Source organism: Elephas maximus, chromosome 18 (genome assembly GCF_024166365.1).
Source record: "Elephas maximus indicus isolate mEleMax1 chromosome 18, mEleMax1 primary haplotype, whole genome shotgun sequence".
In the NCBI taxonomy this organism is placed as follows: domain Eukaryota; kingdom Metazoa; phylum Chordata; class Mammalia; order Proboscidea; family Elephantidae; genus Elephas; species Elephas maximus.
The window spans coordinates 36,315,310-36,459,488 of NC_064836.1; the positions used below are offsets into that span (position 1 = coordinate 36,315,310).

The window sequence follows — 144,179 nt, forward strand, 5'->3', positions numbered from 1 at the left end:
CAGGTGGTGGATATGATTTCTAGGTGGGGTTAAATGGGGACAGTCTCTAAAATGCTGATGAAACAAAGAGCTTCTCAGGGAATCATGCATGCAAAATTAAATAGGAACCAAAACACACGCACACACGTGTACATACATACAGTTTGTGGTCTCAATTAGGATCTTACACGAAAGTGGTCAGGTAAAATGTAAGCTCAGCCACTTCCTTACATGTCTCGTTTTAAAGGTGAACACACTTAATCCTACCCTGCGGGGTTGTCATGAAGGTAAAACCTAGACCCAGGAGACAGTAATCAAGAGCGGTGTGGTGTCTTGTCATAGAATTGTTTTTAGCTGTTATTTCCACGTAGTGTGTTCCCATTGCGAGTCAAAGAGCAGAGGGGTAAAAGGCCGAGGGCCGCATTTGTCAACGTACACTCATTAAGTAAAGCCGCAGGGTTAAAACAGCTAAATAACTATAGTAACAAAATTCCATACTTTACCTATGAAACAGGAGCTTTGGTGGCGCAGTGGTTAAAGCGCTTGGCTGTGAATAGAGAGGTCTGTGGTTCGAACCCACCAGGCGCTCCACGGAAGAAAGATGCGTGTGCTTCCGTAGAGATGACAGCCTTAGAAACTCTATGGGGCAGTTCTACGCTGTCCCAGAGGGTCGCTGTGAGACCGAGTCCTCTCCATGGCAACGGTTTTTTTTTTTTTTTTTAACCTATGAAATGCTTATTTCAAATAGCAATAATGTCTTGGTACAAATGAATTAGACACTGTGTTGAAGTTTTTCGTAAGCCCGTTCATTCACTGAACAAGTATCTATTCAGTGCCTACTATGTGCCAGGCAGTGCTCTAGGCTCTTGGAAGATATCGGTGAACAAGAGCCAAAAATTCTGCCCTGGGATGCCTTTTTATTATGCTCTGCATGTATACATATGCTAGATATTTTGTAAAGAGCCCTATTATAGCGTTCCCCCCAAGGTTAACACGTCGAGTTTCGAGGTCCACTTTAATATGGCTAATTACATGGAAAATCGGGTGCAGAGCTTCTCCAGCCGACCTAAGAAGCCACCCCTGCACGCTGAGAGTTAATGAAGCCAGGAGCCAGCGCCTGCGCTGGGACACTAGACCTTGCCCGCTAATCCCCATGGCAGCGCCAACGCGCCCCCTGGTGGCAGCTCGCAGCCGGAGCACCGGGCCCGGAACAGAGCTGTCCCACGGAACCCGAGGAGCGCGCTCAGGGTTCCGGGGAAGAGCACGGCAAGGACGCGGGCGCGGCAGTGCCACCGCTGCGATGGAGGCAATGACCTTAGGGGTCCGGGGGCTGCGGCTGTGGCGGGTCGCCCGCGGCGGCGGGGCCGGCCGGAGTGAGTTTCAGCGGCCGTGGGGACGGGGAGCGAGGCCTCGAGGGTGCTGTCGGCCCCGGTTGGGCAGGAGGCGGGTCCTGGGCGCCGCGGGGCCCCGCGGGGCAGAGGCGCAGGGTCTGCAGGGCCGGGTCGGGGGCGCAGGGCTCGGGCGGGGCCGCGGGAGGAGCTTGGGGGGCCTGTGCGGGGAGCCCGGTCCCCAGGGAGCCCTAGTGTGTCCTGTTCCCGTAGGACCGCGCTGATTCCTCGTCAGGTCCCCTGAGCGGGGCTTTGGACAGCAAGCTCGGCGTTTGTCGCCCTAGATGTTGGCGTTCCGCTGTGGGAGCGCCAGGCTGCGGGAGCTTCCTTGTCTTCCTCAGGGCTCTTCCAGAGCGACAGCTTTGCTCACCTGCCCGGTGATCCTGGAAACCCCGGCGGCGCAGTGGTTAAGGTCTCGGCTGCTAACCTGAAGGTCGGCAGTTCGAATCCACCAGGCACTCCTTGGAAACCCTAGCGGCAGTTCTCCTCTGTCCTACAGGGTCATTAGGAGTCGGAATCGACTCCACGGCGAGGGGTTTGGTTTTTAATGGGTTTCCTAATGATTCTGGCCTAGTTTGGACTCTACTTCCTGGTGACTTTTTGCCCCTTATTATAAAGCGCAGGAAACCCTGGTGGAGGAGTGGTTAAGACTATGGCTGCTAACCAAGAAGGTTGGCAGTTCGAATCCACTAGGCGCTCCTTGGAAACTCTATGGGGCAGTTCTACTCTGTCTTATAGAGTCTCTATGAGTCGGAATTGACTCGGCGGCGGTGGTTTTTTTAATTGTAAAGCACAGATTATAAACCACAGAATTATAATTTTTTAATTATAAACCACAGAAGCAACGGGTAGGAGTAGAGATCCGAGGGTGAAGCGGGAAAGTTGAAGTAAAGGCATAGATCTGGGCCAACTGCTGTTTTCTTCTGTTGGCGTTTTGTCTCATTATTGTTAGAAAACGATTTAAGTTTACCTCAGAGCAGCTTTTTGGCAAACTCTTTTTAGAGTTCTCTGGCTTCTTATTCTTTCCTTTTTATATCCAGTAAGCAGTTGCTCTAACACATGGTGACCCCATGTGTGTTGGAATAGAACTGTGCTCTGTAGGGTTTTGCATGGCTGATTTTTTGCAAGTAGTTTGCCAGGCCTTTCTTCTGAGGTATCTGTGGGGTGGACTTGAACCTCCAACTTGTCTGTTAGCAGCCTAGCAGGTTAACTGTACCACCCAGGGATTCAGGAGTAGGGTGGAGTGGAAGTATCAACAGTGTATCATTCATTTTTTTTTTTTTCCAGTTTTCACATTCATTGTAATTTTTCCACAGAATTTATAGCAACATCGCCAGCATCTCAGCTGTCACCGACGGAATTGACAGAAATGAAGAATGAGCTCTTTAATAAAGAGAAAAGCAGGCAGTTATCATTAACACCTAGAACCGAGAAGATTGAAGTTAAGCATGTTGGGAAAACTGACCCTGGCACTGTCTTTGTGATGAATAAAAATGTTTCGACTCCTTACAGTTGTGCCATGCGTAAGTAATGGAATCAAGATAACCAATTTTGACCACTTTACATGATCAGTGCCCAAGCACTGGTACAGAGAGGACATGCTGTAATTGCTGCTTGAACTTCTCAGAAGTTCTCCTTTATTTGGCATCTTTGTTCATTGTCTCTTTAGCTCTTGGGGATGCTGTGGTCTTGCAAAGTTGGGACTCTTGGGCAGAGGTTGTCTCAAGACTTGCTTGAGTCTGGCTAGGTTAGGGAGTCATAATTTTTCTGACAGAAGGATGGCCGTAAATGCATTGTTACTGCTTTGCTTGCTCTTTCTCATGTCCTGGGAGCAGTTACCCTGCTGGTCTCTCATTAAGGGATTTTGGATAAAGAGACTCTGCCCTGGCGTCATAGCTTTTTTGTTGTTGTTGTTGTAGTGTTCCTCTCTAGCTCTTTATAGCCTACTTTGTATTTATTCTTTGCTTGCCACCTGCCTCTTTGTTTGTTGTAACATTTGTTGAAGTTCATCTCTGCATGTGGTGGGTATGTGAGGGGAAACGTGCACAGGGTGGTTGTGATTGGGGTGAGAATATTTGTTTCTGTTGATAGCTTAGGAGAAGTCACTACCCTGTGTGTAATTTAGTATGGGGATGAAGGAAGCAGGCCTGCTATAGATTACCTTTTAAAAAATACTGTACTGTGTTTTAGGTGAAAGTTTACATAGCAAATTAGGTTCCCATTTAACAACTTTTATACACATTGTTCCGTGACACTGGTTACAATTTTCCCAAAATGTCAGCGTTCTCATTATTTCCATTTTACTTGTTCTGTTTCCATTTATCTAGCTTCCCTGCTCCTCCTTGCCTTTACATCTTTGCTTTTGGGTAAATGGTGATCGTTTGATTTAGTATAGTAGATTGTTTAAGGGAGCACATTCCTCACAGGTGATATTACTTATTTTATAAGCCAACTTGTTATTTGGCTGAAAGGTGACCTCCGGCAGTGACTTCAGTTCCAAGTTTAAAAGGTATCGTGGGGCAGTAGTCTTGGGGGTTCCTCTAGCCTCTGTCAGTCCAGTAAGTCCAGTCTTTTTTTAGAAATTTGAGTTTTGTTTACATTTTTCCACCTTTCTATCAGGGACTTTCTATTATGTCCTCGGTCAGAATGGCTGGTAGTGGTAGCCGGGCACCATCTAGTTCTTACTGGTCTCAGGCTAGAAGTGGACTAGTTTCGTCTTTGAGTCTTTGGTTTCCTTTAGTCTCTTTTGTTTCAGATGAGTAGGGACCAATAGTTGTATCTCAGATCACCGCTCACAAGCTTTTAAGACACCAGACGCTACTTACCAAAGTAGGATGTAGAACATTATTTTTATGACGTGTTATGCCAGTTGACTGAGTTGTTCCACAAGACTGTGGTCCTAAGCCTTTTAACCCTGTAAACCAATCCCACAAGATGTTTGGATATATCTAGGAAGTCTCTGTAACTGTGCCCCCATGTGCTTTATTGTATATGTGAATATATGCAGTGCAGTCAAACATGCTTATACACATGTATATAGATACACCTATACATGCACACACATGTACTCACATGTGCCTTCCTATACACATACATGCATACATAAATACCTGTGTAACCCAGCTCATATTTTTTGGTTATTTTACTGTTGTTGCAAAAGTGCACCTATTATAGTATTTACCAAAGTTGTCCCTTATTTTTGCATATTTCTTAGTGTCATTTGTCTTGGTCAAGTTGTGCAGACTTCACCCGTATTGGTATTGCCTTTCCCATCACCAGAAACAATAAGTGTCTACTATCTAGAAAGTGATTCTCCCTCCCACCTGTGGTAACCAAAGAACGTTGCTTTCTGTGTTATACCTATTCTTGACTTTTTATAAAAGCGAGACCATGCAATATTTGTCCTTTTGTGATTGACTTACTTCACTCAGCAGATAGTCCTCTAGATTTATCCATGTTATGATATGTTTCACAGACTCATTCTTTATAAAGTTGTATAATATTTCATTGTATGTATGGTATATATTGCTTTTAAGCAGAATGTTTGTATAAGTAATTTTAACAGAACTGGTAACATTTAAATTTGGAAAGCCCCCAAAATAAAGCATGGCATAGATACACAAACACACAAACACAACTAGCTGCATTGTTCTAACTGGAAAACTCAGCAGTGTTTCCATTGAAGTCATTAACAGCTTCAGTTACAAGCTTAAGCTGGTCTACAGAGAGTACACTCAGCCTTCTTTTACTCCAGCACTTGAATTAGTACTCTGGTGATTGTTCCTTCGTGTGTTTTGTGAGCGTTTGTTGAACCTGTGCTGTGTGAGAGGCATTGGTGTTACAGAGGAGACTGACCCAAAGCCCAGGCCCTTATGGAGATTTGTCCACGTGACATGTAGAGATGAAGCGTCTGAGACTCGTCATTCACACCTTCAGTCATGCAGTAACCTTTTCTCCAGTGCCTACTATGTTCCAGGCCCAGTGCTAGGCTCTGGATATCCTGATAAGTGAACAAAAACAAACATGACTCCTGCTTTTATGGAAATTATATAGTGGCCGATAATTTAGACCCTGTAGTTTGACCACTTTTGTGACTAGCTGCATCCTCAAGAATGTCTGATTGGGATTTCATTCTTGGTCCCTAGAGCAGACCACAGCTGATTGGCTTACATGTGAATTCATATTAATAATTAAAAACTGGTAACTACAGTATTTAACTTGAAGTAAGAGATGGTTTGGGAGCAAAGCCTAAAACCCATGTAGAACAGATTTATTGTGGGTGCGTATTAATACATTTTCACTTCTAAATTGTATGCATGTATATCCAAATATATCTATGATGCTGCTCTCTGAGTATGTGTATTTATCTCTTAGAAAATCATTTTATTAAACATTGACAAATTCATGTACAACTCGGTTCAATGATTTTTATAAAGGGTTTGCGTAGTTTTGTTAATAATCAAGAATATCTTGGGTGTGTTGGATATTATTTTTTATTGGTTACTGATGTAACTCATAATGCATTTTTTGCCAGAAAGACAACTTGAAAAATCTTGCCTTTCCATTGTTTTAAATATTAACGTGTTACTTAAATGTGTAACATTTCACTGTGGGTTTTGTTACATTTGAATTATTAATCCATTGTAAACTTGTAGATCTAAGTGACTGGTACTGCAAGAAGTCCATCTTGGCTCTCGTGGACGGACAGCCTTGGGACATGTACAAGCCTTTGACCAAGTCCTGTGAAATTAAATTTCTTACTTTCAAAGATCGGGACCCAAGAGAAGTGAATAAGGTATTTCTGTCTCTCCATTCCCCCGCCCCAGCTTTATTATTCTCCATTTTTTTTTTAAAAGCTCTTTTTCTGTGGCATATGAAATGTTAAAATACGGCCACAGGTCCAATGTTGTGCCGTACTAGATAGTTAGGGTTTTGCTTATTACATCAGGCATTTCCCTAGTTCCCAGATACCTGTGTCATCCAGTTCTCTGTATTTTGGTGTGAGAAAGCTCTATGACATGGCTTTCCTATTCATGTCTTTGTTCACTCTACATTGATTGATCACCCTTTATGTTGTGGGTGGTTCCATTCCCATTGCTACTGCTTGCATTCAGCCTTTGACCATCTTCTCTGAATTATTTCAATAACTTTTTACCTTTCTCTGCCCCCCCGCCCCCCAATACTTAAAGCCTTTCTTCATAGTCCCATGTGATTTTTATTAAGCGACATGTTTGGATCATGCCACTTCTCCCTGAAGACCTTGCTGCCTTTAATGTTCATGTAACCTTCAGCCCTGTTTAACACAGCCCCAGTCTGCTCTTTCAGCTTTGCCCCCTACTGTATTTTTCCATTTTTTCTTCCTTCTGGATGCACTAGAGTACTGTGTCACTCAGGGTTTATGTAACTGCCTGACTTTTGTCGAAGTTATTCCCTTAATGCTGAGCGTTTTCTTTCCTCTGCAATTAAAACCCTGTTCATCTTTTACAGTTCAGTTAAAATGCCATCAGCTCTATGGAACTTTCTGTTTCTTCTTATCAGAATGAATCCTTCTTTAGAGTCTCACAACGCTTTGCTCGTGCCTCTGGGTATAATATTTGATTTTGCCTGTAACAAACTGTTGAATGCATTAGATTCTTGGCTCTGGGAAGAGAGGGACCCTGTCCCTTATTACACCTCATCCTTGATTTGCACATAAATCCAAAAACCAAACCCGTTGCCGTCAAGTTGATTCCAACTCGTAGTGACCTTATAGGACACGGTAGAACTGCCCCATAGGGTTTCCAAGGAGCGGCTGGTGGATTTGAACTGCCAACCTTTTGGTTAGCAGCTGAGCTCTTAACCACTGCACCACCAGGGTTGAGCATGTGTTGTGTATCAGGCATTGTTCTCGGTGATTTACAGGTAGTAACTCATTTAATCTCATAAAAACTCTACAAAGTAGGTGCTCTTATCTCCATTGTCTAAATAAGAAACTGAGACAAGGAAAGATTAAGCAGCTTGACCAGAGTTACCAGTTTAATAAGTGGTAGAGTCCCGATTTAAACCTAGCCTTTTTACTCTAGAGTTCAATGCCAAGGGCATTTAAAAACGTTCAAGTAGGATTGATGAAGAAGTACATTTTGCAATTTGCCTTCAAGCCTGAGTTTGTACCTATTTTTGGCACGTGTAATATGGTCCCATAGAATACATTCGGTAGCAGGGCTTGCCACACACAACCAAGTGACCTCCCTTTAGTAGAAAGTGCCTAGTTACAGTATTGCCACTAAAGAGAATCAGATGGGCAGGTATGATGCAGGTATCCTGTTTTTTGGCTGAGGTGTTTGCATGGATACCCATACCAGGCATGTGCTGTTAAAATGAAAGCCCACATGGGTTGCTTTGATATAAATATGAGTAACTTGAGTGCTGTCTCATGGATGTGATGTATAAGGAGTCATAAATTTTGAAAAGGTATTTTTTTGCTTCCTGTATATGATATAAATAGTTATACATTAGTGTATTTATATTGTTTTAGCATAAGCTTATTAACAAATTAACTATCATGGGTTTAAAAGAAAGTTACTAATGGATAGTAAAATTTTCTGTTGGTTGCTAACCATTATAGCGTCTGAGGCCTTGTAAGAAATGTGGCAGCAGCGTGAACTGGTACTTCATTTTTCTGTGGATTTTGCTTTGATGAATAAAAGTTGAGGTCATGTCACGGCGTGATGGTCACTATCAGTGCAGGCTGAGAATGGGCAGATATTGAGAAATATTTCCCGAGTCAAAGTTTATCTAAATTTTAATTATTGTGGAAACTTCAGCGAATGCTTAGTACGCATTATGTCTGTATGTTTTATTTTTCCCCTAGGCATATTGGCGTTCCTGTGCCATGCTGATGGGCTGTGTGGTAGAGCGCGCATTCAAAGATGAGTACGCGGTCAGTCTTGTCAGTGCTCCAGAAGTTCCTGGTAATGTACATAAATATATGTGTATATATGTGCCCTTCCTAATCCTTGAATATTTTGGTGCCTATTTCTGATGATGTATAGAGTTCATTTATGATTTTATCTAATATAAATTACTGTCACAAATAAAAAAAAAGTCACAAATACATTCCATTTATTATGGGTAACAAAATCCATCCCATTGTGAAGTAATGTGAAATAATAATTAACCCATTGCCATGAAGTCGATTCGGACTCATAGCAACCATATAAAAAAAACATATAGGACAGAGTAAAACTGCCCCGTAGCATTTCCAAGGAGCAGCTGGTGGATTCCAACTGCCGACCTTTTGGTTAGTAGCTGGACTGTTAACCACTGTGCCACAAGGACAATAACTGGTGAAGAGTGCTTCTCCTGAACATGAATTTAGTGGATTACCCTCCACAGTGTCTGTTTCTTACCACTTTAAGTGCTTGTTCCCAAACTGAGTATGTGAATGAGGAGGACCTGGGAGTACAAGGAGGCTTCTGGAAAGAGCTGGGCTTAGTTGGAGCCATTTTACCAGAAAGAGCTGTGGCTCTGGAAGGGGCACGTCTGGAATCAGGGAGGTGGAAGGGTACAGACTCTTCCATGTTCTGGTTGATAGTTCATATTGACATTGTTTGGCTAATGCAGATGCTGGCATTTTTGCTAAAGAAAATTTTTTTGTGTACGATATGCACTCAAGATGAACGACTTGATAGAAAACAAGCAATGGGCATGAATGGGCAAGTTCCAAATTGGAAATACTCAATTTCACTTGAATGACATTTTGAAACAGTAATAGGTTACCTTTGTTAGACTGAAAAAGAAAGTGTGATGATAGCCGTTATTGGCAAGTATGTGATGAAGAGTACTACTGTACATTATTGGGGGATGTTTGAAAATGGTGTAATTCTTTTTGGGTTACACTTTGTTCATATCCACCAACGTTTTAATGTGTGCATTCTCTTACACCTGAAGAATTTATTCTGTAGTTACACAAGAAGCTAAAGGTGTGTGAGCATGAATGTCCTTTGCAACATTGTAATAGCAAATACCTGGAAACTATATAAATGTGTATACGTAGGGTTTGAATAGATAAAATGTGAGATAGGTCATTTTCAGTGGACTGTTATTTGACTATTAAAAGAATGAAATACAGCCACTGATATGGTAGTTACTGTGTGCTGTTGAGTCAATTCTGACTCCTAGTGACCCTGTGTGTTTAAAATAATTTTAAGTAAAAACAGGATTTCACAGCAATATGTATAGTAGGATCGTATACATATATATATATATTTTTTTTTTTTTTTAAGAGGGTAGGAGTACATATACCAGAAATATTTGAAAGAAACTCAAGAAATGATTCATAGTGTTGATTTTCTGGGAGGGGGAATTTTTCAGGTACACTGTCTCTACTACGTGAGTCTTTTAGTATGAACATGTACACATTTTTATAAAAAGAACAAAACAAAGATGAGGTTATTTAGGAGGTATTAAATAAGAAATGCATCCAATGTTTTGTGAACATTGAGTCATTCATCATCTTATTAAATATTTTGTTCTTTTGGAATTGTTGTATCTAGTAACTATTTGAAATGTGTATTATGATGCTAGAGCCCCATTGGCGCAGTGGTTAAGTGATAGGGCTGCTAACCAAAAGGTCAGCTGTTTGAATCCACCAGCCGCTCCTTGGAAACCCTATGGGGCAGTTCTGTTCTTTCCTCTAGAGTTGCTATGGTTTGGAATGGACTCGACAACAACAGGTTTTTTGGTTTTTGTAGTGATGCTGTTCTTGGAGAAAACTGGAGTGTTTTACAAAATACCAGTGATTTGTGGTTAACAAAAAAAAATGGGGTAGAAAAAAGTGACGGAGGTTGGGCAAGCAGCTGGATAATGGAAGCAGTTTTATAACTGGTAGAGTAGGAAGAGATTGCTGAACCTTTCTGTTGTGTTTACAGTGATTGCCGGAGCCTTCTGTTATGATGTGGTTTTGGATAAAAGACTTGACGAGTGGAAGCCAACAAAAGTAAGCCCTTTAATTCTTTGGAGTATTAAATTAGAGTCTGTGCCTTTCCCTGGTTGATGTGGTGGGCCTGCAGCTGTACCTGCTTAGGTCCTCTGGGCACAGTTTGGATACCACTGCCTAAACCGTTTTAGCCTGTTGAGTACCGCATATTCTCCTTTTACCTGAGGGTTACATGTGGAGAACTGGGGGGGAGTTAAAGAATCAGACTATTGATAAAGCTGCCCCCTCAAATAGCAACAAATAGCAAGAGTTTTCTTTGTGAGTGTCCTGCCTTTGTAATAAAGGGTGGTCCTGTTGTTTCAGGACTTGGGGAGCAATACCAGTTACCACTTGCTGTCCCACTGATTCTGACTCATGGTGACCATATATGTGTCAGGATTGAGCTGTGCTCCATAGGGTTTTGAATGGCTGGTACTTTTGGAAGTAGATCAGCAGGCGTTTCCTCTTGTGGACTCAGACTTCTGGCCTTTCGGTTAGCAGCCCAGCATGTTACCCATAGGGTCTTGCTAACAAGCATGACTCGTGCCAGAATTTAGTAGATAGGAGTACTGATGGCTGCCAGAAGGCAACCGTAGATACTTAGTTATGATTGGGGGTACTGTCACTTGCCTCGTAGTTAAGCAGAAGTGTATGCCCTAAGGGTAGGAAATCTGGCCATCAGAAGAGAGGAGGCAGTATAGTCGTTCCATTTTATCAATCCCATGGTGCACATTTCCCCCCACATTTCAGTTATCTCTGAGAACAGTATATCTTACAGTAAACGGCGTCTTAAACAGAATCGGTAGTGTTTGTTTCTTAGTCGTAAATTTTATATTCAGTGAAAGAACTGTAGTTCTTAAAAAAATCAAAGGCTTTGGAATTAGGAGAAATCCAGGGTTAGATTCTTGCTTTGGAAGTTATTATTTGTGTAACTGAGAGAGAGAGAGAGGAAGGAAAAAGGAAGGAAGAGAGAAAGGGAGGGGCAAGAGAGAGGCCGGGAAAAGATTGGTTCTCTTTCTTCGTGATCTCTGGGTTCTTGTCAGATTCCGTTTCTTCCTTTTCAGGTGTGTCCCCAAATTTAAGAATAAGTTCTCACTTTATTGGGAGAATTAAATAAAGACTGGTTAACCAAGATTCAGCTCTTATTATCCATGACATTTACTGCCTCTTTTTTCTTTTTATTTTTTTAAGTTTTTTCTAAGAAATGTCCTAGCTAACTGCAGACTCCATGGGGTGGGTAGATGGCTTAGAGAAAGTAGGAGAGAGTTACATTGAAGTAGCAGATACACTAAACCATGAATGTGGATTTGGTATATGATAAAACACACCTTTAAAGAATAGAAAAGAATTATTTCATTCAAAAAATTCTAATAGGAAATTCATGGAAATGATTTTATTATAAAAATTTTTGTATAGAAATTATTTGCGTAATAGTGGTTGATCTTTGTGAAGATTTATAGTACAAAGCCTCAAATTTTTCAATTTTGGTAAAAATATAGACAATAAAACATACATCCATACAAGAGTTTTTGCTTGTATAGCTCAGTGACAATGGTTACATACTTCACGTTGCGTCACCATTCTCATTGTCTCTCCCCATGTTGTTTCACCACCATTAACTCAGACTCTCTGTCCCTTGAAGCTCTCACCTGTGCTTTAGAGTTACTTTTGGCAATTTGAAGGAGCCCTGGTAGCACAATGGTTAAGGACTCAGCTGCTAACTGAAACGTCAGTGGTTCAAAACGACCAATCATTCCAGGGGAGGAAGAGGTGGCAGTCTGCTTCCCTAAAGATTTATAGCCTCGGAAACCCTGTTAGGCAGTTCTACTGTGTACTGTAGGGTGGCTGTGAGTTTGAATTTGACTCGACGGCAATGAGTTTGGTTTTTGGCTTGGTTTGTTGATTTGATTTTAACAAAGACATTTCTTTAAAAGAGCACAATGTCGAAGGGAGACATTATTAATTGAGCTAAACCATTGTTTAGCTCAAAGGTGACTTCATGGGATAGTTCAAGGTTTAAAAACTGTTTCCAGGCAATACATTCGGGGGTTCTTCCAGTTTCAATATGTCTAGTAAGTCTGGATTTCATAAGAATTTGAAGTTCTGTTACTTATTTTTCCTCGTTTTGATCAAGACCCATCTATTGGGTCCTTGATTAAAATGTTCAGCAGTTATAGCTGGGGCACCATCTAGTTCTTCTGGACTCACGGCAGAGGAAGTAGTAGTTCATGGAAGCAGTTAGACCTGCAGTCCATTTCCTTCTCTGATTCTCAGGTCTCCTTCTTCCTCTGTTACTCCAGGCTTCATCATTTTTTTTTATTAAAAATCTCATAAACATTATTAGTGTGTAATATTAAATCATTTTAAATGTGTAAAATTAATATTTTCATTAAACAGAAATATAGAGAGGTGAATGTATGGTATTTTTTGAATAGGGCCGATGGTGACATTTTCATATTCTAGTAAGAACTTTCTGAATCATGTAAACGATAATTTTTTTCCCACTTATTTTAAAAACTTATTTTTACTCATAGTATAAACAATTTTTTTGTGTGTCTTGCTTATTAACATTTCTTCTTGTTGCACCACAGTTTTAATAAATATAATACTGTATAGTTTGGATAAAATGCTTATGAAAAATTCTTATAGGATTATTTTGGGGGATGATTATTAGGGGAGGCTGATAGCATAATTACAAGTTTTATAATTTGTAGAATCAGGAGATATTGCTAACCCTGTATTTTATGGCCCAGATATTCAGTTGTTGCAAATTGATAACTTTTTCCCCTAACAGATTTTAGTTTTTTTTTTATCTTGTCTAATTTATGGAGAAATACTTTTAAGTAATGTGTTATTCCGGCTAATGCTTTCATTTTTAAGGAGAACCTGCATTCCTTCACAAAAGATGCACATACTTTAGTTTATAAAGATCTTCTATTTGAAACTTTGGAAGTCGAAGCAAAAGTGGCATTAGAAATATTTCAGCATAACAAGTAAGTGTTCGTTTCCTTAGAAGCAATATTAAGCCTCCCCAAATTATAGATAATAAAAGAAATTTAGCTCTTAACAGTCTTATATTCAATGAACATATGACACCTTTTTATTTTCAGATCCAGGATCTCCTTTCCTCCTCCAGCCTGTTGAGTTTTGTCCATCTCATTTTGCTTATTTCACTGAGGAAACACTGACATTAGATAATTTTCTCACTTTGTTTTACTTCTCTGTTTGTTGGGCCAAATATATCCACAAAGCAGCATCATCCCCCTATTCTTCCCTTTGTGAAGTGATAACATAAGTTAAGAACCTTACTCTGTGTGCTTTGCAGCCTTTCCCCCCATCCTTCCACTCTTCGAATGAAAAGGGTAAGACTGAAAACACAAGCAGTTTGGAAGTTGATGTTGTATGTTCACACGGCGAGGTCTTAAGTCTTCTGCATGTAAATTACCCATTTGATGGATTACCTTTGTCAGCATTTTAAATCCTGCTTAGCTTCCCAATTCTCTTTGCCACTCAGGAAGCTTCATCTTCTACTAGTCCTGTGCTCTAGGAAATTTTAATTATTAATCTAACTGAAAATTAGAGCTGATTAGAAAGGGAAACATGTGCTTCGAAAACAGAACTTTTGCCAACTATGCACTCAAAAGTTGTGGAAGGTTATGGATTAGGGTTTCTCTGGGTACTTAAAAGTTGAATCCACATTCTCATATGGGTAGTTTATTATACATATATTCTCAGGTTAGTCCACAAAGACCCCTTGATACTTACTCTATCTTGTCATTTCTCAAACTGATATCTCTCAGAATACTCTTCCATAAGACAGTATTTGATATGCTGCCAAAGGTGTACTATGTTCAACTAAGTCTGGAGAAAACTGGCATAAACGAATTTAATCAGTTTTTAATGTACTCATATCACTGTAAAGTCTCCCAAAGTGGACATTAAAAAAAAAAAAAAAAACCAAACCAAACCCATTGCCATCAAGCCGATTCCAACTCAGAGCATCCCTATAGGGCAGAGTAGAACTGCCCCATAGGGTTCCAAGGAGTGGCTGGTGGATTGGAACTGCCAGCCTTTTGGTTAGCAGCTGAGTTCTTAACCATTGCTTCACCAGGGCTCCAAAGGGGATATAGAAAGTAGTGTTTTCCAATTGCATGTGTCTGTGGAACCCTGTTTCTTGAGTAATGAAAAAACATTTTCTTTATATTGATCACATGTTGAAATGATAACGTTTAGGATATGCTATGAAGGGCCATGGAAACCCTGGTAGCGTAGTGGTTAAGTGCTACAGCTGCTAACCCAAGGGTCGGCAGTTCAAATCCACCAGGCGCTCCTTGGAAACTCTATGGGGGCAGTTCTACTCTGTCCTATAGGGTCACTATGAGTCAGAATCGACTCGACGGCACTGGGTTTGGTTTGGTTTTTTTGTTATGAAGGGCCATAAGGTTTTCACTGGCTAATGTTTTTTTAATGCTTTGCAGAAGTAGACTGCTGGGTCCTTCTTAATTGTGCTCATGAGGAACCTTTACGTAGATCAAGAGGCAGTTGTTCAGACAGAATAAGGGGATACTGATCTGTTTAAAGTCAGGAAAGATGTATGTCAGGGTTGTATTCTTTCACCATACCTATTCAGTCTGTATGCTGAGCAAATAATACAAGAAGCTGGACTATATGAAGAGGAATGGGGCATCAGGATTGGAGGAAGACTCATTAACAACCTGCGTTATGCAGATGACACAGCCTTGCTTGCTGGAGGTGAAGAGGACTTGAAGCACTTACTAATGAAGATCAAAGACCACAGCCTTCAGTATGGATTGCACCTCAAAATAAAGAAAACAAAAATCCTCACTATTGGACCAATGAGCAGCATCATGATAAACAGAGAAAAGATTGAAGTTGTCAAGGATTTCATTTAACTTGGATCCACAATAACAGCCACAATCAAAAGACACATTGCATTGGGTAAGTCTGCTGCAAAAGACCTCCTTAAAGTGTTGAAGAACAAAGATGTCACCTTGAAGACTAAGGTGCGCCTGACCCAAGCCATGGTATTTCCAGTCGCATCATACGCACATGAAAGCTGGACAATGAATAAGGAAGACAGAAGAAGAATTGACACCTTTGAATTGTGGCGTTGGTGAAGAATATTGAATATACTATGGACTGCCAAAAGAGTGAACAAATATGTTTTAGAAGAAGTACAACCAGAATGCTCCTTAGAAGCAAGGATGGCGAGACTGCGTCATACGTACTTTGGACATGTTGTCAGGAGGAATCAGTCCCTGGAGAAGGACATCATGCTTGGTAAAGTACAGGGTCGGCAGAAAAGAGGAAGAGCCTCAACGAGGTGGATTGACACAGTGGCTGCAACAGTGAACCCAAGCATAACAACGATTGTAAGGATGGCTCAGGACCAGGCAGTGTTTCATTCTGTTGTGCATAGGGTCGCTATGAGTCAGAACCGACTCGATGGCACCTAACAGCAACAACAGCATAAGGGCCATACTCTGCATGAACTCAATTTGGGAATTTGAGGATTTAGGTACCTATGGAACATCTTAGTGATTAGAAGGATCTTGGTTACACAGTTTGGGGCTCAGAAGGCATGTGGATTAGAGGCGGGGATGTGGGGGATATAGATGCTTAAGTGGTAACTAAAGTGCAAATCAAGTTGCTAGCCTCTGGAGAATGCTAAAGTGAAAGGAGGACCTAGAACAGCTCCCTCAGAGACACCACATTTAAGGAAGGAGGAGACAGAAGATTGGCAGAGAGGAAGATACATAGGAGACAGCATAATGGAAGCCTCTGAAAAAGGGCACTTTGAGAAATGGTGGTAAGCAGTGATAAGGAAATGAAGGACCAAAGATATCCATCAGGTTGGCTCCAAGGAGGCACCTGTGGCTTTGGTGAGAAGTGGGTGGAGTCTTGGGGCTGTGGCCAGATCGAAGGGAGGTGAGAAGTGGATAGGGAGCTGGCTCCAAGTAGACACCACTCTTTCAAGAGGTACAGCTGAACAGGAAGAGAAAGAAGGTACCTTTAAACAGCTTTTGTATATTTAGAGTTTTTTTTTTTTCTTTGCTGCTTCTCAGGTACAAAATAGATTTCATAGAAGAGAAGGCATCTCAGAACCCCGAGAGAGTAGTCACTCTACACAGGTAAGCAAGAACTTAAAAACCAGCCTCTATTCTAATTCGTAGTGAGGCTTAGCTCCGTTGTTACCTAAGTGAAGGGTACAACTGAAATAGATGAATTTGTACCTTATTTGGTTACTCTTAATACTTTACTTTATATCCCTCTGTTCATTGTTTTAATACTGAGGGAACTCGAGGCTTTAAATTATCTTCAGGAAGAGTTGTGGTTTCTGTTCCTCATTGTTATTTTTATTTCTGCATTTCAAGAGTTGAAAAGCTTCTGTATAAAAATTATAATTTGAGGGTTATTTTAATTTTGAAATTGCACAAAGCATTTATGGTCATGCATTAGACATGATAGTTCATTGCGTACAGACGTAAGGACACTGACTAATCAGTTATGACTTAGGTTAGATGCGTAGGTTAAACCTAACGTGCTCTCTGAGGCGGGGTAAGAGGTCCCTGCTCATGTTGACATTCTTCCTTGGAGCACAGGTCCCACGACAATGCGTTATGCAAAGTTGACTTCCTGGCCTGTATCTGTTTCCTCAATATCACGCCTTACTGATTTGGACTGAGGTTTTTCCCTCTAGAAAGTTGCTTTTGGTGTCTGGACACTGTCCTACATAGTGTATTTAAACTCTGTTGCAATGAGTTGTGGTGAAGCTGAAGAATACCAGTTTTCGATATTGGGTCCACTCGGCAGCACCATGTGTTCAGTGACTTCAAAACCTTTAAAGTTATAATGATGCTAATGAAGCAGAAGGTTCACTTGACTTTAATTTTCAAGGTTTTGGCGGCTTCACTTGAGCTTGTTATGTAAGCGGTTGTTGGAGACTAAATTGAGCCACACAGAATGATCTTAATTAGGGACCTAGCTGCAAAGAGAATAGTTTTTTTTTGAACTGACTATTATAAAAGATTTGATTTCAAGGTTTGTTTATTTTTTAAATCAAATCAGATTTGGTGACTTCATAGATGTGACCGAGGGCCCTCTTATTCCAAGAACAAGTATTTGCTCCCAGTATGAGGTGTCAGCGGTTCACAACCTTCAAGCCACGCAGTCAAGCCTCGTCCGAAGATTCCAGGGTCTCTCTTTGCCTACTCACTTAAGAGTAAGTAAATCTTCAAGTTCTGGTTCTTTCAGTTTGGTGTGGGTGTATTTCTAGACTTGATTTTATACCAATTTGAATGATATAAAATATAATTTTCACTGTTGTATGACACTATATGTTATAAACTCGGGCTTATGATTAAAAACAATTTTACCCAGGATATAAGCAGATAATTTACAAAAGAAACAGTTGAAAATATTACATCGAATTGAGATAGTATTTTTACTTTTTCAAATTAGCACAGAGAAGAGAGTATTGAGGGGGCATTGGGGCGCATATTGGTCAGACCCTTCTGGAATGCCATTTGGTCTTATATTTGGCATGTTCTTCCTGCCATTTATTTTGTGTGTGTGTGCTTTAGGTGAAAGTTTACGGCTCAAGTTAATTTCTCATACACAAATTTATACACACATTGTTTCCCCACAATGCGACAGCACACTCCACTTTCCACCCCAGGTTCCTTGCGTCCATTTATCCAGTTCCTGCCCCTTCCTGCCTTCTCATTCTGCTTTTGGACAGGAGCCGCCCATTTGGTCTCATGTATCTGATTGAACTAAGAAGCACACTTCTCACGTGTATTATTTTTTTATAGTCCTGCCTAGTCTTTGTCTGAAGAGTGGGCTTTGGGAATGGTTTCAGTTCTGGGTTAACAGTGAACTGGGGGCCATAGTTTTGGGGATTCCTCCAGTCTCTGTCAGACCATTAAGTCTGGTCTTTTTACGTGAACTTGAATTCTGTTCTACATTTTTCTCCTGCTCTGTCCAGGACTATCTGTTGTGGTCCCTGTCAGGGTGGTCATTGGTGGGAGCTAGGCACCATCCAGTTCTTCTGGTCTCAGGCTGGTGGAGTCTCTGGTTCATGTGGTCCTAATTTAGTCCTTTGGGCTAATATTTTCCTTGTGTCTTTGGTTTTCTTCATTTTCCTTTGCTCCAAGTGGGATGGGACCAATGAATGTATCTTAGATGGCCACTCACAAGCTTTTAAGACCCCAGACACCACTCTTGCCATTTTTAATGATCTATTCATGACCCAGAGTCTGTCAGGTTCCACTTTTCTCTCACCTCTTGCTAATGCTTATTTTTTAAAAAATTTTAGATAATTATGGGTTCACACGCAGTTATAAGAACTAACACAGAGAGACCCTATGTACCTTTTCCAACTTTCCCTAATGGTAACATCTTTCAAAACTTTTGTATACCAGGGTATGGGCAATAATGCAGTGAAGATACAGAGCAATTCCATCACCACAGGATCCTTCATGTTCCCCGTTTGTAGCCACACCTAATACTTTTGCCTTCCGCCAGCCTTCCTCTTTACCCCTGGCAACCACTAATCTGTTTTTCATTTCTGTAATTTTGTTATTTCAAGAATGTTACATGAATGGAGTCATACAGTATGTAATATTTTGGGATAGAATTTTTTTTTCTCCCCACTCAGGATAATTCTCTGGACAATCAGCCAAGTTGTTGCAGGTACCAGTAGTTTGTTCCTTTTTATTGTTGAGTAGTATTCTTTGGTGTGGTGGTACCACAGTTTCTTTAACCATTCTCACATTGAAGGACATCTGGGTTATTTTCCAGTTTTTGGCTTTTATGAATAAAGCTGCTATGAACATTTTTGTACAGGTTTTTGTGAATTTCAGTTTTCATTTCTTTCGGTTAAATACTGAATTACAATTGCTGGGTTTATGGTAAGTGCACGTCTAGTTATTTAAGAAACTACCAATCTGTTGTCTAGAGTGGCTGTACTGTTTTAAATTCCCACCCTTGCTGCTTTTGGTATTATCACTATTTTTTATTTTAGCTATTCTGATTGATGCATAGTGATTTCTTATTGTAGTTTTAATTTGTGTTTCCTTGTATTGGGTAATGATGTTGAACATCTTTTCATGTGCTTATTTGGCATCTATATATCTTCTTTAAGGAGCCCTGGTCGTGCAGTAGTCAAGCGCTTGGCTGCTAACTGAAAGGTCATCATCAGTTCGAGCCCACCAGTGGTTCCTTGGGAGAAAAGACTTGGTGATCTGCTCCCATAAAGATCACAACCTAGGAAAACCTGTGGGGACAGTTCTACTCTGTCCCGTAGGGTTGCTGTGAGTTGGCGTTTTGACTCATTGTACATAGTAACAACATATCTTTGGTTAAATGTCTGCTCATGTCTTTTGCCCATGTTCTACTTGAATTGCTTGCTTTTTCAGCATTGAGTTTTCTTTTTTTAAATAATTTTTATTGTGCTTTAAGTGAAAGGTTACAAATCAAGTCAGTCTCTCACACAAAAACCCATATACAACTTGCTACACACTCCCAATTACTCTCACCCTAATGAGACAGTCTGCTTTCTCCCTCCACTCTCTCTTTTCGTGTCCTTTTCGCCAGCTTCTAACCCCCTCCACCCTCTCATCTCCCCTCCAGGCAGGAGATGCCAGCATAGTTTTAAGTGTCCACCTGATCCAAGAAGCTCACTCCTCACCAGCATCTCTCTCCAACCCATTGTCCAGTCCAATCCATGTCTGAAGAGTTGGCTTCAGGAATGGTTCCAGTCCTGGGGCAACAGAAGGTCTGGGGGCCATGACCACTGGGGTCCTTCCAGTCTCAGTTAGACCATTAAGTCTGGTCTTATGAGAATTTGGGGTCTGTATCCCACTGCTCTCCTGCTTCCTCAGGGGTTCTCTGTTGTGTTCTCTGTCAGGGCAGTCATCAGTTGTAGCTGGGCACCATCTCGTTCTTCTGGTCTCAGGATGATGTAGTCGCTGGTTCATGTGGCCCTTTCTTTCTCTTGGGCTTGTAATCACCTTGTGTCCTTGGTGTTCTTCATTCTCCTTTGATCCAGGTGGGTTGAGATCAATTGATGCATCTTAGATGGCAGCTTGCTAGCGTTTAAGACCCCAGACGCCACTCTTCAAAGTGGGATGCAGAATGTTTTGTTAATAGATTTTATTATGCCAATTGACTTAGATGTCCCCTGAAACCATGGTCCCCGGACCTCTGCCCCTGCTACGTTGGCCTTCGAAGCATTCAGTTTATTCAGGAAACTTCTTTGCTCTTGGTTTAGTCCAATTGTGCTGACCTCCCCTGTATTGTGTGCTGTCTTTCCCTTCACCTAAAGTAGTTCTTATCTACTATGTAATTAGTGAGTACCCCTCTCCCACCCTCCCTCCCTCCCCCCTATCGTAACCACAAAAGAATGTTTTCTTCTCAGTTTAAACTATTTCTCAAGTTCGTGTAATAGCGGTCTTATACAATATTTGTCCTTTTGCAACTGAGTAATTTCACTCAGCATAATGCCATCCAGGTTTCCCCATGTTATGAAATGTTTCACAGATTCCTCACTGTTCTTTACTGATGCGTAGTATTCCATTGTGTGAATATACCATAATTTATTTACCCATTCATCTGTTGATGGGCACCTTGGTTGCTTCCATGTTTTTGCTATTGTAAACAGTGCTGCAGTAAACATGGATGTGCATATATCTGTTCGTGTACAGGCTCTTATTTCTCTAGGATATATTCCAAGGAGTGGGATTGCTGGATCATATGGTAGCTCTATTTCTAGCTTTTTAAGGAAGCGCCAAATCAATTTCCAAAGTGGTTGTACCATTTGACATTCCCACCAGCACTGCAGAAGTGTTCCAGTCTCTCCACATCCTCTCCAACATTTATTATTTTGTGTTTTTTGGAATAATGCCAGCCTTGTTGGAGTGAGATGAAACCTCATTGTAGTTTTGATGTGCATTTCTGTAATGGCTAATGATCGTGAACATGTCCTCATCTATCTGTTAGCTACCTGAATGTCTTCTTTAGTGAAGTGTCTATTCATATCTTTTGCCCATTTTTTAATTGGGTTGTCTTTTTGCAGTTGAATTTTTGTAGTATCATAGATTTTAGAGATCATCACCATTGAGTTTTGAGAGTCATTTATATGGTCCAGCTAATAATTCTTTGTGAGATGAGTGGTTTGCAAAAATTTTATCCTAGTCTGTAGCTTGTCTTTTCATCTTCTTAACAGAGTCTTCTTTAGAGCAGAAGTTTTAATTTTGATGAAATCCAGGTTATATTTATGGATCCAGTTTATATTTCCTTTTATGGATCCTGTTTTTGGTGTCAAATCTAAGAATTCTTTGTCCCTAGATCCCAAAGATTTTTCTCTTTTTTTTTCTAAAAGTTTTACATTTTACATTTAAGTCTGTGATCCACTTTGAGTCAATTTTTTTTGTAAGGTACGAGGTTATGGTCTTTTCTGTTTTTTTTTTTCAGTCTTGCCTAGAGGTTTGTCAATTTTATTAATACTTTCAAAGAACCAGCTTTTGGCTTTATTGATTCTCTCCCTTTTTTTTTTGTTTCAGTTTTATTGGTTTTATCATCATTATTTCCCTCCTTCTGCTCGCTGTAGGTTTAGTTTGCTCTTTTTTAGGTCCCTGAGTTGGGAGCTTATTGATTTGAGACTTCCCTTATTTCTGATTTAGTGTTGTAAATCTCCCTTTCGATGCTGCTTTAGCTGTTCCACAAATTTCGATGTCACGTTTTCATTTTTGTTCAATTTGATCTATTTTTTTCTTTTGAGACTGCCTTTGCTCCATAGATTATTAAGAAGTGTGTTATTTACTTTCCAAATGTTTGAAGATTTTCCTTTTCTCTTTCTGTTATTCTAGTTTGATTCTTTTGTGGTCAGAGATATTTAAAAAAAACAAAACAAAACAACCAAAACCACTGCCATTGAGTCGATTCTGACACATAGTGACCCTGTAGGACAGAGTATAACTGCCCCATGGTGTTTCCAAGGCTATAAATCTTAACAGAAGCAGACTGCCACATCTTTCTCCTGCAGAGCAGCTGGTTGGTTCGAACTAACTACCTTTTGGTTAACAGCCTAGCACCAGTGTACCAACAGGGCTCACATTGTATGAATTCAGTTCTTTTAAATTTGTTAAGGTTTATTTTATGATTTGGAATATGATCTATCTTGTTTATATTCTCTGGGTGCTTGAAAAGAGTGTGTATTCTTCTGTTCTTGGGTCGAATATTCTACTAATGTCAATTTCATTATGTTGGTTGGTGGTGCTGTTGAGTTCTGTGCCCTTTCTAGGCTTTCTAATTGTTTCACCAGTTATTGAGAGAGGATGTGAAGTCTCCAAGTACAAGTGTGGATTTATCTATTTCTCTTCTTAGTTTTTGCTTTACAAATTTTATAACTCTGTTGCTTGTTGCATATACATTTAGGATTGCTATGTTTTCTTGGTGGATTGACCCTTTTGTCATTATGACACTGTTCCTAGTGATTTTCGTTGCTTTGAAGTATACTTTATCTGATAAAAAAACTGCCATTTTCTTTTGGTTAATATTTGCTTGATTTATCTTTTTCCATCGTTTTATTTTCAACCTACCTATATCATATTTGAAGTGAATGTCTTTTAAACGTCATGTAATTGTGTCATGCTTTTTAACTGACTTTGCCAATCTCTTTTAATTGATGTACTTAGACCATTTACATTTAATGTAATTGTTGATGTTAGAATTTAAGACTGCCATTTTATTTTTTTGCTTTCTGTTTGTTTTCTCTTTTTGTTTGTTTTCTTTTTCCTGCCTTCCTGTAGGTTACTTGAACATTTTTTAGAATTCCATTTTGATTTATTTATAGTGTTTTTGGGTGTATCTCTTTGTATTCATTTTTTTTGTGTGTGTGATTGCTCCAGGTATATACACATAACTTATCACAGTCTACTGATGTCAACGCTTTACCAGTTTAAATGAAGTGTAGAAACCTTGTGTCACTTTATGTCCCTGTACACTCTCTTGTTTTTAATAAAATTGTCTTAAATATTTCCTCTCCATACATTTAGAACTACATTAGACAGTGTTATAATCTTTACTTCAGCTGTCAAACATAATTTCTAAAACTCAAGATGAGAAGGAAATGATTTATCCCTATTTTTACAGTTTTTGTTCCTTTTTTTTTTTAATTGTGGTAAATGTGTAGGTAACAAAACATTTTGTTTTTCCTTTTTGACGTTCTAAGAGTCCTTCTTGTTTCATTTCTTTTCTGTTTAGGGAACGTTAGCAGTTCTTCTGTGGTAGGTCTGCTGGGGTCATATTCTCTTAGTTTTTCTTCATCTGAGAATGTCTTGATTTCCTCTTTGTTCCTGAGGGATATTTTTGCTATTTGGATATTTTCTGGTTGGACAGTTCATTCATCGCTTGAAGAATGTGCTACTTCCCTCTGCCTGTCAGTTGTCATTTGAATTGTTTTTCTTTTGTAGGTAAGGTGTCATTTCTTTCTTGCTGCTTTCAAGATTTTTTCTTTTGTCTTTGGTTTTCGGAATTTTGACTTTAATTTTGAGTGTTTTTGGTGTGGATTTCTTTAAATTTATCCTGTTTGGGGGTCACCTCTTGGCTTTGTAGGTTTTTGTCTTTGGTCAGCTTCAGAAGTTTTCTGTTATTATTTCTTTGAGTAGTTTTTCAGCCCTGCTCTCTTTGCCTCTTTTTCTAGGCTCTGATGATTTTTTTGTTTTACTCTCATAGGTTTCTGAGGCCCTGTTCATTTATTTTTCAGTCTGTTTTCTCTCTGTTGTTCAGATTGTGTAATTTCTATTGTTCTGTCTTCAAGTTTACTAATTCTTTCCTCTTTCCCCCCTATTCTGATGTTGAGACTACCCATTGAGTTATAAATTTTGGTTACTGTGTTTTTCAATCCCAGAATTTCCATTTGCTGCTTCTTTTTATCAGCTATTTCTTTGTGGAGTCTTACATTTCTTTGCTGAAGCTTTCTAGTTTTTCATTATGTAAAGCATGTTCACAGCTACTCACTGAAGGATTTTTATAATGGCTGCTTTAAAATCTGACAGATAATTTTAACATCTCTGTAATCTCTGTGTTGGCATCTACTGATTGTCTTTTTTCATTCCAAGTTGAGATTTTCCTGATTCTTTTTACATTAAGTAATTTTTTATTGTTCTTTAGATATTTTGTGTATTATAAGACTCTGAATCTTCTTTAAACCTTCTATTTCAGCTGACTTCCTATTCCAGCAGGAGCAGTTGGTGGTAGGGGCACCTCATTACTGTCAGATGTGGGTAGGAGTCTAGGCTCCCCACTTGGCCCTTGTTGACACCCGAAAGAGGGAGGGTGGTTAGTAGGAGTTCTGGCTCCCCACCAGGCCTCCACTGACACCATGAGGGAGGGGATGACCTAGTTTTGTTGGGTGGGAGTGGAAGTCCTTACTCTTCACAAGGTCTCCGCTGACACCAACACAGCAGCGCTTTTCTTCTAGGTGGAGGAGGAGGAGTCTAGTGCAGTCACCCCACGTGATCTTTACTCACACTGTGGGGATTGGTGGGAAGGACAGACTTGTTACCATTTGGCAGGGATGAATGTCCTGTCTCCCTTCTTGGCCTTCTCTGACATTACCCCAGCAGGAGGAACAGGGTGCCCTGTTCCAGCCTGGTGAGGGTTGAAATCCTCCTATGCTTTACAAGTGTGTTTGCTTTTCCACCCTCAAAAAGACTGTGTCATATCTTCTCCTTTCTTCCTTTTGTTGTCGTTGTATGTCCTTGTGACGATTCTTACTCATAGTAACCCTATAAGACAGAGCTGAACTTCCCCATAGGGTTTCCTAGGCTGTCATCTTTATGGGAGCAGATTGCCAGGTCTTTTCTCTCACAGAGTGGCTGGTGGATTTAAACTGCTGACCTTTCAATTTGCAGCTGAGTGCTTAACCCTTGGGTCACTAGGGCTCCCTCCTCTCTCCCATCAGAATGGCTGAGCAGTCTAAGGTGCTGCATTCAGGTCACTGTCTCCCCTGGAGTCATTGGTTCGATTTCCACTCCTGACATAGCAACCTCTTTTCCGGTGACTCCTCTAAACCTTGTTCCCCGCTTCACTCTCAGTTGATAATCTTGTCTTAGACTTCATTGGAAAAATAGAAGTCATTAAACAGGAATTCCATCTTCCCACCACCAGGTGTTCCCCACCTGCCTGCATATGCATCTATGCTCTCTACCTTCTTTTGTAGGATAGTTGATGACCTGTCTCTGCCTTTATAAAAGTCCAACCCTTATACTGGTATCAGTGTCCCAGATTTCATGCCCTCTTACCTTCTCTGGGACGCCACTTCTATAGTTACGCTCCCTTTAATTTTTTTCTGTACTGTTTTCCTCTTTGAAATTATTCCATTAGCATTTTAAATATCTCATCTAAAAAACCTTGTCCTTGACCTTATATCTCCTTTGTAGGGCCTGCCCCATTTTCCTGCTTTCTACCTGTAGGTATCTGTATCTGTAGTTGTTATCTCTACTTCACTTTTCATTCTGTCTTCGATCCACTCCAGTCAGTCTTCTACTCATGCCATTGCTCTGGAACTATCTTGTCAAGGTCTCCAGTGACCTCTGTATTATCAAATGCAACAGCCACTTTCTCTGCTTTTCTTTGACTTCCTAGTACTAATTAGCCATTCCTTCGTCCTTGAAACACATTCTTTTAGATGCTTCCATGACACCTTTGTCCCTAGATTTCCTTCAACCTAAGTGGCAGGGCACTCCTCAGTCTCTTGGCTGGCTCTTTCTCCTCTATTCAGTGTCAAAGGGTTGACATATCACAAAGATTCCGTAAATATTCTTATGTCATTTCATATCACCATGGTTCCACCGATCATCTATACTCTAAACTTCTCTTGGGAACTTGTAGACTCCTTTATCCTACTGTCTGCTTGACAGCTCCATTTGTTTGGCTTATAGTTATCTCCTACTTAACGTGGCCAATGCAGAATTCTTGCTTTTTCTCCACGTATTCACGTCCTTTCCTAGCCTTCTCTGTTTCAGTAGATGGCACCATCACCTGTCTAGCTGTTTGAGGGAATCCTTGATTCTCTCTTCCCCTCATGGCCATACCCTCATCCCACCCATCAGCCAGTCCTTTCAGCTCTTAACCCTAAAACATAGTCTGAATCCATCCACTGCCTACTGTCTGAACTATTACTACTTCTCCTATCCAAGTCCCCCTTTCTCTTCCCTCCCTCTCCTTATTTCATTCTTGCTCTCCACAGCGCATTCTCTACTTAGTAGCCAGAATGACCTTATTAATACACAAATCGAATCACATAATTCCCCTGCTCCAAACTTCGTAACAGCATCCCATGTATAAAATCCTAAGCCTTTACCCTATCCTGCAAAGCCATACTTATCTGTCCCTGCCTACTTTTCTGACTTCACCTCATACCTCTCTCTTCTTCACCCACTGTGGTCTGGCCACACTTTTTCTTCCTTGAACGTGGCAAACTGATTCCCACCTCAGAGTTTCTGTAGCATCTGTTTATTGTGCCTAAGTCAAGGATGATTTTCCCTTTAAACATACCATACTGCTCCTTCTCTGGAGGGTTTGTGTATAGATACTTAGACATCTTACCATTTATTATAGATATTACCAGCTCATTTGGTGTCGAAATAGTCACTGGCCCACCCATATGCCTCGCTGTCACCTTCAGCTGGCATAAACAGAATCGCTGTGGTCATTATGCTCTTTGCAGAGCTGTCATTAATGGATTCCGATAATCCTCTGCTCCATAAGATTAAGGATTAATAAAATTGGTTCTGTGGCTTTACTACTGTCTTCGCTAGGCTTTACTTTTTCTGTAGTGTAATTTGCAAGATCTTCTGGGTCTGCCATGTCAGTGGGGAGATGTCACAGTTGTTAATGACTTTCTCCTTGTGATTGCTCATAATTTGAAGAATGACCTCTAGCATTTTGAAATTGGCTGTTCAAGGAAAGACCTACAGTCAGTGGGAAAGTGGGGCAGGTTTCTTTTTGCTTCCCGTTAGATGGAATGCTTTCTATGACGGAAATGATTAAAAGGAACAAAAGAGGAAGAATGGCATATTCAGTTCTTAAGTCAAACAAAGCAGCTATTTTATATAGTGCCTTTTTCTTAAGATGGAAACAACCTAGATGCCCGTCAACAGATGAATGGATAAACAAACTGTGTATGTATAGTGTGCCTTTTTTCTTACTCGGATCCACTTTTGTAACCACTTAGCCATGTAAGTACTGCCTAGCTCTTTATTTACTAGTTTTGTTTAAATGCTATGTGAAGACTCAGTCCTTTTTATTTTAACTCTATTGCTTTGTTTAATTCATAGTAAATCTGTTCTTTTTAAGGCACATTTTACAATATGGAATAAGCTATTGGAAAGATCTCGGAAATTGGTAAGTGTTTTTGACAACTAATGAGTAATCTTCTATGAAGACATTTTCATTGAAGTCAAGCAACAACAACCAAAAAAAAAAAAAAAGAGAGAGAAAGAAAGAAATTGTCTCAGTAGCCAAATCAATGCTGTGATTGTTTACCCTAGTAGTATTTTGGTAGAAGGAAAATTTGTAGTTTGGAAATTCTTTTTTGATTTTATTTGTTAATGCCATGGAAATGATAAACTGTAGAACTTCAAGGGAAGGAAGATATTTCCATATAGTAGTTAAAGTTCTTAATGGTTGTCATGGTGTTAATGAGGACTTAGGATTTTTTTAAATAATTTTTTTTATTAATCTAATGAACTCTTAAAGGATTAAGATTTGTCCAGTATACTTTACAGCTGACTTGACTGTTGACAAGTTAAATATACAAATACCTAAAAAAGATTTTCGAATGCTTATGTTTCTATATTTATGTTGTGTCATTAGTATTTAGATTCTCATAAGAAGGAGGGATTATATTCATGAACCACAACTATCCCTATTCACCGTTTCACGTGCTGACTGTTTGTGTTTTAGGTACGTTACCTGATAGCTATACAGTGCAATCTGACCTCATGAGCCCTTCATAGTTACCCTAATTTCCCAGTACTCTGCAGACGTTCTAGTCTAGTTTCAAAGTACACTAATCAGCACACATCAGAATGATTTTCAGGTTAGCCTACTTCTTCCTGATGGCTGTTCTGCCTGGACTCCCCTTCCCATGCTCCTTCATTATGTCTGTGGATCTACATCCTACTCATTCTGCAATACCTTGTCCCAGTTCCATCTTCTCCAGGAATCATTCTCAGAGTAATCTCTTAACAAATACTATCCATTTATACAATTTATTGCTTGATTGTATACCTTCTCATATTGCTTTCTTTGCTGGTACATTTATGTTCAGTCTGCTGATTTATTCAGGGTTTGTTATATTTGTTTGACCCCAGATTTTGAACACAACATTTGGCATGTGATGGTGGTTACCCAGTAAATAGTTATTATCTTCCTAATGATATCGTTATAAAACTGGGCTTTATTAGGGAACTCACAGAGAGAAGTTATTGATTAAGCACAGCCTGATGCCCCTGTGTGAAGGTTATGTAATCTCTCTTATGAGAAGAGGGCATATTGAAAAGGATGGAATAACTTTGTCTCTTTGGTTGGTCACAATGATCATTTATTTATAATATTGTGTTTTAGGTGAAAGCTTACAGAGCATATTAGTTTCCCATTTAACAATTTTTATACAGATTGTTCTGTGACATTGGTTACAATTTTCACAACCTGTCAACATTCTCATCATTCCCATTCTGTTTCTATTGATCAAGCTCCCCTGCCCTTCCTTGCCACCTCATCTTTGTTTCTGGGTAAATGTTGACCATTTGGTCTTATGTAGTTGATTGTTTCAGGGAGCACATTACTCAAAGGTGATACTGTTTATTTTATAAGTTAATGTATTATTTGGCTGACAGGTGATCTCCAGGAGTGGCTTCAATTCCAATTTCAAAGGGTATTTTAGGGCAGTAGTTTTGGGGCTTCCTTTAGTCTCTGTCAATCCAGTAATTCTGGCATTTCTTAGGAATTTGAATTTCATTCTACATTTTTCTCTTATTCTATCTGGGACCTTCTATTGTGTCCCTAGTCAGAACAGGTGGTAGTGGTAGCCGAGTACCATCTAGTTTTTCTGGTCTCAGGCTAGAAGAGGTTGTGGTTCGTGTGGGCTGTTTGTCCTGTGGGCTAATTTCTTCTTTGAGTCTTTGTTTCCTTCATTGTCATTTGTTCCAGTCAGGTAGAGACCGATAATTGTATCTTAGATGGTCACTGACAAGCTTTTAAGATACCAGACTCCACTCTTCACCAAACTAGGATGTGAACATTATCCTTATGAGCTGCATTATTGCCAGTTGACTGAGTTGTCCCACGAGACTATGGTCCTAAGGCTTTTAACCTAGTAAACCTACCTGCGAGGTGTTTGGTTATGTCCTGGAGGTTTCGTAACTGTGCCCCCTATGTGCTTTATTATATATATGAATATATATGTGGCACACTCAGACATATATATACATATGCCTACAGATACACATATACATGCACACACGTGTACTCACATTTGTCTTCCTATACACATATATGCATACATATATATCTGTATGGAAACCCTGGTGGCGTAGTGGTTAAGTGCTATGGCTGCTAACCAAAGGGTCGGCAGTTCAAATCTGCCCGGTGGTCCTTGGAAACTCTATAGGGCCGTTCTACTCTATCCTGTAGGGTCGCTATGAGTCGGAATCGACTTGACAGCACTGGGTTTACATATCTGTATAACCCCACTCATATTTTCTGGTTATTTTTATTGTTGTTGCAAAATTTTATATGTTATAGCATTCACCAAAATTGTCCCTTATTCTTACGTATTTCTTAGGGTCTTCATTTGCCTTTGTCTGGGCCATATTGGGTACTGCCTTTCCCATCACCAAAAATAACAAGTGTCTAGAAGGTAGTATCTAGATAGTATCTAGAAAGCGATTCCCCTTCCCGCTCCCTCTCCCTCTCATCCCTGCTAACCATCAAAGAACAGTTGCCTTCTGTGTGTACACCTATTCTTGGCTTTTTATAAAAGTGAGATCACACAATATTTGTCCTTTTGTGATTTCACAATGATCATTTCAGATTAAGAAACAAGGGAAAAATATGAACACCTAAGAAGTGGTTGGGAAACACGAGAAGCAATCAATAATTGAATACTTTAAGGAAAAAGAGTGGAGACAGTAAACAGCCATTTTTTTAACATTTATCCTGGTTGAGTTGTCTTCTTCCACTGTCCATTTCACTTATCCAAAGGGAGTGGGCTAAATGCATGGTCCATTGATTCAGTTAACACAGGGTTATTGAGTGTTTATTATGTGTCAGGTACTGTTGTGTTCTGAGGGTACAGAAATGAACAAAATGCACTTGCTGCCCTGAAGGAAGTTACTTTGATGAGATCACTAGCCTTACAAGCAGGCGGTTCAGATGTACATGTGAGGTTCTGGAATAACAAGAGAAGACCTAAAACCTAAACCAAGCTGGAGGTTAGGTTAAGGAAGCCTGCAGGTGTTGGTGTCTTTTAAGTTGGTTTTAAAGGATGAATAAAAATAGGCCAGGCAGATAACTTGCTGGGGGTTATTACATCAGAGGAAGCTATTGGATGAGGTGTGTGGAGGAATGGAGAAGATGGGGAATGTATGGAGAATGTGAATGCACCGGTCACATGGAGGGTGGCAGGGAGTCCAGAGACGTGAGTTGGAGATAGAATATGAAGAGCTTATCTTCTATGCTGTGGAATTTGCATTTTTCCTCCCCTAAAGACAGGAGGTAACAGAAGAAATTTGAACAGGAAAGTGACACGATCAGCTATTTCTGTTCAGAAGTTCATTCTGGTGTGTGAAAGAGAGCTGTAAATTAAGCCAGGATTACTTTCAGGGCGTAGAAAATAATAAGGTCCTAAAGTTCAGCCATGGCAGTGAGGATGGCTGAGAGTTTCTTAGGTAGAATTAACTGTTGATCTTATGCAGGTGAAAGGAGATGGATTCTCGAATGCCAGGCTAGGGGCTGGGAGAGCCCTTCTCTGAGAGAATGCAGGGGTGGGGCAGGTTTTGGGGCAGTGAGAAATTCAGTTTTAGCACCGTTTGTTTGAAGCATCTGAGTGACATACAGTAGAAATACAGACATGTGGTATTTGGACTAAGCCTGTAATACGCTATACTCAAAATAGAATTATACCCCCCAGCGAAACAGGTCGATTTAAAATAGCTTGTTGCAGCACTTCTGGGTTTTTTTTTTTTTTTTCTTTTTAAACTAATGATTTTGTTTTATAGGTGAAATATGAAATGACCCACTTGAGAAGACTAGATATAATATGCCTCAGATTATATTTTGGAAGGAATCATTGTGTTTATAATTTATATTGGTAATGTGGCCCTGTAAGCTTTCTTTCCTATGTAACTTTCTGTAGTAGTTACTATTGAAGGAGAGAGACAAGAACTGTGGAATGTTTAAAATGGTGGATGAGGGTGAAACTGAAAGTGTTTATTCTAAAGTAAAGCTGTTACGTTTTTACAGGTAACTGAAGATCAAACCAAACCCACAGAGGAAAGTGCAGCCACCTAGAAACCTCCTAAGATTTAAATATGTATAATCAGTTAAAATAAAAGTTTTTTTTTTTTTAAATGTAATGTTTGGGTGTGCTTATCAAGATCTCTAATGCTCTTTACTTTTTCGCTTTCTCTAAAGGATAAAACAACTTCCATTGCTTATAATAAAAATTTCACACAAAAACAAACCCCTCTTCTCCCGCTATCCAAATACTTTTTTTTTTCAGTCCTTCTTTTCTACACGTATAAACATATATGTACATATGCAAATATAGTCTTCCAAAAGCCTGAGTATTCTATACTGGGCATTGTGCTAATCCCTCCGCAACCCAAAAAACCAAGCCCCCTGCCATCGAGTGAATTCCGGCCCATAGTGACCCTGTAGGACAGAGTAGAACTGCCCCATAAGGTTTCTGAGGCTGTAAATCTTTACAGAAGCAGACTGCCACATCTTTCTCCCACAGTGGCTGGTGGGTTTGAACTGCCAACCTTTTGGCTAGCAGCTGGACACTTAACCACTGCACCAAGTTTCCTGAGCCTTCCATAGGGAAACCTCTCATTAAATCTTTACAACAACCTTTTGCAAATGAGGAACAGAGATCATAGAGCTCACAAATAGCAAAACTGGAGTTTGAACCCAGGCATTCTCACTCTGGAGTTCCTGCTCTTCTGTATGCTGCCTCAGATATAAGGAATTTTGTAGGAAGAGGTTTCTGCTAGTGGAATTACTGACAGATGCTATCAGCCTGGCCTCCCACAGGCTTTGCCAAATGACATTCCCAGCAACAGTGTCTGTGAATGCCCATTTCTCCACACCTGGGCAAGCCTTCATCATCTGGTGTTTTTTTTTTCTTTTTTCTCTAATCTTTTGCCAAAAATCTTCTTCCCATTCCAATCTGAGCATTTTATGTTCTGGGCCTGCTGCACAAGTTTCATTTGAAGACTTTGTTTCCTGGGTTGGATCTACTTTTTCCTAGAGTCCATAACTTCCTGTTTCTTAATTAACTTTCTCATTTTATTAGAGTCTGTCTTCACGTTCCTCCTAAGAGTTCAAGAGGTGAGCTCTGTTTTGCACTTATTTTTGGCTGATTGTTTTTTTAGATACAGAATACTAGATTAGAAAACAGTTTTCTTCAGAGACCTAAATATAAACCTGAAAACGGTAAAGATCATGGAAGAAAAAATAGGGACAATGTTAGGGGCCCTTATACATGGCATGAATAGAACATAAACCATAACTAACAGTGTACAAACATCAGAAGGTAAACTAGAAAACTGGGAGCTCCTAAAAATTTGACACTTAGGCTTGTCAAAAGGCTTCACCAAAAGAATAAAAAGAACCAAATTTTTGGCTACGACATCTGACATGAGTCTAATCTCTAAAATCTATAGAATACTTCAATACCTCAATAACAAAAAATAATCCAATTGAAAAATGGGCAAAGGATATGGACACTTCACCAAAGAAGACATTGAGGCAGCTAAAAGACACATGGGGAAATGCTCACACAATCATTAGCCATTAAAGAAATGCAAATCAAAGCTATGAGATACCATATCACCCTGACATTACTGGCACAAATAAAAAAAAAAAAATAACATGTTGGAGAGGTTTTGAGGAGATTGGAACGCTTGTGCACTGCTAGTGTGAATGTAAAATGGTACAGCCAATATGGAAAATGATATGGTGCCTCCTTAAAAAGCTAGAAATAGAAATACCATGTGACCCAGTAATCCCACTCCTAGGAATATATCCTAGCAAGAAATAAAAGCCATCCCATGAGTAGATATATGCGCTCCCATATTTACTACAGCATTATTCAGAATAGCAAAAAAATGAAAGCCTATGTGCCCATCAACAGATGAATGGATAACAAATTATGGTACATACACACAATGGAACACTATGCAACGATAAAGAACAATGAAGAATCCATGACACATTTCACAACGTGGATAAATCTGGAGGGCAGTATGCTGAAATAAGTTAAATCACAAAAGAACAAATACTGTATGAGACCACCGTTAAAAAAACCCAAGAAAAGATTGATGCACAGAAAAAAAAATCTTTAATGGTTAAGAGGGTGGGGAGGAGTGGAGAGGGGAAATCACTAACTAGATAATAGACAAGTGGTAACTTTGCTGAAGGGAAAGACAACACACAATATAGGGGAAGGCAGCACATCTTGACCAAGGCAAAGCCATAAAAGCTTTCTAGACACATCCAAACACCTTGAGGGACCGAGTTACTGGGGCCGAGGGCTGGGACCATGGTCTTAGGGGACATCTAGGTCAGTTGGCATAACAGTTGGTGAGTAGCGTCTGGAGTTTTAAAAGCTTGTGAGCAGCCATCTAAGATACGTCTATTGGTCCTATCACGTTTGGAGTAAAGGAGAATGAAGAAAACCAAAGACATGAGGAAAATATTAGCCCAAAGGACCAATGGGCCACATCAACCACAGCCTCCACCAGGCTGAGCCCAGAACTAGATGGTGCCCAGCTACCATCACTGACCACTCTGACAGGGATCACAATAGAGGGTCTTGTGTGGAGCAGAAGAAAAACGTAGAAAATTTAAATTCACAAAAAGACTAGACTTACCGGCCTGAAAGAGACTGGGGGAACCCCCAATACTGTGGCCCCCCCCCCAGTAGTTAAAGAGCTCGGCTGCTAACTCAGAACTGAAGCCACTCCTGAAGTTGACCTTTCAGCCAAAGATTAGATGGTCTATAAAACAGTAACACACATGAGGAGTGTGCTTCTTAGATCAATCAAGTATATGAGACCAAATGGGCAACACCTGTCTGAAAGCAAAGACGAGAAGGCAGGAAGGGACAGGAAAACTGGATGAATGGACATGGGGAACCCAGAATGGAAAAGGAAAGGGGGAGAGTGCTGACACATTTAGGTGATTGCAACTAATGTCACAAAACAATTTGTGTATAAATTTTTGAATGAAGATGTGCTGTAAATTTTTACCTTTTACAATTAAAAAATCTACAGTTTAACAAGATCATCAGGTGATTCCTATATGTAGATTTTGATCCTATATCTGGGGGGAGCCCTGGTGGCATAGTAGTTAAGAGCTCGGCTGCTTAACCAAAACGTTGGCAGTTCGAATCCACCAGCTACTCCTTGAAAGCTCTATGGGGCAGTTCTACTCTGTCCTATAGGGTTGCTATGAGTCAGAATCCACGTGAAGGCATTTTTTTTTTAAGATATCTAGGGTTTTTTTTAGGGTAGAATCATTAGCATCCCCTGGGAACTTGTTAGAAATGCAAATTGCTCAGCAGAAGGTTTAAGTGGAACGAACCAGATGAACGGATAAATTATGGTACATACACGCAATGGTAAATCACAATGGTGAATCTGAGAAACATCTACAACATGGATGACATCTGCAGGGCATTATGCTGAGTGAAATAAGTCAGTGGCAAAGGGACGAACATTGTTTGAGACCATCATTATAAAAACCGAAGAACGGGTTTACACACAGAAAAAAACAATCTTTGAGTGTTACAAAGGAGGGGAGGGGTGGGGAGCATAAATCACTAGATAGAATAGTGAACTAGATAGAAGCCCTGCTTTAAATGCCTGGGTCTGCTTCATTGGTCCATTTGTCTCCCCCTACATCACCACTTTAAAAAAAAATTTTTTTTTTTTTTTTAACACCACTTACCTGGGCTTTAATTCTGACAGCTTTATAATACATTTTGATTTCTGGTATGATATGAGTCCTTCCTTAACTCAAAATCGTCATGGTTATTGCAGGCTCAGCTTCTCAACTTCCAAGCAAGTATCTTAAAATCTGTTTTGTCTGGTGCTGTTATTTCTACATCATTTCTTTAGGTTAGAGGTAAATAAATATTTTTCCATTCCTTGTAAACATCATTATGTCTTTATGTTTTCTCTTAAAAGGGACAATAAAGAAAGCTTTTTCTTAAACTCATTCTTCTACAATGATTCTGGATTTGACATTCCTCCAGATAATTAAATCAATGTTTAATTATTATATTTTGAGGCTCTTTTGCTAGCACTGTACAGTTTTAGATTTTCTTTTATAACTTACTGGTAAATTGTTTCTTTTTATCATTAAGTGATAACCCTTTCTATTCTTAATAATGTTATACCCTCCTCAATCTGGTTTCCATAATCAGTTTTTTCTTTAGTTATATTAATACTGTTACACTAGATTTTTGTTAGTATTTGCCTAGTATGTTTTTCTATCCCCTTTCAACCCCTTAATGTCATTACGTTTTGTCTTTTGAAAAGAGTATAAAGCTAGCTCTTTTTTTTTTAATCCAGTTGTGGAATCACTATCTTTTAATTAAGAGATACATTTTAATTCATTTATATTTTACTGTGATTACTGATGTACTTTTACCATCTTACTTGGTTTTTCTCCTTCCATTTTTTTTCCTTTCCTGCCATATATTGGATTGATCCAATTTTTTCGCCCTTCCTTCCCACTTTGTTTTAGAAGTTACACATTGTTTCTATTTTTTCAGTACATAGTATTCCATTTATGTGTGTGCCATAATGTAGTGCATCAGTCCCCTATTGATGGTTAATTTCTAATTTTTGCTATTATAAATAACACTTCAATGAATGACCTTGTACATACATGAGTCCACACATGTACAAGGAGATCCATAATATAAATTCTTAGAGGTGGTCCTATAGATCAGAAGAATGTATCTTTTAAGTTTTGTTAAATAAAGGTAACATAAGTGTTAAGATAAGTTTATATATTAAGCAGATTTTAGATTTCATACATGGTTAAATATATTGAAGGAAAAAAAAAGACACGAAAAACAAACCCATTGCCATGGAGTCAATTCCAACTTATAGCAACCCTACAGGGCAGAGTAGAACTGCCCCATAGGGTTTCCAAGGAGTGGCTGGTGGATTCGAACTGCTGGCCTTTTGGTTAGCAGCTGTAGCTTGCCGTAGTGCTTAACCATTGTACCACCAGGGCTATTGAAGGAAAGGGAAAATATTTAGTTTCGGGGAGGCTGCTACTGTGATGTTATTTCTAAGAGTTCTTGAAGTTGGATATTCTTGATCCTTGAGCTGAGTAATGAATCCATTCAAGTCGACCTGAAATTGGGACACACATATGCCAAGTACAGGCAGTCAGCAACTTCAGAACAAGTTGTGCTTCCAAAGGCAGTGGAGAATTGGATATATTTTCCCATTCAGTTTAAGCAACTCTGACAAAGGCCCTAAGCTGGGTAGAATACAGAAAAGCTTAAAATAATATTCCTTTCCTACAGGAGCTGCTACTCTAGAAGAGGATGATGTGTACACAAATCACAAAGGTGGGGGAATAGAGTGAAGCACTTTACTTATTAAACTGTACTTTGGGAAGACAGAGGAGAGTGATCACTTTCGGGTACACCCCTTTTTGAAGGTGTTGTACTATGTGTTAGGCAGGGACTAAGGGTCTGCTGCTGAGCTGCCGGCATCTGGGAAAGGGTAGTTTTGGGATGATGGTCTGCCTGTGGTCTTGCCATTGTCATCTGGGCTGCCAAATTAGAAGCCTTGAGCCTGGAACATTCCCTGATAACAGAGGCTGGGAACTGAGCCTCCTTCAGTCCTGGTTTCTTCTTATCAGGGAGACTCCTTCTCTGTTTTTGAGCTTAATGAATAGCTCTTTGTTCTGCTTATGTGTGCGGTGTCATAAGGCACCTGGCCAACCTCATTACTGTATCTATTCCCAGTGGGGAGGGAACAGTGTTTCCCAAATGCAACATGAAGGGTGTGTGCAGACCACCAGCCCTGCATCGGCTGCGGAGAGTGACCTGCTGGCCCACTATTAAAGCTAACCTTGCTCTTCTGTATATAAGATTGTTCCATCCGATGCCCATGTGTAACTTGTGTCTTTTTTGGCGACTCTGGACCTTAGCTCAGCAGGTAGGATTCTCATAAGTGTAAATTGGCTCTAATGACTTTTGAAGCCCCAGCAGCACGAGGGTGGGAGGCTGTGATAGGATGGCACCACACTTTTCGATGGTTCCATTAATCAACTGATTTACAAGGCAGGACCCTGCCCCCACTCCCTTCTCACTGACTTTCCCTTACTGCTGCTCTAAGCAGCAGCTGATGGCGTGGGGCTAGATCATACAAGGTCATCAGCTGGTTGCAGCTGGTGGTAGAACACAGGGCAGCTGGTTTCAGTGGGGTATTATTGAGAAGGTTAGGGTGTTTTTGGCAGGGAAAGATGATGAGACTTGAAATACAATTGCTTCTTATCCCCACAGAGGTCAAGAATAGCATAGGGCATTTATCAGCCCACGTTGCAGAGTCGTTACATACAATGGAGCATGTAAACAGACATGAGATTTGTATGTTGCAGAATTTCTGCTGAGCGCCATTCCTAGTTACCACATAGACAGTAACCTGTGTATAAACCACTGTTTCTGAGAGTTGGTTTATGAACCACCTGCACCACCTGGTTAGCTTGTAAAAATGTAGATTCCTCAGCTCCATGACAGAATCATTTCTTGGGATGCAGCCTGGGAACCTGCACCTTGACAAGCTTTCTAGGTGGGAATCACTTCCTGTCTTATCAGTTATATGTAGAACTTCTCAGTCACTTGTTTGCTAGAATCCATAAAAAACAAACCTGTTGCCATCGAGTCAATGACAACTCATAGCGACCCTACAGAACAGAGCAGAACTGCCCCAAACAGTTTCCAAGGAGTGGCTGGTGGATTCGAATTGCTGTCCTTTTGGTTAGCAGCTGTAGCTCTTAACCATTGAACTTTTATTTACCAAAAATCACCCTTTTGAGCCAATGTGTATAGTAGAGTGAAATACCCACTGTATATTAAGCTCATTTCTGTTTTTAGAATTGGACTTGGAATAATGATGATGTGATCAAGTCAGTATATACTGAAGTGGGCTATGACCAGGAGAGACGGTGGTTCAGCCCTCAAGGGCATCACTGCCTCTAAAGCGGTCGTTCACATGCCAACACAAATACTTATGATAGAGTGACTTAAGGGCTAGTGAACTGGGAAATCCCTGAGCATTGCAGAGAAGGATGGAAGAATGACTGAAGATAGAAAAGATACCACTGAAATGACACTTCAGGAATCTACCTAGAAAAAATCCAGTTAGATGTATACTTAGCCAGGTGAGTACTAATTCTGGAACACCTTGATTTGTTCAAACACTACAGTAACAGGAAAAATAACAATAAAAAACCCTTTATAAGAACAATTATTTCCTTATCCTTAAACTACTACAGGAGAATTTGGAAGCCAAAGCAGAGAGTTGAACTCTTATGTACCAGTGTTAGCTCTTGGTTCCACTGTTGCCCAGTCCTTCTTAATGGGGGCCCCCACACTAGTTATTTTCAAATGTTTCCCATTTATGGACTCTGTTATTTTTCTTCAAGCTCCTTTTCTCTGTTCAAGTTCCCCCACTTTCTTTGAGGTACTGGGTGTCTTCTATATTCAGAAAATTTCTAATATTCTGTTTTCTGCAATCCCCTGACTTCACTTTTTTCCCTCTTATTCTTTCTTCTAGTCTCTTTTTCCTCTATTTTTTTAGTTACTGGATTCATCTAACTGCTGACAGTGAATAGACGAGGTCTGGGCTCTAATTCAGCCAATTTCTGGGGAAGTGGGTCAGATGCTAGACAACCCTCTTGCCATTCTCCTCCTGTTTAAAGCAACCTTGCCCTGTATAATTTAGTATTTGATTTAATTCAGTAAGCTAGGTCCAAAACTGGATTCCTGTTACCTTCTCCGCCCCCCACAGAGCCCACAGTCAGTTCTACCACCCCTAGCTATTTATTTAAAACAAAATCACACCCATTTCCTTGATACTTAAACATTTCCCCTACCCAAGCACACGCATCTAGTCTCACTCATACTTTGTGAAATTTTGGAATGACTGGGTATGTTAGTCAGAAGGAATCCATCTAATACCAGGAGATCAGGAACTAGAAGCTTCAGAATGTCGGGCAGCAGAAAAAACCCCAGCAACCCTAGAGGTATCTAGGTTCTCTAGATTGTCTTCATGGAGTTGTGGCTTGATCGGAGCTAAAGCATGCTTGGAGAGACCTACTGGGGTAGATCATTTGATTTAGATGACTTGAGATTTAAAAATTTTTTGTTTTTTAAATTTCATCTGTTTACGTTTTTAACTGTGGCTAGTAGAAAAATTTTATTTTTAGTGAAAAAATACACAACAGAACATACACGCATTCCACAAATTGTACAGTTCAATGATATAGGTTACATTCTTTGTACTGTCACCATTCTCACCGTCTGTACCCATATTGTTTCACCACCATTAACTTAGACTTACTGCCCCTAAACTTCTCATCTATGCTTGAGAGTTACTCTTGTCAATTTGGCAAGATTTCAAAGTTTTAAAGCTGGTGTTTATTTAACATAATGCTTAACAGACATTGTGCTAATGCTTAACACGCATTAACTCATTTAAGCTTTACTTTAAATTTACTACTATTACCATTTCACTGAAAAGGAAACTGAGGTTTAAAGAGAGGTAATTTGCCTAAGGTCATATAAAAACAAACCAGCAAAAAAACACCAACTGACTGCTGTGGAGTCAACTCTGATTCATGGCAACCCCATGTGTGTCAGATAGAACTGTGCTCCATAGGGTTTTTAATGGCTGATCTTTCAGAAGCAGACTGCCAGGTCTTTCTTCCGAGGTGCTTCTGGCTGGACTCAAACTTCCAACCAACCGGTTAGCAGCTGAGCATGTTAGCCATTTGCGCCACCCAGGGACCCCTAAGACCATGTAGTGCTCTACAAATCAGGCATTTCAGAGCACAGCTTTCTTAAAGTACCATTTTGATGCCCACAGCTGTTCATTTGAAGAGCAGGAAGGGAACGCTAGATTAGTCTTTTCCACAATCCTAATGTTCTATGACTTGGTAGCTCTAAGCAGCAAACGGGGTTTTGAAGAATTGGGACTCAAAACATGGATTCCTCTTGTAAATTCTCCCTGTAGTCCCAAAGAACACTCTTGAGGGTGACACTAGCTACATGGGGGCTCCATGGAGCCACACATTCATCTCAAGGGTAAGAGGAGAAATTTATCTTGGCAGCACAGACAACTTGAACAGAAAGGGGAGCAAGGCCCAGGGGGTGCCCTTAGCTGAGAACACTCTGTCCTAGAAGTCAGAAATATTCCCTTTAATGTCCTAATAATTTTTTCCCATTGTCCTTTTCTGTGGCAATATCTTCTGAAATTACAATTTGTACTTTGCAAAAGAAAAAAGGCCAAAACAAAAAAAGAAGTTATTTCAAGTCAACTAAAAGCAACTCCAGAGATGTATCTGGTTACGGTGAATAACTGTTCGGCAAAATAACTGCTAAGAGGAACTGCTACTACAAATATATATTACATTTTTTGGGGGGTTCTGCTAACTTAATTACAATTGGCTGGATATTTGTAAGTGATATAGTTATGGAGAAAGCTTGTACAAAAATCCAAATATTAAAATTTTTAATTAAATTGAATCACTAGTTTTTTTTCTAACAAACCGTGGGGACTAGTTCTCAGATTAATTTTACTACATCTTTTGTAGCATTTTGTATTTTACAAAGTAATTACCCATCTCATGTAAGCCTTACACTAACCCTGTAAGGGATCCCCATTCTATGGACTAAGAAACAGGCTAGAGAGGAAAAGTGAATTCTTTTACCCCATGCCATTGTTAAGTGGCTGAGCTATTGAACTTGAACCTAGATTTGGAACGTATTTTCAAATATGCTCCTTTTATTAAATCTTTGTATCTTATGGGGAAAGACAGGCAGCTGTTTTAGACATCATTTACCATGTTTATTGTTAATAATCTTTTTTTTAAAAACAAATTCAGTGCCATAGCCTTTTAATTCCTCTTTAAGATTGAAATAAAAATATTACTTTTTAAACTGAAAATCTCCAAATAGAAAATTGTTACACAGAGGAAAATACCAATTTCTAAGTCTGTTTTAAAATGTTGCCAGACAATCCACGATCTATAACTGGAGAATGGTAAAACCTGTTTCTGTTGAGTCGATTCTGACCCACAGAGACCCTACAGGACACAGTAGAACTGCCCCATAGGGTTTCCAAGGAGCGGATGGTGGATTCAAACTGCCGACCTTTTGGTTAGCAGCCAAGTTCTTAACCATGCACCACCAGGGCTCCAAAAAACCCACTGCCATCAAGTCAATTCCGACTCACAGCGACCCTATAAGGGTAGAATAGAACTGCCTCATAGGGTTTCCAAGGAGCGGCTGGCAGATTTGAACTGCCCATCTTCTGGTTAGTTGCCGAGCGATTAACCACTGCACACCAGGGCTCCTGGGAAAGGGTGGTCTTTCTAAATTTTTAGCTACAATGATATGGTATACATTTGCTTTAGAATGTGTTCATTTAGCCTATGTTTCTCCCAGTTGAGCCATTAAGAGTGTGCATGAACAAACCTTAACTTTGAACTAAAAATGACACAAATACATTTTCTAGTAAAGATAAAAACAAACATGTGGGCTTGAAGATTAAAGTAAATACAGACTACTGCAGACAGATCTTTTAAATGACGTTAACCTTAAAACTGAATTTAAAGTGGTACATCCCAGTGACCAGATTATGATTAACAGATTACAAAGAAGTAATAGAGCCGAAGTCTAAGTTTACCCAGCAGAGTGACTCATGCTTCTTGGTCTTCCTCCCACGCAGCCATTTGTTCCATGTGAGCGCTAGTAACAGGCATCATACGCTGTTAATGCTAACATGTAGGAGTTGCTTGAGGTAAAAACCCCTATCACGATTAGCATTAACAGCCTACAGCCTACAGGCAGCCTCCAGCATTCAGGGGATGAGGCATAAAGAATTTAAACCACGGATTTCCCCTTCCTGGTTCGCATCACCTGCAAAAGAGAGAGAGAGGTGGTTGTGTACTTCCATGCAGTTATAAAGTGGGTGTGATAGGATATAAATCTGAAAGCAAAAATAGACTTTATTTTCTTTTTAAAGAAATACCATCGCTGCTTGCTGTCGAGTCCCTTCCAACTCACTGTGACCCCATGTGCGTCAGAGTAGAACTGTGCTCTGTAGGGTTTGCAATGGCTGGTTTTTCGGAAGTAGATCACCGGTCTTTTCTTCCGAGGTGCCCCTAGGTGATCTTGAACTTCCAACCTTTTGGTTAGTAGCCGAATGTTTTAACCATTTGCACAACTCAGGGACTTCTTTAAAAAAAAAAAACCCAAGCCAAACCAAATCCTTGTCATCAAGTCAATTCTGACTCATGGCGACACCATGCATTACAGAGTAGAACTACCCCACAGGGCTTTCTTGGCTGTAATCTTATGGAGCACTCGTGGAGCAGGGGTTAAGAGCTACGGTGAGCTTTGGCTGGCAGTTCAAATCCACCAGCTGCTCCTTGGAAACCCTATAGGGCAGTTCTACTCTGTCCTATGGGGTCACTAAGAGTCAGAATCAACACAACTGCAACGGGTTTGGGTTTTTCTTTTTTAAATCTTAAGAGAAACAGGTTGTCAGGCCAGTAAACCCTGGGAAGAAATTCATTGAAAGAAAAGAATAGAGAAATTAGCAATGAAAAGATATTTTTATTTTTAAGTGTATTTTAAGACTATTTTTTAAAATTGTTTTAAATTCTATCATATAGTTGTGAATATCATCTTTTAAACAAAATAAAACAAACAGAACCTCCCCCCCCCCACTCTTCAAAGTTCCCAAACGCTAAAATCAAATGGGGGAGCTTGTCTTCTGACCCAGTATTATCTTTTTTTGATTTACATTTCACTTGAGAGCTGGACAATTTAAGTGAAAAGCCAAAATAGCAAAAATAGTGCTGTATGATTCATGGAAATTAAAACTGAATTAGCTCACCTGTTTCTAAAGGTAGGGTTCTGGCTAGATTGTCATTCCGTAATAAATAGTGGAGGCTCTACCTTTATTCTTCCAGGAAATATGATACAAACAACAGACGCCCTGCCTACAAACAAATCCATCTTAAAATGCTCCCGTCTGCTATTTAGAGATCCCTCTGGAGAAAGCACAACCCAGTGGCTTTTGGTTTTGACCTACGTTAAGGGAAGTTATGACTTAAGGCCTGCTCTGTGTCTTAAGCGACTTGCCTTCAGCGGCGAGTGGATTAAAAAAAGAAAAAGATGAATTTGATACTTCCTGTAAGAGTCTGATTTTACTCATATAAGTGACATTTCTGCCACAAGCGACTTTCTGGTTTCAGTGTTACTATAGCAGAACCTAGAAGTTAGAGTGTCATTCAAGTATGTGGTCGCCCTCAGCTCAAGAGGGGAACCACCTTCTCTTTCATTTAATAATGAAACCAGCTAGATGTGAAAAGGTGATTAAGTTCAAAAGAAACGTATGAAGTTAAAAATTCCCCAATGAATATATTTGGGCAAGGTAGAATATCGTGGTTGGGAAATTTCCAAACCAAGGAAACATATTATTCTTACTGAGAGTTTTTTTTATTATTTTTTTTTAACTTTGCTATTTTCTGAGATGAACTGTTTTCATGATGAAAGGCTTTGAATTCAATGGTGTCAGTTTGGGATTTTAGTTCATTTTAAAGATTTTCAGTCAACAAAGATTGTAAGGTCCTTAAAAATAAGGACTTTTTGTTCCCCCCTCCACATGACTAGGACACAGCAAATGCTCAAAAAATACATATTAACTTACTGGTGTCACTTTCCTCTTGACCAGGTATAATTCACCTGCTGTCAAAGAGGTATGTCTAAGCCATGTTTCAGGTGAATTGCTTGCATAGTATTCTACCTATAAATTTTACACCTGTTCTTTACAGGCAAAAATCTAGGCACAGGTATTAAAAGAAATAGATTTAGTGTAATAATTGAAGTTTTTTCTCTTTTACCATTTTTTTTTTTTTTTTGCTATACGTACGAACTACCCTATTTGAGTACTCACAAAAGTGGCAAGTATTTTTGATAATGTGCTGTGAGGGGTATTAAGAATTCTAACAGCTTTTATTATTTTATTGGTTCAAACTCTAAAGGTATGTTGGAATAAAAAAGCATCACACAATTCCCCTTTAGTTCTCAATGCTCGCACAGAAACTTTGTGATACTGTCAACTTCTTAGGTGTAATAAATACCGATAATTCAGAGAAATGAGCAGTTTGTCTGAATAGACTATACAATCTTAAGTCTCACTGAAAACACATTAGCCAAAGCATCACTGCCATGAGGAAAGAAGTGACAAAGTGGCTCTTTCTGGACTCTGGACTCAGTACAGCCTCCCAGCTGTACTGAGTGGCAGAGGATGAAGTATACACAATTACGGACCCTGCCATTAGTACTGATAACCAAGTGATAAGAATATGATAAACATCATTTGCTAAGGATAGCAATCAAGAGAAATGTATGGATTCTACAGTATAAATTAAATTGGGGGTCTTGACTAAGGTATTTCTGCAGACATACACCAAACCCTCTCGCTCCACAATGCTTGTAGGCATACAACATGAAATACTCGCTGTCAAAATAAGCTGCCCTCTTGCACAATTCTCTTCAGTAGCTAAAGTTGGATTCCAAGTTCAAAGGAGGTTACTTGAAAGAATTTATTGCTGCTTGAGTGTCAAAACCATTCATTCTCACCTTAGATAAGAAGCTACCAAGTTTATACTGTATACCAGATAAATAATAATACCGACATCTTTCATTCTATGGCAGGCTACTTTTCTTCTGGTAATGAGTACAAAACTGAAAGCAGCATTCCAGGAATTTTTCCTGAATTTCTGCTTTTCTAAAGGATGCATTTTTTTTTCTGGGGGAAGGGCATATGGCTTCAATATATCCTTTTATTCTTACCTGACTGATTTGGCAGGAGAGAATATATATTCAGAGCTGAACATGTCCCTAGTTTGCCACTAAGGGTCTCTTTTTACAGATAGATCATGTTACTTCCTTGCATAATTTTATATTTCCCTCTATTTCCATATTTTTCTATTTATTCTCAATGCCAACTAAACATCTTCAGACCAAAGAAACTGCGTGTCGTAATGTTTTCTTAAAAAAAAAAAAAAACCCACCAGTGATTCAATTTCATAACCAAAACCATGAAGTGACAGCAGTGAATTTATTCATCTTAAACTATAAAACTCTTGGAAGCTATTCATTTGTTGTTATAAAGTGAATGTATACCTATTTCTACTGAGAGCCACGATTCTGTACTGATACAGCAATACCAATTTTAGCTCCAAAACCATTTCAATAGGTGGAAAGTCATGTAGTTGATGTTTTTGAAGATGATAATTATTGAGTTTAGATAATTTCCTTTAAATATTTTCCCATTTCTATTTAAATTTTCTGTGTACCAGTCAAAACCATAATCATTACAATGCAGTTCAATGGTGATTCCTATTTACATCGATTCACTAAAAGTAGCTGGGGCGTAATTGTGTATGTGAAAGCAGTATTTGGCTTTACCACCAGAATTTATTCTAATTCAATTCTCTGTATCCTGAAGCTGCTGTTTTGGTTTAGGTCGTGAAAGCAAGCAGGAAAGGCTAATACAGTTATGCAGAAATCAACATCCTAAGAGACTTTGGATTGGTCATAGTTAATTTTTGGAATAATAGTTTTTTGGTTACCTTTTGTCCTAGGTTCAAAAGACGATGGTGGCTGAAAACTTGATACCGCAAGGATCTTCCTCTCCCCAAATTCTCCATCTGTCATAGAGCTTCCCTTCCATCTGTGGTTGTTAGCTGCTATGGAGTCAGCCCCAGACTCATGGTGACCCCATATACAAGGGGACTGGACCATTGTGATCCACACGGTTTTCACTGGTTGATGTTTTTCGGGAAGTAGATTTCCAGGCCTTTCTTCCTAGTCTATCTCAGGCTGGAAGTTCTGCTGCACCTGGTTCAGCTGCATAGCAACACACAAGCCTCCACCGACAGACAGGTGGTGGCTGCACACGAGGTGTATTGGCCGAGACTTGAACCCGGGTTTGGTGAGAAGTCTGCTGCTGGACCCCCACTGCACCCCTCCTCCCCTTCCCTCTTCTGGTCTGAATTTCTTACCATTAGACCATCTCCTTTGAGTGGGAGAACTAAGGGGGCAGGTAAGGTCTCAGGTAGGCTCTTCTTGAAATACAAGTAAGTTCTTTGGAGGAGAAAAAGTCAGGTTGAAGACCCTCCTGTTGACACACCAACTTAGCCTTGTTTACCAGGTTAGGGAGCTTGTCCGCTTTGAAAGCAGAGCTCACGGACCGAGAGAGGACTCAGGGTAGATAAAGTTAAATGAGAGGGCATGAGGGGTCTGGAGGGAAGACTGGAAGGGACACCCAAAACGGTCAAAAAGCTCACCCTTTTCATGTCCAGCATAAAATAGCCACAACGTTAAGTATCTGAAACAGCATCGCCTTATTTTTAGTTCAGCTCAGCTCTCTGTTTCAACCTCTCTCTATGCTATAAAATCTCACACTAAGTGTTGGATTTCTCAGTAATTCTTCACAAAGACTTCCGATATTCTCTGACAAAAAGCAGCATTAAGCGAACGGTTTTCTACAGTGTGTCTATCTGTGTAAACTTTCTCATGTGCTTTCTGTAGAACATGCTTCTACAGTGTTACATCTCAGTAACTGACAGTATAGATAAGTCAACCTCCGTGCTATCAGGAACCAGGGCAAGGACTATTAAATGGCCTCCCCTTGAATTCACGCGAGTTCTGTCATTGAAACGGGATTAAATGTGTCATGCTTCTGTCCCTGATTAAGATCATAACTCATTAGCACACAAATGCAACATATGAAAGTAAAATGGATCATTTTGTGTTACTGCCATAAATTTATAACATCCCTTCTCTTGATAAGGGGCTCTGGAGGCGCAGTGGTTAAAGTGCTCGACTGCTAAGTGAAAGGTCCGCAGTTCGAGCCCACCAGCTGCTCCGCTGGAGAAAGATGTGGCAGTCTGCTTCCACAGAGATTTACAGCCTTGGAAACCCTATGGGGCAGTCCTACTCTGTTCTATAGGGTCCAATGAGTCAGCATCGACTCCAAGGTAGTGGGTTGGGTTCCTCTTGATATTTTAAAATTCAGAGCTGTTTCTTGAAAAGACCAGTTTGACCATAAAACAGCTTTAACATAACTTGCCTTTCCATGTTTTGAGAATTTAGAAAACGAGTGTTTTCAAGGTATATGCCAATCATGATATTAACACATAAAACTAAAAGCGGAACGTATTTTTGAACTGTCTCAGAAGACAGACAGTATGGATATCGCACTGTAGAAATTTATATCGAGCGACCCTTTGATTGTGAATGCACAAAATTGGCCCTAAAGGATTACTCTGCTTTTCCCCATTTGAAAACCATGACACTTTTACTGAAATGACTTGTGGAACGTATTTACAAGCTCAGTAGCTGTGCCGATACTTTTATTTGGGACCGTAATTACTACCGTCACTCTTCAGGTAAGGACGTGGAAAAAAAACCCAGTTAGGTGTTTTTCCCCAGGAGTCATTCGGTGGAGTAAGCAAGGGAACAGGAATAGAGCCAGCCAAGTCCGGGTCTCTCCCCGGGTTCAGGGCATCCCAGAGAAGGAAGAAACCATGAGCTGATTGCAACATTGATAGTGACCCTATAGGTCGGCAACAGGTTTGGTTTTTTGGTTTTTGAATAATATAAAGTAACTTTTTCATGTTATGCTTCCATAAGAGACTTTAACAATAATTTTTTTGTTTTTCATTTACTTTTGATATCCTCCTTTTTTTTTTTCCTCCCTGGAGGTGGGGGTGACATCAGTTATCTAGCCTAGGTGGTTTGTGTACCCTTTAAGGGTCATCTCTTCTATGAAAGGTCCCTGAGGGAGCAAATGGTTTGCGCTGGACTACTACCTAAAGCTTGATGGTTCAAATCTACTCATTAATGCCATGAAAGAAAGACTTGGCAATCTGCTTCCATAAAGATTACAGCCAAGAAAACCCTGTGGGGTAGTGCCACTCTGTAACGCCTGGGGAAGAAGAAAACCCTGTGGGGGAGCGCCACTCTGTGACACCTGGGGAAGAAGAAAACCCTGTGGGGGAGTGCCAGTCTGTAACGCCTGGGGAAGAAGAAAACCCTGTGGGGTAGTGCCACTCTGTAACACCTGGGGAAGAAGACCCTGTGGGGGAGCGCCACTCTGTAACACCTGGGGAAGAAGAAAACCCTGTGGGGGAGTGCCACTCTGTAATACGTGGGGAAGAAAACCCTGTGGGGGAGTGCCACTCTGTAATACGTGGGAAGAAAACCCTGTGGGGGAGTGCCACTCTATAACAGGTGGGGTCACCATGAGACACAATTGATTTGGTGGCAAGGCTTTTTTTTGGGAGGGGAGTGTTTTCTTCTATGAGGCCTCCTCTGTGCACTTTACTTCACAGTGTTTAACCTCAACATTGAATTTCAATCAAATGTCTCATTTAGAACTTCTTACACGTTATCTATTTATTAGTTATACAAACCAAACAAACCCAAACCACTGCCATCGAGTTGATTCTGACTCATAGAGACCCTTTAGGACAGAGTAGAACTGCCACACAGGGTTTCCAAGGCTGTATAACTCTAGGGAAGCAGACTGCCACGTCTTTCTTCCATGGAGCCGCTGGTGGTTTCAAACTGCCTACCTTTCAGTTAGCAGTCCAGTGCCTTCGCCATTGCGTCACCAGAGTACAGGGCCCCATATATCTGGTATCAAAGGAAAATTTCACTTTTATATTTCTATAGACCATAGTTCACATAATATACATATATATATACACGCACACATATATAGGGAACTCTGGTGGCTCAGTGGTTAAGCATTCAGCTGCTAACCAAAAGGTCAGCAGTTCAAATCTCTCCCTATATATATTTTATAATGGCCTCTAGCAGAGAAGAATTTGTATATTGAGAAGTATGTTAAACCGAGCATGTTCGGTGAACAGAACGTTTGAATTTGATTTTGCCTTTTTAAAAATTCATTTTCTTACAATGCTGCCTATACGGGACACCCTGTGTTATAAGGAAAGACCCCAGGCATTTTGCAAAATGCCTTAAACATACCACGCGATGGCTGTACTTGGTGTGCCTCAAGATGTCTCTAGGCCTGATTCTGTGCGTACTCTTAGGCACCAGATATACTTACTCAAAACTGTTCCTCAAACATACATGGACTTGCCCATCTTGCCTCACTGTCCCTTTGCCTTATTTCTGTCTCTGATAGCAAACTCCTAGAAGATGGGTTCTCTTCACCTCCTGGGGTAACTCTCTCTTTGGGTCTCCCCCTCAGTTCTCTCTCCCTCTCTCGAGCATTTGGGTCACTTCTCCATCAGAACATTCATCACACTGAAACCAGACCAAACCAACTACCATTGAGTTGATTCCGACTCATGGCTAGCCCATGTGTTTTAGAGTAGAACTGCACTCCGTAGGGATTTCAGTGGCTGTGATCTTTTGGCAGCAGGTTGCCAGGCCTTTCTTCTGAGGTGCCTCTGGGTAGATTCTAACAGACCAACCTTTTGGTTAGTAGCTGAGTGCTCAACCATTTGAGCCACCCACAGGCTCCTTTTATCACATTACACTGTAATTATGTCAAGTGCCTCTTCTATAGTGAGAGACCGGGTCTTACCTTAGTGCTTGATGCGTAGCAAAACCCAAGAAACCAAACTCATTGCCGTTGAGTTCATTCCGACTCAAAGCGACCCAACAGGACAGAGTAGAGCTGCCCCATAGGGTTTCCCAGGAGCAGCTGGTGGATTCAAACTGCAGACCTTTTGGTTAGCAGCTGAATGCTTAACCACCGTACCACCAGGGCTCCGGTACATAGCTAACAATAAATGCTTTGAATAAATGGATGAGATACTCAAAAGACATTTCCATTTGTACAACTGGCTTGAATTTGACACTGGACCACTTCAGTATGATTTAACTGATATGCAGATTCTTGGAGAATTAGTTTAGTAGAAGCTTGTCAATGTGGAAAAATACTAATGAGATTCATTAATATTTCGGATTAATATTGGACCCTCTTAGAGAATTCTAGGTTTGGATCTCAGTTTGAGGATACTACTAGACATAATAATATGGAGTTGTGGGTAAAAGATTTTGTTCCTGTTTTTGTTTTTTTAAGCTACACCTGGATGCCACAGTCATATGTTTTGGTTGTGCAGGAGCATGTTCTTATTTTTAGGAGATAGGTGCTGAAGCATTCAGACATGAGACGCCAGGTTTGCATATAGATACAGACACAGAGAGAGAGAGAGAGAAAGAGAGAGACAGAATGGGACAGACAGCCATGAAGCCAATGTGGCAAATGTTAATAACTGGTGAATCTAAGCTAAAGGTCTGGAGGTGCTCATTTGATCTGTTTTTTTCAACTTGGCCAGAGTTCCATTCCTGACTCCACCAATTTTACTAGCTGTGTGGCGTTGGGCAAGTTAATTAACCTCTTTAAGTCTTAGTTGCCTCTCTAAAAATGGAGATAATGATAGAACCTATTCAAAAGGTTGTTGTGAGGATGAAGTGGCATAATGAATGTAAAACATTTAGCCCCTTGCCAGGCCCCAAATCAGGGCTCAATGGACACTGGCCACAGTATTGATGGCATCCATCATCCATACTTGCTGAGCACCTGGCAAGTGTCTGTCTATCACGTGGTCCACTTGACAGTTTAAAAGCATAAGATACATTTGCTGTTGTATAACTGAATCGTATAATTTCAAGGTTATCTAAAATCATGTGCCAGCCAAATTAATTCTTTAGCTTATGCTAATCTCTAAATCACAAAGTAACTACTAAGGTTACCAAAATGTTTTCATGGAAATAATTTTCTAAAGTATTTTATTAGTTTTTCTTTTGGAAAAAGGAGAAAAACGCATTCTGAGACTGTTAAAAACTTTTTAAAAAATAAGAAGAACTTTTCTACTCTGTCAAGAATTTTTACAGATGGCTTCTCGGCCTTTTGGCTAAGATCAAGTGAAGAAGTATTAGAGACCACTTTGTACATATGTCCTTTACTTTCTCAGGCTGTTTTTATATCTCACCTTCCAAACTGGTTACTTGAAATATAACCAAGCAACCAGTTGCTGTGCAGACGGGCCCCACATGTATACTGACGCAGAGTAACAGTAAACACTAATACAGGGCTGCCTGTGAGCCAGTCACTGTCTGAATGCTTTACCTACTTATTTCTCCTAACAACCTTAGGGATGATTAGCGTTATCCTTCCCATTACACATGGGGGCACTGAGGCACAGGCAGGGAAGCAACTTGTCCAAGGTTAAGCAGTCAGTAAGGACAGGCAGTCTGCTCTATGGTGGCCTGCCTGACCGTGGACGAGCAATATTCCATTTTGTTAAGACAATAGAACCTGTATTTTGTATAGAACAGTCCCATTTACAGAGAAATGGCACGAATGCCGTTTTACATCACTGTTTCACCTTACCTAAACATCAGCGTCACAGTTGCATCCCATCAGCTGTCTGCTATCCTCTGCTAGTCTTTCCTTCTAGCAGTAAGTTCACCCTGCCTACCCATGGGTGGTGATTCTTTTTCAGAATTAGCAAAAATATTCCCAATCTATCTTAAACCATAGCCACTTGACCGACATTAAGCCTCATGTTCTGGCGAGTCCATAGGACCCCAAGGGTAGTAATTGTGCCTTTGGGGAATCAAGTGTTTTTCCACTTTGCTAAGTGCCTCGGAGTCATGTGTGAGCCTGCACAACAGCTGAGACGCAGCCGGTGTTAATTTGAGGATAAATGTGCTTTCGGGGTGGTTTTGCTGGAGGCCCTGGATACTCTAAGCCCAAAGACACTGACTGATGGTCAAACCTTTAGTGGTTCATGGCAGGTGAGAATTATATGGCAGCAATCAAATTAAAAATGCTGTGTTTCCTTAAGTCTGAGATAAAAGGAATATATAATAAAAAGATGTAGTCAGTCCAAAGGTGGGATAAAAAGAGGCTTTAAAAAATGTTAACATTTTTTCCTTGAGGAAAAAGCATTTCACAATTTTATGACCCTGTCCAATTTCAGGGAATGAATGGCAGTTTTGCACTCAGTAAGACTCAAACCCCAAAAAACCCAAACCCGTTGCCATTTTGTTGATTTCGATTCCTAACCACGAGTCATAAGAGTAGCAAAGGAAACAAACTACAGGATACAGTCTATAAAGTCATTTAAATTTATCCCAGTACTTACTTACCCTGATTCTCTCTGGCCAAAGTTGTCTGTTGTTAGCTGCCCTCAGAGTTGCCCCCGGCCCCCCCCACCATGTACAATGGAGGCTATCAATTCACTGAGTCCAGCTGTGTCTTAGAAGATCTATGAACGTGAGATGGACAGTCATGCTAGAATCAAAGAATTTCATCAGCTTCAGGGAATTCAGAGATGATTCAGTCCCAGCCACCCATTTCAGAGATGAGAGAAATGAGGCACAGGAATGGGTACTAGAAACACACCACGATTCTCAAGCTGGCACTCCTTCCACAATTCCAGGCTTCCCCACTGTGGCATGGAACCCTAACGTCACAGCAATCAAGCTATTAGAATCAGTAACTTCAGCCAAGCAGCAGCCGGGTTCTCACAAAAATGTAGAGACCCCCCTAGTCAAGGACAGAGGTGCTTGGTAACTCTCCACCATCCAAGCCATTCAGTTTTACTAGCTCTAAGAATAGGGATCAGGGGAATGGCCCCCAGGAGGGCCACATTGAAGATTCAAGGAAGCCTGGAGCCTGCTGGCATTGGACGCAAAATTATGTGAGAGGATTTAAATTACGGGAAAAGTGTTCACCACTTCCATTAGATTTCCAAGGAGGTAGGAAAAAGGGGGTAAGAACTATTACTCAACATGTAAAATAAAACCTCCTTTACGTTGAATGGTAGATCTTAGTCATGACATCAATGAGCCGATGAAAAGCTTTTTAAAAAGTTAAAAGGAGACCTTTCTGGGGTGGAGTTTGTGATTCACAGAAGATGGATTTGATGAGATGTCATCAAAAGATTGTCATTTTCCACATTTGCACATGGAAAGTAAAGAAGGGCCAAACAAACGGCACATTCTAATCACCTCAGGTATCGACGTCACTGTGATTGAAAGGACATCAAATAGTGCAGAAATGTACCGTCAGCTTTCACTCTAATCTGTAAGACCCGTGCGGGGAGGGCTGTGCCTGTCCAGCTTCCCATTGTCCTGCGGGCATCCAATGTGGCCCCTGCCCAGGTGGGACATGACGACCGCCTCTCATAAAGAGAACATGGTATTTAGGAATTTTAGAAAAATCAGTAAGTTACACTCTTCACAAATGATTAACCAGGTAAAAACAAGAGTAGTAGTGCGTACAAACATCAACCACTGTTCTGCCCCAAAGCGCCTGTAAAACTCATCCAACACTAATGCTTCTCTTTCTTTTTAAGTGTGGTTAGGAAGCTGGCTTCTGTGGCCAGCGTGAGGTGACCTCACTGAGTGAGGGAGCTGAAAGGCCATTAGGAATAGTCCATGTGGCAGAAGGAATTACTGATTGGGTTTTGGTCCACTAAAGAAAGATCCACGTCTGGACCCTTTGCCCCATCTGTATCTCAAAGCAGGCTTTACCAAGGGCTTAGTGACACTATCAGGAGGCAATGGTGCCTCAGTGGTAGAATTTTTGCCTTACATGTGGGAGACCAGGGTTTGGTTCCTAGCCAGTGTACCTCATGGGCAGCCACTGGCCAGATGTCTGTCAGTGGAGAGTTGCGTGTTGCTATGATACTGGACAGGTTTCAGCAGAGCTTCCAGACTAAGACAGACTAGAAAAAAGGGCCTGGTGATCTACTTCTGAAAATCAGCCAGTGAAAACCCTATGGATCACAACGGTTGATCGCAGTCGATCACAGGGACGGTGCAGGACTGGACAGTGTTTCATTCTGTTGTGCATGGGGTCCCTATAAGTTGGAGGCTGACCTGAATGTGGCTAACAACAACAGTGGCCTTATTAGAGAAAATACAAATTATTTGAGCCACAAGGTCCTCATCAGTAAAATTGGGTAACACCACCTGCAATTTCATATCATTGTGACTACCAAATTAGACAGTAGACAGGAAATTGCTTTGAAAACTTTATAGCTTATATTTCTGTTCCCACAGATAAGCAATTTGCCAGACAAGACCACGAGTATTGATTTTTTTTAAAAATCAGTCCTATGATTATTAAGAGTTGCGGCTGCCCTAGTTCATCTAGATTATACATAATGTTAAAAAAAAAAAAAATCCCAAACCTTTTGCCATTATGTTGATTCTGACTCATGGTAACCCCATGTGTGACAGAGTAGAACTGCTCCATAGAGTTTTCTTGGCTGCAATCTTTCTGGAAGCAGTTTGCCAGGCCTTTCTTCCACAGAGCAGCTGACTGGACTTGAACTGCTAACTGCTGTTTGCAAACCACTTGTGCCACCCTAAAGCCATATGAAAGATGTTTTACTTCAGAGACACGAAAGATGATGAAACAGTAACTGTGGCTTTGAAATATCAACATATTGTCACATAAGAAGTACATGTCCGTTTGACCTCATCTGCTTGATACTGACTGTAAACTAAATTATGAGAATCATTAGACTACCACTGGCTTCTTCAAATCACACAGTCCTAATTTGCTGTGTGATGCTGGAGAAGTAACTTCACCTCTCTGGATCTCAGATCTCACATTTTTTTAAAACGTGGGATGGATTTTGTGTTATATCTTTGTCAGCGATCAACTTCAGTAATTCCAGGATATATTTTATTCACAATGTACCAATATGCCGGTTTTAGATGACACACAGCTCTCTTGGGAGCTGCAAAACAGGCAGGATAGAGACCCACAAAGGTTTTGCGAGAATAAAGAAAGATAGCCAATGTGGTCTGCAAGACTAGGGCCAGGCCCAGTGGCGGCACATACATCCAAAAACTCACTGAATATTTGCCCAGTCTTCACGTCTGCTAAACCAAGGCAGTTGATATCTAAAACGTTAGGATTCCAAACTTTTTTTTAATTAAGGCATATTACAAATAAGTTAGTTTTCAAAAGAAAATAACCGAAACACGTTTAGAAGGCAGTTTCTTTTGAGATCCTGTGCCTCAAGTGTGAGGAGCCCTGGTGGTGCAGTGGTAAAGCCCTGCGGTGCTAACCAAAAGGTCGGTGGTTGGAACCCACCAGCTACTCTGCGGGAGAAAGATGAGGCTAGTCTGCTTCCCTAAAGATTACAGCCTTAGAAACCTTATGGGGCAGTTCTACTCTGCCCTAGAGGGTCACTATGAGTCGGAATAGACTGGAATGGACTGGACGGCAAAGGGTTTTGGTTTGGGCCTCAAGTGTGTATTTGCAAAGACCACTTCTCTGGCCATTAGACTGGCCCTGGGCCATGCCACAGGTACGGTCCTCTACCAACTAAGGAAACTCTGCAAAGAAGACGGACCTTCCCTTTTCTCCCCTCCTTGCCACCCCCTATCCCCCTCCCCATCCACTGCGACCTCTTGACCCGTGGGAGGGTGAAACCCTGTCTCCCTCCCGGCCGGGCAGGCGCACGTGGGGCCGGTTGGGCGCGCCAAGCCACGTGCCCTCCGCCCCCGCCCTGGTCCCGGGCCGGCCGGAGGGAACCGTCCAGCCCCGGGCCTCGGCGTCCCGGCCGCCGCGCGGAAGAGGCCGAGAGAGGGAAAAGTGAAGTGGGGCGTACCTGCCGGGCCAGGAGCGGCTTCCTTCCTTCCTTCCGTCCTTCCCGCGCTCCCTTTGTTGGGCGCTCCGTCTCCTCCCTGCGGAGGCTGCAGGCGCCCCGAGGTGGCCCCGGCGCTGCGCCCCGCTCGGCCGCGCACAGGAAGCCCGCGCCTGTGAACGCGCGACCCTTTTATACCCACTTGTGACTCATAACCCATCAGACGCCTTTGCTGTAAACCCCCCGCCTCGCCCCCCTCCTGCCTGTTCTTGGAACCTACTGCTTCAAAAACTTTTTTCTTTTTAAAGGAAAAGTCGAAAAAGCCCAGCGCCCCGAGGATTGGTGATTTCCCCCTTTCCCTTGCTCATGGGTCATTCTGTGTGTGTGTGATTTTTTTTTTTTTTTTTATCGTCTTGACACACGCCGCGTACTTTCCTGCCCCAGCGCAGCGAGGCTGGGGCTCCAACCTTTGTTCTTAATTAAGAGGAAACGCATTCAGATGACGGTCCAGACGCGCCACCCGAGTGTTGGGTCGGCTGGAGGGGAAGTTGCTACTTTTTGCAACTGGGGGTGGGGTGGGGGAGGGACAGGGTGTCTTTACACTCTCCTTGCTGGTGAGAGGGAGCCCAGAGAAAGCCAGTGGAAGGCTATTTCTCCCCAACAGAATCAACTGGAGGCAAGGGGGTCTCTAACAGAGGAAGAGAAGGCCCCCAAGTGACACCTGACATGTGCCCCCCCCCCACACCTTTCAAGAGTCAGCGTATAGTTTAGGATGTACACATAGGGTTTGAGTACGCTCGGACCTTGCCTACTTTCCAAATTTGTGCTTGGAGATAGTAGAATGCTGTTGCGTGTCCTGGAGTTGATCCCGACTCCGCGACCCTATAGGAAAAGGTAGAACTGCTCCATAGGGTAGGGCTATGAGTCACAATCAATCCCACGGACACAACAACAATCTTTATGGGTGGGGATCGCCAGGTCGCTTCCCTGGAGCCGCTGGTGGGTTCGAACTGCAGACCGTTCTATTAATAGCCTAGTGCTTTACCATTGCGCCACCAGGACTCCTTTTTTTTTTTAAATTAAATCCTGGGATATAGGACTTAAATTTTATTTAATTTTGGCATCACTAACACCGCTCCCACCTTCCCCACCCTCCTACTCCCCCCACCCCAAAAGCATATTCCTGGAGCGTATAAACCTAAACCAAACCCACTGTCCTCCAGTCTATTCCAATTCATAGCGACCCCATAGGACTAAGTATAACTATCCCGTAGAGTTTCCAAGGAGCGGCTGGTGGATTCCAACTGCCGACCTCTTGGTTAGCAGCTTTAACCAAGGCCTCACCAGGGTTTCCCCTGGAGGGTAGAGGATTCCATTATTTAATCTTGGCTTCATCAACCCTCCTTACCCTCCCCCACCCTACCAAAAAAAGGGCATATTTCTGGAGCAGGTCACTTGACACATTAAGTAGAAACGAATAAATCCATCAAAAACATGTCAAGTTTTTACTGCAGGCCTAGTTCAGCAACTCATTCATGTGTCTCAGTTTAATAACTTTTAGACTTTGAGGAAGAAGAAAGAGATGTGAGGGGAGGGGTGGGCAGGAGGGGAACACAAGAATGGACGGTGTCCTGATCACCATATGTGTGACTCATGCCTTTTTGTAGATAAGACAGAGCCACTGCTGGATTCAGGGCAAGTGCCCTATACTTGGAACCTCTACCCTAACGGCGGAAGGCATTTTAGAATCATTTGTATTGAATGGATGTTAGAGAACTGGCTTCTTGAACCCCTGAATGAAATGTCAGAGCCCAAAATGACTCAGTCCTTAATTTACAGATGGTCCAGGTTGGTTAAGAAACTTGGAAGCACTTAGACTTGTATTTCCCCTCTTCTTTATGATGTAAAAAAGAAGGAGCATAATGCTAACAACTCCCATTTAGAAAGCACTGACCCCTTGCCAGACACTGTTCTGTGACTCCCGGTGCAGGCTGATGCCTTCAGTCCTCACTATGATCCATCATGTCAGGGAGGGAGGAACATTATTACATCAATTTCCAAATGAGGAAACTGAGGCACAGAGAGATTAAACACTTTGCCTGAGGTCTTATTAGTAAATAGTGGAGCTGAGATTCAAGCCCAGCTCAGACTCAGGCTGCCTGCCTTCATAGTCTAGTTTCGATACTTGTCAAATCCAAGCAGCATCCCTGAGTGGGGGGAGAGCCACTCAGTGGGGGTAAGGGTTGAGGGAGGCCCATATGTAGCCTGGGGAAAGGAAGCTTGATGCCCACCTGGGTGACCATGTCCTTTTGCTGGTTATACCCAACCAAACCAAACCCAGTGCCGTCGAGTGGATTCCGACTCATAGTGACCCTACAGGACAGAGAACTGCCCCATAGAGTTTCCAAGGAGCGCCTGGTGGATTCGAACTGCCGACCCTTTGGTTGGCAGCCACAGCACTTAACCACTGTGCCACCAGGGTTTCCTCTGCTGTTTATAACACCTGTAAAATATTTCCAAATTAGGCTGAACCATCTGGAATTGGAAACCCTGGTGGCCTAGTGATTAAGAGATACAGCTGCTAACCATAAAGGTCTGCAGTTCGAAGCCACTAGGCGCTCCTTGGAAACCCTATGGGGCAGTTCTACCATGTCCCATAGGGTCGCTATGAGTCAGAATTGACTTGATGGCAATGGGTTTTTTCATCTGAAATTACCCATAGTTGACCTTTTTCACCGCCATAATGTCAATTTTACATAGTGCAATATAATACGAACAGGGTTTGTATTTTTCAGTGAAGGAATTAATTCCAGGATCATACGAAAACCTCCCGATTTTGGCCCTGATTTGTGACACCCTGCACAGTGGACATAGAATTGGGCTTTTGCAGTCAGGCAGACTTGTATTTGAAGCTAGCTCTAGCCGTGGGAACTGAGGGTTGGCTTTTCTGTGCCACCGTGTTCTCATCTGGAAAAAGTCTTCCAGTAGGGATGTCTTAGTTACCTAGTGTTGCTGTGACACTGGAGCCCTGGTGGTGCAGTGGTTAAGAGCTCGGCTGCTAACCAGAAGGTTGCTATTCAAATCCACCATTTGCTCCTTGGAAATTCCATGGAGTAGTTCTACTCTGCCCTATAAGGTTGCTAAGAATTGGAATTGACTTGACAGGCAACAAGTTTTTCTGTTTGCTGTACCACAAATGCTACAGGTGGGTGGCTTTAAAGAACACAAATTTATTTTCTCATAGTCCTGGAGTCTAAATGTCCAAATCAGGCTTTTGGCTGCGTCGGCTTCTTCTTTGTTGGTAGCCCTGTGTTCCTTGGTTCCTTGCCCATAGAGGCATCTGTTTCCCCCAATATTTGCGTGCCTGTCTTTGTCTATTGCTGCTGTTCCTGTAACTCAGAAGTGATTAGATTTAGGATTCACCCTAAACTGTTATGACCTCAACTGACTGATTACATTACATTACACCCACAGGTATAGGATATTCAGTACATATTGGCTGGGACACAATTCAATCCATAACAAGGGATATAATAACTAAATAAGATGAGGACTGCAAAGTGCTTGCTCCCAGTGGTAGCTTGAGAAAGTAAGGGCCACTTGCTGGGGCAAGTGTTGTCCCATGGATGTGTCTCTAGGCTTGATTTGGCTGGTTTCATCCTTCCACATCACTCCACATGCCCACCAGAGGCTGAGCGGTTCGAACCTCTGAATGACCTCCCGGATAAGAGTGGTACTTCTTGATAATGCTTGTTCGGGATAATGATGACTAGATTGTGGCAACAAGCGCAACTACGTATGAATGGAGACGCCTTGCTGAAAGCATCGTTGTAATTGGACTGCTCCAGGTCTGCTGGGCTTGGCCCTGGAGACACTCAACAGGTGAAAGGGAAAGAAGAAGCTTTATTTGGTTGGCCAAACAAAGGAGCACACAGGGACTTTGGTCACCTAGCTGCCTCCAAGAACAATAGCCCAAGCGGTTTACATGGGTTAAGTAAATTGGGTCTGGGGTCTTCAGGAGTGCCTTGAGGTGGGGCCAACTTGCTTATTGGTCTGGCCCCAAAAGGTGTTCCTAGGGCAGTCCGGCATTTCTGAACTTGTTCAGTTTAAAAATGGGGCAGGGTAGTGGAGGGCCTCTCAAACCCGATCTTAGGCTCGGACTCCTTGCTTCTGAAAGCCTTCCCCCAATCTTGGGATGCTAAAGTTTGGTTCCAGCCAGCGGGAGAAAAGTTCTGGGGTCACTCAGAGGATGGGGTCAATGGTTCTGTGCTTGTCAGGCGGGCCAGATCTAGTTTTTGCCAGTTTCAGCTCGTCCTGTGATTCTAGTCTCTTGTTTTCCTCAACTTGGCCAGAAACAGGAAGCATACTTAAATAAGGAGATAGCTTAAAGACAGGGAGCTAGTTCCTATATCATAGAAGGTGGCAGGCACAACCGTTTGTCTATTCAAGATGGCGGGCAGACCGCCGATCTCATCATCACTACCACCGTCATCAGTTGCTGTCCAGTCAGTTCTGATTCATGGCCACCCCATGTGTGTCAGTAGAACTGTGATGCATAGGGTTTTCAATGGCTGATTTTTTGGGGAAGTATATCATCAGGCCTTTCTTCCAAGGAATCTCTGGGTGGATTTGAACTTCCAACCTTTCAGGTAGCATGTTAACCGTTTATACTACCCAGGGTCTCTAAAAACACTATAACTTCATGGAATTCTGCAGAAAGCACAATAATCACAGGGAATATTAGGGATCAGGCTATAATTTCTCTCCTTAAAAAATAAATCTTATAAATAAATAAATCCCATAAATTCCCTGCTGAACTCATCTTGAATCTTTGTCCTCTAGAAGAATCTCCCTTATGAGAGAGACGTTTCTCAGAGTGGGTGATACTTTTTAGACAGTAGGTGAAGAAATAGACCTATGTTTCAGTCTGGGCCAGCTTATTTAATATAGCACAAGTTTTCAGGTCATGTTTGTTTACTCTGCTGGACAATAAAGTGGAGATAATTATTTCATAAACTCAGGGATGTTCTCTGTCCCTCAGGATGAAGTGGGTTCAGCTGCTTCCTCTGGATCCCATTGGTGGCGCAACCATAATTGATGCCTAAGGCTAAAAATGTTGCCTCCACAAGCTGTTTGACTTAATAAAGAGTGTTTTTATTTTTCATAGACAAAGGATCAGAGTTTGGTTTTTTTTTTCTTATAATAATTTAATTTTTTATTCCTTTCACTGTTTGTAACATTTTGGAAACCCATATCCGAAGTCTGTTTCCCTCACCCATGTTTCCTCTGTAATGAATTTTTGGCTTAGAGTGTTAGGCGATACTCTCAAACACTGGGATATCTTTCCCTTCAAGGAATGTACCCCAAAAAACTGAACCCATTGCTGTCGAGTCAATTCCGACTCATAGCAACCCTATAGGACAGAGTAGAACTGCCCCATAGAGTTTCCAAGGAGTGCCTGGTGGATTAGAACTGCCAACCTTTTGGGTTAGCAGCCGTAGCTCTTAACCACTACGCCACAAGGGATGAAGGAGTGGCTTTCTCTCTCTCTTCTTCATATAGATGAACTTTTCAAATTAGGGAGAATTAACCTTTTAGCCTTATCGTTCCCATTCACTTTTTCCCAAAGAATAGCCTGTAAATCAAAACCCATTGCCATAGAGTTGGTTCCGACTCCTATCAACCTTATAGGACAGGATAGAACTGCCCCATAAGGTTTCCAAGGAGAAGCTGGTGGATTCAAACTGCTGACTTTCTGGTTAGCAGCCAAACTTTTAACCACTGCCCCAGTGGGGCTCCAACCAAAGAAGAGCAGTGGAGTGAATTCTAAGCTCTGTGTAAACTTTTTTTACTGCAATGAATTACAGGCTCTGATCAACATCTCTATTGTCTAATTCTGTACCCATCAAATGTCTCATGAAAGTCCTTTTGTCTGTGTATTTGCTGCCTTCTGTCGATGATGTCTTTCATAATCTTAATGTTTAAACTTTTTTGTCAATGCAGATTTTTTGTCCCGGGGCCCATTTCTTCTTTTTTATGTTTTGGGAAGCTAGGTTGTCATGGTCTGTTGGAAAATTTCATATAATGGGGGAAGAATTAGGGTCTTGGAACCACACTGAGATTCTGAAAATATTTTGGTTCATAACAGCGTTGGTGGGAACCCTTGTGCTTCCAAGTTTACCTTATTACCTATGGACAGAATCCCTCCGTCCACCTCCCACACCCCTCACTTCACTTGGTTATCTGACCTCAGCCATGTTCTTATCTCAACGGGCCTGGCCCAGGGTTCTCAGCTTCGGTTGGTGAATTGATGAGTCACTAGTAGTAAATCACTCTCCACTTGTCTTTTTTTTTTTTTTTTTTTTTGTGGTCCCTGGTGTGACTGGGAAAACTCTGCACACCCGTACTGGCTCCTTTTGTGTTCTGTATCTGCCTGCCAGGGAGCCTGTATAAGCCAGTCACCTAGAAACACCCAGCGCTGCTCTGCCGTTACTCAATGACTATGATGATGGTGTTAGATTTTTTCTTGAATTTTTCTATCTGATTATAATTAGATGTAGCTTTTTCTTTACACAGCTTTATTTTTAAAATTATTTAAATATCCCCAATGGCTCTTTTGAACTCTCTTTGGCTTCTTTAGGCCTGTTTTAAGACTTGACATCCACAGGAGCACTGAAGAAGCCCAGGGCTGGGCTGGTTGTTGTTACCTGCCTACCAGTCGGCCCTGACAACTGGACAGAAGGCTGTCCGGCCCTGTGCTATCCCCATGATTGGTTGGGGATGGGACCGTTGCGATCCAGAGGGTTTTCCTTGGCTGGTTTTCAGGTGTAGATTGCCAGGCCTTTCTTCCTGGTTCATCATTGTCTAGAAGCTCCGCCAAAACCTGTTCAGCATCGTAGCAACACACAGTCTACACTGACAGACAGGTGGTGGCTGCACATGAGGTGCACTGGCCGAGAGTTGAACCTGTGTCTTCTGCAATGGAAGACGAGAATTCTACTATCAAACCGTCACTGCCCTAGAGCTGGGCTCAGCAAATGGGAAAAAGTGGATCCAAGCAAGTCGAATGAATGAAGAGTGGCAGTAAACTGTAGGAACTGGACCAGGTCTTCAAGTGTGAGAATATCATTGGTGGAGACAAACGAATTATAAAAATAATACAGATACCTGAAAGGTACACCCACCAGAGCTATGTTTAAGATTCTTTCTAAAAAATGCTTTCAAGTGATTTCTATTACTAAATAAACATAATAGAAAGACCTCATTTTCACACATGCTCATTCACTCGAGAAGCCTTCGTGGTACAGTGCTGCTAACTGAAAGCTCAAAAATTTGAACCCACCAGCCACTCTGTGGGAGAAAGATGTGGCAGCCTGCTTCCTTAAATATCTACAGCCTTGGAAACACTATAAGATAGTTCTACTCTACCCTATAGGGTTGCTATGAGTTGGAATCCACTCAATGGCAACGGGTTGGCTTAGCTCTTCACTCAATCTTCAAAAGACTGGGTAGCTAAAATTCCACCTTTTGTAGAAATGACTGATAATTATGATACCACTTAGAGAACAGAGCTTTAGTTGTACAGAATTCTGTTCTTTTTTGAACACTGTGTTTTGTTGGAATTCCATCTATTTATTCTTCGAGAAAGCTGCACCTGGTTTCTGCACCCCACATAGTCTAAACTTTTTGTCCAAACTCTTATGACATTGTCCTATTATTAACTTTTGCATTTAATACTACTTTAGTTGATTTCTTTATTTAGATGCATTTTCGGTGTTTTTGTTTTTATTTGCCAACAAAAATGTAACGCTTTCAAGAACTAGATTCATGTTTAAATTACTAAATTCCTATTCCTCCTAGTACTTAGCAAAGTACTTAGCGTTAAGCACAGAGTGATTGATCAGTAAGTTCTGAATTAAATTTTGCTAGAAGACAGGAGGAACCCTGGTGGCACAATAGTTAAGAGCTCAGCTGCTAACCAAAAGGTCTACAGTTTGAATCCTCCAGCTACTTCTTGGAAACCCTATGGGGCCGTTCTATTCTGTCCTGTAGGGTCTCTATGAGTTGGAATCGACTTCATGGCAACATGTTTGTTTTTTTTGGTTAGAAGATAGGCGGCCAACAGAAAGGTAGCAAGTGTATATCTTCAAAGTTAACGTAAAGAGATGTACTATGTTGTGTCCACAAACTGAGGGCCCATGAAAGCTAATAAAGCGTATCTAGTTTTTTAGTATTTTAGTATTTAGTATTTAGCATAGTTTAGACTTATGTGGATTAATAAAATCATTTGCATTGACTCGTCAATGCTTTTACTTGAAGGAAAAGAGAAATTACACCTACTTCTCACTTCTGTCTCGTTATCCAATATTTCACATTTGCTACAATAGTAAAAAATCTACCATCCAGCTATGTTGTTCGTTAATGACGTATGCCTGGCAGTAACGTACACCAAGGTGTGAGGCAAGAGTAATGCTGGCTGTGATGGTTAAGGTTATCTGTCAACTTGGCTGGGCTATGATTCTCAGTATTTTGACATTTATGTAATAATGTAATTTGGCAGTTATATAATGATATATTCATCCTCCATTTTGTGATCTGATGTGGTCATCCTCCATTTTTGTATAACACTGATTTTCACGTAATGACCTTATCTTTGGAAACTAATCATGTTGATAAGTGAGGAATGGGTGTAGTTAATTTTCAAGTTGGCAGTTTGCGGAACTCTTGATTTATGTGACCAACTTTATTCCTCTCTAATCTTTCCCATCTCAGTAATTGACATCCCTATCCACTTTGTTGCTCAAGCATCCCTTCTTTCCTGCTTTATCTCACCCTTCATGTCTAATTCGTTAAAAATTCTCTGTGGAGCCCTGGTGGTATAGTGGTTAAGAGCTTGGGTCCTAACCAGAAGGTTGGTAGTTCAAATCCACTAGCTGCTCCTTGGAAACCCTATGGGGCAGTTCTACTTTGTCCTATAGGGTCGCTATGAGTTGGAACCGACTTGACAGCACCTAACAACAACTTCCTCTAAAGCATAGCCTGACTCCATCTACTTCTCTCCGTTTCTAGGGATGGGAGTTAAGGGGAAAGATGGAGCTGTTTCTTATAAGACACTGAGCTTCTGTTAACAGTAATAGAAAATTTTGGAAATGGATAGTGGTGATGACTGCACAACATGATTAATGTAATTAATGTCACTGAAGCATACATGTGAAAAATGTTGAAATGCAAATATTTTCTTTTGTATATATACTTAAACACAAAAAATTCTATTGACTCCACTTCTACACCATGTATGGACTCTACCTCTGACTCTCTCTACTTCTCTCCATTTCTGCTTCTACTACCCAGTGCAAGCCACCACCCTCTTTTTCTTGGCAACTGGCTTACCTTCACTCTTTGCGTCCTATGACACATATATAGCCAAAGTAATCTTCTAGAAACCTAACTCCCATCCTTACTCCAAACTCTGTAATAACTTGCCATGGGACTCAGAATAATTTCCAAATTTCCAACCTGGTCTGAAAAGTCCTGTAGCATCTGACTCTCGTTCACCTCTTGGACATCACCTCCTGTGCTTTTCTCATTCTTACTGCACTTCAACCACAATAGCCTTATTTCTGTTCCTGGAACCTATTGACCTTGCTTTCATCTTAAGAATTTATATTAACCATTGTGCTCCTTCTGACTTTATGTCCCTAAAAAGTAAGAGGGAAAGTTCTGAGAAAATAAGCAAGCAAAACTGTGGAATTAAACACTATTGCTAGTCCTGACCTTCTAAGGGAATAAACTTCCTTGTTTCCATTAAAATAAAATGGAACTGTCCCCAGTGGCTAAGACAGGCAAGAAACCCACATATCTTTTTTCAGAAGATAACATAAGCACTTCAGCATAGCTTTATAAATAATTTGGCTTCTTTGGGAGGAGATGGTGATCCAAAGAAGGTCAGGGTTGAGTAATGTGTGAAATCTGAGGAATGTAGCTTGATAGAGATCAGAATCTTGTCCTAACCACATAGTTGCCCTTCCTCAAAGCAGGGTAAGCCAACACCCGTGGTGCTAGATGGTCAGTTCATAAGGTCTAGGTCATTGCTGTTATGGACACTAGTCCTCTACTCCAGGAATTAGTATATTTTACACAGTGAGGGTACATCTGAAGCCCAACAGAATCCCTTGATGCTGGAAGACATAAGTGGTCTTTCTCTTAGGATAACTCATTTTCACCCATTTCCCCAGAGTTTGGTATACATCTTTTGAGTAGTGGCAAGGTAACAGAACTAATGCTAGCATTGTCTCAATGCAAAGTTAAGGGTTTTGGGTTCAGACCAGAGATATTTTTTCTTACCTCTTGTTGTGGACTGAATTATGTCTCCCCAAAAGCTATGTTGAAGTTGTAACCCCTGTGCCTGTAAATATAATCCTGTTTAGAATTAGGGTTTTTCTTTGGTTATGTTAATGAGATCTTATCAGAGTGGGGTGGGTCCTAAACCTAATCCTTTCTGGGTGATGTCTTATAAAAGAGCAGAATAGACATAGACACACACAGGGGGAGACAAAGGCCATGTGACAATGGAGACAGATATATCTACAAGCCCAGGAGCAACAAAGATTGTCCTTCTAGGAGCTGAAAGAGACATACAACTTTTCCCTAGAGCCAAGACCCTAAATTTGGACCTCTAGTCTCCTGAACTGTGAGACAATAAATTTACGTTCTTTAAAGTCACCCACTTTGTGGTATCTTTGTTATAGCAATGCTAGGAAACTAAGACACTTCCTAATTCAAACACAGGTTCCCAGAGTGGTAACGGGAGGGCCCCCAAGTGTATTTGTGCCAGCGTGGAGGGTTACGGATTCTGATAGGGTTGGTTTTGATGTTCCCCACATTATATAATGACAACACACTACTAGGATGTCTTTGCATGGGAACATCACAGTAAAGAATAAAGCTCCATGAGATCATAAAATGTAAAATGAGGTAAACCCACAGCAGGGCGGCTACTTGGAGAGGAGCTACCTTCCATGAGCTGCTCATCTCTGGAATATGGTGATGTCACCCTGGGATGACAGTTTTATAGCAGAACCTCTACCTCCACCAGGTACCTCGAGGAATCAGGTAAACTAACTCCTTCTGTACCGGTTTCCATATTGTTTATTCTTAATGTCCATTCATTCATTCTTTTATTTAACAGATATTTATTGAGTATCTATATGTGCCAGGCATTTTGACTGGTGTTGGGAATACAGTGGCAAAGTTCCTGGTCTCATGGAGCTTAAATTCTAGTGAAGTTTTCTTTCCTTAGGTTTGCTTCAAGTTTATGTATTTGACTGGACTTTTCTAAAGAACTAAGTCTTGGATTTATTTTCTCAGATTCATTTTCTCTTCCACAGTTATTTCTTTCTGCTTTACTTCTACTTTATTTTGGTTTAATTTGTTGTCATTTTTTCTAATTCCTCCAGTTGAATTTTAGTTTTCTTATTGTTTATTTTTTCTCTCTTTAAAAAAAAAAACTTAAAGCTAAAAATATTTCTTTGGAGGCGGGGCCAAGATGGCTGACTAGGTAGAAGCTACCTCGGATCCTCTTGCAACAAAGACTCGGAAAAACAAGTTAATCGATCACATACATGACAATCTATGAACCCTGACCATCAAACACAGATCTAAAGAGTTGACCTGAGTGACAGAGACTGAGAACGAACAACCACGGGGAAGAAGCGACTGTTTTCAGAGCCTGGAGCCAGCATCCCAGTCAGGAAACCTTGCCGCCGGGCTTTGGACTGGGCGCAGGGGAGCTGAGCAGGGCATCCTGTGAGGGCGCAAACACGGGAGGCAGCCCTACCCCCCTGAACTGACCTCGGGAGAAGCCCAGCCAGTGCACGCAGGCAGCACAGCAAAGCGGCTGACAGGAGGAGAAGTCACCGGGAGGCAGACTGGTTTTGGAGCCGGGAGTGCGGCGTCCCAGCTGGGAAACCTTGGCACTGGGCTTTGGATTGGAAGCGGAGGAACTAACCACGGCTTCTGAGACAGCGCAAGCACGGGACGTGGGCCTGACCCTTGGGGGAATCTCTACCCAGCCAGGACACACAGTCGACACACCCCCCTTGGGAATCTCAGATAAAACAGTCATCCCAAGCAAGATAAGTAACTTCGTCTATATTCTGGGGTGCTACTTTCTCCTATTTATCTGAACCCTCCCTGCCCCTTCCCAGGAGGCTTTATTAATATTGGAGAGAACTGGGCTGTGCTTATTTTTTTTTTTTCTTTCCTTTCTTTTTTTTTTTGGTCTTTTCCTAACCCATTCTCCTGACCTGAGAGAAGCAGCTACAAAAAACCCAGGGACCAAAAATCCTTCCCTAACTGGAGTAAAAACACAGAACCAGCTCCAGTCAAGCATATGTGATCCACAGTCTTGGGCTTTCATCCCTACAGGGAACAAGGTGGCTATTATAATGCAAAGACATTTCTGACAGGGATCTGACTGCAATTGTTTTAGCGGATTACTGGAAAGACAAGTTTCCCAGGTCTGATATCTCTGCATATTCAACAGAGCTCTCACTGACCCACAATGGGGAACTGAGGGCTGAAGCACCCCCCAGACCACCTAGCCTCCTGCCTTAGGGGTCTAAGGAGGGTGACACCTACCAATCTGTAGAGATACTTACATTGGGGGCCTAAGGTACAGATGCAGAGCCCACCCACCAAAGTGCTTTAGGAATAGAGAAACTCCTACCTCACTGGCACTTGGGGGAAGTCTGTCAGCATCCTGCCCCCCCCCCCCGGAGTGTGAACCCCTGCTGCTACTAGAATCTGATGCACACAACTATCACCACTACTTCTCTAGGTGGATAGGTGACAGTCTGCACCACACACTTGGTGACACAAAATCAGATTCTACTCAAGAATAGTGAATGGACTCAGGCTTATATATCTGGTAACAGCCCAAACCAGCTGGTAATAAGACATAAGTGATTCAAGGGCTACAACAATCAAGACAGCGCAATCTAGTAGCCCATCTACGTATATTGAAAGAAAACAAAACAAGATAAGACTCAGTGAGCAAATATGGAATAAATCACTACAATATCTTAGGGATGGCTCGGAGACAGCAGTCGATATCAAACCACATAAAGAAGCAGACCATGATTGCTTCTACAACTCCCCAAACTAAAGAATCAAAATCTTTCCTAAATGAAGATACAATCCTGGAATTGCCAGATGCAGAATACAAAAAACTAATTTACAGAATGCTTTAAGACATCAGGGATGACCTCAGAAATGAAATAAGGCAATCTACAGAAAAAGCCAAGGAACACACTGATAAAGCAGTTGAAGAACTCAAAAAGATTATTCAAGAACATAGTGGAAAAATTAATAAGTTGCAAGAATCCATAGAGAGATAGCATGTAGAAATCCAAAAGATTAACAATAAAATTACAGAATTAGACAACGCAATAGGAAGTCAGAGGAGCAGACTCGAGCAGTTGGAATGCAGAGTGGGAAATCTGGAGGACCAGGCAATTGACACCAATATAGCTGAAAAAAAATCAGATAAAAGAATTAAAAAAAATGAAGAAACCCTAAGAATCATGTGGGACTCTATCAAGAAGGATAACTTGCGTGTGATTGGAGTCCCAGAACAGGGAGGGATATCAGAAAACACAGAGAGAATAGTTGAAGATCTGTTGGCAGAAAACTTCCCTGACATCATGAAAGACGAAAGGATATCTATCCAAGATGCTCATCGAACCCCATTTAAGATTGATCCAAAAAGAAAATCACCAAGACATATTATGATCAAACTTGCCAAAACCAAAGATAAAGAGAAAATTTTAAAAGCAGCCAGGGTTCAAAGAAAGGTCTCCTACAAAGGAGAATCAGTCAATAAGAATAAGTTCAGACTACTCAGCAGAAACCATGCAGTCAAGAAGGCAATGGGATGAAATACATAGAGCACTCAAGGAGAAAAACTGCCAGCCAAGGATCATATATCCAGCAAAACTCTCTCTAAAATATGAAGGCGAAATTAAAACATTTACAGATAAACACAAGCTTAGAGAATTTGCAAAAACCAAACCAAAGCTACAAGAAATATTAAAGGATATTGTTTGGTCAGAAAACAGGTAATATCAGATACCAGCACAACACAAGGTGACAGAGCAGAACATCCTGACATCAACTCAAATAGGGAAATCACAAAAACAAATTAAGATTAATTTTAAAAAGAAAAAAACACTCGAAACAGGGAATCATTGAAGTCATTATGTAAAAGATCACAATAATCAAAAAGAGGGACTAGATACAGGTGGCGTAGAACTGCCATATGGAGAGGGATACAAGGTGATATAGGACAATACAAGTTAGGTTTTTACTTAGAAAAATAGGGGTAAATAATTAAGGTAACCACAAAGAGGTATAACAACTCCATAACTCAAAATAAAAACCAAGAAAAACATAACGATTCAGCAAACATAAAGTCAAATACTATGAAAATGAGGAACACACAATTTACAAAGAAAAACGTCTCAGCACAAAAAAGTAAATGGAAGAATGAAATTGTCAACAACACACATAAAAAGGCATCAAAACGACAGCACTAAACACATACTTATCTATAATTACACTGAATGTAAATGGACTAAACGCACCAATAAAGAGACAGAGAGTCTCAGACTGGATAAAGAAACACGATCCATGTATATGCTGTCTACAAGAGACACACCTTAGACTTAGAGACACAAACAAACTAAAACTCAAAGGATGGAAAAAAATATATCAAGCAAACAATAAGCAAAAAAGAGCAGGAGTAGCAATATTAATTTCTGACAAAATAGACTTTAAAGTTAAATCCACCACAAAGGATAAAGAAGGACACTACATAATGATAAAAGGGACAATTGATCAGGAAGATATAACCATATTAAATATTTATGCACCCAATGACAGGGCTGCAAGATACATAAAAAAATTTTAACAGAACTGAAAAGTGAGATAGACACCTCCACAATTATAGTAGGAGACTTCAACACACCACTTTCAGAGGACAAGACATCCAGTAAGAAGCTCAATTGAGACACGGAAAACCTAATTGCTACAATCAACCAACTTGACCTCATTGACTTATACAGATCACTCCACCCAACAGCTGCAAAGTATACTTTTTTTTCTAGCACACATGGAACATTCTCTAGAATAGACCACATATTAGGTCATAAAACAAACCTTTGCAGAATCCAAAACATCGAAATATTACAAAGCATCTTCTCAGACCACAAGGCCATAAAAGTGGAAGTCAATAAAAGAAAAATTAGGAAAAAGAAATCAAATACTTGGAAACTGAACAATACCCTGCTGAAAAAAGACTGGGTTATAGAAGACATTAAGGAGGGAATAAAGAAATTCATAGAATGCAATGAGAAAGAAAACACTTCCTATCAAAACCTCTGGGACACAGCAAAAGCAGTGCTCAGAGGTCAATTTATATCGATAAATGCACACATACAAAAAGAAGAAAGAGCCAAAATCAGAGAACTGTCCTTACAACTTGAACAAATAGAAAGTGAGCAACAAAAGAATCCATCAGGCACCAGAAGAAAACAAATAATAAAAATTAGAGCTGAACTAAATGAATTAGAGAACAGAAAAACAATTGAAAGAATCAACAAAGCCAAAAGCTGGTTCTTTGAAAAAAATAACAAAATTGATAAACCTTTGGCCAGACTGAATAAAGAAATACAGGAAAGGAAACAAATAACCCAAATAAGAAACAAGATGGGCCACATCACAACAGACCCAACTGAAATTAAAAGAATCATATCAGATTATTACGAAAAATTGTACTCCAACAAATTTGCAAACCTAGAAGAAATGGATGAATTCCTAGAAAAACACTACCTACCTAAACTAACACAATCAGAAGTAGAACAACTAAATAGACCCATAACAAAAAAAGAGATTGAAAAGGTAATCAAAAAACTCCCAACAAAAAAAAGCCCTGGCCCGGATGGCTTCACTGCAGAGTTCTACCAAACTTTCAGAGAAGAGTTAACACCACTACTACTAAAGGTATTTCAAAGCATAGAAGTTGACGGAATACTGCCTAACTCATTCTATGAAGCCACCATCCCCCTGATACCAAAACCAGGTAAAAAAAAAAAAAAAAAGACATCACAAAAAAAGAAAATTGCAGACCTGTATCCCTCATGAACATAGATGCAAAAATCCTCAACAAAATCCTAGCCAGTAGAATTCAACAACATATCAAAAAAATAATCCACCACGACCAAGTGGGATTTGTACCAGGTATGCAAGGCTGGTTTAATATTTGAAAAACCATTAATGTAATCCACCATGTAAATAAAACAAAAGACAAAAACCACATGATCTTATCAATTGATGCAGAAAAGGCATTTGACAAAGTCCAACACCCATCTATGATAAAAACTCTCAGCAAAATAGGAATTGAAGGAAAATTCCTCAGCATAATAAAGGGCATCTATACAAAGCAAACAGCAAACATCACTCTAAATGGAGAGAGCCTGAAAGCATTTCCCTTGAGAACGGGAACCACACAAGATGCCCTTTATCACCGCTCTTATTCAACATTGTGCTAGAGGTCCTAGCCAGAGCAATTAGGCTAGATAAAGAAATAAAGGGCATCCGGATTGGCAAGGAGGAAGTAAAATTATCTCTATTTGCAGATGACATGATCTTATACGCAGAAAACCCTAAGGAATTCTCCAGAAAACTACTGAAACTAATAGAAGAGTTTGGCAGAGTCTCAGGTTATAAGATAAACATACAAAAATCACTTGGATTCCTCTACATCAACAAAAAGAACATCGAAGAGGAAATAACCAAATCAATACCATTCACAGTAGCCCCCAAGAAGATAAAATACTTAGGAATAAATCTTACCAAAGATGTAAAAGACCTATACAAAGAAAACTACAAAGTACTACTGCAAGAAACTAAAAAGGACCTACTTATGTGGAAAAACATACCTTGCTCATGGATAGGAAGACTTAACATAGTAAAAATGTCTATTCTACCAAAAGCCATCTATACATACAATGCACTTCCGATTCAAATTCCAATGACATTTTTTAATGTGATGGAGAAAAAAATCACCAACTTCAAATGGAAGGGAAAGAAGCCCTGGATAAGTAAAGCATTACTGAAAAAGAAGAAGAAAGTGGGAGGCCTCACTCTACCTGATTTTAGAACCTATTATAAAGCCACAGTAGTCAAAACAGCCTGGTACTGGTACAACAACAGGCACATAGACCAATGGAACAGAATTGAGAACCCAGATATGAATCCATCCACATATGAGCAGCTGATATTTGACAAATGCCCAGTGTCAGTTAATTGGGGAAAAGATAGTCTTTTTAACAAACAGTGCTGGCATAACTGGATATCCATTTGCAAAACAATGAAACAGGACCCATACCTCACACCATGCACAAAAACTAACTCCAAGTGGATCAAAACCTAAACATAAAGACTAAAACGATAAAGATCATGGAAGAAAAAATAGAGACATGTTAGGAGCCCTAATACAAGGCATAAACAGAATACAAAATATTACCAAAAATGACGAAGAGAAACCAGATAACTGGGAGCTCCTAAAAATCAAACACCTATGCTCATCTTAAAAAAAAAAAAAAAAAGACTTCACCAAAAGAGTAAAAAGACCACCTACAGATTGGGAAAGAATTTTCAGCTATGACATCTCTGACCAGCGCCTGATCTCTAAAATCTATATGATTCTGTTAAAATTCAACCACAAAAAGACAAACAACCCAATCAAGAAGTGGTCAAAGGATATGAACACGCACTTCACTAAAGAAGATATTCAGGCAGCTAACAGATACATGAGAAAATGCTCTCGATCATTAGCCATTAGAGAAATACAAATTAAAACTATAATGTGATTCCATCTCACTCCGACAAGGCTGGCATTAATCCAAAAAACACAAAATAATAAATGTTGGAGAGGCTGCAGAGAGATTGGAACTCTTATACACTGCTGGTGGGAATGTAAAATGGTACAACCACTTTGGAAATCTATCTGGCGTTTTCTTAAAAAGTTAGAAATAGAACTACCATACAACTCAGAAATCCCACTCCTCGGAATATACCCTAGAGAAATAAGAGCCTTCACACGAACAGATATATGCACACCCATGTTTACTGCAGCTCTGTTTACAATAGCAAAAAGCTGGAAGCAACCAAGGTGTCCATCAACGGATGAATGGGTAAATAAATTGTGGTATATTCACACAAGGGAATACTACACATTGATAAAGAACAGTGACGAATCTGTGAAACATTTCATAACATGGAGGAACCTGGAAGGCATTATTCTGAGTGAAATTAGTCAGAGGCAAAAGGACAAATATTGTATAAGACCACTATTATAAGATCTTGAGAAATAGTATAAACTGAGAAGAACACATACTTTTGTGGTTACGAGGTGGGGAGGGAGGGAGGGTGGGAGAGGGTTATTTACTGATGAATTAGTAGATAAGAACTACTTTAGGTGAAGGGAAGAAGAATACTCAATACACGGAAGGTCAGCTCAGCTGGACTGGACCAAAAGCAAAGAAGTTTCGGGATAAACTGAATGCTTCAAAGGTCAGCGGAGCAAGGGCTGGGGTTTGGGGACTATGGCTTAAGGGGACTTCTAAGTCAATTGGCAAAATAATACTATTATGAAAACATTCTGCATCCCACTTTGAAATGTGGCGTCCGGGGTCTTAAATGCTAATGAGCGGCCATTGAAGATGCATCAATTGGTCTCAATCCACCTGGATCAAAGGAGAATGAAGAACACCAAGGTCACACGATAACTATGAGCCCAAGAGACAGAAAGGGCCACATGAACCAGAGACTTACATTATCCTGAGACCAGAAGAAATAGATGGTGCCCAGCCACAACCAATGACTGCCCTGGCAGGGAGCACAACAGAGAACCCCTGAAGGAGCAGGAGAATAGTGGGATGCAGACCCCAAATTCTCATAAAAAGACCAGACTTAATGGTCTGACTGAGACTAGAGGAATCCCAGTGGTCATGGTCCCCAAACCTTCTATCGGCCCAGGGCAGGAACCATTCCTGAATACAACTCATCAGACATGGAAGGGACTGGACAATGGGTTGGAGAGAGATGCTGATGAAGAGTGAGCTACTTGTATCAGGTGGACACTTGAGACTGTGTTGGCATCTCCTGTCTGGAGGGGAGATAGGAGGGTAGAGAGGGTTAGAAACTGGCAAAATTGTCACGAAAGGAGAGACTGGAAGGGCTGACTCATTAAAAAAAATAGGGGGAGAGTAAGTGGGAGTATGGAGTGAGGTGTATAGAAGCTTACATGTGACAGACTGACTTGATTTGTAAATGTTCACTTAAAGCTCAATAAAAGTTATTTAAAAAAAAGAAAGAAAATAAAAAAAGAAAGGTGAAAAAAATATTTCTTTGAACACTGTTTTTGCACATTTCCATTAGTTTTGATATGTGTTGTTGTAGTTCTAGTCATTTTTAATTAGTCCATAAAGTTTCTTCTTATTCAAGGGTTTAATAAAAGACTTAAATTTTTTTCTAGTTTGTTAGTTTTGTGTGTGTGTAGTTTGTTTTATAGCGGTCTTTTTTTGTTAATGTTTTTTCTCAAATCTTTCTAAGGGGAGCTATTTCCAGCTGTGGCCATGTGAGAGGTTGGTGATTCCTCTCTTCAAGAAAAGAAAAAAGTACAAAACTGGACAAGATTATCGAAAACAACAATTTCAAGAAACTGGAAATCAACCAGAGGCAGATACCAAATTGAGCCATTTATTCTTTAAAAACTGCTGGAACTTCAGGTAAGAACAGTAGGAGTAGGGCCTTTTTGACTTCCACCCCTCCCTTCCTCTACAGCTTGGTTGGCAAGGGCTATAATTTTTTTTGCTTTTTTAAATTGTATTTTAGGTGAAGATATACAGAACAAACTAGCTTCTCATTAAACAGAACACACCCTGTATATGACTTTGGTTAATAACCCAATGACTTGTCAACACTCTCCCTTCTTGACCTTGGGTTCCCTATTACCAGTTTTCTTGTCCCTTCTTGCCTTCTAGTCCTTGCTCCTAGACTGGTGTGCGCCTTTAGTCTCGTTTTGTTTTATGTCTGTCTAATCTTTGGCTGAAGGCTGAACCTCCGGACTGACTTCATTACTGAGCTAAAAGAGTGTCTGGGGGCCATACTCTTTGGGTTTCTCCAGTCTCTGTTCGTCCAGTAAGCCTGGTCTTATTTTGTGAGTTAGAATTTTGTTCTACATTTTTCCCCAGCTCTGTCTGGTACCCTCTATTGTGATCCCTGTCAGAGCAATCAGTGGTGGTAGCCAGGCACCATCTAGTTGTATTGGACTCAGTCTGGTGGAGGCCATGGTAGATGTGATCCATTAGTCCTTTGGAGTAATCTTTCCCTTGTATCTTTAGCTTTCTTCATTCTCCCTTGCTCCCCAAGGGGTGAGACCAGTGGAGTATCTTAGATGGCTGTTCACAGGCTTTTAAGACCCCGGACACCACTCGCCAAAGTAGAATGTAGAACATTTTCTTTATAAACTATGTTATGCCAATTGAGCTAGATGTCCCCTGAGACCATGGTCCTCACAGCCCTCAGCCCAGCAATTCGGTCCCTCAGGGAGTTTGGATGTGTCTATAGAGCTTCCATGACCTTGCCTTGTACAAGTTGTGCTGGCTTCCCCAGTGTTGTGTTCTATCTTACCCAACAAAGGCTATACTTTTACCACTGTGGGGGTGGCCATGAAAACCAGTAGTTTTGCTGCCAGAGTGAGTAAACTCCTTTTAGGTAGAGGAGAAAATCTTGGCTTTGTTCTTTAAAAGTGGGGGATGTGATTGTGAACAAATGGAGAAAAGCTGCAGCTTTGCTAGTCTGAGGATGTGGTCCTAGTTGGAGTTAGTGGTGGACCAGCCAGAAATTTAAAGGAGAGATCTTAGGAATGAAAAATTCATAGAAAAGCTGAAATAAGCTCTCTACATACCCGTAAGTAGGTGACTAGAAAACCATACATGCATGGGGGAGATCTGACAGAGCCTGGTGAAAAATGAAAGCAAAGGGATACTTGAGAATACTTGAGTTACTGGCTGTAACTTTCCCAACCAACACACAAATCAGTTGACTGGAGGTGGAAGTCCTATAAGAATAAGGTATTTGAGCTCAGCCTCTGCTGAAATCGTTGGCTTACCACTAAGATATTGAAGATACAGGGAAGCTTCTAGGAAGATAGTTAAAATACAGATATAGGAATAAAAAACTAAGCAGAGACATTAGTGATTCTACAGTTTAATTTCAGGTAAGTTACTTATAAAGTTATTTTAAAAATCCACAACCTTTACAAAAGTGAAATAGAATACAAAATTGCTGCAATATATTTTCTAAAAATATCCACTTATTTTTATTGTGGTTTAAGTGAAAGTCTACAAATTTAGTCAGTCTCTCATACAAAAACTTATATACACCTTGCTATGTACTCCTAGCTGCTCTCCTCTTAATGGGACAGCACACTCTTCCTCTCCACCCTGTATTCCCCGTGTCCATTCAGCTAGCTCCTGTCTCCCTCTGCCTTCCAGACAGGAGCTGCCCATATAGTCTCATGGGTCTACTTGAGCCAAGAAGCTCACTCCTCACTAGTATCATTTTCTGCCTTATAGTCCAGTCCAATCCCTGTCTGAAGAGTTGGCTTTGTGAATGTTTCCTGTCTTGGGATAACAAAAGGTCCAGGGACCATGACCTCTGGGGTCCCTCTAGTCTCAGTCAGACCATTAAGTCTGGTCTTTTTACAAGAATAAAAATGTCCACTTCTTAAACAAAACTTACTAAACATGTAAAGAAATAGGACAGTGTAACTCATATGCAGGAGGAGCCTTGGTGACACAGTGGTTAAGTGCTCGGCTACTAACCAAAAGGTTGGTGGTTGTAACCCACCAGCCACTCCACAGGAGAAAGATGTGGTAGACTGCTTTCATAAAGATTACAGCTTGGAAACCCAATGCGGCAGTACTACTCTGTCCTATAGGGTGGCTATGAATTGGAATTGACTTGATGGTAATTTTTTTTTTTAATTCGTATGCAGGGAAAAAAAAAAAAAAAAGCAATCGATAGAAACTATGGGTCCAGATGTTGGATTACAGAGAAAGACTTCAGAGTAGCTTTCTAAGTATGTTCAGAGAATTAAAGGAAAAGGTGACAATGACTTAACAAACAGGTTGTTTCAATACCAAATGGAATTCTAGAGTTGAAAAGTATAATAACTGAAATGAAAAATCTACTAGGGGGGTTCAACAGCAGATTTGTTATGGCTGAAGACAAATTGAGAACCTGGAGAAAGATCAGTTGAAAGAATCCAATCTGAAAAATAGGAAGAAAAAAAATTGAAGAAAAATAAACAGAAAAAACCTATACTACATAAAAACGTACCAATATACATGTGATTGAAGCCCCAAAAGGGAGGTGAGAGAGAACAGAGAAGAAAAAATACTTAAAGAAACAGTGGACAAAAACTTTCCAAAATATCTGCCTATGCATCCTAGAAATGCCGTGAACCTCAAGTAGCATAAATGCAAAGAAAACCACAGCTAGCGATATCATAGTCCAACTCATGGGTGGATTAACCAGTAAGCATGGCTTACAGTAAGCAAGGTATGCACAGGCTTAATTATGTTTACTTACTTATCTGTAAAGCACTATTTCACATGAATTTCCCCACATCCTTGATGTGATGAAAAACGGATGAAATTGTGCACTACTGATTGATTAGTAAGTAAGCACAAGTAAGCCTGTGTACACTTTGCTTACTGGATCATCTTTCCCTATTCCAACTGCTGAAAACCAAAGACAGAGAAATCTTGAAAGTGGCAAGACAAAACTCATCACATACAAAGCATTAATAATACTGTTAACAGCTGCCTTCTCACAGAAACAGCAGACCAAAAGTTAGTTAATTGCTGCGAAAACAAATCAACCAACTGGCCAGCCAGGCAGCCAGCCAGCCAGCCAGCCAGCCAGCCAGCCAGCCAGCCAGCCAGCCAGCCAGCCAGCCAGCCAACGAATCAACCAACGAACCAATGAACCAGCCAACCAGTGAACCAATGAACCAACCAATGAACCAACCAACGAACTAACCAAATAACCAACGAACCAACGAACCGACCGACCGACCGACCGACCGACCGACCAGACAAACTTGACAGTCAAGAATTCCGTAACCAGTAGAACTAACCTTCACAAGTGAAGGTGAAATAGAGACATTCCTAGATAAACAAACACTGAGAGAATTCATTGCTAGCAGCCTCATGCTACTAGAAATGCTAAAGGAAGTCCTTCAGAAAGAGAGGAAATGATATAGATGTTAACTCAGATTCATAGGAAGGATGAAGAGCATGGGACATGTTAAATATTTAGATAAATATTAAAGATTGCATGTATGTTTTCCCTCTTTCCTTAATTTCCTTAAAAAAACATAAGAATGTTTAAAGCACTCGTTAAAACCCTATATTGGGTTTACGGTGTTGTTGGGTTATGATAATAATGGCACAGACGTGGAAGGAGGTAAAGAAGGAATATCACTACAAATTTGTTTATCCTTGGGGCAATTTTAGCCACCGGCTGTCATGATAGTGGGTGTGGTGAATCTGATCTGAACGCAGTCCATTTGATTTCATTTTCTGGAGGTTAGTAACAACTTTGCTACTCATTTAAAATAGACATTTACCAAGCACATCATTAAACATAATCAAATACAGAGAGAACTTATGATAAAAAACATCAATCTTCTGCCCCATCCTTCTCCTCTACCATTTCTGCTCCCCAGAGAGCCATTTAAAACACTTTTGATTTTTTTTAAACAGGTAACTTCAGTGTATTTCTAAATGATGTGTTTATATCATTGTCACTTCATCAGATAGACACATATACCATACATTTCCTCTTTCCTCTCTTCTCAATATAGTTCTATCTTCCCTTCTGATTTCTGTATTAGTTACCATTGTACTCCTTTATTATTTGATACATCAAAGTCATGTATCACTTTGTAAGATGAAGATATTACAAAGAGAAAGAGAACTTTTTCTTATACTCTCCTCTCCACTTACATCTTTCAAATCTTTTTTTTTTTTTTTTTTTTTTATTCCTACTTGCATACTACAGTAAACCACCACACATCTGTCAGCTTGTCTTACTGTGGGGGCTTGTACATTGCTGTGATGCTAGAAGCTATGCCACCAGTATTCAAATACCAGCAGGGCCATCCATGGTGGACAGGTTTCAGCTAAGATTCCAGACTAAGACAGACCAGGAAGAAGGACCCATCAGTCTGCTTCTGAAAAGAATTAGCCAGTGAAAACCTTATGAACAGCAGCAGAACATTGTCTGATATGGTGCCGGAAAACTAGCCCCTGAGGTTGGAAGGCACTCAAAGATGACTGGGGAAGAGCTGCCTCCTCAAATTAGAGTTGACCTTAATGACACGGATGGGGTCAAGCTTTCGAGACCATCATTTGCTGATGTGGCCTGACTCAAAATGCGAAGAAATAGCTGCAAACATTCATTAATAGTCAGAATGTAGAATGTACAAAGTATGAATCTAGGAATTTGGAAATCATCAAAAATGAAAGAGAATACATTGGTATCCCAGGCGTGTGTGAGCTGAAATGGACTGGTATTGGTCATTTTGAATTGAACAATTATATGATCTACTATGCTAGAAATGACAGCTTGAAGAGGGATGGCGTTGCATTCATCATCAAAAAGAACATTTCAAGCTCTATCTGCAAGTACAATGCTGTCAGTGATAGGATAATATCCATACACCTATAAGGAAGACCAGTTATTATGACATTTTCAAATTTACACACCAACCACTAATCCCAAAGATGAAGAAATTGAAGATTTTTACCAACTTCTGCAGTCTGAAATTGATCAAACATGCAATCAGGGTGCATTGATAATTACTGGAGATTGGAATGTAAAAGTTGGAAGCAAAGAAGATGGTTCGGTGGTTGGAAAATACTGTCTTGCTGTTAGAAATGATGCTGCAGATCACATGACAGAATTTTGCAAGACCAACAACTTCTTCATTGCAAGTACCTTTTTTCAACAATATAAATAGTGACCGTACACATGGACCTCACCAGATGGAATACACAGGAATCAAGCTGACTACATCTGTGGAAGGAGATGACGAAGAAGCTCAATATTATCACTCAGAACAAGGCCAGGGGCCGACTGCAGAACAGACCATCAATTGCTCATATGCAAGTTCAAGCTGAAACAGAAGAAAATTAGAACAAGTCGATAAGAGCCAAAGTACGACCTTGAGTATATCCCAAGTGAATTTAGAGACCATCTCAAGAAGAGATTTGATGTGTTCAACACTAATGACCAAAGACCAGACAAATTGTGGAATGATATCAAGGACATCAAACATGAAGAAAGCAAGAGGTCATTAAAAAAACAGGAAAGAAAAGACCAAACTGGATGGCAGAAGAGACTCTGAAAGCTGCTCCTGAGCATTAAGTAGCTAAAGCAAAAGGAAGAAACGATGAAGTAAAAGAGCTGAACAGAAGATTTCAAAGGGAGGCTTGAGAAGACGAAGTATTATGATGACATGTGCAAAGACCTGGAGATAGAAAACTAAAAGGGAAGAATACACTTGGCATTTCTCAAGCTGAAAGAACTGAAGAAAAAATTCAAGTCCTGAGTTGCAATACTGAAGGATTCTGTGGGGAAAATATTAAAGGACACAAGAAGCATCAAAAGAAGATGGAAGGAGTACACAGTTATTATACCAAAAGAATTGGTGGTCATTCAAGCATTTCAGGAGGTAGCATATGATCAGGAACCAGTGATACTGAAGGAAGAAGTCCAAGCTGCACTGAAGGCATTGGCAAAAAACAAGGCTCTAGGAACTGATGGAAAACCAACTAAAATGTTTCAACAAACAGATGCCGTGCTGGAAGTGCTCACTCGTCTATGCCATGAAATTTGGAAGACAGCTACCTGGCCAATCGACTGGAAGACATCCATATTTATGCCTATTCCCAAGAAAGGTGATCCAACCAAATGTGGAAATTATCAAACAATATCATTAGTATCGTGTGCAAGTAAAATTTTGCTGAAGATTAGTCAAAAGCAGCTGCAGCAGTATATCAACAGGGAACTGCCTGTAATGCAAGCTGGATTCAGAAGAGGGCTTGGAACGAGGGATATCATCGCTCATGTCAGATGGATCCTGGCTGAAAGCAGAGAATATTGGAAGGATGTTTACCTGTGTTTCACTGACTATGCTATGGCAGTCTGTATGCCGAGCAAACAATCTGAGAAGCTGGACTATATCAAAAAGGATGTGGCATCAGGATTGCAGGGAGACTCATTAACAACCTGCGTTATGGGGATGACACAACCTTGCTTGCTGAAAGTGAAGAGGGCTTGAAGCGCTTACTGATGAAAATAAAAGACTACAGCCTTCAGTATGGATTACACCTCAACGGAAAGAAAACAAAAATCCTCACAACTGGACCAATAAGCAACATCATGATAAATGGAGAAAAGATTCATGGTGTCGAGGATTTCATTTTACTTGAATCCACAATCAACACCCATGGAAGCAGCAGTTAAGAAATCAAAAGATGCATTGCATTAGGCAAATCTGCTGGAAAAGACCTCTTTAAAGTGTTAAAAAGCAAAGATGTCACCTTTAAGACTAAGGTGCACCTGACCCATGGTGTTTCAATCTCCTCATATGCAGGGGAAAGCTGGACAATGAATAAGGAAGACCGAAGAGCTGACGCCTTTGAATTGTGGTGTTGGTGAAGAATATTGAATATACCATGGACTGCCAAAAGAATAAACAAATCTATCTCGGAAGAAGTACAACCAGAATGCTGCTTAGAAGCGAGGATGGCGGGACTATGTCTGTCATACTTTGGACATGTTATTGGGAGGGATCAGTCCCTGGAGAAGGACATCATGCTTGGTAAAGCAGAAGGTCAGCAAAAAAGAGGAAGAACCTCAATGAGATGGATTGACACAGTGGCTGCTACAATAGCCTCAAGCATAATAATGATTTTGAGGATGGCACAGGACCTGGCAGGGTTTCCTTCTGTTGGATATAAGTTCACCATGAGTTGGAACTGACTCGATGGCACCTAACAACAACAACATTACAGAAAAACCTGAGAAAGCTGGAACCTGAGTAAGATGAAAACCTGTCAGAGAAGGAAAATTCAAACATTTTCCACTAAAATGAGCAAAGGACAGTGGTAAGACTGCATTCTGCCAAAGGCAGAAAACTTGTGAGACCCAGAAAAACAAGACTGTTCCATCGAGTTCTGACTCTCACAAGTTTCACTGTATAATAGTTGATGACATTTACAGACACTCCTCACTTATCAACATGGTTAGATTTCAAAGACCAGGTAAAGATTGGCATTTTGTGAAATTTGGCATTATGTGAAATTTGGCATTATGTGAAAATGGAGGATTACCACATCAGACTACATCAGATCACAAAATGGAGGATGACTACATTACATAACTGCCAAATTACATTAGTGCATAACTGCCAAACCACGGAGAATCATGGCCCAGCCAAATGGCACAAAATGGATAGATTTTTTATTATTGCCGTAAATGCAAAATGTGAGATAACGAGATAGTCTATAAGTGAGTAGTAGGTTTACTTTCTGGTTTGTGACAATGATGAAAGGTTTCATATTTTGCTTATAGGTAAGTGCTACAGGTTGAGACTCAACAGTCAGTATTTATACTATTAGTGTGCATTATTACATCATTAGGGGATAATATGGTTCTCCACTAGAACAGTGTTGCCTTCGCCACAGCCTCATTTCCCCTCCCTAAACTCTCCGTAATATTATCTATTATGAAACACAAATACTCTTTGTCATGGATTGAATTATGTCCCGCAAAAATGTGTGTATCAATTTGGCTGGGCCATGATTTCCCAGTATTGTGTGATTTTCCTGTATGTTGTAAATTCTGCCTCTATGATGTTAATGAAGGAGGATGGGCGGCAGTTGTGTTAGTGAAGCAGGACTCATTCTACAAGACTGGATTGTGTCTTGAGGCAATCTCTTGAGACAGAAAAGAAAGAAGCGAGCAGAGAGACAGAGGGACCTCATACCACCAAGAAAGCAGTTCCAGGAGCAGAGCGCATCCTTTGGACCTGGGGTCCCTGAGTGGAAAAGCTCCTAGTCAGAGGAAGATTGATGAGAAGGTTGACAGAGAGAGAAAGCTTCCCCTGGAGCTGACAGCCTGAACTTGGACTTTCAGCCTACTCTACCGTGAAAAAATAAATTTCTCTTTGTTAAAGCCATCCACTTGTATTTCTGTTATAGCAGCACTGAATAACCAAGACACTCTTTTAATTGGCATTTTCAGTTTAGAAATTTTTTTTTTTTTTTCTGTATGTGTTCAGGAGCCCTGGTGGCACAGTGGTAAGTGCTCAGCTGCTAATTTAAACGGTTGGCAGTTTGAACCTACCAGCTGCTCTGCAGGCGAAAGATGTGGCAGTCCTCTTCTGTAAAGATTACAGCCTTGGAAACCAGTTCTACTTTGTCACATGGGGTTCCTATGAGTCAGAATTAACTCAATGGCAATGGGTTTTTATTATATCTTTGAATATTTTTATTACACTTTGTTGATCTTAGGAGTAGCCATAAGTATCACCCATTTATTCCACTCTCAAGTTTGAAGGCAAGTGAGAAATGAGACCTAGGAGACATAATAAAGGAATTTAATATGTCGTCCTTATTTCCATTAAAGCTGAAAAATACGACTTTATTGCGGAGGTCAAATGGGCTTATAATGTTCCCCCTGATTTAGACAACTTTACTCACCCTGTCTCAGGCCCTCAGCTGCCTCTCTAAACTTACCCCAAGACAGAGAGCAGGCTGTGCCTCTCTACAAGCAGACAGACCAGAAAATCAAACCATATCCGTCACCGTTGAGTTGATTCTGACTCATAGCAACCCTATAGGACAGAGCAGAACTGCCCCGTAGGGTTTCTGAAGAATGGCTGGTGGATTCAAACAGCTGATCTTCCCGTTAATAGCCAATAGCCGAGCTGAGACACCAGGGCCTCAGATCAGAAGCAGGGACCAAAAAGGCACTGATTCACCCATTTTCCGTCATTTATTCCAAATTTACCAATCAGACAAATTACTACATTTCTGAGACAAATGAATGATAGGGCAAAGTGAAGATGGAACTGTTGTCCCATATTTTTTCTTCTTGGAGACTGGACTAGTGATCCTGTCATGTAAATATAAAAATAAATCAAGGGGAATAGGAGCCCCTCCAAACTTTTTTTTAGTGTGTGTGTTGGGGAAATTCTCCTTCAGGCTTCAATTATGTTAGGCTATCTTTATCTAGCTTCCATAACTTTTAGTTTCTGTCTGATTGCTTTAATCTCTGTATTAATCACTGTACTACCTACACCTTTCCTCCAAGTCAGTAACTCAGTCTGCGAGCATGTATATTATGTTTCCTGATTTTTTCTAATCTTTTTAGATGTGGGATATGGTAGGCAGAATGGCCCCCAAAGACATCCTAACCCCTGGAAACTTTGTATATGTTATGTTACATGGCAAGAGGGAACTTGTAAAGGTCATGAAGGTTGTTGTTGTTGGGTGCCGTTGAGTCAGTTGTGAGTCATAGCAACTCCATGTGACAGAGTAGAACTGCCCCATAGGGTTTTCCTGGCTGTAATCTTTACAGAAGCAGATGGCCAGGGCTTTCTTCTGTCAAGCAGCTGAGTGCCAACCTTTTAGTTAGTAGCTGAGTGCTTAACCATTGGGCCACCACGGGTCCTTATTACCTAAAACTCATTGCTGTGGGGTTGATTCCGACTCATAGCAGCCCCGTAGGACAGAGTAGAATTGCTTCATAGGGTTTCCAAGGCCGTGATCTTTATGGAAGCAGACTGCCACTTCTTTCTCCCATGGGGGGGCTGATGGGTTCAAACCGCCAACCTTTCGTTTAGCAGCCAAGCACTTAATCATTGTGCCACCATGTCTCCTTGGGCTCTTTCTTCAGGTTCTTAAAATAGGAAGAGTATCGGATAATTCAGGTGGCACCAGTCTAATCACATGAGCTCTTAAAAGAAGAAAACTTTGCCTAGCTGGAGGCAGAAGGAATTCAGCAGAAGTCAGAGAGATTCAAAGGAAGAGAGGAACTCAGCATCCAGTTGCTGGTTTGAAGATGGAGGGGGCAACATGAAGAGGGATACAGGTGATCTTAACCAGCCATCCAGGAAAAGGGTCCTCGGTCCTGCAGCTGCAAAGAACGGAATTTTGTCAACAACTTGAATTAGCTTGGAAGTAGATTTCTTCCCCAAAGACTCCAAATAAGAGCCCAGCTGACCATCGATGTGATTTTGGCCTCGTAAGATCCATAGCAGAGAAAGAGTCGAGCCCACCAAAAGTCTGACCCGTTAAACTTTGAGATAATAAGTTTGTGTTGTTTTAAGCAACTAGATTTGTGGTAATTCATTATGGCATCAGCAAATAAATGGAGATATTAGTTAGAAATGCCATGATTTGATGACTGTTATGTAATTTGAGGAAACCCCAGTGGCGTAGTGGTTAAGTGCTATGGCTGCTAAATGAAAGGTCAGCAGTTTGAATCCACCAGGCATTCCTTGGAAACTCTATGGGGCAGTTCTTCTCTGTCCTATAGGGTCACTATGAGTCGGAATTGACTCGACAGCAACGGGTTTTATTACGTAATTTGAGGGTGGGAAGGGCAGGAAAGGAGTCATGCTACATTATCTGCTTCTGCTTTAGAATCTTCTTCTTGGCCACTGTTTTTGGGAAATTAATATATTTAGACTACTCCCTTTCTTTCAGAACTACTGGTGAATCAGTTTTGTTGTTTTGAAGTTTATTTGCTTCAATTAACGTTGTACTGGAAGGGAGAGCATCTGTAATATGGTTTCAATCAGCTATCTGATTCTAGAAGTCTCTTGCTCATCAAATCTTCAGACATGAGAATAAGGGAGCATTCCATGAGTCTAAAATCTAAACAAGTCCCTGGGTAGTACAAACTCTTAAGCACTTGACTATTAGGAGGAAGGTTTCCAGTTCAAACCCACCCAGAGGCTTCCCTGAAGACAGGCCTGGCAATCTGCTTCCAGAAGGTCACAGCCTTGGAAACCCTATGGGGCAGTTCTGCTCTGCACAGATAGGGTGGCCATGAGTCAGAATCAACACAATAGAATCTAACAACAATGATGAACTAAAACACATCAGTAAAAAGAAAAGGCTATTGAAAAATAAAATAAATTATATACTCACACACACACACATAATAACCAAGTTCCACTCTAACTTTTGAAGAGAATCAATAGTAGCCTAAAACACTCATCTTGGTGCTGTTGATGAAATATTGGAACATAAGAATGAATTTCTTGACAAGGCCTAGTTTTATTGTTTTGGTCTTTTGATTTTTTATTCCACAAAATTTGCTGGGCACCTATCTGTAGACACAGCATGAGATGCTGAAGGCTCAGTAATGAGCAAGATAGATAGACATTATCCCTGCCTTTTTGGAGCATTTGTGACAACCCAGGAGATGAGGTCTGGCCCAATGAAGCTGTTTCTGGGCCCCCGGAATGTGTGTAATATGGCTGACCCAGCCCCTCTCCTGTATTCCTGGGCTATACGGTGTTCCTGCTTCAGGGTGTATGGGAAATACCAGTCCTTAAACAAATGTCATGAAGTGGAGTATATAAGCATTTATGGGAATGTGGTATAGAGGACTGAACTCAACTGGAGGGTCAGATGAAGACATCTTTGAGGAAATCTGTAAGATAAATAGGAGTCCCTGGGTGGTGCAAATTGTTAATGTGCTCAGCTGCTAACTGAAAGGTTAGAAGTTTGAGTCCCCCAGAGGTGCCTGGGAAGGAAAACCTGTCAATCTACTTCTGAAAAAATCAGCTATTGAAAACGCTATGGAACACAATTCTACTCTGACATACCTGGGGATGCCATACATTGGAATCATCTTGATGGCAGCTGGATAAGATAAATGGTGATTAGGAGCTAACCAGGACAAAGGAGACTGTCGTGAATTGAATTAAGTGTACCCAAAAAAACGTGTGTATCAACTTGGTTAGACAAGGATTCCCGGCATTCTGTGGTTGACCTCCATTTTGTGATTGTAATTTTACGTTAAGGAGGATTACGGTGGGATTATAATACCCTCACCCAGGTTGCATTCCTGATCCAATGTAAAGGGAGTTGCCTTGGGGAGTAGCCTGCACCACCTTTTATCTCTCAAGAGACAGAAAGGAAAGGGAAGCAAGCAGAGAGTTGGAGACCTCATACCACCAAGAAAGCAGCACCGGAGCAGCATGTCCTTTGTCCCTGAGGTTCCTGCCCTGAGAAGCTCCCAGACCAAGGAAAAACTGATGACAAGGACCTTCCTCTGGAGCTGACAGAGACAGAAAGGCTTCCCCTGGAGCCAGCGCCCTGAACTCAGACTTCTAGCCTACTGGACTGTGAGAGAATAAACTTCTCTTTGTTAAAGCCATCCACTTGTGGTATTTCTGTTATAGCGGCACTAGATGACTAAGACAGAGACCTGGGTAGGTTGCCAGGTAGAAGTGGCAGCAGCAAGCTCGAGAACGTAGGAGATACAAAGAACATGGTAGAGTGGCGTGACTGGTAGACATTTTGTATACTGAGAAGACAGTAGGGTGAGGTTGGTTAACTGCTGGTCACCAGCTATAGGGTAATACCATTCTATCAGTCACGATCAGCTGGCACAATAACTTGGGGAATTGGGAAACAAGCCTGATTTCTAACACATCTACTTCTCTAAACACTATTTGCCCATATTCGGTAGGATGGGAAAGTTCAGCACAGATAGAGTGAAGATGGGGCTCCAGGTTACTTGTTATCATCATGTTGAATGGCTGATGAAGACTCTTGTCTTTGATGGATTCCAGAATGTAGTCGCTGACTACCCTGTATTCCTTTACTTGTTCATTTCTTCATTTAATCAACAAACATCATTAAATGTCCTGTTTGCCCCTTCTGCTTGATCTTAAGTCTTTTTTTACTGCACTCCTTATTGTTATTGTTTTTAATTTTATTGTGCTTTAGGTGAAAGTTTATAGTGTAAATTAGTTTCTCATTCAAAAAATTTATACACAAATTATTTTGTGATATTGTTTGCAGTTCCCACAATGTGTCAGCACTCTCCCTCTTTCCACCTGGGGTTCTCTTATCCATTCTTCCAGTTCCTGTCCCTTTTTGCCTTCTCATCTTTGCTTTTGGCTAGGTGTTGCTCATTTGGTCTTGTATACTTGAATGAACTAAGAAGCACATTCCTCACTTGTGTTATTGTTTGTTTTATAGGCCCATATAATCTTTGGGTGAAAGATGGACTTCTGGGAGTATCTTCAGTTCTGATTGGCACAATGCCCAGGGGCCATAGTCTTGGGAGTTCCTCCAGCCTCTGTCAGACCAGCAAGTCTGTTCTTTTTTTGTGAATCTGAATTCTGTTCTACATTTTTCTCCCTCTCTGTCCAGGACCCTCTATTGTGATCCCTATCAGAGCGGTCAGTGGGGGTATCCGGGCACCATCTAGTTTTGGGCTTAAGCTAGTGGAGGCTGTGGTTCATGTGGCCCATTAGTCTTCAGGACTAATATTTTCCTTGTGTCTTTGGTTTTCTTCATTTTTCTTTGCTCTGAATGGGTCAAGATCCCAGACGTTATTCATCAAAGTAAGATGTAGAACATTCCTTTTATGAACTATGTTATACCAATTGACCTAGATGACCCCCAAGACCACGGTTCCCAACCCTCAGCCTTTGATGTTAATTCTTGGATACTGATCTGTATTATTTTCTACCACTGCTGTAACTAATTACCACAAATGTAGTGTCTTAAAACAGCACACATTTATTATCTCAGAGCTCTGAGGTCAGAAGTCTGAGGTCTCCTGGGGCTAAAGTCAAGGTGTTAGCAGGTCTGCGTTCTTCCTGGTGACTCTAAGGGAGACCATTTCTTTGCTTTTTCCAGCTTCTAGAGGCACCCTGCATTCCTTGGCTTGTGGCCCCTTCCTCTATCTTCAAAGCCAGCAACATGGCATCTCCCTGACCCTGCTTACATTGTCACTTATCTTTCTCTGACTCCCTTCTGCCTCCCCCTTTAAGGAGGCTTGTGATTATGTTGGACCCACTGGATAATCCAGGGTAGTCTCCACATTTAAGGTCTGTTGATTAGTAACCTCATATCCATTTGCAACCTTAGTTCTTTTTGCCATGTAACATAATGTATTTATAGGTTCTAGGGATCAGAAAGGGTCTTTAGGTGGCACAAATAGTTAGTAGTTCAAACACCTGGCAGTATCATAGAAGATAGGCCTGACAATCTGGTTCCATTAAGATTACAGCCAAGAAAACCCCGTGGAGCAGTTCTACTCTGTATCACAAGGAGTCACCATGCCTCCGCCATAGCTAACAACAACAACAGGGATTAGGATGTGGACAACTTTTGGAGGGCCTTTATCCTGCCTACCATATGATCCCTTGGAATTTGCTTCTCATCTTGTCCCTTTGGGCCATATAAATCTCTGATATCTTTTTTTTTTTCCTCTATCTACCCCTCTCTAGAGGAGTTGGTCTCTAACCTATGACTCCCTTTCCCTTCTATATCTCACGAGCTTCATACTCACGGGCCCAGCTGACTCCCTGGCCTCCCATTTTCTGGCCTGCCCTCTTCATGGTCTATTATCTACCCCAGATTTGAACTCTGGGCACATCTTATCTTTGCCCCTGGGCAAGCGAATCCATTAACTTCTCAACTAACATGGAGAACTAAGTGGTTAAAATGTAGAGAGCTCACTATAGTGACTGATTGTAATAAACCCTCCTATAATGAGTCCAGCATTGAGAAATGACAGATGTTGCACTTCTTGGTGGTAATGCAGGAACAGCCACTGTATTTAAAATTTTAATCATAACTCATTCATTGCTTTGCTTTTCAGTTCACTTTACCAGGGGAAGAACAGTGTTGGAGATGGATAATGAAGGAGATATAGAGCCAGAGAGTGTTGAAAGTAGTGCTCATTATCACTTATTATTTTTCCAAGGTGTTCAATGGACTTACTCTAACCAAGGAGCCTACTTCTATTTGCTCTTAGATGAAAGGTTAGTGGAAATCCCCACCCCTTTTTTTAAAAAAAAGAGACAATATCTCTCAAATGAGCCACTAGTCATGTGAAAACAATGAAAAAGATTTTAGCTTCCACTTACATACGTGAACAAATTAGGCAAAAATTTCACAACAAATCACAAAAACTTGTTGGGTTAGGAGCTGAAGACATTTCACAATGGTATGAAGATATTTTGTTATACAATGTATTTTATTTAATTCTATTAGGAACCTTGGATTTACAATAGTTGAAGAAAATGCCCCTGAACAATTTGGTTATACTATTTTTTAAAAATTGTGAATAATACCCATTTTTATTTTTTATTCAATAGGCAAAGCAATGTTCATTTCTATAAGTTTGTAAACCTTTCCTTAAATTTGTTATGGATAAAAATTAAACATCTCTAGAAATGTTTACTTTTTTTTTTACTTCAATAAACCAGTTTCAAGGTTCTCTAAAATATAAAATAACACTTTGATGACAACTGATAAATGAGGAAAAAAGATAAAATGATATGTGCACTCATGGTTTTTGGAAAGCTTTTTCTTTTTTTTTCTTTTGAAATGCCAGGGTATCAGTGAGACCAATGTACATGCCATAACAAATACCAGTTGAAAAAAGTAGATGCAGTTTTGTTTCTTTGATAATCCCCAGGCTGACTTATTTTACTTTTAAGACTTTGAAGGCTGGTTTCATGGCCAAATGAAGTGGAAGGATATAAAGCCTTTTATGGACATACAGTTCATTTTGCCAGAAAACACCTATTCAGAAAAGAGTTAAGTTAAACTTTAAAAATAAAAATAGATGTATTAACATGATCTCTCTGAAACCTGTCCTTCCAATAAATGGATTCTGTTTGGGTTTGGTTGGACGGTAGGGTTGAAGGGATGATGTTTGTGAAAGTTTGAAACCCTGAGTGTTCTGAAAAATAGTTGGAGGGATCTGTATTAATTTTAGGAGTCCCTGGGTGATGCAAACGGGTAAACACTTGGCTACTAACTGACAGGCTGGTGATTTGAACGCATCCAGAGATGTCTTGGAAGACAGGCCTGGCAATCTGCTTCCAAAAGGTCTTGTCTTAAAAACTGTACGAAGCAATTCCATTCTGCATACATGGGTCACCAGGAGTCGAAATCAACTTGAGGGCAACTGATATGTTTGGTATGAATTAATTTTGGTTTTTCCTCTAAGAATCAAAACTGAACTAAAGATTTATGACAAGCTCTCTGTTAGGCATTTAGGTAAATGTGTTTTTGCTTGGCTGGTGTAGGTTAGTGGGTAGAATTGCAATGAGGTGGTACTACACTGTTTAAGAACATTTGAGTAAATAAGTCAGTCAGCAATTCTTAGTGCCCCTGAAGTTCAAAATCAGCCATTTGCGAAGTAATTTGCTTGTAACATGGACAACAACTTTAATTAGTAAATAGGTATCTGACAAACCTAATGGGCTTCTTCAAACGTGCCATAGAAAAAGAAAAACCTTTCTTCATCACTTTCTCTGCCTAATTTGAAATAATTTTTCCAAGGCTTGGACTGAAAATGCTAAGTGGCATTTGAATGTATCATCTGAACTCATCAGAAACCTGGGAGCAGAGAGCAGGTAAGACATGATGTGAAAGATAAAAAATATGAATGGAGAAAGCAGTACATTATTTCTTTAAATATTGACAGAATTTACTTAAAGAGCAGATATTGAAGAAGGAACATGAGCAATACAGAGGGGACTTTTTTTTTTTTTATGCTATGGTGCGGTAATGAGAAAAATCTAAATTACATTTCCGGTAATGTCCCAAGATTCAGTGTTACACATTTGACTTTAAAGAAAGCACATGGTGAAAAAAGAAACCAACTTGTATTCTATGCTAAGGAATAGAAGAGTTGGGACCTTGAGATGTGCTTCAGAGAACCATGTGGGTGGGGATTTTTTAAATACATTATCCATTTGCAACGCATTCAGAAAATTTTGATCAAGAGAATACATTGATTTTAGTAACTCATGGGATTTCACACTTTCTCTGAGCAATTCAAGTTTCCTTCTTAGAATCTTTGAACTGTTTAAGCCTGAATTGTATCATGTCATAAATTGAAAAATTTCTGGGCTCAAATATAAAATGATTTTTAAAAATAAAGTAGAAAAAATGTTTTAGTAATACAAATTTTGATAAGATTTGAAAATTGAACGCGTCAGGTAGTACTCAGTGAAAGACAAAAGGCTTCCTAGGTAGATGCAGTAGATCCCAGCATGGAATTCTTCACTCTCCTGTCCATACTCGGAGTGTGCATTAAAGCCTTTGTATAGCAGAAGATAAAAGCACGGCTGCTAACCAAAAGGTCAGCAGTTTGAATCCACCAGCCGCTCCTTAGAAACCCTGTGGGGCAGTTCTACTCTGTCCTATAGGGTCGCTATGAGTCAGAATCAACTTGACAACAATTTTTTTTTTTTTTTTAATAAGAGTAGAACTGCCCCATAGAGTTTCCAAGGAGCGCCTGGTGGATCTGAACTGCTGATCTTTTGGTTAGCAGCCGTATCACTTAACCACTACGCCACCAGGGTTTCCTTTTTTACGGTAGAAGATAGATAATCAAAGAGATTGAAATTAAAAATTAGTTACCTAAATACCCTTTATTTATGTAATTAAAAATTCACATATAGCAAATTGTATTCACTTTGGTAGGCATTTACAGAACAACAGAGAACGTAAAAGTAATTGTTGGTGAAAAATGAGTTGTTTAATAACAATACAAAAATCAAAACCATACAATTTGATGTACCTTAAAGAACAGGATTACTTATTGGTTCTCTGTTAATCAACATTTTAAAATGTACTTAGTGTAAACTGGAATTTCTTAGATTAAAAATCTACACTAGTCTAGAGCCTTACAGTTTAAGACAATTAAACATTTTGAATAGTTTTATTTCTGTCTACCTCTTGCTTCCTAAAATTCCACTGAAAGGAAAATACTTTTGTGAATAGCAGGAAATTATATTCTTAATATTTAAATATTTACTTTAGAGAAAATGTTTTGAGTTTTACTCATAAGTGAAGCTTTGGAAAGTGCATGAGCTTGACAACTGGGTATGAGTCAACATGAATTTTTGACAAATATATCCCATCAAATGAATCGGCTTTTTCCTGTAGCTGAAATAATCATGCTCATAGATGTAAACCTCAATTGTCCTCCTCTTGTTTCCACAAACAAAAGCCTGTCTAGACACAGTTTCTTATATGCTTACTGTTTAATAGATTTTATAATTCCTGGAATATAGTCATACCACCTACCTTTTGCTGGGCAACTACTTTGTGCCAGACCCTTTTCCAGGAACTTTCCATAGTTGCACGTTTAATTCTCCAAAAGTCATGGGACATATATCCTCATGTTACCAATAAAAAAAATGGGGCTCAGAAAGCTTAAGTGACCCATACTCTAAGCAGCAGAGGCAGAACTAGAGTTTAAGTCCATCCTTCTCTGTGGCCTCTGCTCTTTGCCTCACCTCCACGGCCTCCCCCAAGGCCAAGGACAGCACTGGCTCTAGGGTGACCTGAACCTGGGAAGGCCTCAGACAAACTGAGATGAGTTGGTTACTCTATGGGTAGGTGTGATTTCCTGGTTACTGGACAGTCAGCAGGAGCCCTGGTGGCGCAGTGATTAAGAGCTCGGCTGTGTTGTAGGGTAAAAACATCAGAAAGTTTAGTAAAGCAAAAAGAAAGTTTTATTCAGCATATATTCAAAAAGTTGAAAAAGTGGGAAGCAGACAAGCATGCTGCCAGAGCTAATGTCTGCCTGAATCCAAGGACTTATTACAGAACAGACAAGGTGGGAAAATGGACAAGCATGCTGCTACGGCATGTCTGCCCAAGCCCAGAGAATAGTACAAAATAAACAAGAATGGGAAAACGAACAAGCACGCTGCCAGAGCCATGTCTGCCTGACTCCAAAGGAAGTTACAGAGTCGTCGGTATATAATCACATTACAAATGGGCAAAACCATTGAAAGCGTCACCTTTTCACAGATGGGCTAGAAACTGTGATTCTACACTTTGAATTGCATTTCTTAACAGTCATTGGTACAGGTTTAAGTAATGACCATCTGGAGGGCCTTCAGTGGTCCAACAAATTTTCTATTCACTAAATGCTAACAGAAAAAGATAAGAGTGGAAAATCGTTTGTATTCTGTTTGGCTTTATGTGAAAAGTTCCCTACAAGATATTTTTCTTTCCTAAAAGATAATTTCCAAGATTGTCCCATCTATTATCTTTATCTCAGGGCCCAGTTGATGTGTCCTTGTGAGTCCTTGTGAGCCCAGCTCCGGCTAGGTCACATTCTCTATGCTCAAAAAAGGACAGGGAATAATGACTCCAATATTATTTCCTAAATCAGCTGCTAACCAAAAGGTCAGCAGTTCAAGTCCACCAGCTGCTCCTCTGAAACCATATGGGGCAGTTGTACTCTGTCGTATAGGGTTGCAGTGAGTTGGAATTGACTCTACGGCAAAGGGTTTTTTTTTTTTTTTTGGGACAGACAGCAAAGCCAGGCTGTACTTTTAGAAGCTCTCTCTCTGTTCCTGTTAAATGTACTGGTGACGCCATTGTTCTAACTAGTAAAGTATAACTCAGAGAGCTGCCTCCTGGAACAGCTGGGTGCCTGTGCTGGCCATATTTGACACATAGGGAGAACTGAGTCAGTTATTTGTCAATCCCCAGTCTGGGGTGTAACTCCAGAACTCTTAGATAAAATGTTCAAAACCCACTGTCTAGGATTCCTACAAAGTTTAAGAGAATGTTAGTCAGAGAATGTTTAAGAGAATGTTAAGAAAGTTTAAGAGAATGTTAGTTTGCTTCTTTGTCTCTGAAGCAAGAGGATCAGGATGTTCTCTGATGAGAATGCTTTCTTTATTAATGTAGTATGTCACCTAGCAGCCCTTCCTTTTCAATCTAATCTAAGCCATTCCCTTGTGAGCACTGGAGTATTGATACCTTGTGAGTTTTGTCCAGTCTAGTCTGTTGCCTTGTGAGTATTCTTACATCTTTTTTTTCATCTAGAAATTTTTTTTCAGTGGGATTGTACCTTTCTCGATAGTGTAATATATGTCTTTAGGTCAGCATAACAGGTAAGAAGATCACAGGCTCTGGGAACAGACTGCTAATTCCTACCCGTTGACCACGAGAAAGTTAATTAAGCTCTCTGTACCTGCTGCCATCATCTGTAAAATGGGAACAATGATAGTTCTTACCAGACAGGGTTGTTGTGGGGATTAAATGAGTTATTTTATTTAAAGCGTCATATAAAATGCTAGCTGTGTTCTGCTTATGCCGGTGGCTGATCTGGGTGATAGATACTGTTCTTTGTGGGAGTGGAGAGTGGGTGCTTGGCCATAGCTGGGGAGTGTTTGCCATCTACATGTATGCTCAAGGTTTTATTGCCACTTTTTATAGGAAATAGGAAATTATTAATACTTTCTCTTCTCAGTGTTCTGATGGATCATTTGGTGGCGCCGAGAGTGTGGTGATTCCCTCTGGAATTTAGAGAGATAAAAAAAAAAAATTTTTTTTTTTTGGTAGCAGTTATGAATTTGAGAGCAGAATATTTTTTCTTCTGTATAAACTGAGGCCAAACTCTCTGGTCATTCTTAGTGCTCACTTTTTTTTTTTTTTTCTGTAAATTACAAATGACTCATAAATATTAAAGCTAGTTTTTTTTTTTTTTTTAAAAAAAAGGGAAAACATTTCCTTGATTAGTTATGACACATCACTTTACGTGTACCACTTTAATCTAGTGGACTAGGATCTCTAAAACAGTATGAGATTGCAAACCAGTGAGGCTTGGCAGAGCCTGAAAAGCCTTGCCCAGTATTACAAGAAAGTGCTTCCATTAAAGTGTAAATCTCGAGTGAGAGAAACTACAACTTTGTAATTACTGTTCAGAGACTGGCACACACTTTAGGATTTATGCCTTTAAATAACGCATGATTTTTAAATAGGCTTAGCTGCAGTCTGCCATGTCCGCAACACTGTGTCTGTGATTCAGAACACTTATTGACAGAATGAGTCATTCTTCTGTTAGTCAACAGAAGCTGTAGTTGATTTAAGGAGGAATGTTGTGGAAGAATGTAGAGCAATAGCAGATTTTTAGTAGAGATTGGCATGTGTAGCTATAAAAACAATAAACAGAGGTAAAGATTTGAAGCAATATGTCATGGCTTCCTTCCTGTTTATAAAGCAAAGCAATATAACTTACATAACAATATTAATAGTTGTTTATTAAATTTTAATAAGTGTTAAGCATTATGCTAAGTATGTTAATAATTACTATTTAAATTCAGAAGTTGTGATTGAGTTTAGGGAGTATCACTAAAATGTGATATATTGATGGACATTATTTAGAGGTATTGATTTTGGTGGATGCTCATTGGACATATCTGCTATCCAATGGAAGAATCCCCAGGTGGTGTAATGGCTAACATGCTCGGCTATTAGTGAAAGTTTGGCAATTCAAGTCTACCCAGAAGTGCCTTGAAATAAAGGCCTGGTGATCTACTTTTGAAAAATCACCCATTGAAAACCTCCAAAAACACGGTTCTACTCGGCCACATGTAGGGTTGCCATGAGTTGGAGTCGACCCAGCAGCAACTGGTAGTTATTATCCAATAGAACAACAATTCTAGAAACACAGAGGCGAGTCTATGTAAAGATGTTGTAATGGGGAAGACCAACATGTATTTACTAAGAATTAGAGGATCACCTTTTTTAAGAGGCTTCAGGTTCTCTAAACCAATTCCCAAATATCTCCTAGGTTATTATATGAAACATGTTCAATAATCTTTGAAAATGGAGGAAGCATTTCTGGAGCAGTGACCTCTGAATGTTTCAGGCCAACATTACTGTCCTATCTGCCCCTGGCATCTAAGTGTTGAGGGTGCTTATAAGAGAGGGGAACGCTTAGGCAAGGCTGAGGTGTCTGAAAAGGGTATCACTAAGTAAGCCAGAAACTGACTCAGCAGCAGAGGACCACCTTCCTTCCCCGGTTGTCTTACATTCCTCTCTCCTGGGTATTGCATCTTGTACTTGGGTAGTCTTTTAGTCCTGGAGTGATAGGGAGCAACTGCCCAGAGAGCTGACCTGTCAGGATCACTAAATGGCAACCAGAGTAAATTAGAAATTTGGTGCTGGTTAACTCAGCTTCCCACTAGCCATATTCTAGATAATTAGCAATATATAATAAAAAAAAAAAAATTTTTTTTATATAATAACTGGTAATATATAAATTGTACCCTCATCCCAGGAACTGAAGGAGGGCTTTTCCTGCTCAGTAAAGTCTATCTTGAATATAGATGTGATGCTTGGAGATAAGGCAGCCATTTTGTGACTGTAACGAAGTTAGAACTTTTGAGAGAGAAAAAATGTATTCTTCTTTCTCTGTTTAGAATTCTGTAACTGTGCTAGTACAAATTACACAATGCAACTTCAGAGTGTCACCAACTCTAAGACCAACCAGTCAGCAGTTGCTTGAAGTGGGCAGTTGTCAGTAGTGCAAATTCTAAAGCCAAATATACCAAAAAAAATTTAAGAAGTTGCTGTCGAGTCGATTTCAACTCACAGTGACCCTATAGGAGAGAGTAGAGCTGTCCCATAGGGTTGCCAAGGAGTACCTGGTGGACTCGAACAGCAGACATTTTGGTTAGTAGCCGAGCTCTTAACTACCGTGCCACTAAGGCTTCAAAACCAAAAATGATGGTATAAAAATTATTAATGTGTGAGTGTTCCTAGGTTTTCATTTTCATCTGTTTCCTGAGACAATTCTAGTTTCTTTGGGTGTATCATGTCCTTCTCTGCACCATTTGAGGGGGCTACCTTGACTAAGATGACCTTGGGGGCACAGTGTTTAAGCACTTGGCTGCTAACTGACGAAAGGTCAGCAAATTGAACCCATAAGCTGCTCTGCTGCTAACCAAAAGGTCAGCAGTTGGAACCCACCAGTGGCTCCTCGGGAGAAAGATGCAACACTCTGCTTCTATAAAGATTACAGCCTTGAAATCCTGTGGGACAGTTTTACTCTGTCCTGTGGGGCTCCTATGAGTCTGAATTGACTTGATGGCAGTGTGGTCAGGTCTTAACTAAATGATACATTTTTGACTCTTGTGATGCAGATTAATTTTAATATTAGCTAATTACATTAAACTAACCAATTAATTAAATTAATTAAATCAAAACAATCTAAATCAATGAATTGAAATACATTAATTTAGTTAAAATAAATTAACACTAACATAATATTTCTCTACGTGTCTGTCAGGTTGTTGGATGCCCACAGAAGCAGTGGACAAGAAGTCAAACGATGTATTGCATCGGGCAAATCTGCTGCAAAAGACCTCTTTAAAGTTAAAAAGCAAAGGTGTCATCTTGAAGACTAAGGTGTGTGGCCAAAGCCATGCATGGTATTTTCAATCGCCTCATATGTATGCGAAAGCTGGATGATGAATAAGACTGAAGAAGAATTGATGTCTTTGAATTGTGGCGTTGGTGAAGAATATCGAGTATACCGTGGATTGGCAAAAGAATGCACACATCTGTCTTGGAAGAAGTACAACCAGAATGCTCCTTAGAGGCAAGGATGGCGAGACTTCATCTCACATAACTTGGACATGTTATCAGAGGGGACCAGTCTCTGGAGAAGAGCATCATGCTTGGTAAAGGTCAGCGAAAGAAAGGAAGACCTTTTACGAAATGGATTGACATGGCATCTGCAACAATGAGCTCAAGCATATCAGTGATTGCGAGGATGGTGCAGGACTCTGCAGTGTTTTGTTCTGTTGCACATAGGGTCACTATGACTCAGAACCGACTTGAGGGCACCTAACAACAACAATATAATATTGTTATTGATGTTGATTAGTAGGTAAGGATGATGACAAAAACAATAGTAACTTTACAGGTCAGGTCAGGAGAAAACTTTTTTCCTTTTAATAATTTATTTTATTTTTTGTTGAAAATATACACAGCAAAACATACACAAATTCGACAATTTCTGCATGTACAATTCAGTAACATTAATTACACTCTACAATATGTACAACAATTTTTGCTGTCCTTTTTCAAATTGTTCCTCCTCCATTAACATAAACTCACTGCCCCCTAAGCTTCTTAGCTAACCTTTTGAGTTGCTATTGTCGATTTGATCCGATTTAGATAATTCTTTAAAAGAACACCATACTGAAGGCAGACATTCTAGAAGAGTTTTTTTTTTTCCTTTTTTGGGGGAGTGTGTATAAAAGAGATAGGAAAGCAGCTGTGGCAGGTAAGGAACATGGATATGAGGTTCAGGAAACTCAAGTGTGGCAGGAACTACTATAGGGTTAGCCATTTGACACCCTGTCTAGCCTCCTTGGAGTCCTGGTGATACAGTGGTTAAGAGCTCAGGCTACTAACCAAAAGGTTGGCAGTTCAAATCCACCAGCCACTCCTTGGAAATCCTATGGGGTGGTGCTACTGTGTCCTGTAGGCCACTATGAGTGGGAATTGACTCGACGGCAATGGGTTTGGCTTTTTTTTTGGTCTAGCCTCCTCATCTCTTGCTTTCCTCTAGCACAGAGGCTGGAAACCATGTGGCCTGTTATATTATTTACTTACTAAATGGTTTCATATGCTTCTTAATAAATTTTCTCATTGGGACAACCACATTTGATTTTTGAGAATGAAAAATCAGTTATCTTTACACTCTTGCTGAAGGAATGTTGAACAAATATTTAAATAATCTTCCTTTGAAGGGGAACTAAATTTATTATCCTACCTTGTCCTGACACTGGATCTCAGGTTCCAGCTAATTCCTACATCATGGATTGAGGTGTTTCTGACATCTGAAGAGACAGCGTGGACTTCCGGTTGATAACATATGATCCAGCTATTGATGGCGCTTCCTAGAGCTGACCGAGGCAGGGGTTCAGCTCATTCTTCCAGGAATCAGCACATGAGACAGTTTCTTCCAGGACTCCAGCCTATTACTGTGGGTTTTGGAGTCTGACCCAGGAAGCGGAGGAAGCAGCTCCAGTTCACATGATATAGATGTCCTGGGAGTGGGGGGGGTAGACCGTCCTGCTCATGGAGAAGAGAGAGACTGTTTTCCATGACACCACCTTGTAGTTTATCTGATGGGTGTACAAATACAGTCAATCAGTTATTAACTCAGAATTCAGTCTTGAAAGCAAACATGGCTAAGTGCTTATCTAGCTCTGCTATGACTAAGGTTAAATATCTTTAAACAGGCGGGTGGGTCAGTACAGGATGCAAATAAGCCAAAGATCTGAATTGCACAAAGAGAATAACCATGCTACTGATCCAAACTTGGCTGCATTGCACACTGTTGTTTAATAGAATTGACTCATAGCAGCTGTGGTCATTTCCAAGCGGTCCAAGGATTGGATAGAGAGGCAGGAAGCTCATGGTGTATGATGGTCACCTAAATTGGAATGGAATGGCACCTCAAGTGCTTTAACTCTCTCTCAAACATACTCACGTGTCTTGGTCCTTTGAGACGCTGAGGTTCATTGGCACATAGGTACCCTTTTGCTGATTAGCCTCAGTCTTGATAGCAGATCATGATTCTGGCCTGGGTCTGGATGCTGAGGACTGGTGTTCTGTTAAATATAGTACACCACTTGGGGATCCTGCTTTAGAGTGAAAGGGGAGGAGCCCTGAGGACTCTTTGCTTAAGCATTGGGCTGCTAGCTGAAAAGTTGGTGGGTCAACCCATCCAGTGGCTCAGTGGGAGAAAAGACCTGGCGATCTGTTCCCACAAAGATTACAGCCGAGAAAACACTATGGAGTAGCTCTACTTTGCCACATTAGGTCACTATGAGTTGAAAATCAACTTGATGGCACCTAACAAGAACAACAATGGTGAAGGGGCTGGTAGATAGTGTTCTTTGGAGAGGAAAAGGGGGAGAATCTTAGAATTTCTACTATTGGTAGTTACTAACAAATTTTATGGTTCATTGGAGTTTTTTTTTTTCACGTTGTGTTTTCTTTTTTCCTTTGTCATATTTTTAAAAGTTTATTATTTCTTCATTAGCATGAAAATTCAGTTTTTGCATGAGTACACAAAGCATGATTTTTGGATGAATTATTTAGAGCTTCTGATTGGTGTCGTTTGTATAGCCCATTTAAGGACAACGTGTCTCATTGCTCCATCCCAATACTAAGCTGACATCCAGAAATAATTGAAAAATAAATTAATTTTTTAATTAAATCTCTTAAGAACACACCTCAGAGAGAATGCATTTATAATGCCTAGTATAATGTCTTAAAATCCTCCTTCCCCATGTTTTCTATATCTATTGCTGTGTAGCCAACTGTCCCCAAGTTTAGTGATTAAAACAGTAGTAACTGGCTATTATCTCTTGCAATTCTGTGGGCTGGTTTGGTTCTTCTGTTCTTTGTGATGTTGCCTGGGGCTGCATTCATTGGGAGACGCAACTGGGCTGGAACACCAAGATGGCTAAACTCACACCAGCTGTCACTTGGTGCTGGCTATCAGCTAGAAGCTCAGGGGAGGCTGTTGACCAGAATGTCTCAGTTCTTTTACTGTGTCCACTCAGTGAGGCTTGGACTTGTCACAGCATGGCAGCTGGGTTTAACAGGGAATGTCACAAATGTGTGAAAAATGAAGCTGCAGATGTCTTTAGGCTTAACCTCAGAAGTTACATAGCATCACTTCCATCACATTCTGTTGGCCAAAGCAAGTCACTGGGCCAGTCCAGATTCAAAGGAGTTGAGTTAGACCTTTCTCGTACCAGGCGAATTGTCAACATTTGTGACCATTTTTAATCTATCCCAGCCTATCTTTCTCAATATCTCATATATATAGTAGCTGTCCCCAAGTCTCTCTCCTCTATCACTCCCAGCTCTGCCCAAATAACACCCAAATTATGTCTCTTAACATGTATTTCATCTCCCTCTACTTCCTCTCTACATACATACATTCCACCCCTTTACTACGGAATTGCACTTTCCAATGCAAATCCAGTTAGCCTTTTTAATTTACCCAGTATTTCTCCTTCACTCACTACCTTGATCTTTGTAACACACTGTTAATATATTAGGATTGTTAATAACATAATACTTCTTGGCAGGAGCAAGCAGGAGCAGAGAGTGTTTGTGATTGCTAATTTTATTCCACCATATCGATGTTTGGGTGGTGCAGAGCAGAGCACAGTGGGAATTGATTTTGGTTTCAATGGCTTAACATCAGTTGATTTTTGGAGCCCTGGTGGTGCAGTGGTTAGGAGTTCAGGCTGCTATTGAAAAGGTTGACAGTTCGAACTCACCGGTCGCTTTTTGGCAACCCTATGGGACAGTTTTATTCTGTCCTAGTTGGTTTTTAGAATGGAGGCAAGGAGAGGGCTAGCAAACTGATTCAGGACTCACATCTGGAGATTGCCCGAGGTATGTCATGCATCAGGATTGGTGCTTATTGGGCATCACATTATTTTGCAGAGGAATATTGCTGGTCCTGGGTAAATCCTAAAGAATTAAATTTTGACTTGGGACATCTTAGTAGATCCCTTGCAGAAGTGAGTTTCTGAAGACAATGAACTTTAAGCAAATATACCTTTCAGCAGGTCTGTCTTTAGACAAGGCAGGGCCCAGTGCAGGAGTCCAAATTGAGGCCCAAATATCATATGACGAAATAACAAAAGGCAGCAGTTGTGTTTCAGTGGTTGATTTTGCCTTTTATGCGGAAGACGCAGGTTTGATTCCGGGCCAGTGCACCTCATGTGCAGCTACCACCCATCCGTCAGTGGAGGGTTGTGTGTTGCTATAATGCTGACCAGGTTTCAGCAGAGCTTCAAGACTAAGGTGGACTAGGAAGAAAGGCCATTGAAAATCCTGTGGGTCACAACTGTCCAATCCTCAGATGATCATGGGAATGACACAGGACAGGGCAGCATTTCATTCTGTTGAGCATGGTGTTTCCATGAGTCTGGGGCCAACTGGATAGCAGCTAACCAGTAGTACAAATTATAACTCAGGCTAACAATCTTTTAAATAAAATTCGTTCTGTCTTCCTACCTTGACAAATACACCTTTATAATGACCTGGGAGACCAGGTTCAAACTTATAATTCTCAGACTTCTTAGAATTCTGTGCTAAAATGAGGCAGCTTAGCGAGAGCTGGCCCTAGCCCCTTCCTGCTCCCCTTTCTCCTCACCACCAGCACAGTCTTGTGCTGAGAGGGGTTTCACCAAACTTCTAAGCTGTGTCCCTAGTCTCTAAATACAGCAACCTCTTAGTGGAGCCTTTGGCATCTTGCAAGCCAATGGCCGGAGTGATCCGGTGAGGAGTCCTGGAAGCAGGCTCAAAGATGTTTGGCTGGAGAGTTCCAGAGCCCCAGATATCCAAGGGGCCATGATGGTTCAGTGGTAGAATTTTTGCCTTCTTTTTTTTTTTATATGGGAGACCCGAAAACTCTGGTGGTGTGGGGGTTAAGAGCTATGGCTGCTAGCCAAAAGGTCTGCTAGCCAAAAGGTCGGCAGTTAGAATACACCAGGCACTCCTTGGAAACTCTGTGGGGTAGTTCTACTCTGTCCTATAGGGTCTCTATGAGCTGGAATTGACTTGATGGCAAAGGCTTTGTTTTTGTTGTTGTTGTGTTTAAAGAATACTCCAGGGGGTATTTTTCATTTAAGGTTAACTCAGGGCAATAGTCTCAGTATTAATCCAGCTTCAATGGCTCCAGAAATCCTATATTCCATGAGAATTTCAAATTCCATTCCACGTCCCCCCCCCCCCCATAAGGATTCTTCTATAGAATCTTTGATCAAAATGTTCATAATGGTAGTTGGGCACCATTCAGTTCTTCTGGTCTCAAGGCAAAGGAGGCAATTGTTCATGGAAGCAATTAGGTATTGTTGCACTCCACCAGACTAGCAGCAGGAGTGGCTCTGGGGCCACAGATTGGATTCTGAAAAAAGAGGCAGAAAAAGTCAGGTTGATGAGATCTAGCTTTTATTTGGGAACTTACAGATAGAGGTTGGTGCCAAGAGTCTTGTGACAGACAATGACAAACAGAGTTACCCTGATAGAGGTCCACATAGGGCAGTATGTGGTGGGGGTTTATATATATAGTGCTTACTTACATTTATACCAAGGATATGTGCAGGGGGACCAGGAAAAACATGTCTGATCTATGATGGATAAGGTCATTTTTGTACTGGTTAATCTGTTCTAATTGACATTCACATGAAGTCAGGAATTAGGTGTGTTTTTTCCTGGCCAGGTCACTGCTCAGTCAGGTACTCTTGTTCTTCCCCAGAGTCCTTTGTGGGCAACACTCATCTTGCATTGTTTGTTGCCCTTACAGTATTCCATTCCATTTCCTCCTCCTGTTCCTGGCTCTCCCTCTTCCTCTATTGCTCCTAATAATTTTTAAATGATTATTTTTTGCTAAGAGTTTACATTCTTACCTACACCATGATTGGTGTGTGCTCTCTAGGAAAAGTCGGTATTGGTTCTATCTTGATGTATTGACACTGGCTCTTTGGGGAGTATCCTTAGTACCAGGGAATGCCTAGAACACCCTGACCCAGTCAGGGGCTTCCAACTCTGATGGGCCCATGCTAGCTATCTATATTCAATGCCTGGCAGGCCAGATGTCTATGGAGGAAGACAAGGCCAAGGGCTTAGATCTCTGAGTTAACCACCACTCAATAATTTCCTAAAGTCAGAGACTCACTTCTGTCTACAGGTAATACTCTGTCTTAGTTAACTAGTGCTGCTGTAACAGAAATACCACAAGTGGGTGTCTTTAACAAGCAGAAATTTATTCTCTCCCAGTCTAGGAGGCTAGAAGTCTGAATTCAGGGTACCAGCTCTAGAGGAAGGCTTTCTCTTTCTGTTGGCTCTGGGGGAATGTCCCTGTCTTCAATCTACTCCTGGTGGAGGAGCTTCTCAGTGCAGGGACTCTGGGTCTTAAGGACATGCTTTCTGGCTTTTGTTTCTTGGTGATAGGAGTTCCCCATGTCTCTCTACTCGCTTCTCATTTTTATATCTCAAAAGTGATTGACGTAAAATACAGCCCAATCTTATAGACTGAGTCCTGGCTCATTAACATAACTGCCTCTAATCTTGCCTCAATAACATAAACCCATTGCCGTTGAGTCGATTCCAAATCATAGTGACCCCATATCATAGAGGTAGGATTTACAACACAGGAAAATCACATCAGACTACAAAATGGTAGATGACCACACAATACTGGGAATCATGGCCTAGCCAAGTTGGCACACATTTTGGGGGGACACAATTTAATCTATAACACACTTCCAGTGTCACTTTGGATGAAAGTAAAGCTGCAGATTAATTGAAGCCCTCTGAAAGTTGCAAGATCATACTACATGGGCAGCTGGTCTGCTGCACTGAGCATGGGATATTGCTGTATTTACTTCTGTAATGCTCAGGCATTGTGTAGTCAGTAAAACCTTCTGAGATTCTTGTACTCAGGCTGGTCTCTGTTTTTAAGTAAATCCTTTTGTGATTTCCATACTATCACTGAGGTCCACATTGTACATGTTGGGTCACCAGAATTAGTTTATTTTAATTTGGGGAAGCACTCTGTAGGGTTGCCATAGGGATGGAGATGCAGGTTTATATGCTTGTGTTCATGTGAATAAATGTGTGTATGGGCATGCGTACCACGTGTTTACTTTGGAATCAATCAGAGAATTTGAGGATGGATGTTGTGGGGAAGGCAGAGAGAGGGGTTATCTTCTAGGCTTATATAGTATTGAGAAATACAAAGTTTTTACAACACAGGGGAAGAGGAGTCCCACATAACAGCTTTCTGGCCATTCCCAGGGGGAGTTAAAACCCAACAGAGGAATCAGGCCATATTTCTTCTCTTAGTTCTCCAATTTTTTCCTTTATCTGCACAAGCAAGGATAGAAAAGAGAATTATTTTTAATTTTGCAGCATACAACTCCTAAATAATCAGGATATAGTAAGCAGTCCTGTATTCATTGTGACCAAGAATGACAAGATCTTTCTGATAGAAAATATATCCCGGTTAGCAAGACATGGTGCTGAGAATTTATATCTTTTGTGTCACTTCAGTGAGTTATGAAGCCAATTTCAGAAAGCTCCCCATTAAAATTGGAGATGTTATCTGAGAAAAATTAACTTATTGTTATCTATTAGAAAGTTTAAGATTTTTAAATTGTGCCATCAAGATGCATTGATAATTATGGATGATTGAAATAAGAAAGTTGGAAATAAAGAAGAAGGATCAGTAGTTAGAAAATACAGCCTTGGCAATAGGAATGATGCCATAGATCATATGATAGAATTCTATAAGACCAATGACTTATTCATTGGAAATACTTTTTTCAACAACATAAATGATAACTATATACATGGACCTTACCAGATAGATTACCCAGAGATCAAACTGACCACATCTGTGGAAGGAGTTGGTGGACAAGCTCAATATTATCAGCCAAGACACAGCCAAGGGTCTACTATGGGGTAGACCATCAATTACCCATAATTGAGTTCAAGCTGATGCTGAAGAAAATCAAAGGAAATTTATGAGAGCCAAAGTATGATCTTGAATACATTCCATCTGAATTTGGAAACCAACTCAAGAATAGATTTGAGGCACTGAACACTAATGTTGTGGGATGACATCAAGGACATCATACACAAAGAAAGTAAAATGTCATTAAAAAGACAGTAAAGAAAGAAAAGGCCAAAACGGATGTCAGAAGAGACTCTGAAACTTGCTCTTGAGTGCAAAGTAGCTAAAACAAACAGAATAAACTATGCATTAAAAGAGCTAAACAGATTTTAAAGGGCAGCTTGAGAAGACAAGGTAAAGAATTATAATGCAATGTGAGAAGATCTGGAGCTAGAAAACCAAAACAGAAGGACATGATCAGCATTTCTCAAGCTGAAAGAACTGAAGAGAAAATTCAAGCCTAGGGTTCCAATATCGAAAGATTCTATGGGCAAAATTTGAATGATATAGAAAACATCAAAAAAAAAAAAAAAAGATGGAAGGGATATACAGAGTCACTGTACCAAAAGGAATCAGTCCACACTGAACCATTTCAGGAAGTAGCATATGATCAAGAACCACTGGTACTGAAGGAAGAAGTTCAAGCCACACTGAAGACATTAGCAGAAAACAAGGCTCCAGGAATTGTTGGAATACCAATTGAGATGCTTCATTGAAGAGATGCAATGCTGGAAGTGCTTACTCATCTATGCCAAAAAACTTGGAAGACAGCTACTTGGCCACTGATTGGAAGAAATTCATATTTGTGCCCATTCTACCATCAAATCGAATGTGAAAATTATAGAACAATATCATTAGCATTTCATGCTAGGAAAATTTTGCTGAAAATAATTCAAAAACGGCTGCAGCCGTACATTAACGGGAGCTAACAGAAGTTCAAGCTGGATTCAGAAGAGGATGTGCAACAAGGGATATCACTGCTGATGTCAGATGGATCTTTGCCAAAAGCAGAGAATACCAGAAAGATGTTTACCTGTGTTTTATTCACTACAAAAAGGCATTCTACTGTGTGGATCATAACAAATTACAGATAACGTTATGAGGAATAGGAATTCTAGAACACTTAATTGTGCTCGTGCAGAACCTGTACGTACAACAAGAATAGTAGTTCAAACAGAACAAGGGGATACTGCGTGGTTTAAAGTGAAAAAAAGGTGTGCAGCAGGGTTGTATCCTTTCATATCACTTATTCAAACTCTATGCTGAGCAAATAATCCAAGAAGCTGGACTATGTGAAGAAGAACACAGCATCAGAATTAGAGAAAGACTCATTAACAACCTGTGATATGCGGTGACACAAACTTATTGCCTAAAGTGAAGATGACTTGAAGCACTTACTGATGAAGGTAAAACACTTCTATAGCCTTCAGTATAGATTACACCTGAACATGAACAAAATGAAGATCCTCACAACTGGACCCCAAAACATCATGATAAATGAAGAAACTGAAGTTGTCGAGGATTTCATTCTACTTGGATCAATAATCAATGGCCATAGAAGCAGCAGTGAAGAAATCAAACAACATATTCGATTATGTAAATCTGCTGCAAAAGACCTCTTTACAGTGTTAATTAAAAAGCAAAGATGTCACTTTTATGACTAAGGTGTACCTGATCCAAGCCATGGTATTTTCAATTGCCTCATATACATGTGAAAACTAGACAATGAAAAAGGAAGATGGAACAAGAATTGACACATTTAAGTTGTGGTGTTGTGGAAGACTACTGGGTGTACCATGGACTGCTAGGAGAATAAACAAGACAGTCTTGGAGAAAGTACAGCCAGAACACTCCTTAGAAGCAAGGATGGTGAGACTTCACCTTGCTTACTTTAGACACGTTATCAGAAGGGATCGGTCCCTGGAGAAGAACATCATACTTGGTAAAGCAGGGGTCAGTGAAAAAGAGAAAGACCTTCAATGAGATGGATTAACACAGTGACTGCAACAATAGGGTCAAACATAGCAATGATTGTGAGGATGTTATAGGACTGCACAATGTTTTCTTCTGTTATACATCAGGCTGCTTTGAGGTTCCCCTGTTTCTCTGCTTGCTTCTTTCTTTTATATCGCAAAGAGGTTGGTTTAAGACACTATCTAATCTTGTAGATCTTATGAATATAACTGCCGCTAATCCATCTTATTACATCACAGTGATGGAATTTACAACACACAGGGAAATCACGTCAGATGACAAAATGGCAAACAATCATACAATACTGAGAGTCATGACCTAACCAAGTTGACACATATTTTTGGGGGACACAATTCAATCCATCACACCTAACAACAACAATAACATTTTTCAGATAAAGTGGAATAAAACATAGCAAAAGTAAATTTTGTAAATATTCCAAGGAGAGGATCTGGGATGAGGAGGAGGCAGGTCTGGGTGGAGTATTTTTCAGTGAGAACTTTGAGTTATCAGGGTTTTTTTTAGTCTGTATGCACTGGTGGCCTGAAAGGGCAAGGTGGAAACACTTAGAAAAAAATTGTTAGTTGCCATTGAGTGTTTCTGATTCATGGTGACCTTATGAAACGTTGCCTGATCTTGTGCCATCTTCATGATCATTTATATGTTTCAGTCCATTATCGTGGCTGTGGTATCAACCCAACGCTATATTGGGCAATACTGTGTTGTTATACATAGGGGTTTCATTGGCTAATTTTTGGAAGTAGATTGTCAAGCCTTTCTTCCTAGTCTGTCTTTGTCTGAGAGCTCTGCTGAAGCCATACCTATCCACTATTTGTGACCCTGCTGGTATGTGAAATACCAATGGCATGGCTTCCAGCCTCATAGTAACACACAAGCCACCACAGTATGGCAAACTGACAGATGGATGGTGGTACTTTACTTATTTATTGAATGTATACTTACTTGTTTTTAACACACAGCTCTAAGTGCTATCTATATGCCAATTGTTCCAAGTTCTTTACAAATATTAATTACCTTAAAATTCAACCCTATGAGGTAGGTACTTGTACAGGGGTAATAGTTTCCCCCCCACCCCAAAATCATGTCCACATGAAACCTCAGAATATGGCCTTATTTGGAAATGGGATGTATTTAGTTAAGATAAGGCCATACTGGAAAAAGGTAGGCCCTAAATTCAATGTCTGATGTCCTTATGTGAAGACCATGAAGACACAGAGACACAAGGAGAGACACATACATGGGCGAAGGCCAGGTGAAGACATAGGCAGAGACTGGAGTGATTCAGCCACAAGCCAAGGAATGACAATATTTGTCAACAACCATCAGAAGCTACGAAGAGGCAAGGAAGTGTTCTTCTTTAGAGTATAGGAGTTAGCATGACTGCTGACACCTTGATTTCGGACTTTGAGCCTCCAGAACTGCGTAGAAGAATAAATTTCTGTTATTTTAATCTACCTACTTTGTTATGGCAATTCTAGGAAACTAATACAGTTGTATTACCCTTATTTTACAGGTGAGAAAACTGATGAAGGGAGAAGTTACAGGCATACCTCCGAGATACTGTGGGTTTAGTTCCAGACCACTGCAACAAAGTGAATATCACAATAAAGTAAGTCATATGAATTTTTTGGTTTCCTAGTGCAAGTAAAAGTTACATTTATACTATACTGTAGTCTATTAAGTGAGCAATAGCATTATGTCTAAAAAAGCATTGTACATAGTTTAATTAAAAAATACTTTATTGCTAAAAAATGCTAGCCATCATCTAAGCCCTCAGCCAGTTGGAAACTTTTTACTGGTGGAGGGTCTTGCCTTGATGTCGATGGCTACTGACTGGTGAAGGTGGTGGTTGCTGAATGTTGGGGTGGGTGTGAAAATTTCTTAAAATAAGACCACAGTGAAGTTTGTTGTATTGATTAGCTGTTCCTTTTATGAAAGGTAAATTCTATCACAGCTCTGTAGCATGTGATGCTGCTTGATAGCATTTTACCCACAGTAGAACTTCTTTCAAAAATGGGGTCAATTCTCTCAAACCCTGCTCCTACTTTATCAACTAAGTTTATGTAATATTCTAAATCCTTTGTCGTCATTTCAGCAAGGTTCACAGCATCTTCACCAGGAGTAGATTCCATCTCAAGAAACCACTTTCTTTGCTCATCCATATGAAGCAACTCTTCACCCGTTGAAGTTGTATCATGAGACTATAGCAATTCAGTCACATCTTCAGGCTCCACTTCTAATTCTAGTTCTCTAGTTCTTGTCCACCACATCTGCAGTTACTTCCTCTACTCATGTCTTGAACCCCTCAAAGTTATCCATGAGTGTTGGAATCAACTTCTTTCAAACTCCTGTTAATATTGATATTTTGACCTGCTCCTGTGAATCACCAATGTTCTTACTGGCATCTAGAATGGTGAATCATTTCCAGAAAGTTTTCAAGTTGCTTTGCCCAGATCCATCAGAAGAATCAGTATCTATGGCAGCTATAGCCTTATGAAATGTATTTCTTAAATAATAAGACCTGAAAGTCAAAATTACTCCTTGATCCATGGGCTGCAGAATGGATGCTGTGTTAGCAGGCATGAAAACAACATTAATCTCCTTGTCCATCTCCATCAGAGCTCTTGGGTGACAAAGTGCAGTAAAATTTTGAAGGAAATCATTTTTTTTCTGAGCAGTAGGTCTCAACAGTGGGCTTAAAATATTCAGTAAACCATGTGGTAAACAGATGTGCTGTCATCCAGGCTTTGTTGTTCCATTTATAGAGCACAGGCAGTGCAGATTAAACATAGCTTCTAAGGACCCTAGAATTTTCAGAATAGTAAATGAGCTTTGGCTTCATCTTAAAGTCACCCACTACATTAGGCCCTAACAAGAGAGTCAACCTGTCCTTTGAAGCTTTGAAGCCAGGCATTGAATTCTCCTCTCTAGCTATGTGTATCCTAGATGGCATCTGCTTCCAGTATAAGGCTGTTCCAACTACATTGAAAATCTGTTGTTTAGTGTAGACACCTTCATCAATTTTTCTTACCAAGATCTTTTGGATAACTTGCTGCAGCTTCTACATCACCACTTTCTGCTTCACTTTACACTTTTATGCTATAGAGATGGCTTCTTTCCTTAAACCTAATGAACTAACCCCTTGCTAGCTTCAAACTTTTCTCTGGCAGCTTCATCACCTCTCTTGGCTTTCCTAGAATTGAAGAGAGTTAGGGCCTTGCTCTGGGTTAGGCTTTGGATTAAGGGAATGTTGTGGCTGGTTGGGAGCCCTGGTGGCACAGTGGTTAAGAGCTTGGCTGCTAACCAAAAGTTCGGCAGTTCAAATCTACCAGCCACTTCTTGGAAACCCTATGGGGCAGTTCTACTCCATCGTATAGGGTCGCTATGAGTCAGGATTGACTCAGCAGCGACAGGTTTGGTGTTTTGTTTATGGGTGGCTAGTTTAATCTTCTATCCAGACCACTAAAACTTTCTCCATATCAGCAGTAAGGCTGTTTCACTTTCTTATCATTCCTGTATTCACTGGAGCAGCACTTTTAATTTTCTTCAAGAACTTTTTCTTTGCATTCACAACTTGGCTGTTTGGCACAAGAGGTCTAGCTTTTGGCCTGTCTCAGCTTTCGACATGCCTTCCTCACTAGCTTAATAATTTCTAAGTTTTGATTTAAAGTGAGAGATATGCGACTCTTCCCTTCACTTGACCACTTAGAGGCCATTGTAGGGTTATTAATTGGTCTAATTTGTCTCAGGGAATAGGGAGGCCCGAGGAGAGGGAGAGAGATGGGGAGCAGCTGGTCGGTGGAGCTGTCAGAACACATAACATTTATCAAGTTTGCCATCTTATATGGGTACAGTTCTTGGAGCCCCCCCCAAATTACAACAGTAACATCAAAGGTCACTGATAACAGATCACCATAACAGATATAACAATAATGAAAAAGTTTGAAATGCTGTGAGAATTACCAAAATGTGACACAGAGACATGAAGTGAGCACATACTGTTGGAAAAATGGTGCTGATCGACTTGCTTGACACAAGGTTACCATAAAAAAATAAACCTTCAATTTGTGAAAAAATGCAGTATCTGTGAAGCACAGTAAAGCAAAGTGCAGTAAAACGAGGTATGCCTGTATTTGCCCCAGGGATGTAGGTTGTTGTTGTTGCTAGGTGCCATCAAGTCAGTCTTGACTCGTAGTGACCTACTTACAACAGAATGAAACACTGCCTGGCCCTGTGCCATCCTCACAATCGTTGCTGTGTTTGAGACCATTGTTGCAACCACTGTGTCAATCCAGCCTGTAGAGGGTCTTCCTCTTTTTCACTGACCCTCTGCTTTAAGAAGCATGATGTCCTTCTCCAAGGACTGGTTCCTTCTGATAACATGTCCAAAGCAAGTGTGATGAAGTCTTGCCAGCCTTGCTTCTAAGGAACGTTCTGTCTGTATTTCTTCCAAGTCAGATTTGTTTGTTCTTCTGGCAGTCAATGGTATATTTAATATTCTTCACCAACACCATAATTCAAAGGTATCAATTTTTCTTTGGGCTTCCTTATTCATTGACCAGCTTTTGCATGCATATGAACCCTTTGCCATAGTGTTGATTTCGACTCATAGTGACCCTGTAAGGACAGAGTGGGACTGCCCCTAGGGTTTCCAAGAAGCAGCTGGTGGATTCTAACTGCTCACCTTTTGTTTAGCAGCTATAGCTCTTAACCACTAGGCCATCAGGACTCCAAGCGTATGAGGTGATTAAAAATACCATGGGTTGGGTCAGGCGCACCTTAGTCCTCAAAGTGACATCTTTGTTTTTTTATCACTTTAAAGAGGTCTTTTACAGGAGATTTGTCCAATGTGGTACGTTGTTTGATTTCTTGACTGCTGCCTCCATAGGTGTTGACTGTAGATCCCAAGTAAAATGAAATCATTGACACCTTCAATATTTTCCCCGTTTATCATGATATTGCTTATTGGTCCAATCGGGGAGGATTTTTGTCTTCTTTATGTTGGGGTGTAATCCACACTGAAGGCTGTCTTTGATCTTCATCAGTAAGTACTTCAAGTCTTCTTCGCTTTCTGCAAGTAGCTATGACCTAAATCTAGGTGCTGTGTCTTGGAGTCAGTGGCTTCAGAGAATAAGTGATGATTCAGTAAGTCTCCTTAGGGGATGAGGAGAAGGTGGACAGAAAATGAAAGAAGACTTTCTGGATAGAGAGAGCAGTGTGTGAATAGGCCAATCTCGCAGACCCAGACGGTGAAGGGATGCAGACGCGAGGGACTGAGAAATGTCATTTTGGCCTTTCAGGAAACAAATTTCAAGAGTGACTAAAAAAAAGCATGGTATAAGTCTATGTCAGGGGTCCTATTGCAAAGCATGGTTCAAGAGGTACTAGCAAAATTTGTCTAAATAATAACTGTAAATTCTCAACCAAAAAAAAAAAAAAAAAGGAAGATCTAAGAGGCTCTTGGATATCATACATTTAGATTTTAAAATAAAAGTGAACAACATATGAGCAGAGGAAGCATGCTGTGTGAAAAGTGAAAGGAGGGAGATAAACCTTAAGAGTCATATGAGGCCAGGAGTTTTGTCTTAGATAAGTTCTAACAGCAAAAAGGAGTCCTTATGTATGGAAATACTATAGGGCAGGTCTACTCTGTCCTGTAGGGTCACTGTGAGTTGAAATTGGCTCAATGGCAATGGGTTTGGTTTTGGTTTTAGGTAGCATGAAAGGTTGGCATTTTGAGTCCACCCATAGGCACCTTGGAAGAAAGATCTGGTGATGTACTTTGGAAAAAACAGCCATTGAAAACTTTACGGAGCACAGTTCTACTCTGACACGCATGGGTACCCTGAGCTGGAATCTACTTGATGACAACTATTTTAATAGCCGAAAAGGACTTTCAGAACCTCACGTGGAAAAAGAAATGTAAGCCAACAAGTAAGAGGCAGCCCCCATTTTAATGAAGTTAGTAGAATGTAATAGTTGACCAAAGGAAAGCAAACCTTGTTCTCCCTCATTTTATTTCTAGCCTTTTTATTCAGGGAAATAAATTTCAGACTGGAAAGGTTATAAGAAGGAGCACATGCAAGAAATAAAGATAAGCTACATGAATGTCATTTAATATGAATCTACGCCTACAGATTAACAATACATGTAATTTCATGAGAGAATAAAAATATTTGCTAATGAAATGACTTGTTAATTTCTCTGAAATATGAAGAATGAGAGAAGGGGGTATCAGAAAAAATAAGGGCAAGAACAGAAGGAAAAGATTGTCGTATCATCTAGAAGTGAGTGATGGGATGTTGTAGTTAATTCTGGTTGAAAAACTACATAGAAATTGCTTTTCCTTCTGTCATGGGTTGAATTATGTTCCCCTCAAAATGCATGTACCTATTTGGCTGGGCCATGATTCCCAGGATGGTGTGGTTGTCCTCGATTTTGTGATCGTAATTTTATGTTAAAGATGATTAGGGTGGGATTATAACACCCTTACCCAGGTCACATCTCTGATCCAATGTAAAGGGAGTTTCCCTAGGGTATGGCCCGCACCACCTTTTATCTCTCAAAAGATAAAAAAGAAAGGGAAGCGAGCAGAGAGGGGGGACCTCACACCACCAGAAAAGCAGAGCTGGGAGCAGAGTGCGTCCTTTGGACCTGGGGTCCCTGTGCGGAGAAGCTGCTAGTCCAGGGGAAGATGGATGAGAAGGCCGACAGAGAGAGAAAGCCTTCCCCTAAAGCTGACGCCCTGAATTTGGACTGTTAGCCACTTTATTGTGAGGAAATAGCCTTCTCTTTGTTAAAGGCATCCGCTTATGGTATTTCTGTTATAGCAGCACTAGATGACTAAGACACCTTCTAAGTAAATATTTCTTTGAGTTGTAGTAAAATACAAACAGAAAAACAAAAACAACCCAGTGACGTCAAGTCAACTCTGACTCATGACAACCCCATGTGTATAAAAGTAGAACTGCCTTCCACAGAATTTTCCATGGCTGTGATCTTTTGGAAGTAGATTGACAGGTCTTTCTTCCAAGGCACCTCTGGAGGTATTCAAACTGTCAACCTTTATAGTTAGTAGCCACCCGCTTAACCTTTTGTGCCATCCAGGGACTCTGAGCTATAGTAACTGTGTTTAAGTCTAGACCTTTCCTGCCTTGGCTATGTTGTGAAGATTTGGGCTTAGTGTATGTGTATATACATATTTTTTGTATTAAATTTGTCTAGATCTCAAGATCTCCAATATGACTACAGAAGGTACCCTCTGGCTGAACTGTGCAATGGAGAAAATCTCTCTAAATCATAATGGTTTGTTTAGGACATTGCTTACTTAATTACATTAAGGAGTGGTTATGAAATACTGTGTTTGAAGGGAATTGTCCCGAACTACAGATCGTTAATGGAACCATATGGCAAAGCTATCCTTCACCTTACAAACACCTGCTCTTCCCCCCACTGTAATTATTCACCCGGAAATATATGTTCTGAATATCTCTGGCACATATGTACATTTATGACACATAGCTGGATTTTTTGAGGCCTTCAAAGGGTAAAAGGGAGAAATGATTAAAGCTTCTCTGGGGAAATATGACAAACGCTTTGAGTCACAAAATTATCCCCAAAGAGAGCACGTTCAAAGGGACTTTTTGTCTGCATAGTGAATACAATTCTTTTTTTTTTTTTTTTTTTTTTTATGCAGGCTACATATACTTTTACTTAGAATTTAGCAACTCCTCTAAACCACCGAACGTTAGGAAGTATTCCTGCCTGGTTTCTGAGAACTTTCACTGTTCCCTTTTCTTCTGAAGGCTGTTGTTATGAACATATGTGTCAAAAATGATTTATGTGGTTCAGGATAGGTCGTGGTCCATGGTGTTATTCAAAATCTTACTGTGCTGATTCAGGATGGCACGGAAACGAAGTTATGAGTTGACATGGTCAAGCTGTACAAGAACTCTCATTAAGGTTTTGGATGGTTTCGGCTAAAGTGCCTCACTGAGTTCTGTAATTACTCCTGTTCAAATGGTTTTAAATTTTGTCGTACATTGTCTGAGGCTATATGTTTAGAGACATTTTCGATACTTACTGAACTTAAAATTATAAAGAAGAAGGAAGCATTTTTGTCCCCTCAAAACAATGAATAAAAGGTTAGCAATGCTAGTTATATTTCAGAAGACTGGTATAATTTTTATATCTTAAGAACATTTTTTCCAAGCAGCACCCTTTTAAGTTGCATTTTCTAAATATGTAGATTTCTGAGCCATAATAGCATGCATTCAAGAGGTGTTGAAAATCAAGTTTTTTCTTAGGTCCAAAAACTGCTGAAGTAGAGCCTACATACAGTGGAAGAATTTGTGAACATTCTTAGCCCTTTCTTTTGAACCTTACAGTGAGAAGTTCTGGAAGACTTTTAAATGGGTGTCAGAGAGGCCCTGTATTATCTTGTGAGATCTTAGGAATACAATCAGTAAATATGAACAAATAAGTTTATATATTCAAGGAAGTATAGATTATCTGAGGGAAAATATGAAATTTGAAAAGAGGGGAACAGTGTTGGGTTGGTTAAATGTCAATGTCAGTATAAGACATGATATGAAAAAATATATTTATACACCTCTACCATGGTTACCGCAGTGGGACCCTAGTGTTGGAAACTCTGGTGGCATAGTGGTTAAGAGATAGGGCTGCGAGCCAAAAGGTCAGCAGTTCCAATCCACCATGCCCTCCTTGGAAACCCTATGGGGCAGTTCTACTCTGTCCTGTAGGGTTGCTGTGAGGCAGAATCAACTGGACAGCAATGAGTTTGGTTTGGTACCATGGTTATCTGAGGACACTGGTGGTTCAGTGGTAGAGCTGACCCCACCCACGCAGGAGACCCAGGTTCTACACCTCATGTGCAGCCACCACCTGTCTGTCAGTGGAGGCTTGTGTGTTGCTGTGAAGGGGAGCTTCCCGACTAAGATGGTTCTCAACAGTTGAAACTAACCATAGAGGCAGCACAGAACAGGGCAGGGCTTAGTTCCACCATGCATGGGGTCACCTTGAGTGGGCTGACTCCGTGGCAGCTACCACAACCACCACCACAGTTATCTAAGACTGCAGTTCTCACTGCAGGGTGGATTGTGGTTGTTACTCAAAAGGAAAAGATTGCTTTCAATGGAGAATAAAGGCAAAACAACTCTATTTCCTCTTTCCCTCCCTCCCCTCTTTCTTCTCTTCCTTTCTTCCTGTCTTCTTTGAACACTTACCATGGGCTCACAGTAGAGGGAGTGCTGGCAATTCAGTAATTAGTGAAGCAGGAAGATTTTCTGCTCCCATGGAGCTTGGAGTCTCATGGGAGACTGCCGTATATAGACACAGAAGTGGGGGCGTGGTGGCGGAGGTCCCTGATTTCTGTACCTTGGTTGTCACTAATAACACATGACAGCCTTCCTCTCTTGGTTGTTTCTCTTAAGGAGCCCTGGTGGTGCAGCGGTTAAAGTGCCCACCTGCTAACCAAAAGGTGGGTGATTTGAACTCACCAGCTGCTCTGTGGGAGAAAAATGTGGCAGTCTGCTTCTGACAAGATTTACAGCCTTGGAAACCTTATGGGGCAGTTCCACTCTGTCCTATAGGGTTGCTAAGAGTGGGAATTGACTTGAGAGCAGTGTGTTAGGGCTGTTTCTTTAAATTGTCTCTTGCTATTGGAGCTTCCCTTTTGCTTAGCAGCCAAGCTCTTAACCACTGCACCACCAGGGCTGCAGGGTGGAGATAGGGGAGGACAATAACCTGGGCTGGTGCAAGCCACCCTGAGGGAATGTGAGTAGTTGTTCCTTTAAACAGAAAATCTTTATTGAGCCTCTACTGTCTAGCAGGCAATGTACTTGGTTTACTGGGAGCATTGAGTGACTGGAGCTTGGGAAGTATAGGAGTGGTGTAAAGTGAGGTAAGGTTGGAAAAGGTAGGTTGGGGCTTGGTGATATTTTATTGCCTTTTAGTTTTTAGGCAATTTTAAATAAGTTTTGGTCAATGTTTTTGGGTTTTATTTAAAATAAGAAAGATTGTAAAGGCAGGAGTTGAGAGTTGAGGAGCAGTCTCTAGAGCTTTCTTGCATGCTTTCCTACTTTGCATTTCTAAAGCCTTTGTTGGCTTTGTATTCTAATCCCCAGAAGGAACTCAATGCTACCCCCATACCCCAGTCCCCGTCCATCCCAATACCTAATACCAATTACAGTAGCACAATAGTTAAGTCATGACATTAAGTCCTTCCACTTTGTTTTTCTTCGAGACTGGCTATGTTAGATCCTTTGAAAATCCATATAAATTTTAGAATCATCCATCTATTTCTGCGATAGAACCTACTTGGATTTTGATTGGGATCACACTGAATTTACAAGTCAATTTGTAAATAATTGACAATACTTTTTAGTCTTCCAATCCATACATATCTCTCCATTTATTTAATTCTTAAAAACAAAATTCTCAGTAATGTTTTATAATTTTCTAACTTTTGTTAGATTGATTCCTAGGTATTTTGTGATGCTATATGGTAAAATCTCAAAATATGTATATATATTTCCAATTGCTTTTTCTAGTGGATAGAAACATAAATGATTTTTGTGTATTGTTCTTACATCCAGAAATTGTGCTATGTTTGCTTAATATGTCTAATGGTTTGTAATACTATATAGATTCTTCTGAATATTCAATGTACACAGTCCTGTCATGTGCAAATATGACAGTTTTATTTCTTTCATTCCAACCTTTTTTCCTCTTGCTTTATTGTACTTATTCTAACCCTGTTTCCTACCACATCATACCTCATTCAGATAGCATTTAATATCTTACTACTAATATAATGGTAGCTGTAGTTTTGTAGGTGCAGCTGTGTCATATTTATCACATCAAGGAACCTCCATTTATCTGATTAAAGAGTTTTTCTTTTATTCCTACTTGGAATTTTTATCACGACCAAGTATTGTATTTTATCAGACGTTGTTTTCTGCATCTTTTGGTATAATCATATATATTTTTTTATTTTTACTCTGTTAATGTGGTCAATTGTATATATTGATTGGTGTTTGAATGTTAAATACAACCTTATATGCTTGGGAAAATCCCCACTCTCTCTTGCTATATATTTTTTTAATATACTATTTGATTTTATTTGCCAATGTTTCCTTTAGGATTTTTGTATCTATGTTCATGAGTGATACTGACCTATGCTCTTCTTTTCTTGAAAATGTCTCAGTATGAGGCTAGTTGGATGAAATGAGTTTGTTGTAAATGTCCTCTCTTTTCTTCGTCTCTGAAGCGGGTTGTGTGTTTGATATCATTTCTCCCTTAAAGGTTCATAAGAATTCATCCAGGCCTGGGGTTTTCTTTGTGGAAGGGTTTTAAATTATGGATTGAGTCTATTTGATCTCAGCATAGTCAACTTTTTTTAAACGACTTTCCTTTATGGTTGCACAGCAAATATTTGCATTTTCAAAGTTTCCTTAAACTTTTAGTTCACCTTTTACATATTCAAACCCTCACATTTATATTTGAATACAACTCTACCAGGTGTCTGAGCGACCTGCCAAGAGCCAAAATAACCCTGCTGGGGAAGAGGAGTATTTTCTCAGGATGTCCAAGATTTATTACTTAATTAAACCAATATTTATCGTATGCGTATAATGTGTCACATACTACAGGAGGCAGCGGTGCTTCCAGGCACTCAAGATAGAGTGAAGTTCATCTATAGATATCTAAGCAGCAAATAAATTATAGCACAATGCAACACACACACACACACACACACACACACACACACACACACACACACACACGAGATACCTATTAACCCAGCATAGCTGGGGAAGCCATCAGAGGAGAGCTGGCTTGTTTATCTAACTTTAACTGAGTTGATTCCTTTTTACAACGGGCTTGGAAAGACCTGATTATTGGGATTATATTAGTCAGTGCTCAGTCAGGGAAACACAATCATGACGTGCATTATGGGATAAAGGACCTGGTATAGGAAAGAGTATTTGGGTTGGACCTTGAAGGACAAGTAAAGTTTCATCAGCAAGAGAAGAGAGGAAGGACTGGGCAGATGGTCTGTTATACTCAAAGGCATGGCGGTGGGAAAAGTCAGGTGTAAAAGAGAAGAGATGGGCTCAGTGTTGGAGGGGAGTAGGGTATTGGAGGCAGTTAGAGTTATTACTCCAAAGAAATATCAGGACCTTCAGGAAGAACCTTTCTTTGTCTTATGATACATTGAATTTTATCCGTTTGGAACTGTAGGCAGTAAAGGATTTTAACCAACAGACTGACATCATTAGATCTGTGTTTTATAAAACTTCATCTGTCAGAGAGGTGGAGGATGTATTGGAGTGGGGAGAGACCAGAGGAAGACAAAAGCCAATGGTGTATAACTAAACACAATGAAAATTACTTTAGACAAATATCAAGGAGTAGTTTGTTTCACTGAAGTAATACGAGAACTACAAATTCAGTTCTGAAGTTATAGTTGAACACATGAACATATCTCCTTGTTTATCTAACTTTAATTGAGTTGATTCCTTTTTACAATGGGCTTGGGAAGACCCAGTTATTGGGATTATATTAGTCGGAGGTCAGTCAGGGAAACAGAATCACGATGGGCATTAAGGGACAAAGGATCGAGTATAGGAAATAGAGCTTACCCAATGTGGGAAGAGCTGGGGAAGAAAAGGTCCAAAAGGGAGAGGTATAGGATGAGAAACACACTTACTAACTAGCCTGCTTGAAATTCTGGTGCCCGTGGACAAGTAAGAACCTACAGGGGAGTGCTGAAAGCCAAGAATATCCACCCACCCTGGGACCTTGAAGTGGGAATGCTATAGATTGAATTTTGTCCCCCCAAAATCTGTGTCAGTTGGGCTAGGCTATGATTCCCAGTATTGCGTGGTTGTCCACCATTTTGTCATCTGAGGTAATTTTCCGATGTGTTGTAAATCCTACCTCCATATTGTTAATAAGGCAGAATTAGAGGCAGTTATGTTAATGAGGCAGGACTTAATCTACAAGATTAGGTTGTGTTTTAAGTCAATATCTTTTGAGATACAAAAGACACAAGCGAGCAGAGAGATGGGGAAACATTATACAACCGAGACAGTAACTCTGGGAACAGAGTGGGCCCTTTGGACCTGGGGTTCCTATGCAGAGCAGATCCTAATTTAGGGGAAGATTGATGACAAGGACCTTCCTCTAGAGTTGACGGAGAAAGAAAACCTTCCCCTGGAGCTGATACACTGAATCTGGACTCCTAGCCTACTAGACTGAGAGAATTAACTTCTGTTTTGAAGCCATCCACTTGTGGTATTCTGTCACAGCAGCACCGGATAACTAAGACAGTGGAGAAGTCTACGGAACGTATTTCCTCTGTGTAGCTGTTAGATCTGTGGGTCCTCAACCAAACATTGGGTGGTAGCTCTGGGGCTGCTATTGGCTAGCAGGGATAGCACTTGGGAGGAAGGTATGGCTGTGGATTGGATACAAGAGAGGTCAAGCTGGGATCTGCTGGACATCTTTGTATCTCATTTTATCTGACCACCAAAGGACCTTCAAAGAGCAATGGTCACTATTTTCATTTCTGATCCCAAATCTGGCATAAACTCCTCTTTGTTGCCAACTCTAACCTGGAACAAGACCAGAAAGATGATTCCAGGAACCATAGTCCCTACCTTAACCAAGTTGATCATAAAACATAGATTATGTATAATGCTTTTTATGTAGATTTAACAAGATATAAGACATAAGATGTAAGAGGTAATAATAGAACAGGTAGCTTTGAACCCACCACACAAAGCTTCCAAATTTGTTTTGACATATTTTGCGATCTTTCCACCTCCTCTAGTACCATTCCAGACTTTTAACCATTATTCTTAAAGTGTCTGATACAAAGCAACAGGAAACATACTGTGAGATTAGTAATTACATTGTTGTTGTTAGTAAGTGCCATTGAGTTGATTTCGACTCCTAGCAACTCCATGTGACAGAGTAGAATTGCGTTATAGGATATTCTAGGCTGAAATCCTTATGGGAACAGATTGCCAGGTCTTTCTTCCATGAAACCACTTGGTGGGTTCAAACTGCTGATCTTTCGGTTAATAGCTGAGTACTTAACTGTTGCTCAAAAATATTAACTTGCATTAAAAATACCAACTTGAGGAGCATGTCCAGGTATGATAGATACTGCTTGTTGCCTAAAACACATCTGTTTGGGATGTATAGAGCAGTTCTACTCTGCAACACAGGGGGTCCCCATGTGTCTGAATTGATTTAACAGCAATGGTTTTTGTTTTTTGTTTTCTTTTGGTTTGATGTGTTTGAATTGCTGTCTTTTGGGATTCTTACTAGCAGGTGAATGCAATTTCCAACTAATGAATGGGTTGGCGGGTGTAGGTACATGTCTGTCTACCTGTATTGCCCATGCAGACAAGCTGTGCCTCCAACTTCCGAGCATGACTGCTAGGAATGAGACCACATACACCCACTGGCATCGACAATCCTATGAGGGCTACATTCATTTGTGATCAAGCCACACGCATGAGACACTGACTCACACGGTGTTGGCAAAGTGAAACTCGTTACTATTATTTATAGAAAGCAAACAATAACAGTAGATTCCCAAGGTGAAAATGCTTAAAACCCGTGGCCATCGAGTTGATTCTGATTCATAGTGACCCTATAGGACAGGGTAGAACTCCCCCGTAGGGTTTCTAAGGAGCGGCTGGTGGATTTGAACTGCCAACCTTTTAGTTAGCAGCTGAGCTCTTAACTACTGTGCCACCAGGGCTCCCCAAATTACCCATGTCCTTTCTTATGTTCCTGGGTAGGTGTGCTGTGGTTCAGATCAGATGCTATGTTCATGTCATTGCTGCTTCAGGCTACCACCACCACACTGCTGGAAGGGCCTGCATGGCTCCTGAGCCTTCTGCTGCTGCTGGGCCTTGCTGGCCTCTGCTGGTGCTCCCACCATGCTACCTGGGCCCACGTTGCCTGGGGTGGGGCATGCAGCCCCTGCAGGGGGCACACTCAGGCCTCTCTTGTCCCGTGCAAACACATGTTGCAACTCTTTTGGCTCTGCTTGGCAAGTCTCCTGCCCAGAGCATCCGGCTCTGCCTTGTTGTAGAAAGACCCCTGCTCAGGATCATCTGAGGTGTCCCCTGCACAGGGTACACTTGGGCCTCTGCCCTGCACAGTAAGTGTTACAGCTCTTTTAGCTCCACAGGCAAGCCTCCTACCCAAAGGTGCTCAGCTCTAGCTCTATGGGCTGGCAAGTCGGCTGCAGCCGCCTTGGCTCTGTGGGCCGGTAAGCCCACCGCCATTGTCTCTTGGTTGTCTTGTGCCATTTTCTGTGTTACAGTTCCTTCTTCTGGGTCTAGGAGGTTCTCAGCACAGGGATCCTGGGTCTTTGGTCCAAAAGATATGCTCTGCTCCAGACTTTTCTTGATGATGGCAAGGTCACCCCTAACCACTGTGGAACTGGTCCTTAAAAAAATATAAGCCTAAATCAAACCAAACCTGTTGCCGTCGAGTTGATTTTGACTCATAGCCACCCTACGGGACAAAGTAGAATTGCCTCATAGGGTTTCCAAGGAGTGGCTGGTGGATTTCAAATGCCAACTTTTTGGTTAGCAGCAGAATTCTTAACTACTGCACCATCAGGGCTCTTTACAGAAACCTACTCCTTGTCAATTTCAAGGCATGGGCCTCCTACCAGGACCACGAACTGACTAATCCCATTGATGGACCATAAGTCACTCAATTTGCAAAATAATCACCCAGTGCCCTTGGGGGGCTGCAAACCACTCAATTTGCATAGTAAACTGACCAATCTCTTTCAAGATTGTGGCCCAGCCAATCGCTTTGGGGGAGTTACAAGACCATGGTTAAAAAAGCTAAAAAGCAATTCACTGCACCACACTGGGGAAGGAAGGTTTTCTTAAAGAAATAATAAAATCATGTGAGTGCCTAGAACAACACTTTGCAAAGATTACTAATGTGCGTATGAATCACCAGGGAGTCTTGCTAAAATGCAAATTCTGGTTCTGTAGGTGTGGGTGGGGCCTGAGATTCTGCATTTCTGATAGTTCTCATGTGCTGCTGCTGCTCCTGCTGATTTGTAGATTCATTTTGAGTAGCAAGGACCTAGAACGCCATTACCGTGTCAGTCATACCAGTAAATGGTATTGATTTCCTTACTATAAATTTACACCACCTTCTTGTGCCTCAGATACTTGAAATTTAGAGACAATATCTGCTCTGTTTTCTGAATCATTGTATCACATTTTATCACCACATTGTGAAGCAAAAAGAGCTGGAAAAGTAGTTCTATCTACTAAAATAAGGGTATTTTCAAAACCTGCAACTCTCAAAGGATTAATTTCAAAGCAAAAGGATGAGCAGCAGGCAGCCTGGGGTTAATGAAAAGGAAGTCAAAGTGCCTCTTTGTGACGCACTCCTCAGCATAGCCTCATTGGGCGGGGGTCCTCTTGAGACATTAGTTGAGCTCTTTCATGTAGACCTTTTACCGCTCTTTTTCCTTGGGAATGAGCTCTCATTTGCTCAGTTATATTCAGGACATACTCAATAGCAGCTTAAGTAATTTCCAGTCTTATGATACCTGGCTAGTTATATGAGTATACCAGTTACTCTTCTAAGAAGAGTGAGAATTTTGAGAGAAAGTAGAGACCAATAATGGCCAGAAACATTAGACAGGAAGAAGAAAAAGAGATTCCCAAGGAAATCCACGGTTCTTCCCAATTCTCAGTCAAAGTCTTCTGAAAATATTTCTGAGGTCTCCCCAACATGAATTTTACATCCCACCTTATCTTAACTGCTTGCTATTTCCTGAACACAAATGGCTCTTTCTCACCTCTGCACCACATCTCACACTCTGCTTGGCATACCATCACTCACTAGCTTTCCCTAGTAGTAATACTTACTAGCCAGTGCTGGGCATTTATACACCAGCCTCTGGATTATATACACTCCCCAATTTAATTTGCAAAGCAAACCTACAAAATAGGTATTGTAATTTCAATTTTTTGTTCAAGCCGGATTCAGAAGAGAATGTGGAATGAGAGATATCACTACTGATGTCAGATGGATCTTGGCTGGAAGTAGAGAATACCAGAAAGATGCCTAAAAAAAAAAAAACAAAAACCAAACCCAGTGCTGTCGAGTCGATTCCGATTCACAGCGACACTGTGTTTTACTGACTATGCAAAGGCATTTGACTGTGTGGACCATAACAAATTGTGGATAACATTGCAAGAATGGGAATTCCAGAATACTTAATTGTGCTTATGAGGAATCTGTACATAGATCAAGAGGCCTTCGTTCAGACAGAACAAGAGTTTATTTCGTGGTTTAAAGTCAGGAAAGGTGTGCGTCAGGGCTATTTCCTTTCACCATACTTATTCAATCTGTATGCTGTTGAAAGCCCTGATGGCATAGTGGTTAAGAGTTTGGCTGCTAACCAAAAGGTGGGCAGTTTGGATCCACTAGGTGCTCTTGGAAGCACTGTGGGGTAGTTCTGCTGTGTCCATCGGCAATGGGTTATAACGTTAATGAGGCAGAATTAGAGGCAGTTATGTTAATGCAGCAGGACACAGTCTAGACGATTAGCTTATCTTGAGTCAATCTCTTTTTAGATATAACAGAAGAAGCAAGCAGAGAGGAGCGGGACCTCCTACCACCAAAAACAAAGAGCTGGAAGTAGAGTGCAGGGTCCCTGCACTGAGAAAGTCCTAGACCCAGGAAAAGATTGATGACAAGGACCTTCCCCCAGCACTCACAGAGGGAGAAGTTCTTCCCTTGTAGCTGGCACCCTGAATTCAGACTTCTAGCCTCCTAGATGATGAGAGAATATGTTTCTGTTGTTAAAGCCACCCACTTGTGGTATTTCTGTTATAGTAGGCCTAGATAGCTAAGACAGTATGCTTTAGTAGCAATTTGGGACTTAGAAAAAAGTAAATACATAAGTTATTTCAAATACAGGACAATCCTTTGGCATGAAGGATTAGTTGCTCAGTGGTAGAATTTTCCTCTTCCATGTAGGAGACCTGCGTTTAATTCCTCGTGGCCAATGCGGCCACCACCCATCTGTCACTGGAGCCTTGTGGGTTGTTATGATTCTGAGCAGGTTTCAGTGGAGCTCCCAGACTAAGACAGACTAGGAACAAAGGCCTGGCAATCTACTTCCAAAAATCAGCCAGTGAAAACTCTGTGCTTCATAACCAACTCAATGACAGCTAAAAGCAACAATCCTTTGGATCACTAGGACCACCTTTGATTTTAGTTAAAACATCATCCCAAGCCAGTCAATACCAGAACTGAAGGTTGAAATTGAGAAAAATCTCTTTAAATGAGCATTTCAGATTTGTCTCAGATATGTACTTATCTCCAAAAACTAAGTTTTCACTTCCTTTCTCCCTTGAAGCCAAATTTTACCACAATCTTTGATACCTTCAGACTCAATAGAATTGTGTTTGATTCTCCAGCCAATGTTTGGACACAAAACTTTCAAATACAGTTTCTCTGTTTTTTCAACTGAAAGAGATGGTGACTGGATGTATGAGAGTATTTCTTATTTGTGTTTTCCTTCAGCGAAAGCTCTTAAACTGGATAAAATTTAGGTGCAGACTAATGAGTGACTAATAATGAAATCTGGGGCATAATTTAAACAGAATTAAAGGATATAATGGTGGTAGAGGTATAACAGGTATATTTTTGATAACTGATAAAACTAATGATAAATTTTCTTACACAACAGCCACAAATATCTGAAGGACAGGAGGAAATTCTTTGTCTTAGTTTCTGCTCTAAATACATATTTTGTTATGTTTTCCTGAAATGCATATGATTATATTTTTGTCCTAATTGAATAGATAACTTTCTGGAAATTTATATAAAAGCTCAGAAACACAAAATTCACTTAATACAATTACATTTTCTTTCGTTAGTTTATTATTACTACGTCCATGATCTTAATAGAAAAATTCAAAGATGCAGACAAACAGAAAAACCAAACCAAATCCATTGCTGTTGAGTTGATTCAGGCTTATAGTGACCCTATAAGAAAGAGTAGAACCGCCCCACAGGGTTTCCAACCAGTGGCTGGCAGATTCAAACTGTGGACCTTTTTGGTCAACAGCCTAACACTTAACTACTGCGTGCCACCAGGGCGCCAGACAAGCAGAAGAGATCTAAAATCAGTAACATTTTGATGACTCTGTTTTCAGACAATTTATCTTGTCATGCTATTTTGTTATTTGCTTTTTTTCCCCTGAGCAATGTTTTTGCAAGTTAATAAGTCCATATCTAGTACATAATTTTAACCATTTTATGACATTTCACTATGTGGGTGTCCCTTAATTTACCCAATTCCTTTTGCTGAACATTCAGGTTGTTATCAATTCTTGCTTTGTATGCATAGCTGTGGTGACCATCTTTCCATTTTAATCTTCCCTCACATATTAATGTTTATTTTCATATAAAATATATCTCAAGTTATTTCCTTAGTCTATAGATAAGAATTTATTAGGTCAAAAGTAAGAAATACTACCATAATTATGTCCTTAAAAAATAGATGAGCACCTGTCAGATCAAATGGCGAGCACGTTATTATGACCTCTTATACATGTCACCAACTACTCTCTTGAAATTTTGGAGAGCAATTGATATGCCCATCAGTGGCTCTTAAGCATTTGTATTTTTCCTGACGACTCACCTCACCTATGCTAGATATTATGATTTTTGCTTCTGTCAACGAATTTTTTTTTTAAACAAATTCTATAGGATTCATGTGGCACTTGTTCAATAATATTTATAAAATAGTGTGACCAGAATAGTTACCTTGAAGTTTCTTCAGCTTTATCTAAGATGTCATGGGGACAGTTATTAATTTTTAAATAGAAATCTTGCACAATTTATTTCCTCATGTGGCTTTTCTGTTCCATTAATCTTCTGCAAGTTATAACATTAAACCATTATCTTCATAAAAACTTCAAAGAGGAAGGCAGGTTATTAAAGTGAAAAAAGAAAAGACCTTCTTCTTTCTCAGCTCCCATTTCCACCAGCCAGATGTATTAACTTCTTATGGATCCTTCCAGAAATACTGTATGGATATTGAAGGATATATACGTATATACATGACTACCTTATTTTTAAATATCTTTTTAAATGTACAGCTTCTTTTCGTTTAATAGAACTATCTTGTACATTTTTTCACATTCTAACCTTCCTTTAATACTTTTATAATATTCCATTTTACAAATATGTAATACTTTGTTTAACCAATCTCCTTCATATGGACTTTTATTTTCACTTCTTTGTTGCTGCAGTTGAAATTTTTGTACAAAATTCTTTGCATATTTAGATGTGTATATCTAAATTTCTAATAGTGGAATTTTTGGGTCAAAATGGAGTGCCTTTTATTTTGATAGATTTTTTTTATCCATTTGCTTCAATTAATATTCCCTCCAACAGTATATAATAGTGCTTATTTTTCCATTCCTTGGCCGACTGACTGCAAGAGATCCATATCTGTGCTCATTCCAAAGAAAGGTGACTCAACAGATTGTGCAAATTATTGAACAATATCATACAAAAGCAAAATTTTGCTGAAGATAATTCAAAAATTGTTGCAGCAGTACATCGACAGGGAACTGCCAGAAATTCAAACCAGATTAAGAAGAGGACAAGGAATGAGAGATACCGTTGCTGATGTCAGATGGATGGTGGCTGAAAAAAGAGGATACCAGAAGGATGTTTACATGTGTCTTATAGACCGTGCAAACGCATTTGACTGTGTGAATCATAACAAATTATGAACAACATTGTGAAGAATAGGGATTCCAGAACACTTAATTGTGCACACGTAGACCTGTGCACAGACCAAGAAGAAGTCCTTCAAACAAGGCGATACTGCGTGGTTTAAAATCAGGAAGGATATGTGTCAGGATTGTATCCTTTCACCATTCTTATTCAGGCTGTATGCTGACCAAATAATCCAGGAAGATGGACTATATGAAGAAGAACAGGGCATCCGGATTGGAGGAACACTCTTGAACAACCTTATAGATGACACAACCTTGCTTGCTGAAAGCAAAGAGGACTTGAAGCACTTATTGGTGAAGATCAGTATGGATTGCACCTGAACATAAAGAAAACAAAAATCCCCAAAACTGGACCACTAAGCAGCATCATGATAAACAAAGAAAAGATTGAAGTTGTCAAGGATTTCATTTTACTTGGAACCACAATCAAGGCACATGGAAGCAGCAGTCAAGAAATCAAACTACATATTGCACTTAGAAAATCTGCTGGAAAAGACCTCTTTAAAGTGTTGAAAAGCAAAGATGTCGCCTTGGGGACTAAAGTGCACCTGACCCAGGCCATGGTATTTCCAGTCACCTCATATGCATGCAAAAGTTGGACAACGAATAAGGAAGACTAACCAAGAATTGACATCTTTGAATTATGGTGTCGGTGAAGAGTGTTGACTCTACCACAGACTGCCAAAGGAATTAACAAATCTGTCTTGGAAGAAGTACAGCCAAAGCACTCCTTGCAAGCGAGGATGGTGAGACTATGTCTCACGTACTTAGGACATGTTACCAGGAGGGACCAGTCCCTGGACGGAGAAGGGCATCATGCCTGGTAATGTAGAAAAAAAAATAAAAAAAAAAAAAATTTTTTTTTTTAAAGGAAGAAGATGCATGACAGGATGAATTGACACAGTGATTGCAACAATGGGTCAAACATAGCAACAACTGTGAGGATGGCACAGGACCAGGCAGTGTTTCGTTCTGTTGTACATAGAGTTGCTATGAGTCAGAACCGACTTGACTGCACCTAACAACAATAACCACCACCATAATTGTTAGTCTATTCATCCATTGATGGGCACTTAGTTTGTTTCCATCTTTTTACTATTGTGAATAATGCTGCAATGAACATAGGTGTACAGAAACCTTTTAAAACTCAACACCCAAGGACTTATTCAGTTTTAGGGAAACCAGTTGCTTGCATTGCTGGCAAAATTTCTAATAATTTTACAAAGTTCATTGCTTTCTTCTAAATTAGTGGGCATCCTACTTCCTCCTTAAGCCTTCTTACGCGGGTGTTTATTTATTTAACAAATAAATATACATTGGGTACCTGAGTGCTGAGGATACAACGTTTTAGAAGACAGTCAGGGAACTGCCCTAAAGAGCTTACGTTCTGGTCAATAGCACTGAATCTAATCAGTAGCATTGAGACAATGGAAAAGCAGAAATATTGAAAAAGATGTCTGCAAATTTCCCAGAATTGGAAAGTACAACAGACCCCAACGGGGGGAAAAAAAAGTTTCTAGATACGTTTTTTGCAAAACTACCCAGTCTCTTTAAAGTAAAACCACTGCCATTGAGTCTATTCTGACTCTTAGTGACCCTAAAGGACAGAGTAGAACTGCCCCATAGTGTTTCCAAGGAACGGCTGGTGGATTCGAGCCACCAACCTTTTAGTTAGCAGCCAAACTCTTAACCACTGCACCACCAGGGCTCTTCAAAGTAGCCTGTAAGAAAAGATGGATTCCTGAAAAGAGTAACAGAATTTCAGCTGACATATTGACTGCAAAGATGGAAGCCAGAAGCTAGTGGCGTATTATCTTTCAAGTGTTGAAAGTAACAGTTTTGATAGGTACAATTCTAGTTTGTGCTGTCTTTCAAATACACTAGTAAAACAAATACATTTATTTACAGACAAGGAAAAACCAAACAAGTTCACAACCAAGATCGCTGTTCTAAAAGAAATCACTAATGAATGTATTTCAAAAAATAAAATGATCCCAGATGGATCTGAGATGCAAGAAGAAACAGTGAACAAATAAGATGGCAAACATGTGGACAAACCCAAACAAAAATTATCTGTATAAAAATATTGTCAAATTCGTGTGGTCTTCTGTTTGACCAGTTATTTTGTTTCCTATTTGGATCTTTCTTGTCAGGTAGCTGCTGTGTTTCATGTGTCTAGTGATCATTGGTTGGCCACTCATATTTAAGAGAGGGGAACTGGCTTACTAGTGTGGATTCCCTCTTTCTTGTGTAATGACGTGGCTGGGAGCTCTCTGTTGTAAAACAGACTTGAAGGAATCATTACTCTTTACTTCAAGTTGTCAGCCTGCAGGTCTTAATATTCCAGAATGAGGAGACGTTAACTCTGGGCACAAATGTTCACCTTCAAAACATTGGCTTATCCCAGACATTCAGTTTCTGGAAATGCCTTTTGTTTTATTTTTTCCTGGGAGATAAAAATACCGGACTCTACGTGGGGCGGAAGAAATTGATGAGGGTTGCCAGGTAGGGGAACACCTGTACTACAGTTGGTGAATCTGTTTTCCTGCTTGTTGATTGCTGTGAGACCAAAACTTGTCTGAGTTTCCATAGAAGCGATTGCCATAGAATTACCTTCAAAGCTGGGACATTTTGAGAGTGATAGGGAGCTCTGTTAATGATTGCTCCAGGAAAATAATGCCTATGTTAACCATGATTTATGTTGACTTTGGGGTCTGACAAAAATGACTGCTAACTATACAGTGTTGATTGCTAGAATTAGAGCCAGGAGATATGCCCTCTGAATGAAGAAACAGCATTTATATACATAAAACAAAAAACAAACAAACAAAAAACTGTTGCCATTGAGTTGATTCTGACTCATGGAGACCCCTGTCTTTCAGAGTAGAACTGTGCTGCATAGGGTTTTCAATGGCTGTCATCTTTCAGAATTAGATCACTAGGTTTTTCTTCCAAGGTGTCTCTGGGTGGATTCAAACCACCAACATTTCGGTCCCTAGCTGAGTGTTTAACCATTCGCACCACCCAGGGACTCCATTTGTATGTCTTGCTAATATAACTATGCGAGGACAGTACAAAATTATAAGTAGTCTGAGTTGTAAAACATTTTTGGCAAACGCAAATTTTAACCATTTAAGTATGCGTTTCCTTGCTTCCTTAGATGACTTGGATATCAGGGAAAGACCGTTTCAGGCAGAGGGAACAGTAAGTGGAAAGTTCTGAGCAGAGGACTTGTCTGCTCTGTTCAGTTATGGCTAATGGCGAACCCCTCTGTGTCAGAGTAGTACTGCGCTCCGTAGGGTTTTCAGTGGCTAAGTTTTTGAAAGTAGATTGCCAGGCCTTTCTTCTGAGGTGCCTCTGGGTGGTCTTGGACCTCCAGCATTTTGGCTAGTAGTTGAGTGCTTAACTATTTGCACCACCCAGAGACTCTACATTTGTCATTAATTGTTCCCCCATCATTGGCGTCAGATGGGGCTGAAAGTAGGATTAAAGTTAATATAGTTTTACAACCCTCTTTAATTTCATTTATTAGACATCAGAGCTTTTCAAAGCAGTCCTATGGTTAATTTCTCAAATTAGGCCGTAAAAGTTCACAAGAGACCCTGACTTCTTAAGCAGTGTGCCTGGCTTTGTCCTACCAACTTCCTTAGGACTCTTGTAACTGTTAGGTTTTAAGGCCGTTGCTATGTGCCTTTGCCCTATTATTTATTTTAGCCAGTGGACACACCTTTTCCTTTTTCTTCTGGTCTGTTGATGGCCTTTCCTTGTGATAACAGTTGACATAATCCTGCTGAACTGAAGGAAAACACTACCAAGAAAAACACTTCCCAACTTTCTCAGGCCTCTGTTTGGGGGAATGTAGGTCTCAAACCAAGGTCAAGTGAAGACAAAGACACCAGCCGGCACAGCCAAGTATTTCTGGTTCTCAGCCATTCTGCTCTTCGCTTGATAGGCGCATGAGAAGAAATTTACATCTCTGCCCCATCCTGAAAAAAAAAGAAAAAAAAGTTTTCTTTTTTTTTTTTTTGCCCCATCCTGGTGTAATAAATTGGAACAATAATGAGACGCCATTTTTCCCCTGTTAGATTGGCAAACGTTTTTAAATAACCAATCACAGCCATGGCTGGTAAATACTCAGGGAATAAGAACTCTCCTTTACTTTGGTGATATGAGTGTAAATTTCTCAATTGTTTAGGTAAATAAGTCTGGTGGGCAGCTATTTGAATTATAACTATGTAAATGTATCCGTTATGGTGTTTGAATTCTAACTTACATTAAAAAAATCACATTGGATGAAGGATAGAGATGTAGACACAATGCTATTTGTCGCATTGTTTGTAATGTCAATAAATTATAAAAATCTGAACGCCCATCAATGGGAAATTCAATAAATCGTGGTGCACATAGACCCACACACTATGGAAAATGACGCGGTTGCTATAAAAAAGAATGAGTTAGATTTTTATGTATTGGTTGGGAAGGATATTCATAATATATAGTGAAATGAAAGAAGCAAATCCAGAGTAAAGCAAATAACATCAACCCATTAAAAAATCAAAACCAAAAAACAAGCTATATGATTGACTTAAGAGAAAACGGGGCCACATACACACTCAGTTCTTCACGTTTGTTGCCTAAGATAGGTATGGGGAGTTGTTAAGTTTTCATTCGTTCGTTTACGCATTCATTAAATCAGAAAAAGGAAGACACAGAGAGAGGAAGAGAAAAGGCAGGGACATGTTCCTGGTAATGGATTCTGGGTGGAAGGAGGGATAACCACCAATATGGCAGCTGGTCTCATTACCTCCCACCTACACGGGAGTAGGGGCAGTGGTGGCTCAGTGGTGGAATTCTTGACTTCTGTGTGGGAGACCCAGGTCAATGCACCTCGTGTGCAGCCGCCGCCGATCTGTTAGTGGGGGCTTGCCTGTTGCCATGGTGCTGAACAGGTTTCAGTGGAGTTTCCAGACTGACAGGGACTAGGAAGAAAGGCCGGACAATCTCCTTCTGAAAATCAGCCAGTGAAAACCAATGGATCACAAAGATCTGATCCACAACTGATCATGGAGATGGCGCAGGACCCGGCCCCATTTTATTCCCTTGTGCATGGGATCACCGTGAGTCAGGGCGACTCTACAGCAGCCAATGACAACAGAGAGTGCAGAGAGGAAGAGAAGGGGGAGGCCTGTCGAAGCACCGTAGCTACGGTCAGTGCCCTGACTCCCAGCTACATAAAGAAGGCAGTGGGAAGACCCCAAAGAGAAAACGGATGCTTGGTATTTAGGCAAAGGAAGTTAACAGAATCCATTCCTTAGTGACGAACAGTTTGGAGTTACAGAACACTCTGCAGTGAATGTCCGTGAGTACCTGGGGGGAGTTTTTCTGGGATTTATACTTTAGAAGTTGATTCGTTGGTCCCTAAACTTCATATTTTGATACATATTGCCATAATGCTTTCCAAATTTATACCAATTTGCTCTTTTCATTGCATACTTTTCTTCTCAAATTTACACTATGCTCTGGATAGTAAAACAAAAATGTTCATTAACTATCATGAATTATGAATTTGGAAGTTCCCATTTCCCCCATTTCCTCACCACTACTTGTCATTGTCAGACTTTTTAATTTGTTCCAGTCTAATGGATGTGAAAGGTATCTTGTATTAATTTGCATGTTTCTATTACTAGCTGGTTATGGTTTCTTTTCTTGTCTTTATTGGCCATATAGAAAGTCTCTTCCCTGAACTGAGGGTTTAAAGACATTTATGAAGTGCATTTTTTATTTATCGATATTTTTGTATAGTCTACAGTTGCTTATCAAATGCTTTGTAAATATTTTCTCTGCCTCTAGTGTGCCTTTTAACTTTGTTGGTGCCTAATGGATGGAAGTTTAAAATGTTAATTACATGTTAATTAATCTTTTAGTTCATACTTCAGGATTTGCTCTTTTTATATGTTAAGAAATCTTTTCTTACTTCAATGTTATGAGATAAAAAAACCCAGTTGCTGTCAAGTCGATTCCAGCTCATGGCGACCCCATGTGTGTCAGAATAGAACTGTGCTCCATAGGATTTTCAATGGCTGATTTTTTAGAAGTAGACTTCCAGGCTTTTCTTCCAAGGTGCCTCTGAGCGGACTTGAACCTCCAACCTTCCAGTTAGCAACCAAGAGTGTTAACCATTTGTACCACCCACGGACTACTTGTTCTGAGATAGCCTCCTGTATTTTATCTTCTAAAACTCTTCAATATTACTTTTAGCATTTAGGACTTTAACCATGTGAACTGCCTCTTTGTGTATGGGATAAGTAGGAATTTAATTTTCTGTTACATTTTGATGTTTATTTTTCAATCACATGGGGTCAGACCTTTCTATTGGCATGCCCATCTGCAACTTGGTGAACTATCCAGGAGAACAAAACAGTCCATAGTAGGCATCAGCCAGGGCATTGTGGTTAACCATTGGGACTCATGTGTAAGCTTCAGAAACCAAAGAACAAGTCAGCTCCATTACTTGGGTTAGCGAGTGGAGTGACTTCCGTGGAGTCTCCTGTGTCAGGAACATTGGATAATGGAGAATCAGGGACATCCACTGTTTGTCAAGGAGTACAACTGGCCGGGCCTCACACATGAATATCAGGATCTGGTGCAAAACACCAACCAGCCAGCAATCATAGCAGAACAAAGGAGCCAAAGTGTTTTCCAGGTAACCAGAGGAACGGATTTTCTGGGAAAGTCCACTTTCTGTAATATCACTAATTAATTTATAGCCCTCAATAAAATAAAAAAAACCAGACCCATTGCTGTCGAGTCAACTCCGACTCATAGCGACCCCATAGGACAGAGTAGACCTGCCCCATAGAGTTTCCAAGGAACACCTGGTGGATTCGAACTGACAACCTTTTTGTTGCAGCCGAGCTCTTAACCACTGTGCCACCGGAGCTCCGCTGCCCTTCATAACTTTGTAAAAACTAAAGGTAGCAAAGAGAAGGGAAAAATCCTATTTTAATTGTTTAGTTGGAAAAAAATTTATATTTATTTTTGCCCCAAAAAAGAACAAAGTAAAAACAATTATTTTTAATAATCTTGAGGAGAGATTAATATTATCTTTTTTCTGTAAAATTGCTTTCTTATAAGTAAAACTATGTGGGGTTTCATAGTAATTTCATTATTCATATAGATCCTTAAAGAAAATAAAAGAAAAAAAAGACTTTGAGTTACGTAAAGCTTTTATACTGTTTTGTACTCCGTGAAGTAAAATCCCAATGTACACATAAGTCTTAATTATTAGAATTAAAAAGTGTAACCCAGAATCCAGTTTGTAATTTCTAAAGAATGAGTGTCAGTACAAATGTTTGAGATATAGATTGATCTTTGTAATAAAAAAAGTTTTTTTTTTTCAAAATAAAAAATTAGCTGGGAATATCCCACGTGCAGTCTAAATCCCCTATTTGGCTTAGGTAATTTTTCTTCTTCTTCCCCAACACATTGCAGTCTTTCTATGAATGACATCAATTTGGAAATACCCTCTGGTTTTCTGAGTTATAAATGGATATTTCGCTCTGAACTCCCCATTATACTATGATTCATACTTTCACTTCTGTTTTTTTTTTTATACTATCATTTTGAAAAAGTGAAAATGAAACTGTCTCATTGGCCAACAGTTCACAAGGGAGAGGACAAATACAGAGCTGTATAGAATGATTTAGATGTTATTTAAGGATGATTATGTGGGGATATTATCTAAAAATTCCTAAAAAAAATGCAGTCATGAGGAAAAAAAAAAATTGCTCCTAGAGGGTTACCCTGGGACTTCACAGTGACTATTGTCCAAGTTCTGCATTATGTAGGAGGTGCATTGGTTACCATTTCTTCTGGCCTTTCTTTTTTTCAACCATTAAAACACTTTTTTTTTAATGGAACTGGGTTATGAACTCTGGAATTTTTTCTCTTCACCATTACACTATAGTAGAAAGATGATAGGAAGAAAGGAAGGAAGAAGGAAGGAAGGAAGAAGGAAGGAAGAAGGAAGGAAAGAACTAATGGAGGGAGGGAGGAAGGGAGGGAGGAAGGACGGAAAGAAAGAACTAAGGGAGGGAGGGAAGAAGATAGCGAGGTCGATGAAGGTGGACAATTCCAAAGTGACTCCGGGCCTGAAAGTTTCTATTCATACTGCACACTTCCTTAGGGTGGCGGTCATGCCTGCTCATTGCTGTGTCCCCTGTGCCTCATTCAGTTCCTGGAACACAGCAACGCTCAACAAATATTTGTTGAATAAACTAATACAGTACCTTAAAAGCAAATTCTTGTCCTTCATGGCTTTCCGTGGAAAACCACAAGCTAAACATTTCTTCTCAGGTCTCAGCATTCTAGTTAGTATGAAATATCAGGAACGCTCTGAATTTCTCTTGTAAGCTCCTTGGAATGGTAATGTTTAGTATCATGAATTGTGAGGTCTAAGACTAGATACCTCAATGGCTTGCTGTGCTTTATGTAGCTGGACTTGTAGAATTTTTTTTTTTTTCCAGAGATTGTAAATCTTTTAGAATGAGTAAGGTGCTTCTAAAATTGTTAACTATTTAAAAAATTCTTTTATTAAGTATACATTTACCTTCCTGGGCTACCTGTCACCAAAAGGCATTCCCATCAAAGAATTATGTTTTTTGAGTAAATATGTTTCCTATGACTCAATAAATCTCCCAACTTCAAAGCCCGCAGATAGAAAAAAAAAAAAATTTCCCACATTCCCTGCTTGGATGCTTTATATGTCAAATTTACAAACTTTTTTATTAAGTTAAGGCATTGCAGACTGTTCTTATATAAGACGGCATATCACCTTATATTTTTAACCATCATTAACGTCTTTAGATGGGATGATCTAGTAGACCAGTAAGCCAATCACTCTTTGGATTTCTACAGGCTCAGAACACAGGAAGTATATGAGCAGATAAGGAGCAAAAAATGTCTGCAGAGGGCAGTGCATATGAGAATATTGAGTGCAAAATCTAAAAGTTACCTCCTCCAGAAATTCTCAGCAGAGTCTCAAAACACCATTCAAAGGTATCAGAAGATCTAATGTCAGCTACACGAATAACCTGACCAGAAAAGGATATGGCGGATGCTCTGAGAACAGCGGCGATGTTAGTAGAATGGTTGTTGTTTTAAGCTATGATATTTTGTGGAAGTGTGTTAATCAGCCATGGATAAACAGAGCAGGATGGTTCTAAGGGTAAAAATGGACATTGATGATGTGAAGAAAATCATTGAGACCCTCTATGTAAAATTTAAATAAAGAGATGAGGGGCAGGAATGTGAGGTCATCTTAATGAGGCAGAATAGCTCATAAACCAGTAAGACTTGATTCGTATCTAGTTAAATATTTTTAAAAGAAATAATTTTGTGTTAAACCGAGTGTTGGTCAGTCTGGCGTATGAAAAAAGAAAATTAAAAAATCAAGGATGTGCACTTTGGAAGAGAATTCTAGAGAAATTTGGTCTAAAGATTTGTCCTTTCTGGTGCTGATTATTGAGGTTGTTGTCGTTGTTGTTGTCAGGTGCCCTGGAGTCGGTTCCGACTCATAGCGACCCTGCATACCACAGAAGGAAACACAGCCTAGTCCTGCGCCGTCCTTACAGTCCTTGTTATGCTTGAGCCCATTGGTGCAGCTGTTGTGTCAATCCATCTCATTGAGGGTCTTCCTATTTTCCACTGGCCCTGTACTTTACCAAGCATTGAGATTGTAGCATTAGCTATTTTTAGCATGACAGCATTGAATATCTTGTGTAAATTAACCTCCACATATTTTAACTTCATGTTCACTTTTGATGGTAATTTGGCTTCTGATACAATTTGGAGCACCTGGATGGTGCAAAAGTAGAGATGCTTCCTGTCCTATAGGGTTGCTATGAGTCAGAATGACTTGACGGTAGTGGGTTTGCTTAGGTGATGCAAAAGGTTAATGTGCTCAGCTGCTAACCAAGAGGTTGGAGGTTCGAATCCTCTCAGAGGTGCCTTGGAAGAAAATTCTGGCTATCTGTTGTGGTTGTTGTTAGATGTTGTCGAGTCAGTTCCTATTCATAGCGACCCTATGCACAACAGAACGAAACACTGCCCAGTCCTGAGCCATCCTTACAATCGTTGTTATGCTTGAGCTCATTTTTGCAGCCACTGTGTCAATCCACCTCGATGAGGGTCTTCCTCCTTTCCGCAGACCCTGTACTCTGCCAAGCATGATGTCCTTCTCCAGGGACTGATCCCTCCTGACAACATGTCCAAAGTATGTCTCGCCATCCTTGCTTCTAAGGAGCATTCTGGTCGTACTTTTAAGGCAGATTTGTTCGGTCTTTTGGCAGCCCATGGTATATTCAATATTCTTCGCCAACACCACAATTCAAAGGTGTCAATTCTTCTTCAGTCTTCCTTATTCATTGTCCAGCTATCATATGCATATGATTTGATTGAAAATACCATGGCTTGGGTCAGGCGCACCTCGGTCTTCAGGGTGACATCTTTGCTCTTCGACCCTTTGAAGAGGTCCTTTGCAGCAGGTTTACCCAAAGCAATGCGTCTTTTGATTTCTTGACTGCTGCTTCCATGGCTGTTGATTGTGGATCCAAGTAAAATGAAATCCTTGTCAACTTCAATCTTTTTTCTGTTTATCATGATGTTGCTCATTGGTCCAGTCGTGAGGACTTTTGTTTTCTTTATGTTGAGGTGTAATCCATACTGAAGGCTGTGATCTTTGATTTTCATTAGTAAGTGCTTCAAGTCCTCTTCACTTTCAGCAAGCAAGGTTGTGTTACCTGCATAACCCAGGTCGTTAATGAGCCTTCCTCCAATCCTGATGCCCCATTCTGGTTCATATAGTCCAGCATCTCGTATTATTTGCTCAGCATACAGATTGAATAGGTATGATGAAAGAATACAACCCTGAGGCACACCTTTCCTGACTTTAAACCAGTCAGTATCCCCTTGTTCTGTCCAAACAACTGCCTCTTGATCTATGTAAAGGTTCCTCATGAGCGCAATTAAGTGTTCTGGGAATTCCTATTCTTCACAATGTTATCTATAGTTTGTTATGATCCACACAGTCGAATGCCTTTGCATAGTCAATAAAACACAGGTAAACATCCTTTTGGTAGTCTCTGCTTTCAACCAGGATCCATCTGACATCAGCAATGATATCCCTGGTTCCACGTCCTCTTCTGAAACTGGTCTGAATTTCTGGCAGTTCCCTGTCGATATACTGCTGCAGCCGTTTTTGAATGATTTTCACCAAAATTTTGCTTGCATGTGATATTAAGGATATTGTTCTATAATTTCCACATTCGGTTGGATCACCTTTCTTGGCAATAGGCATAAATATGGATCTCTTCCAGTCAGTTGGCCAGGAAGCTGTCTTCCCTATTTCTTGGCATAGAAGAGTAAGCACCTCCAGTGCTGCATCTGTTTGTTGAAACATCTCAATTGATATTCCATCAATTCCTGGAGCCTTGTTTTTTGCCAATGCCTTCAGAGCAGCTTGGACTTCTTCCTTCAGTACCATCGGTTCCTGATCATATGCCACCTCTTGAAATGGTTGAACATCAACTAATTCTTTTTGGTATAATGACTCTGTGCATTCCTTCCATCTTCTTTTGGTGCTTCCTGCATCATTTAACATTTTCCCCATGGAACCCTTCACTATTGCAACTTGAGGCTTGAATTTTTCTTCAGTTTTTTCAGCTTGAGAAAGGCCAAGTGTGTTCTTCCGTTTTGGTTTTCCATCTCCAGCTCTTTGGACATCATTATAATACTTTACTTTGTCTTCTCGAGCCACACTTTGAAATCTTCTATTCAGATTCTTCAATTCTTCCTTTTGCTTTAGCTGTTCGATGTTCGAGAGCAAGTTTCAGAGTCTTCTCTGACATCCATCTTGGTCTTTTCTTTCTTTCCTGTCTTTTCAATGACCTCTTGCTTTCTTCACGTATGATGTCCTTGATGTCACTCCACAACTTGTCTCGTCTTTGGTCACTAGTGTTTAATGCATCAAATCTATTATTGGGATGGTCTCTAAATTCAGGTGGGATATACTCAAGGTCATATTTTGGCTCTCGTGGACTTGCTCAGATTTTCTTCAGTTTCATCTTGAACTTGCATATAAGCAATTGATGGTCTGTTCCACAGTCGGCCCCTGGCCTTGTTCTAACTGGTGATATTGAGCTTTTCTATCATCTCTTTCCACAGATGTAGTCAATTTGATTTCTGTGTGTTCCATCTGGCGAGGCCCATGTGTGTAGTTGCCGTTTATGTTGGTGAAAGAAGATATTTGCAGTGAAGAAGTTGTTGGTCATGCAAAATTCTATCATTCGGTCTCCAGCATTGTTTCTATCACCAAGGCCATATTTTCCAAGTACTGATCCTTCTTCATTTCCAACTTTTGCATTCCAGTCTCCAGTAATTATCAATGCATCTTGATTGCATGTTCAATCAATTTCAGACAGCAGCAGCTGATAAAAATCTTCTGTTTCTTCATCTTTGTCCCTAGTGGTTGGTGCGTAAATTTGAATAATAGTCATATTCACCGGTCTTCCTTGTAGGTGTATGGATATTATCCTATCACTGACAGTGTTGTACTTCAGGATAGATCTTGAAATGTTCTTTTTGACGATGAATGCAACCAACACCATTCCTCTTTGAGTTGTCATTCCCAGCATAGTAGACTATATGATTGTCTGATTCAAAATGGCCAATACCAATCCATTTCAGCTCACTAATGCCTAGGATATCGATGTTTATGAGTTCCATTTCATTTTTGATGATTTCCAATTTTCCTGGATTCATACTTCGTACATTCCAGGTTCCGGTTATTAATGGATGTTTGCAGCTGTTTCTTCTCATTCTGAGTCGTGCCACATCAGCAAATGAAGGTCCAAAGCTTTACTCCATCCATGTCATTAAGGTTGACTCTACTTTGAGGAGGCAGGTCTTCCCCAGTCATCTTTTGAGTGCCTTCCAACCTGGGGGGCTCATCTTCCAGCACTATATCAGACAATG

At 40.4% G+C, this 144,179-nt stretch overlaps 1 protein-coding gene and 1 long non-coding RNA gene across 7 annotated transcripts; one reads left to right on the forward strand and one right to left on the reverse strand.

Annotated features, from left to right (window-relative positions):
* The first annotated feature begins 1,241 nt into the window (after positions 1-1,241).
* Positions 1,242-75,034, forward strand: MRPL39 (mitochondrial ribosomal protein L39). 6 transcript variants are annotated; one of them, XM_049858544.1, is made up of 10 exons: positions 1,242-1,352; positions 2,684-2,890; positions 6,023-6,162; positions 8,218-8,317; positions 10,277-10,344; positions 13,204-13,316; positions 16,410-16,475; positions 17,413-17,566; positions 27,709-27,756; positions 68,083-75,034. In XM_049858544.1, the coding sequence occupies exons 1-10, from the start codon at positions 1,280-1,282 to the stop codon at positions 68,119-68,121; spliced, it is 1,008 nt and encodes a 335-aa protein (XP_049714501.1). In that variant the 5' UTR covers positions 1,242-1,279; the 3' UTR covers positions 68,122-75,034. The 6 variants fall into 6 exon arrangements, with proteins under 6 accessions (XP_049714501.1, XP_049714504.1, XP_049714503.1 ...); XM_049858547.1 differs by having other exon boundaries at positions 68,103-69,002; XM_049858546.1 differs by lacking the exon at positions 68,083-75,034 and adding an exon at positions 67,555-67,680.
* On the reverse strand, positions 48,951-56,724 carry LOC126061778 (uncharacterized). Its single transcript, XR_007513880.1, has 3 exons — positions 56,593-56,724; positions 49,077-49,609; positions 48,951-48,989 (listed from the first exon to the last, which is right to left on the reverse strand). It is a non-coding gene; the product is annotated as an uncharacterized LOC126061778 (long non-coding RNA).
* Positions 75,035-144,179: the final 69,145 nt, after the last annotated feature.

What these genes read in the sequence shown, in the direction of transcription:
- MRPL39 (XM_049858543.1), top strand. Translation starts at nt 1,280, where the DNA reads ATGGAGGCAATGACCTTAGGGGTCCGGGGGCTGCGGCTGTGGCGGGTC. An exon ending in TCCTTACAGTTGTGCCATGC is followed by an intron (nt 2,891 to 6,022) that starts GTAAGTAATGGA and finishes GTAAACTTGTAG; the next exon opens with ATCTAAGTGACTGGTACTGC. An exon ending in CTTTGCCTACTCACTTAAGA is followed by an intron (nt 17,567 to 27,708) that starts GTAAGTAAATCT and finishes GTTCTTTTTAAG; the next exon opens with GCACATTTTACAATATGGAA.